The sequence below is a fragment of the Pectinophora gossypiella genome, chromosome 17 (assembly GCF_024362695.1).
Source record: "Pectinophora gossypiella chromosome 17, ilPecGoss1.1, whole genome shotgun sequence".
NCBI lineage: Eukaryota > Metazoa > Arthropoda > Insecta > Lepidoptera > Gelechiidae > Pectinophora > Pectinophora gossypiella.
In genome coordinates, this window is record NC_065420.1 from 1,829,776 (window position 1) to 1,934,648 (window position 104,873).

Genomic DNA, 104,873 nt, shown 5'->3' on the forward strand with positions numbered 1-104,873 from the left:
GTGGCACATACATTATAGGCTGTTTATGATTTTATGAGGTATTACTTCTTCACGTTTGAGTTGTAAGGTCGATCAATCATAGGCAGTTGTTATTGTAGGTAGGTCCAAAGGCCTCTGACACGGCTCAGGGACTCAGGGGATGACTACGATATGTACGATATGGTATAAAAGTCCAATCAGTTTCTTGTAAAGTATTAAATTAACTGGTTGCACGACACTTGAGTGTGAGAATGCTCTCAAAAACAAAGCACTCCATTGGATTACAGCCTGACCGCGTCACAAATCATCGCAGTAAGATTGCGAGTTGCGGGGTAGGTAGTAATCTGTGTAGGAACACCCTCGGGTCATTAGCCCCAGCGTAATCGAATTTGGAGTTCATTAGAGAAGGACCCTCTAGTCTGTTTTATGGTTGTATTGTTGCTTTCAACGGGACCAACTTTGAGACATTCCCAACGTTACATCACTGGACGTGATGTCGTCGTATCGTAGGTACGGTCAATATGTATACACTTTGGTACCATGTCACATTAACTTTTTTGACAAATTGAACTGTAAGTCTCACTAAATGTTAAATACGTTAGTGCGACAGAGTCCTAAAGTGGGTACATTATAATGCTCATGACTGTACGTACTACACTATTTAAAAAAAAATACTTTAATATATACACTAGTTTATAAGTCGTTTGTATACTAACATTCTATGGACTTTGTCCGAAATAAACGATTTTTATTTATTTATCTATTTTGCTATGGCAATACAGGTCTTACGCCACGGACTTTTCCTACGAGATACGTTTTTCTTGTCTTGCTAACTTATGTGTAAATAATTTCCTAGTTTTTAATTTAATACAGTCCATTTAACATCTCGAAGAGGTTTTATTTACCGGAGCAACCATCGATCGCCTCCAACATTAAGTACTACATAAACAGCATCATTGCTGTATCCCCGAAGGGCTAAGCAGACGTGTACACTTAGTATCAGTGTTGCCAACTACCAGCTTCACCCAGTTACTAGATAATTTTTAAAAAGTTGCTAGATTGACAGTTTATTTTACCTCAAAAAGTTGCTAGAAGTAGCTAAACGATACTATACAGTACAAATTAGATAATTTTTATTGTATTAAAATGTCAATTTCTGACAATCATTTTTTTTATTAATACCAACATGAGAGTAAAAAATAATATGATAGCTGGGGTCAGTATTTGTTCGTTGACTTCGAATATATTTTTGCTGCAGTGTCCGTTTCATGCAGTACGGTCACGAGTACTAATATGTATGCAACTATGTCACATTAACTTTTTTGACAAATTAAACCTCATTGAATGTCAAATATGATAGTGCGACAGGGTTCTAAAGTGGGTACATTGTACATGTTTGGGCAAAACACAGTTTTTGCAGCATTTACCACTTTTCCTGAGACTGTAATGCCGAGATTGAGTTGGGAGTTATCAAACTTATTCAGTTTCTTTGGTTATTTTTATCTAAATTCATTTGCGAACTATCTATCTACTTCTTCATTTGAATGTACCAATGAAAGGCAAGTTAAAGCATGAAATGAAGGCTTAGAGGACATCTCGTCCCAGTCTTAAACTGGGCCCAGGGACGAGTTTGTCCTTTTCTAATTTGATAGTGGGTAAGGAAAGTAGCTAAAAAGTTTAACTACCAGTCTTATCTTCTTCTTATCGTGTGGGTTGTGAGGTGGAATACCAGGCTCATCAACCCTGGTGTCAGGGTTACTATTGAGCCGCCAAAGGCCTCTGACATGGCTCATGTTACGACTACTTACTTACATCAGTAAGTAGTAACCGGGACCAGTCTTATTAAATTGTAGCTGTACTTATATCACTAAATAATAGCTAGATCTAGCTATAAAGTGGCTAAGCTAAGTTAGCTTCTGGCAGCTATGTTTTTAAGTCCCCCCATGTAATAGGAGTCGAGCATATTGTCGTTAACCGGGCATAAATACTGGAAACCACGTGATATAATTTTTTATGATCCATAACGTGAATTCAAACTCACAAAGTCGAATTCAGTGATTTAGACACCGTGCCGAGATTCGAAAACGTTCTCCGTACAGAAAAAGGTATTATTATCGTGAAATGTGTGGTTTATAAATAATAATAAGTGAATTTTATTGATTGCTCGGTAAAGCGTGGGTGTTAAGCCTGTATTGCGATGAATAAGTACTTCTGACTAGCCCAATTAGGAATATAGTCGTGAACTTTTTTTTATAAACAATTTGTCTATTTTAATCTACTGTGTGTCGTTCCTAACTGTTAGTGCGGTATTATTTTCAACCCATTGTTGTTGTTTATACCTACACGTTCGCGGAATTCCATTTAGGTACATCATCTCCGTACTTGGGTAGGTATAATGTTCAGTAGACCTACGGAATACGAGCAAAACGCAAGGTGTAATGCAATGATACACAAACGTACGAAATAACCAGTTTAACGTCACAGCAAAAAATAATAAGTCTTGAGTTGAAGGCCATTGTGTGAGAGGACTGTCTGTCATTAGTTCAGTATAGTTGGATATCATGTACGGTGTCATTAAAACGTGCGTTTTTGTGCTTGTCGCGTCGTCTAGCGGACAGTTGCTAGACATGTACTTCCCAAGGTTGGGTAACATCGCGCGGGAAGCTTTTACACAGTTCAACAAGCTACCAACAGCCCAACGCACCACCAAGATCACAGGTGACATCATATCAGACTCCCTAGAAGCACTTACCAGTCTCCCGCTAGCTGTAGCACGCGCGCTCGGCAGTGGCCAAGACCTTCCTCAGCCAATAATCTCCAACAAAAACAACCTCGACTTAGCCTCCGTAGCTGCTGATTTCAGAGCAGGAAGCGGCAACGAAGATGCTGTTCTGACTATCGAAGAACTCATACAGAAATACGGATATAAGTTTCAAAGACACCAAGTCGTCACTGAAGATGGTTATGTCTTGACGCTATTCAGGATACCTAGCAACGGGTCTGTTGTCTTCCTCATGCATGGTCTAATAGCCAGTTCTGATGACTTCGTGACGGCTGGGCCGGAATCCGGGCTGGCATATCTTCTAGCCAAGGAAGGGTTCGACGTGTGGATGGGCAACGCGCGCGGCAACAAACATTCCCGTCATCACATCGATTTAGTTCCTTCACAAGCACAATTTTGGAAGTTCTCTTGGCATGAAATTGGTTATTACGATCTCCCGGCTATGATAGACTATATCCTCAACGTGACTGGTAAGACGACTTTGAAATACGTCGGCCATTCGCAAGGAACCACGATATTCTTCGTGATGGCATCGGAGAAGCCGGAGTATAATGCGAAGGTTGATATTATGGTGGCGCTGTCTCCTGTTGCTTTCATGTCGCATACAAAGTCGCCAGTGGTTCGTCTCTTGGCAGTAGGCACGGGCCCCTTACATGCAATTGCAAAAACGGTTGGGATCTACGAAGTCTTCGCGGATACGCAATTCTCCAGGAGTTTGAAAAGACTGATGTGCGGTTACGGGCCTGTATCGGAACTTTTGTGCACGAACCCTATTCTTTTGGTGGTAGGTTTTAGCTTTGTGCACCTCAATACGACCAATCTGCCTGTTGTGTACGGCCACACTCCTTGTGGATCGTCTGTGAAGCAGTTCGCTCATTTCGGTCAAGGAGTCCTTTCTGGGGAGTTCAGGCAATACGATTATGGAGCTGTTGAGAATCTGAAAATGTATGGTTCTAAAACACCTCCTGAGTATAAACTTGAGAATATTAATACCCCAGTGGCGTTGTTCTATAGTGATGCGGATTGGTTGGCTCAGCCTGCTGACGTAGCAAAACTATACGCCGAGTTAGGTAACGTGATAGACACGTACCAAGTACCTTATGACATGTTTAATCACATGGATTTTCTACTAGCAACAGATTTCAAGAAAATAATTTATAATAGACTAAGACAATTGTTGAATGAAACATAGAACTTACGTAGCAACTACATATTAACTGTGATAGAACACGTAATACCTTTATAGGTACTATGATTTGGGGCGCTCGACGCTGTGATACTTAAAGTACTTATCTATAAAATAAAGTGCATGTTTCTTAGAGCCTTATACTTGTTAATATTAATATTATTTTTTCAAATTTTCATAACCACCTGCCCTGCCTTTGCACCTCGCTCCTTCGACCCCCGCCACGTTAGGATTACTTACAGCTGTGTTTTTAGTGCCGTTTAATAGGGGGCGAGCCTATTGCCATTAACCGGGCACAAATCCTGGAAACCACCACGTGGTTTCATCAATTATCTATGATCTAAATATGAATATAAAGTCGAATTCTCTGGTTTAGAGGCTGAGCCGAGCCGGGATTTGAACCCGTCACCACGATGTTAATTTATCATTATTCGAATAGGGATAGCCGGATTCTACTATAATTTTTATATTACTTATTTATTATTTCACCTTAGCAGTCAGACACAGGATATTGAATTGCAACAATTGCGAAACAATACAAGAATCAAATACCTACCTACACATTGTTTTGATTAAAGTAAAACGCGTGGCCTAAAAACTAATTTGTAAATTTTAATTACATAGAAACTGACGCCCGTAAACCCTAATGGAGTAGGCTGAGTCAAAGTGTACCCAATTTTGATGCGAAGTCCTAGGATGGATAATGGATATCATGAACATTATAGTCCAGGTGACCTACCGTCTAGCACCTGTATGTATAACGGGTCCATCATTTTCGAACTTTTAGAAGGTACTCAGACTCTATCTTTGTTCTTACGCCATACCCGACATTCCCATACATATATTTCTTTTATTTATTACTTAAAATAGGTACAAAGCCCAAGAAATGTGTGCTCAGCGTAACCGAATGGGAAGAAACTTATACGGAATGTTTGTTGTGGCATTTAGTTGTACAAAACATATAAAACCCAAATGTATTCTTTATGTATACATAAGTATACAGGCCTCATCCGTCTGTTTCAGACGATTCATAACCATCAAGCCAAGCCAGTCCTGGAGCGACAAATTCTATCGCAAACTCTACAGGAGAAACATAATTTAAAATGCTTTAGCTGGACGCTTCAAATATTAGGTATGTTATGTTGGTTTTTTTCCGCTCACGCTGTTTAGTAGTAGGCTTTACACTATGGTCTAGCATATATGCAAACTGTAATACTGTACGCATTTAGTTATTAAGTATATTATTCGTTCGTTGTCAATTTTCGAATTAGAATGTGTCTCAGATTCAAAGAAAAAATGCGCCTGAAAATACTTTTATAGCAAATTATTGTTAGATAAACGATTATTAAGGAAGGTAGGCGCCTAAAAATGGTCTTTCTAAGCTGATTCTTTACAGTTCTGCAGAGAAAAAGGAAATGAAGTGCACAAAGACTACTATTGTCACATTTATGTTATAAGCAAGTCCTAAATTATCATTGTATGATGATATAGGGGCTCGATCATTGACACAAGTGGCGTAGTCAGATCGCGCGGTCTGACCAATGGAAATATTCCCATTGTAAAAACTCTTTTAATGGAAATGACACTGGCTGCTTTTATTTTTCAAATTGTTCTTTCTTGTACTCTGGTCTTATCTGCCTAAAGATTTTTTACTGGCCCAAAGTGGGAACATTACCATCACACTAGTGTCTTCATTAACGACTTCATACTTTTCAATCCGCTGGTATGAATAATAAAGAATAAAAATGTATTGCCAGTAACAGTTTTCTATAAGAACTAGGTAATTATGAATATTACGAATACGGGCAAAAGGAAATGGTTCAGCTTGTGCCGTGATGAGTCCATGCATGTATGTGCACACGTGATGCAGCAGGCCGCTTCACACACACCTCTTCTCCCAGAAGGGATAGACCCTTCTAACAGTAAAGGTGAACGCGCTCGTAGACGCAGGAGCCGCACACGCCCGTCAGCACAGTATTTTACGATAAAATGCGGGTCGTGCGGCGTGGATCGGTGCGCGACGTTGCATACGATGTCATACAAACATTTATAAAATGACGTGATTTATAAATTGACGCGAGCGTCTTACTCCACATTATAAAAGTTGTGGGCAATAAAACAAGTAATTATAAGGCGATTTTATTTACATCTTAAAGTAAATTGCAGAATGTTGTGTAGAATAAAAAATGTTAATAGTTGTGCACATCTGAAACAAACAAAAAGTTTTATTAGTCTTATTTTGTACAACACATTATATTTATACCCGTAATTTGTATTGGGTTAGACAGAGCTACCAAATTAATAAACATGAGTAAAGAACATACAAGAAAAAAAAAGCTGAGAAGTATGTCAGGACCGAATATGTGTGTAAAGATCAAAACACCTTTTTTTCAGGGTCCCCAAGTGTTGTGTTGAGGTCATTGGCCTCCTATATGGCAAGAGTAGAATGCTGTTACCTATATCAAACTCGGTAATGTGAATAATCAGTAACATACACACATACCTACATAAACTCGCCTACAAACTTTCAATAATAATCCTGACGCCAAAGTTGATGAGTTTGATCACTGATCTCACAACTCGCACATGATATAGAGAAGCACTTACATTTATTTAGAACTATTTGCGTTGATATAATGGTAGAGGATGACCAGCAGAAAGATGGATACACCCAGGATGTTGGAGAACACAGCTAACTGAATGTCGGAGATCATATTACTGGATTAGCTGAAACAAATCAATAACTATTTACATATCAAAGGTACTTGAGCTCGCATGATTACTAAAACTTGATAATTCTTGTAAATTTTACGCCCTGTATTGTTAGGTTATAATTTCCTACTTGATATCTTTTCAATGTTTTCAATCCAAATAGAAGAGCGATTGTAACTTACTTCGTTTACTGTACTGATATAAATTAGCAGTATGTAATACGAATTTAATATTTTTATTGCAATCCACGTACCGCAAAATAATAACACGTCAATCAGTTTTTTTTATGGCGGTATTACCAAAGAGTATAGAATTTAAGGTTTTTTCACATTGGAGATACTAGGTTTTAAAAAAAGAAAATACTAGGTGTTTTTTGAAATACTAGTTACACTATACACCAACGCCGACACATAAAAAGTTCTTCTATTAATTCCAATTTGAATGGTAGGAATTCAAAATACTTCTTAAATGGCAACATTTAAAAACTCATAAACTTTTTTGTTTTGATTGTCAAATTTTACGTTTTCGGTTGGAATTCGGTCACATCACAGAATTTGAGGGTGTTTTCGATGTAAATATCATTATTATTATGAGTTAGATAAACGTCCGATGAAACAACATATACAGTTTTACATGATACCATAAGTTGAACCTGGAAAATGTATTTATCTAGCATTAGTTCGCGCTTACTTCTATACGACACGAACAGTTGGGATTTGAAAAAGTCTTACGGGTGTTACGATGGTATTTTGCGGGATATATCTTGGAGTGATGATAGCAAGTACATGTTACAGGTAAATATCTATATTTTCGGAATATCTTATGCCTCGTATTTGTAGCTTGTTCGACCTAGTTATCGTCATATTGTTAAAGATTAGGTGTGCCGAGATAAATTAGGTCTATTGTTTGAAGTCAGTCATAATATAATTAGTTTAATCGAGCATATCACACTAATGTTTATAATACATATGTAGTTAATGTGTCATGGTTTGTATGGCTCTTGTTACATCATGAAATAAAAATAAAATTATTTTTTTCCAGGTGAATGCTAAAGGGCTTATAGAGATACTAAGTGCGGCCGAGTACGACGTGCGCAGTTTACAGCATGTGCCATTGAAAGACACATGGTCGGCCAGTTTCCATCGCGAAGGCCATCGCAACATTGCTATAGGCACCAAGAGTGGCAATGTTTTAATATGGGACACTAAAAACAAGACCATCACCAAAACATTCCCAACACCATCACATCAATGTAGTGTCAACTTTATCAGTTATAATGCTAAGAACACAAGTCTAGCTGCATCGATGCATAGTGGTGACACCATCATCTACGGCCTCGTCTCTAACATTCCCGTTTTAACTGTAAAACTGTTGTGTTCAAAAAGTATTTCAGCTATGAAGTTTCACCATGAATCAAGGTCGTTGCTAGGTCTAGCCACTGAAGAAGGCCATATGGTCCTGAGGGATATCACCACGAACAAAGATAAAGCTTTCTTTGAAAATGTGCATGCATCCCCTGTCACTGATTTTGTATACTCTCTTGTTAACAAAGACGTCATGTTATCCAGTGGCTATGACAAAGTAATGCATGTGTATGATGTAAGACTGCAAAATGTTGTTTCAACGATTCGGACATCGTATACATTAACTTCACTGGCTATAAGTACCGATAACCATGTTGCACTTGGCACTAAAAATGGAGTGATCATGGTATATGATTTGAGGGATCTGACAAGTCCTATGAAGATACTCAAGGGTCATGAAGAAGAAGTACGAAGGGTCACCTTCCAGCCAACACGCAAGAAGTTGTTCTCGACAGAGGTCAGCTTGCGAGAAGAAAATGAGCCCGGTTCGTCACCTATTAAAATAAAATCACCAATTCAGACCAACAGGACTTCAGACATGTTTTATATAAATGACACTCCTCCGAAGACTACGGTAAATGTATCGAGTCCTGGAGACAACAAAGCTGATTCCTTCCTCGTTATGATGGGTTTGGATAAATCAAATAATTTATTGGATGAAGATACAAACCGCCTATCTCCAGGCAAAGAAAAGAAAAGTGATAAATATGAACGATACAGCCAAATTAATGCAGAGAAAGATTTGAGCAAGGCTTCGACTCCACTCAACGTCAATAACAAGAAGGCTGAACACTTTAGTTTTTCTTCACCAGTCTGTGCTATGAACGGTGTCCCGGATGACGGATTGTGTTCCAACAATGATGTGAAACATTTGAGTCCTACGAATAATTTTGTGCCCAACATTGACACTAAGACTATGGAAGAACTGAAAGATTTCATCAAGTTAAACGTTGCGGATTTAGCTGATGACAACCGCAACTATTTCCTGCATGTCATGATGGCTTTAACAAAACAGAAGCTGTTCCTGGAGAAGCAGCTTGCCACAATGAACGAGCAAATGAGGCTCCTTATGCACAACCAGACGGCTCTGGTCGAAACAAACCGAAAACTTGCCATGGAAATAGACCAGTTGAAGACTCACAAAAATCATAGCAAATAAATGCAAAAACAGTATCTAGTATTAATTTAAATTAAACATATATTGAACAAATAATAATACATGTAAAATCCTCAAGATAATAATGAATTTACATAATGTTTGTGATGTTAGTAATCAGAGATGAATTTAAAAACATTCCTAGAAATATGTTTTAATAGTGCCAAAATGGTGTGAAATCTATCACAAAAACTAAAAATAGGCAGTTAATTAAGTGTGCCATGTTATTTGTAAATGTACTTTTGGATAATGTTATAACTCATAAGTCCCAAATTGCCCCATTAACTGTGTTTACATTTATCTTGTGTTATTTGTTATAGATGAATTAGATAGGTGTGAATTCAAAGAAAGTTGTGAAAAAATAAAAAATTCTGAGCACTAGTTCATTGTTTTCTGTTACACTCATTGTTCCATCTATTATACCCTTTGTCAAACCACATCTGCGGGCTTAGCACCGTAAGCACGCGACTCTCTCGCCGCGACAGAGATCATCTGTCTCTTTCTGTGCAGTACTCTGAGAGAGTGACGGGTGACGTATGTCGAGGCGAGAAAGACTCGCGCGCTTACAGTGCTAAGTGTCCGCTGTTATAGGTCCCGGCAAACTTCTTGAGCATCGACCTTGACTGCGCACAACCGAATTTTAGATCTCTTTGGTGGTGCGGTACGAGGCGCGGGGGCGGGTGAGTCCCGCAACGACCGGCTATTAGTAGATCAGTCGATACTTCCCCCGCGCACTCTCGTCTTCGTCCCTTTGACTCCCGAATACACTTGCGTGCAGTGAAACTGTCACGTTTTTGTTATTGCTCTTTTGTTAGTTTTTTTTTGTTATTGCTCATTTGTTTAAGTTTAAGAATTAGTTACTAGCACGAGATAGACCTCATCGAGGTAGACATAGATGTCTACAGATCCAAAACCTAGCACTAGTTCTGGTATTTCTGGTTTCAACCTCATGGAAGGAATATCATACTTACCTGACGATTCGTTTTTTATTTAATATAATATAAGTTTTAATAAATTATAATAAATAATATAAGTTTAGTTTTATTTACATAATTAAATAATATAATAATAATTGGTCTTTTTAATGAATTTAAGAAAATAATCAAAAGTTTTTTTTTTTGCACGGAAGTGTAGGTGCGCGAACTTTCCCCCACTACGACACTGATGCTCAAGAAGTTTGCCGGGAGTTATAACACTCCATCGCACTTTCCTATATTTCTATCCTTTTCTGTTACTTACAATCGTCATTTTCTAGAGCGAGAGAGAGCAACCGTACGCGGCGAAGACGATAGCGGGCTTCAGCACGCGTTCGCGCGAAAGAGATATTTCTTTTTCGCACTAACGATATACAGCTTAATACGAAAGAGACAAGAGATGTTCCATTTTAATCGTATTACAAGAGTTTCGCACACCACACTACCATACTTTAGTCATTAAAATAAACAATATTTTAAGGTTATAAAATAATTTATTGACTAGATTACAGTAAATTAGAATATAAAATAATACATCACGCAGGTGGTAGGTTGTTATTTATGAAACCTATACCGGTACATTGAATCAAGTTGTGCTCCCCACACGGCGTTATCGTGAATTTAGTCTGCAAAGAAAAACAAAGTTTAAATAATAAAACAGCAACTGTCAATTTGCTGACTAGAGTTATTCCTTGTTCTATGCTAGAGTCCGCGTCACGAAAAAAGTTGCGGCCGCGGCGCTGGCATCGCAGTATCTGCATAAAATTATTCCGATTTGTCATATAGGTAGTTCCATAGAAATCCGCGGACTTCTTTCGTTTTCGCGGACTCTTACAACAGATTAATTTCCAACTAGTCAAACCAGTTACTATTCTAAACACCAAAACACGTATGGAAAAGCACACTGTGACGTCATAGAAAAAAAATGAAATAAAATAACGAATTTATTATTACGTTTTCCTTGATTAAAATTCATAAATACATTAAATAGAAAAAAGAAAATGTTTTTTAACAGTTTTAGATAATATGTCTTTATTTAGTAATTAGAATTTTCAAATGTGTTTTTGACATAGGATACTACCCAATTCCTTTTACCGGACTGCGGCGAAGCAAAAAGAAGGGTTATGTGTTTGACCGCTATGTATGTATGTATCATCATACATATATACATATATTCTTTCTATTACCAACATAGAAAAATACTGGCGAAGCTCACCTTAGCAATAGTTTCAGCTATGTAGATAGCAGTCTGCGTGTGTAGCGTAATTTCTCCCGCCTTAACAGTAGACTTGCCTGCCGCTAGAGCCATGTAGATTATCAGCTGGTCCTGAAATCATTATGAGAACCATTGAAATATGCTCGTTCGTCTAACAAAAAGGTCAGTGAGAGGCCCAGCATTGGGACATAGTCGTGAGCTTATGTGAATACTGCTAAATAGATAACTTCAAACATATATAAAACCACGCACGTATTCCCTGAGGGGTGGGCAGAATCACAATCATGGAATGAAGAATAATACTACGTATAGAACGGTAACTCTTCGCCCCGCACCAATTCGTATCGGGCGCGGATCAGGGGGGGGGGGGGGGTTAAAATTAAAAAGGCCACATCAAAGCAATTCACCTAAAAAAACAATATTACTATTTGACATTTATTTGCATTACGCACTTACTTTTTTATGCGCAAATGTCAAATTGCAATATTGTTTTTTTCGATGAATTGCTTTGATGTGACCTTTTTACCCCCCTGATTTACCACACCCCCTCTGGGTCTCACTTTAGTCTAGATGGCCGTAAGCCGTTAAGCAGTAAGGGAGCGTGTTGTCTGTCTCCCTCACACATGCGCGTTAGACGGCACACGTAAGAAACAAGATTTTTGTACGATTTTTGACTTATCTATTTTTGTTCTTCAATAAATAATCAAATATTATGGATATAAACCTGTGCCCAGCAATAGGACGTATGTCATCAGTCATCGCATATGGGATATTTATGTATGTAAGCATACACAAGGTGTTAGTGACATCGTAACGAATACTGAAGGGGATAATTTAGACCAAGATTCTGAGTTGATATCAAGTGGGATTTTCCGTCGCAAATTTACTTTTTTTTATTATTTTCAATTCCATACTTTAATGACGGAAAATTCCACTTGATATTAACTCAGAATCATGGTCTGAATCATCCCCCTGAGTTTTCGTGACAATGTCACTAACACCCTGTATGTACCTGCACATGGCTGTCGACGCAAGCGCCACTCTCCAGCACCTTCCGTAGCTCCTCCCCAGCTTTCCTGCCCACCTCTATCGGCTCTACGCCGCGTTTGCCGAGCCCGTCGCTACCAACCACGCAGCCTGAAGTCATTTCGCCTACAAGACTGGAAAATAAATCGAAGATAATTCATTGTCGAAGTATGTTTCCGCATACAATTCAAGCATTTATGCTAGATAGAACAAGTTCATGTGGTAAAAACCAACATTCTAACATAAACAGCCTATAAACGTCCCACTGCTGGGCATATGCCTCCCCTCAATCAACTGGAGGGGGTATGGAGCATACTCCGCCATGCTGTTCCACTGCTTGTGGGTTGGTGAAAGCATTTGGGCTAGTAGACCTGGCTTAACGTGTCTTCCGAAGCACGAAATTAACTTACTTTTTCGGACAACTAAATGATTCAGCCTGCAAAGTCCTAGCCAAACAAAGGACAGTCTCACAAAGTGTTTTTCGACCGTATCCTTATCGGGAATCGAATCTGGACCTCCAGATGAGGCCAAAGTTCTAACCAGCTGTAAGTTATCTTCTGAACACTTGTGGTTCTGCCCACCCGTTAAGGATTACGGGCGTACGTTTATGTATGTATTAAAGTACTAATTAAAACACATAGTAACGGGTTCTTACCGCGTTTAAATGGAGATATGAGACTTCCGATATTTCGACACTGTTGCAAGTGCCATGATCACGGGATGAGTCTTATATCTCCATTTAAACGCGGTAAGAACCCGTTACTATGTGTTTTAATTATGATAATAACCGCGTAAACTTAAAACAATGTATTAAAGTACTTACATAATGCCGCTACAATTATCGGGCGCCATGCTTCTGTCTTCCTTGTAAACTTCTATGTTCACCTTATTGCATATATTCCGTAGTCCCTGCTTCGCGCCGTTCGCCATTTGATGCGCCATCTACCGGATAAATTAAAAAATAATTAAAGAGGATAAAAACTAGAAGCTCAATTGTAGGCGGCAGCACTGTTGAATGTTACTAAATTTTGACAGTTCTCCATAATTGACAAGCTAAAATTTGTAATAAATTGCCATAAAATGTGGAGCAACGTGGAGTGCATCCCATCTGAAGAGTTATGAAAAAGAAAAGCAGCCAGTTCTAAAAGGCAGTTTTAATTTAAAATAAAAAATTTAAAGTTTTCTTCTTTCCGATCTTTAGAGAATAAATATAACACTATGATTTTGCAGTTAAACGCTGTGCAAAGGATTATAGTATAAAAATATAACCGAAAGAATAATGTTTGTACGGGGAACTGTCAAAATTAACAACAGTAGCGACACCTGATGGGCGAAATAGGCGAATTTTTACCCTCATTACAACATTAGCTCACAACAAAATTTGAAAAATAAAATCGTTTTTAGTACGTACAATCAAGTAGACATGGAGGCTGCAAAAGATCGCGAAGAGTGGAAATCTATATGTCCGTATACACAACAGGACCCTTCGTCTGATTCGATCGACAACCAGAGTTTCACTTTCGTAATATTTAGTACCTTCCGAGTAGTGTAAGAAAAATAATAGTACCTTTACAGTTAAACAAAAAACTTGAATTAATTTCCAGCAGGACCCTCCGTGGTTTGAAGGTCTTCAGACCATTGGTGTATATCCCTGTATAGCGGTGCATTAGTACCTTCAGATTATCTTCGTTTTCTTTTAAAACAAATATTAGTTTATAAGAAATAAATCTACAAAATTTTTATACTGCCAGCAGGACCCTTTTTTGTTTTGGTGCTTTCAGTCCAGACATTCATATTTCCTAGCAGCAGTATATTAGTACTTTTCAAAAAAATATCGCTTAATTAAAAAAAAAATGTATTAAAAAGTAATAAGACTGATTCTTTATCAGAGAAAATATTCTAACACTTTTATTTATGTGATGCAACCAATGATCTACTATGATCTTTATTAACCCACGCTGAACAACGTTTGATTGATAATTTCTATTGGTAATTGTAATTTTGATTGGTAATTGTAATTTTGATTGATAATTCCTAATGTAAATTTTTGTAAATATAATTTATTTTTTGTTATAATTTTCATTGTGTTTTCCTTTTTGACGATATTAAACTACGTACCTACCTAATATAACATGAAAACTGATTTTTATTTCATTGGTTGCATCACATAAATAAAAGTGTTAGAATATTTTCTCTGATAAAGAATCAGTCTTATTACTTTTTAATACATTTTTTTTTAATTAAGCGATATTTTTTTGAAAAGTACTAATATACTGCTGCTAGGAAATATGAATGTCTGGACTGAAAGCACCAAAACAAAAAAGGGTCCTGCTGGCAGTATAAAGATTTTGTAGATTTATTTCTTATAAACTAATATTTGTTTTAAAAGAAAACGAAGATAATCTGAAGGTACTAATGCACCGCTATACAGGGATATACACCAATGGTCTGAAGACCTTCAAACCACGGAGGGTCCTGCTGGAAATTAATTCAAGTTTTTTGTTTAACTGTAAAGGTACTATTATTTTTCTTACACTACTCGGAAGGTACTAAATATTACGAAAGTGAAACTCTGGTTGTCGATCGAATCAGACGAAGGGTCCTGTTGTGTATACGGACATGAAATCTATTAATCGAGCCGTAGTACATTCCAACAATTGGATTACAAGAACAAGTAGACATTAATTTTTTTCGTTACAGTGTCACTAATTAATTACTCCACAAGGTGTTATTTGTATAAAATAACTTACTCCTATCGGCAAGGTACCAGCGACGAAGCTCCACCCGTGTACGCCCCTAAGGTCCCCTCGCTCCGTGACGTCCACAGCCTGGAGACATCGGACGGGAGTCACCTCGATTTTTACTTGACCACCGCCTTTCGGATAGTAACTGATGAATAATGAAATGAAAATGAAATATTGAAAATGAAAATATTTTATTTCACTTTACAAAGTAAATTCTAAGTTAGGGTTGATGACTCCTATTAAGCATAAAAGCCTGTGTTAGGAGAATAATGTGTAATAGTTCAATATTTTAGATGACACTTAAGAAAATGGCATCCAAACCGTTATTTATTATTAATTTTGAATACGTTATAGTGACTAAGATTGAGAAGGGAATGTTAGGTTGGTTTGGACACGTAGGACGGATGAAGGATAATAGAATTGCAAAAGCAAAAGTTGATGGTAGGGCTGGCAGAGGAAGACCGAGAAGGACTTACGATGACCAAATTGGAGATGTCCTTAGAAAAGGTTCAGTACGATCTACTCTGAACCGGCGTGCGTGTATGAAGCGATTGATGAATGTGGAGGAAGCAAGAGAAGTGTGTCAGGATCGAAGCAAATGGAATTCTATAGTCTCTGCCTACCCTGGTGGGAAATAGGCGTGAGTTTACGTATGTATGTATGTTGAATACGTTATTTATCATTCAAGTCAAATAACTAAGACTAACCCTCTCCTTAGTACGTCAAGAGAGAAGTCTCCACCGAACTTGTTGAGCATGTACCGGAACACCTCGCCCATGTAGTCGACCTGCGGCGCCATGTCCGCGTTGGTGCCTCCGCGCAGAGACACGCTCACCGGCGCAGGCGCAAGCAGTGCGCATGGCAGCGATACTTGGATCAGCAGGCTTATTGAACTGAAATATTACTTATTTATTGTATTTTATTTATTTACTTATAGTAATAAATACTAATTTATTATTTAGTGTGAAAATTAACGTATTTAATAAGGGTAAAGAATTACGGCGAGCATGCATGAAGTCTTTGATGAGAGTAGAAGTAGCAAAAGTGGTTTATTTATTTATAAAATACAGCCACATCACCTTTATCAGGATCTAGAAACTCTAGAGAGTAAGTGGAAATCTGTGGTGTCTGCCTACCCCAACAGCAATAGGCGTGACCTTATGTATGTATAATTATAAAGAATTGCACTTAAGCTGATTTATCAGAAAGAAGCGAAAGTGGTGTGTTAGGATCATGGTGTATCTGGTATTTTTATTTATTTATTTATAAAAAAGTACACCAACAGCTTATATGATAAAACATTAAATAAAATAAAAGTTACATAAGCCAATAACATGGTAAGTGGGATTCTGTGGTCTATGGTAATCCATGCGATTTCATGTTTGAGTTAACTCACCCAGCAGTCATAGTATCCGCAATATACTGCCCTCCACTGAGCTTGCCAGGAATGAATTCAATCTCTGTGGAGCCAATACTGGCGCCCTTCAACCTGGCCTGGCACATTTGAGCCACCAGCTCTATACCTTTAGAAAACATAAAAGTTTTCAAGTTAATTTTAATGTTAATTTGGAATTGAATTGGATTTGTATTTTTTGTATATGAAGTGGATACCTCGCACTGTACCCTGTTAAATGTAACATGGAAAATGATTTATCTCCCATCTCCTTCATGCTAAGCTGTTTACTGTTAGTGCAAAAGAGATATATCTCTTGTCTCTTCACACTAAGCACTGTACTATATCTCTGTCCTGCTGTCAATCTAATCATGTTTCTAGTATTCTGGTCATGTATCTTTACAATAGGCTAGTTTCCAACTAGTCAAATCAGTTACTTTTTACTAAACGTCAAAACACGAAATTACTATGGAATTTGTATGAAAAAGCACTCTGTGACGTCATAGAAAAAGTGACAAAATGTCGGACTTATTATTACGTTTTTCTTGATTAAAATTCATAAATAAGTTTAATAGAAAAAAGAAAATGTTTTTCGTTAGTTTTAGATGTGTCTTTATTTAGTAATCAGAATTTCATAATTTATCTTGAACCTAGTACACGACCCAATTCTATACCATTCAAATCTATGTATATCTCGAGAATCAATAATTTTAATCTTATCTTACTAGCTAATATTGAATACGATTTCAAATACAACACACACTACACTACTTTTGATTTATATCAAAATTACGATTTATAACACAAACACACACACAAGCATACTCAACATGCAGACGCCCTAATGCACGGTATCCGTTATCTGAATTACATTTATAAGATATATTCTTTATAAACGATATGTCATTCATTTTAATTTCATTACACATTATTGCACCATACCTTTTAAATGTTGAGCGGCCAGCCCCGGCCTACTCCTGTTAGCTCGAATGTTTGTGACTCTCACGGGAATACCCAATATCGCACTCAAAGATACTGATATACGCAGTATTTGACCACCCTAAAATATTAAGATAAATAACTTTAATAATGTAAACAAGACGAACACTTAAAGTGGAATAGTTCGCCGGCTTACCCCTTCAAGCACACTTCCGTCGATTTCTAAGATTTCAGACATGGTACTAAAGGACTTTTTGCAAAGTTGGATTATAATATTTGTATATCGATTAAGTTTCACTTTATTTAATTAATTTTTCGTTTAGTATATTAGTGCTTCTGTGTAGTAAACAGCTGTTTGAATGTAATTGGAATGAAAAATCTAAATGACTGACACAACTGTAATGTTGCTAGTACCGATAAAAAAATCCTACCAGTAACTTTGATTGGTCGATCAGTGGTCTTACTGGCTTGTTTTCTGTGTGAAAAATCGGAAAAAATAGTAAAATAGGTATTGTACCCAGTTATTAAAAAAAAAACAAGGTAGTGTGCAGTTATGTGCCGTTCCCGGGAATGTTCCCAAAGTGGGAATGTTCCCTTTGTGAAAACTCTTTAATAGTAAGGACACTGGCTGCCTTTCTTTTTCGGATTGTTCTTTCTTGTACTCTGGTCCCAGTGGAGCTGATAGCGAGAAGCGCTGTATGAGAAAAAACGTCGACCGCATCGGCGGAGTCGGTATCAGGGTCCTGCAGTGCTGGTTATCGCGAGCTCATTGTCCGCCTCTACGGCTTAATACGAGTATTTCCAATACTCATGTGTATAAAATGAAACAACAAAAGTTATGTACACATTTTACCCTCTTTTATTATTATTTTATAACGTTTACATTGGCGAGTGTTTGTCACCAAGTCAGCCCTCATCGTTCCTAGTACAAATACCGTATTACAATGTAGGTGATTATCTTTACATTAATTGATAGAATTCGGAATTTTGTCGTTCCACCGATAGCTCTGTACAAAATTGACAAATAATTATCTAAGACAATATTATTTATTTGGCTAATAAGCTCGCTGCACACAGAAATCTGTTGCGGCGCCGTTCCATAGACAATCCCGCTCCATGGCGCTCAACCAAGGTTTGACAAGTATAAGGTAATATACAAGAAGTTAAAATTACACTCGCTACCCTTATCATACCGGTATGATATTACGGTACCGATTTCCTATCGGTCCGTAAAATCGGTACAGTAATTTTTCAACCCCTGTAGGGCTCACAGGCTCACATGCCCAACGTGATATATATTTTTTTAATTTTATCGATTCTGAATTTCTGACGATAAAATTATGTCGTTTTGTCGCTTGGTGCTAATATGTGAACCCAAATAAATCATGCCATTCTGTCAAAATACGAACAAAATCACGTGACACGCGGCACGCATGTTAGGGGAAAAAACATACTTATCGATTTCGAAAAAAAATATTGAATCGATTGATAATATAATATATTTTATCACGTTGCGCATATCAGCGCTGCTCGCAACACACGGCGCTGGCGGTACTTCTGTGTATGAGACCTTTATAAATGTTAGTTTTGTTTTTAGCGGTTCAATAAATATATATTGTCTTAAAAATAATTTAACATATTGTGTGCGTTGAGGATTTGGCAAAAATAAATATTATTTTCGATTTTGCCGCCATATTGTCCAGTTTTTTTTTTGCGGTGGATACGACGTTAATCATACATACATACTTTCTATTAAATTACAAGTACAGTGCGAAACGTAGGTCTAATTTAAACGTACATACTTGATATACATAAAGATAATTTATATAGATAAATTATGTAAAATTGTGCCCGGAATGTCTTTTTGTAACTTTTTAAAGATTTTTCATTGATGACTAAGGATATTAATCCGTGGAACTATGGAATAAAATAATTATCTTATGAAAATCTTAAGATTAGAATATACTAAAGGTGATAACTCATTGATTTTCATTTTCAAGAATTAAAATACCTTTTTTTACCTTTGATGGGTTAGCTCTTGGCCCCAGACTTGCCCGAAGGCATTGACGAGGCCTAAGATGGAGCGAGTTCGCCCAGTAGGTGCCTGTTCACTCTGACCTTGAAAGCACCCGGGTTATATGCATTCGGAAATACAGAAGACGGCAGAGAATTCCACTCCCTAGCAGTGCGCATAATGAAGGACGATGTGAAGCGTTTTTATCAGGGACTGTTTCAACAATTGCTGACTAATTATCGTGATAACTCCTTGGTTTAGTGTCTGATAACAGTAGCACTATCTGCCAGATAAATTCCGTAATGGCTATCAGATTATTAATTAGATTATACTCGCTCCTTGTTCGAGAGGTATTTACAGTGTAGTCTACGTCTCTACACTGTAAATACCTCTCGAACAAGGAGCTTCGTATAATTGAGATAGAACTTCACTTACAGGTAAGTTCGTTTAATCTCATAATTATACAATGTCTAAACAAGACAGCATATCAAGTACGTACGATGAGCTATAAAGTTAAATCCAGATTGGTGCTGATTTCTGCAGACGCAAACATAATTTTAATTTAGTTCGACAGAAAACTAGCTCTATCTTGCACTCATCGTAAGTGAAGGACCCCACTATTATTTAAAGCTGTCATATTATAGTTCTTCTTCTTATCGTGTGGTATGAAAAAAAAGTTTTGTCTGCCCGAATCGGCACCATTTTGTTATAATAATTTTCTCTCCACTAAGCGGCACTTACATTACAGTATGAGGAATTTTTACATTGATAATTCTAAAGGGATGTGACAGCATTCTAGACGTCGGTAACTCAGGGAAGCGAACATATCGAAAGACAACAAAAATAAAACTTAATAAACTATAATTCTCTCGCTCTAACATGGTGCGTATGACAGAGAGCTCAGCCTAAGAGACTCATCAGGCCTCATACACCTTTTCCAGATGATTTATACAGTGTCTAAGAGGCACTTTGTTTCATGACTATAATTATAAGCCACCAGCTGTCCGACGCACCACGTTATAACGTTAAATATATAATAATATTTTCACATTTCTCGTTTGAAACAAAACTTTTATATACAATGATTCAATTCAATTTCTACTAAAAATATCTAACATAAAATAGCGAACAGAAAAAAACAGTATAAAAAAATAGTTTATGAAAAAAAAAACCAACATTAAGTTGGTAGGAATTGTATTAAAAATATAATTTATTTATGTTTAAATCGGTCTAAAAACGTTTAACATACAACCTATTTTCAATATAATTATGCGTATAGCACATCTGTGCCCGTTCATCTGTACGTGTACGTTACATTTATACTAGCATGAGCCAATCATTGGAAGATTTTAGTTTTTATTAGGAAGTGTACAATTGAACGTCAATACAATATTATATAAATCATATTTTCACTTGACTGCCAAAATATATTAGAATCTTTTGTATTGCAATTTGTGCGTTTGAAATTTAAACTTCTCTTCAGTGCTCACTAAAATTATACATCGGATACCTACGGGTAATTTAAATTAAAACACCATTATGTCTGTGCAAATGCATACTTATTTAAGTAATATTCTTTCGGGCGTGCTAATTTTTATATATTTATTTTATAATTAACATTTTCTTTATATATTATATATTTAAATAGATCTAATCTTCCATTCAAACCGCTTTCTCATATACTTTGGCTGCCAAGTCGCAAAAGAATTAAAAAACATTAGCAAATGCACTTTTGCTTTTAAAATAAAAATGCATGGATAAGTCACATTATCTTGGCTTGAACACGACATCTTTAAAACAAGGTATATAATTTAGTACGTCACATTTACATAAACAGAAGTCCCACAGCCGGATACAAGTGTGCCCTCAAACAACCGGAGCAGGTAACATGCTAGACTACGCTATCCCATTGCCGATTACGGAGCTATTTATTTACATTTATTAAACAGCGGTAAAATTGAGCTTTTTATTAAGTCGGCCATCTTGTTTTAACTCATTGATGGCACAAAATGGCGGATAAAATTTGCTAGTGACGCGGCAATGAAGTTTAAAATACCTTCGCTAGACTGTCAAGTTTTAGAAGATATTTTGCTACGTGTAGATGTTATGTTTTTTATTTAGATTTGTGCTTCGTCTAAATTATTTTCACGTCAACGTGCTTGCACTGAAATAGGCATGATCTAATGTGTGTATGAAACTGTAACCTCATATTAAAGATGTCGTAGACAGCCATGGTCCCCCGTTGTCATGCTGTAGAAAAATAAACTTTATGTACTCGGAACACGGCGGTTTGTGCTGTATGTTTTCTCTCTACTCAGTCTTTTTCGACTTGCTGCTTTCTGCTGTTGGTTCCACTAGCGCGGGCTGGTCTTCGTAGCTGTGGAAAGGAATTGAACGCAATGGGTTAGTGACATCATACCGAAAAAAAATTAGCATGTCTACTTAACTGGTACTAAAATCGATGGTAAGTGTATTACTTGTCGGAAATGTTTAATTAAGATTTTGAGTTTATGCAGCGCCGCAAGGTAAATCGAACAACTCGAATAGTCGCTAGACTACGTATATTGTACATATAGACTACGACGATTCAGACCATGACTCTGAGTTGATATCAAGTGGAATTTCCTAATGGAAAATTCATGTTTTTTTTTAATTATTTTCAGTCCCATATTCCTGCATAGAACCGAAATTTAAAATAAAAAAAAATAGATGACAAGTTATTAGAATCATAATTAAAAATAGAACCATGAACTTTCCTATAATTGTTTTGTTATTAGTTCAAAAATTCATGAAAATTCTTGTTTTTTTTAATTATTTTTAATTCTATACCTTTGCGACGGAAAATTTCACTTGTTATCTTATCATGGTCTGAATCATCCCTCAAAGTTTTTGTTACGACGTCAATAACACTGTATCTATCATATCATTAGTTTAATAAGACGAAGATCAACTTACCTAAACAAAGCATTGATGTCTCCTCTGAGCAGTGCGAGGGTCAAGGGTGTGCCGAGACAGGCCGGCACTAGGTACAGCAGGGCTGGCTGAGCGTGCTTGAACACATGCATCACCAATATAGTCGCCAACAAGCCCAGTATATACGCGGAGAATGTGGCTCTGAAGTAGAACTCTGAGCCGCGTTTGAGACTCTTGTCGAAGCGCAGCAACAGGGCGATGAAGATGCCAGGCACGACGATGTCGCCAAGTCCCAACATCGCGAAGTTGCTCGCGTTCAGCCCGTTGATCAGCAGGTCTTGCGGGAATACCACTGGAATTAAAGCAGCCAGCATCAGCCTCCGTGGTCCGGGTTCGGTTCCCGATGGGGACATCGTCGAAATCACTTTTTAGTTTGGTAAGGACTTTTCAGGCTTGAATCACCTGATTGTCTGAAAAAGTAATTCCGTGCTTCGGAGGGCACGTTAAGCCGTTGGCTGTAGAAACACCTCCGCTAACCTGCAGTGGAGCAGCGTGGTGGAATATGCTCCATACCCCCTCCGGTTAATTGAGGGGAGGCCTGTGCCCAGCAGTGGGATGTATATAGGCTGTTTATGTTATGTATGTTTAGTATCAGGTTTTTGAAGCACACATCTTCCTAGCGAGCGTTATCACGTTTTTTTCACAGGATTCGCTTCCTAACCTGAAGATTTGACAGGTCCGGTTTGAGTAGATCGTACTGAACCTTTTCTAAGGACATCTCCAATTTGGTCAATGTACGTCCTTCTAAGGCTTGCCGTGCCAGCTCTACCACCAACCTTATGTAATCCATACCGCTATACCGCTTTCGTAATCCTATTATCCTTCATCCGCTCTGTGTCCAAACCAACTTAACATTTCCTTCTCAATCTTAGTCACTATACTGTCTTTTACACCACATCTCTCTCTTATCACACTGTTTCTCACTTTATCACTCATAATATAACATGAATCCCACTTTTTCTCACTTTATCACTCGTAATATAGCATGAATCCCACTCTTTCTCACTCTATCACTCATAATACAACACGAATCCCACTCTTTCTCACTCTATCACTCATAATATAACATGAATCCCACTCTTTCTCACTTTATCACTCGTAATATAGCATGAATCCCACTCTTTCTCACTTTATCACTCATAATATAACACGAATCCCACTCTTTCTCACTCTATCACTCATAATTACAACATGAATCATCGACTCACGTTTAATAGGCGCCTCGAAGGACTTGGCGACGGTGACCATGACGTTGGTGCCGAACACCCAGAAGATGTCGTAGAGGAACAGGCCACAGAGCAGGATGCAGCCGGTGACCACGTTGTTCAGGTGCAGCAGCTCCACGCCGTTGATCGCGAACGCTATGCCGAAGAGGTTGTTCGCGATCCAGTGCTGTGGGGGTAAAATCATTCTTCTTATCTTATTTAGCCTATACGATCCCACTGCTGGGCAAAGGCCTCCCCTTGATTAAAAAAAAAACATTCATCAAATCAAAATCAAATAAAATCAAATATACTTTATTGCACAGAACTAAATTTCAACAATCAGACTAAACATAACACATGAATACAGTACAATTTGGGCGGCCTTATTGCTCTAGCAACCACCAAAAGGAAACAAACATTTACAAACAACTTGGATGCGGGATGGTGCAACAAAAAAATAAATACATATTCATGTCACCTAGTCATCGTCATCTCCCTAGCGTTATCCCGTTTGCCACAGGGTCCGCTTACCCAACCTGAAGATTTGACAGGTCCGATTTTTTACAGAAGCGACTGCCTGTCTGACCTTCCAACCCGCGAAGGGGAAACCAGCCCAATACAGGTTAGGTCACTTACCTCCGTAAATGCATTTCTCGGGAATGTGGCTCATGTAACGACTACTTACTTACATCTGTAAGTAACGGCTTAACGTGCCCTCCGAAGCACGTAATCACCTTACAATCAGGACTGCAATGTCGTTACCAAACAAAGAACAGTCTCACAAAGTGAAGTGAAAATGTCCCCATCGGGAATCGAACCCGGATCTCCTGGGCCCACCGCTCTTACAACAACAACAGACCTCCTTTAACAGTCCAAAAACCAACCTTCTTGAAGAGGTACCAGGCGCCGAGACAGAGCGAGATGAGCAGGCAGATGACGTCATAGGAGGAGAACTTGTAGTTGACGATGTCGGTGCGCGCGTCCCTGTCGCCGCGCGTGAAGTGGATGTGGTACGGTACGTTAGGGATCGACGCCGGGACCACTAGGGCGATTATTGGGCTGTGGGGACAAACGTTACTGGTTACAATCAATGATGGCAATTTTCCCGTTGAAAAAACTCCTCAATACTAAGGACACTGGTTAATTTCATGTTTTTAATGTGCCTATCCGTTAAATTCTTAAATTTCATGTTTTAATGTGCCGTCTAATATTTGTTAAGTTCATATTCTATTTTTTTTTCCTTTCCTTGTTGTTTTTTATATAGCTTAATTTAAGTTGTTAAATTTTTAAAGTTTAGGATACTCAATTTTGTTATTTTCATGTTATTTAAGTTCCACTTTTCGGCCAATGGTCTTGTAGCGAAAGTAGCAATAAATAAAAAAAATAAAAAATAAGGACACTGGCTGCTTTTCCTTACAAATTGTTCTTTCTTGTACTCTGATTCCGTCTGCCTAATGATTAGCAGCAATAAAGCTCTTCTTACATAACTTATGCGCCTTTTTGACGGTACATCCCTGGTTATAACCCTCGCAATAGACAAGCTTGTTTCAATCCAGGCCAAAGCTTCTGGTCTCTATATTTACCTGGATTTGTAATTAGTACTTCAAAATAAGCTTTCTGTAGACCAATTAAATGTTTTTATCTATCCATCTATTTATGTTTTGCCGAGGTTTTTCTTGCAGCTTCTTTTCCCCGGCTATACAGGTTGTGAGAAGCTGCAGTAGTTTTAGGCGGATGAGACGTTCGTTATGTAAAAATTGACAATTCAAAGTGTAACTATGTTACCTACTGAATAAAGATATTTTTGAATTTGAATATGTATTAAGTATAATACTAACCTGAGGAGATGGCTCAACGCGAGCACCCCGAGGAAGAAGAAGTACCCAGTAAGCAGCAGGTTGATGTACTCCTTGGAGAAGAACTGGAAGAACACGTAGAGCGCAAACAGAGCGCAGGACGCGATCACGGGGAACATGAGTGCGTCCTTGTTGGACATCGTCTCCGCGCGCTCGCCGGACTCCTGCAAACAAACAGACACAATTTTGTATATAACATAAGTATGTTATGTTACAGCCTCCGTCGTCTAGTGGTTAGAGCGTTAGGCTCACGATCTGGAGGTCCGGGTTCGATTCCCGATGGGGACATTGTCGAAATCACTTTGTGAGACTGTCCTTTGTTTGGTAAGGACTTTTCAGGCTTGAATCACCTGATTGACCGAAAAAGTAAGATGATTCCGTGCTTCGGAAGGCACGTTAAGCCGTTGGTCCCGGCTATTAGCCGTAAAAACACCTTCACCAACTCGCAGTGGAGCAGCGTGGTGGAGTATGCTCCATACCCCCTCCGGTTGATTGAGGGGAGGCCTGTGACCAGCAGTGGGACATATAATCCGACTAAATTAAGTTGACAACATGTTACCGCGTTAACACGTTAACGGCCTCTGTGGTCCAGTGGTTAAGCGTTGGGCTCACGATCCGGAGGTCCCGGGTTCGAATCCTGGCGGGAACACATCACAAAAATCACTTTGTGATCCCTAATTTGGCTAGGACATTACAGGCTGATCACCTGATTGTCCGAAAGTAAGATGATTCGTGTTTCAGAAAGCACGTTAAGCCGTTGGTCCCTGTTACTACTTACTGATGAAAGTTAGTAATTGTTACATGAGCCATGTCAGGGGCCTTTGGCGGCTCGATAATAACCCTGACACTAGGGTTGCTGAGGTTGGTAATCCACCTCATAATCCACATGATAGAAGACAACACGTTTAACCGTTTGTATACTAATGAGATACCTATGTGATTCAGCCTGGGATATTAATTTATTCTCTTATTCATTTTAAAATTAACAGCTGTCAATCATTTCTCCTTTTCCTTTTCGGTGTACATGAAAACGACAGGTATAACTTAAAATAAAATTAGGAGGTGTCTGCAGGAATCAGGGCCATAGAGGTGCTAAGAGTATACTGGTTAGAGCAGAATATCCTAAACAAAGATGATTAAAGTGACATACCTCTCGTCTCTTTCATCCTAAGCTGTATACCGTTAGTGCGAAAGAGACAATACATATTTCTCATTTCTTTTATTGCCTCCTAATCCAGCATAGGAGGGAGTGTTTATAATTTTCAACTTTGTTTTTTAAGTTAGATTAAAAAACCAGTATAATTTCTTGTGCATTCATTAAGATGCATGTGAATTAACTTACAAACATTTAAATGACATTCTTATCATGTTGTTTATGCCAACAAGTTCTTTTATTTATTCATAACTTAGCATTTTTAGTCAGTATAAACTCTTTTAAAATAGAAGTAAACTCTTAGAAAATAAACTGCTTAGAAAGTGGCAATTTTCATGAAATTCTTATCAGTGGAAGTAGAAAAACAAGTTTGGCTACACAGTCAGTCATGTTTGAACACAGTGTCCATAATTAATAAATAAATAAATAAAAGTGTATGTACATGAAAGGAAATTTTCAGTGTCATATAGATTGATATTTATTAGGATTTGATACATAAAATAAGACTTATTAGTTAGGCACATAGATTAGATTCCACCACAAACAAATTTGTTAACAAGGGTCATAATAATAATCTCATAATTAGGTAATTACTTTTAAGTTATTAGTCATTCCACTGGTATTTTCTAACTTACAGATATAAAAAAAATCAATTATGTTTTATGAGTGAAAGTAATATCTCCTCTCAAACATTTGCAGAAAAAAAAATAAAGATTTAGATTTTGACTAAAAATATTATTTAGTGTACATTGCATGCTATTTTCACCTATAATTAGGGTAAAAATTACGATATTATTTTATATTATTCACAGATTTGTTGTTAACTCTTTTCATGGTCATTAATAAATAAATAAAATCAAATACGGAGAGGTGGTTCTAACCCAGGACAAAGAAATTTACATCACTTTCTATTTTATGCTCCACTCACTGAGTGGGTTTTCCTTGTCTAGTTTTTTGGTGTGAATTTCATCAAATTCAATAGGTGCTATACATACACTTTGAATCGTCATTTTTTTACATAACAAACGTCTCATCTACCTAAAACTACTACTACATCATAATACAGGCATCCTTAGGTGCTAATGACTAACACCAGTACATACATACATTTTAACAACTTGTTTCCTTTTACAAGTTAAGAATGTGGTAATTTTGCCATTGCTTAAGGGAGTTAATCCTAAAAAGTAAAATAATCTCTAAAGTTAACAGTAATTTTACATATCAAATAGGTACAATGTTAGGATGAATTGACTTGTAAGTATTTCGAACAACTCATTTAAATTAAAATGAATTATGTTCTATCAAAATTAAGTTCAAAGTACCAAATTATAAATTGCCCTACAATTATATTACATATTGTAACAGAGATTTTTATTTAGGGATTTTAATTAAAAGATAGGTTCATAAATAGTTCGTTTAACATAATATTAATTAATGTATGCAGTCTGCGGCGTGTTTGCGAAGGGCATAATATGCCACGGCGATAGGACGTGCCGTCACCTTATTGGGCTCATTTTTTTCGGTGTATAAAGCACAAAAACGATAAGAATGACTAAGAAATGGAAGATATACTGACCTTTTGCTCCTTCAGATACTTCACAGATCGAAAAGATCCAAAGAATATCGGTAAAATAGCCATAACAACTAAACTCAAGTAGGCAATAGCAATTCCCTCAATACTCGCTGGTGGCTTATCCGTGACATTTTTGATGGTTTCTCTAACAGTCTCCTCTATAGTTATCGGGATTTCTGCAGCAGATTCAGCCATTTCGATAAAAAACTTCGCCAAAAATAAGGAATGAAATGGCTTTTGGCTTTTGATGACGGACACACTTTGACAAGAAAATGACAAGTGTACAGTTTTGTTTATTATGTTGGTACTGAAAGTGATTGCATCACAAAAACCGAAAATAGGTCTATTTTTACGGTTTTGTATACCCAATCGGGGTTATTTTAAAAGATTAAAGTCAGTATTAAAACTATAATATAGAAAATAAATTCTATAAGAATGAAAACGACAGTACAAAAATCAATAAACCGTTTATGAAACGAAGTAATGTCCAAGACATCACTACGTAATTAGTGGCTGTATGTTGGCTAGACTGTCCGTCAAAATCAGCCAGTGCACGGGCACTTTCGTAGTTTCGCACTTTCGCTTTTACAAACAGAAAATGTGTTTATTACAATAAATCATGTTTAAAATCCTGTAAACTTCATTCTTTTACACATTCCAGCATAAATATTATAAAAATGGAGGTGACTGGAGGCGCAGAAGAGGGTTTCGTCCGGGAATGGACACCTTGTTCGCATATTTTGAATCTCATACCTCCTCGGATCCAAAATGGGTTGTTTTCTAGTGAATTGTGTTTGACTTGTGTGGATGCGTGCAGCGAGTACATAGCGCTGGGCACGAACGTGGGGCTGGTGTACTGGTACGACAGGAAAAAGGGCAACATTCAGCGGCTGCGATGCGAGGTGAGTTAAGTAAACAACACATATGTTAAGCAGCTTTCGTTCGCCTTGTAATACTTAACGGGGCTATTATATAGATACAATACAGTTGTCTGCTTATTATAATACACTTGCTGCTTTCTATACCATTCTACCTTCTGTTGATTGAGAGAGAAGCCCTATTTAGCCTTTTAAAGGTATGTTACAATGCTTACTTTTTAGTGAAGTCACTTATTCGCATTCAAATACGTATAGTACATACAGTAACATAAGTATAATGTGTTAGTATACTGCTGGTGCCCTAGCAACACACAAAACTTAACAATGAATCACCAAGGCTTGGGAAGTCCTATGGAGGTACTTTACCAAGTTGAAAGCTTTATTATTTCATTATTGCTTGTACTAAAGAGGAAATGAGAAATTGTATCTCATGCATTTTTACCTATTTGTTAATATTAATTAACAGCTATAAAGTCTAAACTACGGAATTCTAAAAAAAAAAAATAGGTTTGAATTTATGTTTAGATAATAGATAATTGATATCAAATGGTTTCTATGATTTGTGCTGGTTATTGGCAATAGGATTGTCCCCTATTACATGGGACTTAAACATAACTGGGGATGAGTGGGTATAAACATAAAAAAATAAAAAATATAAACATGCATTCTATTCTCCTCTGCCTACCCCTTCATGGATATAGGCTCACATAACGATAGCATCACTGCTATGTTATATTATTCATTATCATTAATATTCAAAAATATTGCAAAATTGCAAACTTCATGAAAATATCTACCCCCAATTTTTTCTTACCAATATTTTATATTCATGTATTTGCCTGATAAGTAGTGATTATATTATCGTTATATTTTTCCTTGCTATATTTACATACATACATACATACATAAACTCACGCCCGTAATCCCTAATGGGGTGGGCAGAGCCACAAGTAATCAAAGACAACTTGCAGCCACTGTTGATACGAAGTCCAAAGATGGATATGATGAACCTTATGGTGATAAGGGATCAGCCAGGGGGCTATATTTACAATAAAGAATTACTATTATATAACTGTAAAATACCACAAAAAGTTAGAAGAACATGTTATTCTTGGTACATGAAACTGTGGTTTCTAAGTCGTGAATTGTACAACAAAAGGCATAAGAAACAGTTGAGTAACCATCCAAATCCCTTAGCAACTATGCTGTTGGAAGCTAGCAACAGGGTGAAGAGGCTCAAAAGGAAGGATGTTCTTGGGTGCTGAGTACTATGGAAGATGGTGGCATTGGTTGCTTTACTTCTAACTAATCAATAATCACACATCAAATCTGATTAAAGTCTTGCGAGTGATTGCAGATATAAATAAAAAAAATGTCGCCAATTTTAGCTTAAAAATCCCTTAAGGGTTAAGAAAAACATTAAATAAAACTTGTTTACAAGTTGACTGTAGAACAATTATAAAAACATGTTTGGTGTTAGATAAAACAGTATATATTAAGATAGTGTGCTCAGTAAAGTCAACAGCCTTATCTTCAAAGGAACTAGATTACATGCTTGTGGCCAATATACTTTATTTGGAAATTGAGGCACTTTTAAATTTTACATTCAATACAAATTTATTTTTGAATCTTTATTTAGTAGGTAACATAGTTACAATTTGAATTGTCATTTTTTACATAAGAACGTCTCATCCACCTAAAACTATTGTTGTTACTCACAACCTGTATAGCCGGGGAAAAGAAGCTGCAAGAAAAACCTCATTAGAGCATTGGAATCAGAATCTAAATGATTAAACATAATTATCATGGATAAACTTGTTGAAGGTCAATTTGTCATTTTTAATCTATGTTCATGTTCGGAAGGAGCAAGTCACAGGGACTGGAACCTGGAACCTGACAAAGGGCAACAGTAACTATCAGTACTATTCAGAGGCGCAGGATTGGAGTCCTAGTATGGCTTTGTAATAGACTACTCTGGGCGCCATCCCACTTGCGTCAGACAGAGTACTGCGGGGCGGAAGGCAAGAGGGAAACCACTGCTCTATTTTTCCCTAAAAAAGTAGCATGGAAAATTCTGCACCGACAAGAGTGTGGCTCTTAAATTAATGATGATGAATCTATGTTATTTCACAAAGTGTTGCCTCTGAGGAGATGAAATGACAAAAAACTGCAACAGCAACACATCTGTTATCCATTTGTAATTGGTGTTGATATTGACAATTATTTCAGAATCTCGTATATTTTCAGGCAACAACAAGCCCCATCACATTTGTGAAGATAGTAAGCACGGTGGACTACATGGTGGGGGCAGGGAACGCCGCGGGACAAGTCACTGTTTTCCAAATACCGAAGGAGCACCCAGAGAATGTACCTGACACTTTCAAACCCAAAGTGGAACCAAAAGTAGAAAGGTAATCTCTTCTAACATGTATTGTTCTTTTTACTTGTATACCCTTGTACGGGTAACGTTATCGCGTGCGACGCGGTACATAACGAGAGCTTTGACCAATAGACATAGCAAATACTGTCTACTTATTTAAACCATAATCTTGCTTGTTGGAGAGGAGCCCTGTATTCATGGCACAGAAACTGCGCCGCGCTGTCCGTAAATTATATCATATTAATATGATAAATTGATCAAAACAAACAGATTATGTGACAGTAATGGATTTATGAGCTTTAGATAAATACAATAAACTCTATTTATATAGTATGTAGTTTAACAGTAATGGATTGATAAGCAATTAGTAATTACTAATGGAAGTTAAAGTACTGGAAAGAGTTGAAGAAAAAAGAACCATAATGAAGACTATAGAGAACCGGACAGGAAATATGATTGGCCACCTGATACGACACGATTCATTTATAACAAACATCATAGAAGGGAAGAGTGGAAGGGGTAGACCTAGGAGAATATTTATGAAACAAATAAAAGAAAAGGTGCAGATCGTGTCGTATCAGGAGGTGAAGGATTTGGCGGGGAGAAAAGAGGAATGGCAATCGCCATTCTCCAATCGTCACTCCACCGACAAGAGCGCAGCTCTTAAGTAAAGAGAGAGAGAATGGAAGTTATATCATAGCATAGAGTAAGGAATAATACTACGTATAGAACGGTACCCTCCGCTCCCCACCAGCGGCTTAGCTAGGTTTACCTCACCCCCCTTCGAACATAGTTTTTAAACTTGAATCGTGAAGATTGCGCGCAGACTGGTTTTTATCACTTCAGTTTATACATGTGTCCGTGTAAAATGAGGTTGTTTGTATTAAGTGGCTGGGGTGTGGTTATAAAATGAAATGTAGGACGTGATAAAATGTAGGACGTGATATTACGTTTTTTCTTGATTAAAATTCATAAATAAGTTAAAAAGAAAATGTTTTTCGTCAGTTTTAAATCTTGTCTTTATTTAGTAATAATCATAATTTATCTGTGACCTAACCCAATTCCAGGTACACAATAGGCGATCTTCACAAGAGCAAGATAACAGCGATAGAATGGTCCAAGAATGGGATGCGGTTGTTCTCAGGGGACAAGAACGGAGTTATTATTATGACTGAAATTGACTTCTATATGGTGAGTGATCAGAATTATATGGTAAATTGTGTTGTTTTTCTATGTTCTAAATTGGACGAGTGGGTGTGGGTGAGTGGAGGGGGTGAGTGGAGTGGGTGTATAATATACCATATAAATAAATACTATATTACTACTTGTATACATACATTCATGAAGTAACGCCTATTTCCCACCGGGGTAAGCAGAGACTATGGAATTCCATTTGCTTCAACCCTGCCAGTTTTCTGGCTTCCTCAACATTAATTAATTGTTTCATACACGCACGCTAAATCTTTTCTATATACATCTCCAATTTGGTTAATGATCGTTCTTCTAGGCAGGTACCCAGTAGTAGTACTATACTACTATGTAGCTATGTTCAAGTCCCATGCAATAGGGCGAGCCTGTTGCTATTAAACGCAATAATTAGCATAATTAACGTTATAATAAAAATATGGGCATAGTAAATTATAATTAGTCACAATGCAATTATATTCATGGTTAAATATATTTTCTTTAGTTTTAATTCTTAATCATCTATGAGGATAAGGAAAAATGTCTACATAGTGTACCTATGTTTATAATAAAATAGTGTCAAAGCGAAATAGAATAAGGTGCTTATTGGGGCCACCATATCACTTTGAAACCATATTCGATTGATACTTGTACATGTTAATACTTATAAACATATGTAGTATATAGTTATTAAATACTGATCAATGTTTACTAAACTTTAACAAATTACGGGCTTAAGTAAAAACAGAATCTTTTCCGTTGTAGGTCTTGCTCTGCCAGCCCTACCACCAACCTTTGTCTTGTATACCGCTTTCGTAATCCTATTATCCTTCATCCGCTCTGTGTCCAAACCAACTTAACATTTCCTTCTCAATTATAGTCACTATACCGTTTTTACACCACATCTCTCTCTTATCTCCAATCCATCTTAATGACGATACATAGATTGAAGGAATTTCGCAAGGACAGGAGGAGGACTCGGTGGTGTAATGATTAAGACGCTCGTCCCGGCTTGACAAGAGCTGGGGGTTCAACTCCCGTCTGAGTCGGATTTTTTTTCGATTTAAATCTTCTTCTATCGTGTGGGTTGTGAGGTGAATTACCAACCCCATCAACCCTGGTGTCAGGGTTTCTATTGAGCCGCCAAAGGCCCCTGACATGACTCATATAACGACTACGTACTTACATCAGTAAGTAGTAACCGGGACCAACGGCTTAACGTGCCTTCCGAAGCACGGATCGTCTTACTTTCGGACAATCAGGTGAATAATTTAAATTTCTTTTCGTGAAGATAGCTCACCACTATATCCCAATTGGGGTGGCCAGAGGTACATCCATCGCAAGATGAACAAAATACCCACGCCTCACCGTGTTCTCTGTTAGACCGACGGTGGTGTCGCCGTCTGTAATGGTCGAGACAACTGTGTTAGTGGAAACTGCTCTTATGATAAAGTAAAAACTCATTGGTGTAAGTCACGTACCGGGGTTCGAAACAGCGTTCCCAGTTTGAGAAGCAAGCCGGCAGTGGCGGCCCTAGGGCGGTTCGAGGTGTGCGACCGCACAGGGCGCCGAAATAGGGGTCAAAATCAATCAAGACTGGTCTAACTTAGGTAAACTTCAGTGACCGTAAAGTAATCGAAAAATATTGTGTTTGGAGGGTCTGAGGGGGCGCCACTTTGAGGTGTCGCACCACCTAAATGTTTTGCTAGGCCCGTCACTGCAAGCCGGTGCGGTGTACCACACATGAAGACAGTGATCAACCAAGAGTACCAAATAAAGTAACCTCTGCCGTCGAGATACCAGAGAGCTTTTACGTTGTGTCTGGTCGAGATCTACTTTCCGGCTTTCGAAAGGTTAATTTTTTATGTCTTATTATAGACCTATTACAGATACCTGTTATAATATAAACCCACAGCAAAATGAGGGTACAGGGTTGTTAAAATGGCCACATCGAAGCAGTTCTTCAACGATTAAGAGAGCTCAATTACAAGTAGTCACAGCATGCACAATCAAGTGAATAAGAAAAAAAGTATTTTATATTGTATATTTAGCGTTAGGGAGTAGTAGGTATTCGCTAATATATAGTGCGACGTTGACGGCGGGTGGAAATAAAATTCCGTTATAACGTTCACACACTAAACGTTTATTGCACACGATACAAGACACGGCACAATAGACAAAAGCACAGAAGGAAAGTAAGAGAACAACTAGAAGAGTAAAGCACAGAAAGATAGACAAGCATAAAATATTACGAGCGTAAGCGCGAGTGTTCTACGTAGCATACAAAGCGTCATGCACATTCGACAGCGGTGTAGCATAGACTGGTTCGCTGCAGCGGCCGGCGCGCGCGCGCGCCGCGCTCCAAGTGGAAGGAGGCGGTACGCGGCGCGCGGGCGGCGCGCAACCTGCCCAACTAGTTTAGCGCGCGGCGCGTAAATATCTACTAACAAAACTCGGTACGCTTGTCCGTTTGTAAATTGATTTTGTACATAGCCAAATTATTATTTTAACATTTACTTTATAATTTTGATATTTTACCATAATAGTTTAATTATATAAAACTATGTATATTTTATTCTTACTATTTGTACATTGTAAAATATATATGTATATGTTTATTTTAACAATTCTAATATATTAATTTATACAAACAAATATAAATTGTAAGGACACATTTTGAAGAGTGGAATTCCAGTTATTCCAGACAAAGGTCAAATTTGGAATTCCATACCTTTCATGTGGGATTGTGAAATCGCCACATCACCCCCCTCCAGAGACCTTCCTAAGGGCGATAATAGTCGGGGAATCTTACCCTACGGCCTGATCGAGTCCTGATAATGTTTTCTTCGGTGTTGGAGGGTTGTGTGTCAGTGTGTGTGTATGAATGTGTGTGAGGTATGTATGGTGTATCTGTCTCGGTATCAGTGGTACACAGTATATAGGCCGGTTTAATACGGTCTATGGATACCGTCACCTTATTACCTTTGACCATAATTTTTAAAACTTTTGATCCTCGCTCGACAACCTCGTGAGGTCCTGAGTAAGCAGGCTTCAGTGATCCGCCTACAGTGTCATCCCGCAGGAAGACATGGGAAGCTGTAGACAAGTCTTTAAACACAAATGTTGACCGATTGTTGTCGTGTCGTGAACCTGGTGTAGGCTTCAACTCCCTGACGAATTGACGTAGGCGAGACAGGTAGTCGGTCACATCTATGGTGTCCATGGGCTGTGAGCTGAAAAATTCTCCGGGGAGACGAAGAGGCTCGCCGTAGAGCAATTCCGCTGAAGAGGCCTTCAAGTCTTCCTTGAAGGAACTGCGAATGCCTAACAGGACCAAAGGGAGCGTCTCAACCCAACTCTCGCTAGCGTGGCAAACTATAGCAGCCTTCAGTTGCCTGTGGAACCTCTCGACGAGGCCGTTGCAGGCCGGGTGATACGCTGTAGTTCGCCTGTGCTGAAAGCCTACCATTTGTGACAGGTATTTGAACAGGGAAGACTCAAATTGACGCCCGCGATCCGACACGATGTCTGTGGGACAGCCGAAGCGTGAAATCCACCCACTCAATAAGGCCTTAGCCACTGTCTCGGCTGTCATGTCAGTCAATGGTATCGCCTCAGGCCATCGTGTAAAACGATCGACGGCGGTGAGACAATAGCGATATCCTTGGGATAATGGCAAGGGACCGACCAAGTCAATATGGATGAAGGAGAATCGCGCCTGAGGTAATTTGAAATTGCCGAGCTTTGAGTGGACGTGTCTATTGATCTTAGAACGCTGGCATGCCAGACAGGTACGTACCCACTCACGACAGTCCTTCCTAACGCCAGGCCATACGTACCGTTCGGCGACAAGTCTGGCAGTAGCATTTGAGCCGGGGTGGCTCAGGGTATGCAGACTCTTGAAGACCTGACGCCTAAACTCCTTCGTGACGAAAGGTCGTGGTACGCTTTCCTGCACGTCACAATATAACTCCACGTGAGTACCTGGCAGCCTTACTTTTCGCAAATGTAAGGAGGAACAATTGCTCTCCAGTAGTTCCTTCAGCTCGCAGTCTTCCCGCTGTGATATCGCCAGATTCTCCAGGTTAACGGGTTGCGTTATCTCGTCGACGCGAGACAGGGTGTCGGCAACCACGTTATCCTTACCCGAAATGTGCCTAATATCGGTGGTGAACTGCGAGATCAGGTCAAAATGACGAAACTGTCTAGGTGAGCAATTGTCCTTCCTTGTGTGGAAGCTGAAGGTGAGAGGCTTGTGGTCCGTATAGATCACGAAGTCTCTCGCCTCAAGCATGTGGCGAAAATATTTAACGCTCTCATAAATAGCGAGCAACTCACGGTCATATGCTGAATATTTCTGCTGAGAGGGGCCCAACTTCCGCGAAAAGAATGCCAAGGGCTGCCAATCCTTACCTTTCAACTGCTGCAAAACGGCTCCGATACCTTTATCCGAAGCATCGGTGACCAGTGCAAGCTTGGAGTCACACTCAGGGTGAGCTAGCATGGCAGCCTGACTTAGGCCATCCTTACAAGCCTGGAAGGCTTCATGCTCCCATGAGGTGAAATTCACTGGGTGTGACCCTTTGACTGATCCGGTCAGCAGCTCGTTGAGGGGCGCCTGGTGTTTAGCAGCATCTGGGATGAACCTGCGGTAAAAATTCACCATGCCCAGGAACCTACGTAACTCCCGTACGGTTTTTGGGGTAGGGAAGTCCTGGATAGCGGCAACCTTCGATGTTAAGGGCTTAGTTCCTTCCGCAGAAATGGTATAACCCAGAAAAGTTACAGTGGGAACGCCAAATACACATTTCGCCGTATTGATCACCATGCCGTACTCCTGCAGCCTGGTGAAGACCTGTCGCAAGTGCTGCTCGTGCGTCTCCTGGTCTCTAGAAAATATTAAGAAATCATCCAAGTAAGCGTAGGTAAAGTCCAGTCCCCGGAGCATCTCATCCACGAAGCGCTGGAACGTCTGTCCGGCATTACGAAGTCCGAACGTCATGAACGGGAATTCGTAAAGGCCGAACGGTGTCGTGATTGCGGTCTTCTGGATGTCATTCGTATTCACGGGGATCTGGTTGTACGCCTTGACCAAGTCGATCGTGGAGAACACGGTGCAACCTGCGAGGCTGTGGGAGAAGTCGTGAATATGGCGAATTGGGTACTTATCTGGCACCGTCCTGGCGTTCAGCATGCGATAGTCACCGCAAGGACGCCACCCATTGTCCTTTTTAGGGGCCAGGTGTAGTGGGGACGACCATGGCGACTCAGATGGTCGGCAGGTACCACTTTGTAACATCGCCTCAAACTCAGCCTTCGCAATCTTCAGCTTGTCAGGAGCCAACCTGCGAGGGGTACAAGATACCGGGGGACCAGGTGTAGTGCGTATGTGGTGTTGTGTACTGTGAGTGGGTGTGCGTTGTATGCCAGATGGGCGAGTGATGTCGGGGAACTTAGCAAGTATGTTGTGGTATGTAGTGTTTCCCGATATGACCTTCACTGAAGAAACATTATCAGAAAACTTCGCGAGCAAACCCGGGGTCGCGACAGTAGTATTGCTATCGATTAACCGCTGATTGCGAACATCCACAATAAGATTATAATGCGATAAAAAGTCCACTCCTATTATCGCCTTAGTTACATCGGCCACAATAAATCGCCAAGCGAAGTCGCGGCGCAAGCCTATATTGAGCACTAAATGTGCATATCCATACGTATGTATAGTCGAACCGTTTGCCGCACATAACTCGTAATTCGTTTTATGACGACGTTCTTTCAACGCGGAACGGGGAAATACACACAAATCACTGCCAGTGTCCACTAAAAACTGCATTTTAGTCCGTTGGTCCGTTACGAACAGGCGACCGGTACCTGGGCAATCGTCAGCCGCCATTATCGACTGCCTCGGTCGTTTCCCGCGTAGTCACACGGTTTCACGCACCTGTGCGCCTTCGGCCCGTACTTGCTGTGATAGAAGCAGACTGGATGCTTCCTGTAGTTGGACTGCGACCGGGTTGATGACGAACGCCTGCGATTCCGGCTCCGGCTACTGGATCTATCACTGGGACGCGATAAACGGTCTACCTTCGTCTGTAATGAGCAGACGAGACGCGTAAGCTCCGCTATCTGGCCGCTCATCGAGGCGGACGAGTCATCCGATGTACTGGCTCGCGATGTTGATGCTACTTGCGGGGTAGGTTGCACGACGTCGATGATAGTGTCCGCTAATTCCGCTACCTCGTCCAACGGCTTCTTTACCTGCGACGCTATAATCGACTGCACGCTGGTGGGGAGCCGACTAGCCCAGATGGTCCGCATGAATCCCTCGGGAACCTCAGGTCCAGCAAGCTGTTTGAGATGTCGCAGGAACTGGGAAGGTTTTCTATCCCCTAACTCTTCGCGGGTCAACAGCTGCATGACCTTCTTCTCCCGGGATGCCGAAAGACGCTTGATTAATTCCGTCTTAAGACGGGTATACTTGTTGGTCATATCTGGATCAGCCACTATGTCCTCAACCTCTGCAGCGTATAACGGGTCGAGACTACCTAACGTGTAGTGGAATTTGGTCGACTCCGTGGTGATATTTGCCAGCACGAACTGGCTCTCTAGCTGCGCAAACCATAAGCTCGGTTTTTGCGGGTAGAAGGGCGGTACGCGCACTCCGACGCGGTTAACTTCGCCCGACGTCCGCTGCTCACACTCAAAAAATCTGCCATCAGCGCTGCCTCCTGCAGCGTCGGTATCTGCACTCCTCCTCGGTTCACTCATGGCGTGAATGTTCGGTGGTCACCAATTTAGCGTTAGGGAGTAGTAGGTATTCGCTAATATATAGTGCGACGTTGACGGCGGGTGGAAATAAAATTCCGTTATAACGTTCACACACTAAACGTTTATTGCACACGATACAAGACACGGCACAATAGACAAAAGCACAGAAGGAAAGTAAGAGAACAACTAGAAGAGTAAAGCACAGAAAGATAGACAAGCATAAAATATTACGAGCGTAAGCGCGAGTGTTCTACGTAGCATACAAAGCGTCATGCACATTCGACAGCGGTGTAGCATAGACTGGTTCGCTGCAGCGGCCGGCGCGCGCGCGCGCCGCGCTCCAAGTGGAAGGAGGCGGTACGCGGCGCGCGGGCGGCGCGCAACCTGCCCAACTAGTTTAGCGCGCGGCGCGTAAATATCTACTAACAAAACTCGGTACGCTTGTCCGTTTGTAAATTGATTTTGTACATAGCCAAATTATTATTTTAACATTTACTTTATAATTTTGATATTTTACCATAATAGTTTAATTATATAAAACTATGTATATTTTATTCTTACTATTTGTACATTGTAAAATATATATGTATATGTTTATTTTAACAATTCTAATATATTAATTTATACAAACAAATATAAATTGTAAGGACACATTTTGAAGAGTGGAATTCCAGTTATTCCAGACAAAGGTCAAATTTGGAATTCCATACCTTTCATGTGGGATTGTGAAATCGCCACATCTATTTATTTTAATTCAATTATCATCTAAGTATTTTTTTAACAAATATATATATTATATTATATAAGGATTAAAACTATACTACTAAAACTAAATTAAAAAACTCACTTAAAAATGCTCCCTTTTATCACCTCTCGACCGAATGTGCCCATCACGCTCGCAGCGTTGCCCCGTTGGATGGCGAGGGAAATATGCTGCGCTAAGTAATGCCCGGACCGGGAGTCGCCACCCTGCTCCCTTAGCCGCTTACCCACCTCTCTGATAAAGCGCTTCGCTTCAGAACCCCAAGTCCCCGCCGTTTCGACGGCAAACGGCACAAAGTCATACGTCGATTCCAGGTTGGCGTACTTTAGGTGTTATGTAATGTGTGTGAATCCTATTTACTTTTAACAAAGAAAATTATTATTATTTCCAGCACTTATGCAAATCAATGGAGATAGTGAACGAGGAGCACGAGATAGTGCAGATGAGTTATTACCAGAACACGCTGCTCGTGTCTAGTATGTACCGCAGCATCGTGTGCGAGCGTCGCGACACTCGGTGGCACATCAATCAGTTGGGGAAAAAGGAGCGGAAGAGGTATGTTGGACCACATTGTTGCAGAAACCCACACGATAAGAAGAAGAGATCTTCTTATCGTGTGGGTTTCTTCTCATGGGGTTGTGAGATGGAATACCAACCTCGTCAACCCTGGTGTCAGGGTCATTACTTAGCGGCCAAAGGCTCCTGACATGATTCGTGTAATGACTACATACTTACATCAGTAAGTAGTAACCGGAACCAATGGTTACTTGCCTTAACTTCCTTAACTAACTTGCCTTCCGAATCGGATCATCTTACTTTCGGACAATCAGGTGATCAGCCTGAAAAAATGTCCTAACCATACTAGGGATCACAAAGTGATTTTTGTGACATGTCCCAACCGGGATTCGAACGCGGGGCTTCCGGATCGTGTGCCCAACGCTCAACCACTGCACCACGGAGGCTGTAATAATATGATAAACAAATATTAAAGAATATGATAACCCATACGAATAGCGATCACACACAGTAATAAAAAAAATGCATTTATTTCGGGTAGGTACCCATATTGTAAGATATAAAAAATATATAATTCATTATGTCAATTTAAAATTAAAACTTATAATCAATAATTTTATAATAATAATGAAATATAAATTATTAAAATCAAAAATTCATTAATATTAACATAAAAATAAAAGTAAAATAATAAAATCCATTTGTGAAGATGTCGGTCCTCAAGATCACATTTTACCATTTAGTGCCCCCTTTCCGGCACTGGCACGGAGAGTAAGTAATAAGGTAGATTTTTCTAAATCGTAAGTCATGATTGATGAAAGACTGAAGGGTGTAACAGGGTTCTTAGGATAAGGGTGTATGTGTTTGGGGTGTATATGAAGATATCGGTCCTCAAGATCACGTTTTACCATTTAGAGCCCGCTTTCCGGCACGGAGAGTAATAAGGTAGATTTTTCTAAATCGTAAGTCATGATTGATGAAAGATTGAAGGGTGTAACAGGGGCCTTAGGATAAGGGTGTATATGTTTGGGGTGTATGTGAAGATATCTTTTTACCACTTAGATCCCCCCTTTCCGAATGATTAGATTTTTCTTTAATTCGTAAGACGTGATTGATGAAAGACTGAAGGGTGTAACAGGGACCAGGGGAAAAATACTGAATTTGAAATAACTTTGTAAGTGGATTAAAAAGGATTGTGAAAAACTTGATGATATTTGAACAGTAGAGTACTTTTTTTTTTTTATATCCAGGCGGAGGATTTTTGAGCTTCTTTATATAAGTGGTGCATGCTCGCCTCGAAATGTTCGTGTACGCGGTGGCGTCCGGAAGTCGGGTCGCACCTTTCCCTCAAAAATGTGCGAAGGGAGCGATGGCTGGCTTTCGCGTCAACTCGTGATCGGGTGCTGCGTATGTGGACAGGCCTGCTTCTGTCAGGGAGCTCATAAAACACTGTTTCTGTGATAAAGTCACATAAACTCTTTATGTTTCACTTTCCTTCCACCGACTGTAATTGGAATACCATTGTATTTAAGTCTATAAATTATGTAATACAAACTGGATTAAAAGAAAAGAAAGGAAAACATGAAACAGTAGGACTAGGGCCCTGTGCTGGGAGGTTTTCTGGCCACGTCTTTCCCTCAGCGTTACAGATTCCGATGTGGTAGTAGTTTTACAGCTAGTTACATAATATGTAATTTAATTATGTTTGACGTTCAAAAAGCGCTAACTTTGTAAGCCAATTTTGAAAAATAAATTTTTTTTTTTTTTTTTGACCTTAAGAGTGTGTGTGTCCGCAGCCTGTGCGCGCTGGGCGCGGTGTTCCAGTACTCGTACGCGCGTGGCGGCGCCGCGGCCGCCTACTGCGCCCGGCCCGGCCTGCGGCTGTGGCGCGCGGACAAGAGCGGGGACGTGCTGCAGACGCTGCTCTTTAAGGTGAACTGAATACAATAGACAGCTGATGAGGAGCTCGGTGGCGCAGCGGTAAACGCGCTCGGTCTGCGATTGTTGAAGTTAAGCAACTTTCGCAAAGGCCGGTCATAGGATGGGTGACCACAAAAAAAAGTTTTCATCTCGAGCTCCTCCGTGCTTCGGAAGGCACGTTAAGCCGTTGGTCCCGGCTGCATTAGCAGTCGTTAATAACCACCAATCCGCACTGGGCCCGCGTGGTGGTTTAAGGCCCGATCTCCCTATCCATCCATAGGGAAGGCCCGTGCCCCAGCAGTGGGGACGTTAATGGGCTGGTGATGATGATGATGAATACAATAGAAATTAACATTACATAAACAGCCTATATACGTCCCACTACTAGGCACAGGCCTCCCCTCAATCAACCGGGGAATTTGAGAGAAATTGTTTATTATAAAAGGACATCATTATATGATAACATTTGCTAGGTAAGCGTGATCCACCCTAAACCTCATCGTCACTTACCATCAGGTGAGATTGTGGCCAAACGTGAGCCTATATTCTTCTTATCTTATTTAGCCTATACGATCCCACTGCTGGGCAAAGGTCTCCCCTTGATTTTTCCACTCCTCTCGACTTTGCGCGATCTCCGGCCTATATTATTAAAAAAAAAAGCTTGGAAAGATATTTATCATTTTTTTATTTATTTATGCGCACCTTATGCGCTGTATGACGAGAAAACAATATAGAAACTAATGTACAAAATAAACTATGAATTAAAAAAAGAAAAATAAGGCTATAAGTAACATGACAAATACTAAAAATTACAATTATAAAATTAAAAGGTAAACTATCACACAAAAAAATAATAGAAAAAAAAACAAGTAAATCATCAGTAAATCTCGCAAAAAGCCAACCACTTTACTTTTTTTTATTTTATTTACTACCATGTCATATTAACTTTTATGACAAATTGTACTGTAACTCTCACTAAATGTCAAATATGTTAATGCGACAGGGTTCCAAAGGATACATATGTTGCTCATGACTATATATAATAAGGCCGCCATTTGCCATGTACTTAGTTTGGAGTCTTTTTGTAAATATTTTTTTTTATTTTGGTTTTTTTTTTGAAAATGCTACACCGACAAGAGCGTGGCTCTTAAATTGATGATGATGAATAAAGTGTATTGTATTGTACATTTGCAGGAGGCGATATCGAACCCGCTAACAGTGGCGGAGCTCCTTAACCCGTCGCAGAAGAAGCACTCGCTCACGGACACGGAGTACAACCTGGGCCCCCTGTTCGTGTTCCGCGAACACTTCCTGGTGTCCCACAACGAGCACATACTGTACATACTCGACCCGAGGTCACTGACCGCCGTCGCCGTACTAGATGACTTAAGAAGGTATATTTGTCGCAGTCGGATTGTATAATCCGCTGTATTACATTACGGCTAGCTGTTTTCAAAAACAGGGCCGTTTTGTAATGCGGCGGTTCAACGATTAGCTGTATTGCATGCGGCTAAGTAAAAAACCGCCGAAACGTATTCGTCGCCATACGTCATTCAACACGGCTAGCCGTAATGTAATAAAGCGAAGAATTAGCCGACTCTTTGACAGTTTTTAGTTCCGATTCTTAACACTCATGGCGCTGCCTGTCGTAATAACAACAATGGCGTTGGATGCAGAAAGTGTGTTATTAAATAGCGAAGTTACAAGTGCATAAAATAAAGGAAACGTGTTAAATATGTCGGTAAATAGTGAATTTACGAACAATTTTCAAGTACAATTAGAAAAAATATTATGGTCACCCTACAATTTAAGCAATTTAAAACATAGAAAACGTTCAGCTGCTTGTCTTCCCGGGCATGTCGTAAAAACCGACAGAGGGATTGTGACCTCTAACATGATGGACTAATGTTACGGGCGATAGGCTGATCCCTTATCACCATAAGGTTCATCATATCCAGCTTAGAACTTCGTATCAACAGTGGCTGCAAGTTGTCTTTGATTACTTGTGGCTCTGCCCACCCCATTTGGGATTACGGGCGTGAGTTTATGTTTGTATGTACAATTTAAGTAGTAGTACAATGCGGCTAAACGTGGACCGCTTTATTGGAGAACGTATCACAATGACAATACGGGTAATCGTTGAATCGCCGCATTAAAAACGGCCCTGTTTTTGAAAACAGCTAGACGTAATGTAATACAGCGGATTATACAATCCGACTGCGACATATTCATCATCATCTCCCTACAATTATCCCGTTTTTCACAGGGTTTACTTACCTAAGCCAGCAACCGGCTTTAACTATATCAACGCCTTCGACTAATAACAGAAAACGGCCTCCATGGTCCAGTAGTTTGAGCGTTGGGCTCACGATCCGGAGGCCCCGGGTTCGAATCCCGGTGGGGACATATCACAAAAAATACTTCGTGGTCCCTAGTTTGGTTAGGACATTACAGGCTGATCACCTGATTGTCCAAAAGAAAGATGATCCGTGCTTCGGAAGGCACGTTAAGCCGTTGGTCCCGGGCTACTAGCCCAAACACCTCCACCAACCGGCAGTGGAGCAGCGTGGTGGAGAATGCTCCATACCCGCTCCGGTTGATTGACGGGAGGCCTGTGCCCAGCAGTGGGACGTGTATAGGTTTTTTTATGTGTTATATGTATATTATTATTAACAGACTTATTCCTATAGTTAAAGAATTCGTTGCCACTATAAAAACATATTATGTAATAACCATTTAGTACATTGTACATTGTCGTTACACGCCTTTTTTTACAGAGATTGGTTGTCTATGCTTTTAACATTTTTAAAACATGACCAGCTAACGCAGACCTCTCTTGCAGGATTCTGTCGGTATGCGTGAATAAGGATGAGATCTTCGTGCTGGAGGGTCCGCGCTCGCTGGTGCGCCTCGCGCATGCGCCCGAGCCCGCCGCGCTCGCCGCAGGTCGGTGCCACACTCACAACTAGAATGTTGGAAGTTAATACTTGAGACGTGTTCAATGCCCCTTTTTGTAAATACTCGATACTTATTTATTGCATCTCATTTTTCCGTCATGTATTCTTTTTTATATTATAAATCCTATTCTGAAAGTGACTTCTCCAAATTATAACAGGCAGATTAGTACCCAAAATACGGGGTAGATTGTACCCTATATTCCCAAATCACTTTTCAAAATACGGGATAGATTGCCTTTTTGGTAACTTAATAAATAAAGAAAACTCGCGTGTATTAAGGGAATCTTCTTCTATCGTGTGGATTCTGAGGTGGAGTACTAACCTCATCAACCCTGGTGTCAGGGTTATTATTGAGCCGCCAAAGGCCCCTGACATGGCTCATGTAGCGACTACTTACTTACATCAGCAAGTAGTAACCGGGACCAACGGCTTAACCTGCCTTCCGAAGCACGGATCTTCTTTCTTTCGGACAATCAGGTGATCAGACTGTAATGTCCTAACCAAACTAGGGACCACAAAGTAATTTTTGTGATGTGTCCCCAACGGAAATCGAACCCAGGACCTCCGGATCGTGAGCCCAACGCTCAACCACTGGACCACGGAGGGATTAAGGATTAAAGGAATTTACCCAAGCCTCTACACTCGTTGGTAATCCACCAGAGCCCACTTAACTTTTTTTTTTATGGTCACTTTCTTCCGTCGGTGAATACTGTATTTGTATTCTTCGTCTTCTAATATTATTATGCCCTGTCGGGGGCTCGAACAGATTTCCACTCTTCGCGACTATGTACTGTACACGTCTCGAATATTAATATCCAACAGTTTTATCGTCTGCCAAATTACTTCATCGTGAGTTCTGTAAGACCTGGGGCCTGTTTAATAAAACTTACAATTGTAAATTACAACGACAATTTGGTGTTCATTACGTAGCTAATTTGAAGCTGCAAAATATTTGTGATCACACACTCCGCAATGTACATCAAATTGTCATTGTAATTTACAATTGTAAGTTTTATTAAACAGGCCCCTGGGGGGTTAAAAAGGCCACATCGAAGCAAGTCATCTAAAAAAACAATATTGCAATTTGACATTTGCACACATAAAAGTAAGTGCGCAATGCAAACGAATGTCAAATAGCAATATTGCTTTTTTAGATCAATTGCTTCGGTGTGGCTTTTTTAACCTCCCTTTTCCAAATAGACGTTCTTTCAAGTTTTCGATTAACAATACATAGCAAAATATGTATCAATATGTAGCAAACAAAGCGTTGCAAATTAAAAAAAAAGATGAAAAACCACGACTATTTGCTGTAATATTAACCTTACGAGCCAACTACAAAAGTGCAGTTATGATAAAATCAAACATGGCGCCGTTATTCGGGATATTTTGACGATAACGAGTTGTATTATACATTGTTTTACCCGTTATTATGTGCTTTAATAACGAGTTGTATTGTTGATCGAAGTATAAAGTCAATTTTATTTTTGTTAATTACGTAGACTTTAGTTAAAAATCTAGACTTTGACACCAATTTTTGTATTATTTTGCCTAATATTGACAAAAACTTGAGATTAACTTTTGTTTTGCTGTATGAATACCATATAAAAGTACTTATTTGTATATCAGTATTGGATGTACGACTTGAATGTATGTATGCACTTTGGTACCATGTCACATTAACTTTCTTCACAATTTGAACTGTTGTGTCTCACTAAATGACTAACAGGTTAGTGCGACAGGGTTCTAAAAGTGATGATAGTACATCGCTTATGTGTAGTATTGATGTAGTATTATGCATGTATTATATTAGGCTGTACAGGGTGCGTTCCTTTGCGTTGTGCTAGACTGTCCGTCCGAAGTATAGGTAATTTTAGTATAGTAACACTTTATAATAAAAAATGTACTGACAAAAATGTAACATTCCTTACGATTTGTATTGCACCGTACTTAACGTAGTACGATTAGAGTGAGAAATCTCTTCGTCTCTTTCGTACTAAGCTGTATACCGTTAGTGCGAAAGAGACGAGAGATATGTCTCTTTGAAATTAATGAACATGAAGTACAGCTATTTGCTCCTTTAACGCAGTTATTAATTAATTTGAATCTTGATGAGCGTGACAGACGTCGATACGGCTATCGTACAGTGCCGCTAGTTTAGTGAGTGAGTGAAATGTTAGGTTCAGGGAGGTTAAAAATGCCACATCGAATCAATAGGGTATTTAACTGGGTCAAAAAATAAACAACATAAACAGCCTATACACGTCCCACTGCTGGGTACAGGCCTCTCCTCAATCAACCGGAGAGGGTATGGAGCATACTCCGCCACGCTGCTCCACTGCGGGTTGGTGGAGGTGTTTTAACGGCTAATAGCCGGGACCAATGGCTTAACAATCAGGTGATTCAAGCCTGTACAGTCCTTACCAAACAAAGGAAAGTCTCACAAAGTAATCGAAGTGTTAAAAATTAATAAAAATAAATTAATAAATTATAAAATGCTAATCTAGAAATAGAAGACAGTCTAAGATGATCGAAAATCAATCTCGTTTTACTTTTCGACTTATTTTCGATTTTTATTTAGAAATTGAGTAACGACGTTTGACCGCTTTTATTGATGACGTCACAGTACAGTATTTTGAAACGTTCGTTTTGACGTTTCGTAAAAAGTATCTCATATGACATGGTTGTCAAGTAGCCTATTCATTTAAAGAAACAATATTGCCATTTGACATTTGCGCATATAAAAGTAAGTGCGCAATGCACACAAATTTCAAATAGCACTATTCCTTTTTGGATGCATTGCTTCGATGTGGCATTTTTAGCTCCCCAGTTCTTATTTTACGCGAGGCTATACATACGTATTATGAATATAAAAAACAGGGTGTTGGTTTATAGTTTATTAGTAAATTGTGACGTATATACATTGTATATAATGACGATTATGTTCTATTATGTTATTTGATTTGCAAAATTATGGCTTCAAATTATTTTTTTTGTTAACAAATTCTTTAAGCACAATTTTTGCATGTATGTTGTAGTTGATAAACAATTGTCAATTAATAGGGTGCTATTTTCGCTTTGCCCTTAAAGGGGTAAACAGAAAACCGTTTAAAAATTGTATTTAAGTAACATAATGCTCAGTTAGGAGGTACTTAGTTCATCTTGCGATGGATGTACCTCTGGTACCCCTAATAGGACTGTAGTCGTGAGCTTATATTATGTAGGTATGTGTTATTTAAGTAATCATGATTTAAAAAAAAAAAGATGTTGACTGATGCCTATTCGGGCGCACACAAACATAACCTAAAGTTAGTTTGACAGCTCATAAATTAATTCCGTCCTTCACTTACAAAAAAAAAGCAAAAAAAAACCAAGAAAATAAAAAAAGCTTGTTTATAAGTGCAAGAAAGAGATAGACTAGTTTAAATTCTGTCAAATTAACTTAATTTTAAGTTATTGGTTGCCCGAATCGACACCATTATTTTGTCTGTAATATTGAAAAGCTTAAAAAAAACGTATTACGAATAAAAAAAATAACAAGCTGTGAGCGTGTGTATAAGTGTTTGACGGCCAGACAAAATTCAATCGAATTATTTGGTCATTGGAATCAATTTTTTCATTTGCAATTTTGGTAAGACGCGCATTCTTCAATATTTGTGGTGCCATTTATTTAAAAAAAACATAATATTAATACACGCGAACACGTTCAGCTGCTTGTCTTCCCGGGCATGTCGTAAAAACCGACAGAGGGATTGCGTCCTCTAACATGATGGACTAATGTTATGGGCGATAGGCTGATCCCTTATCACCATAAGGTTCATCATATCCATCTTAGGACTTCGTATCAACAGTGGCTGCAAGTTGTCTTTGATTACTTGTGGCTCTGCCCACCCCATTTGGGATTACGGGCGTGAGTTTATGTATGTGTATGTATGTGTATGTATGTATGTATAATATTAATAAGATTTTTGATACGGATTTATCTATAATGTCAAGTTACATTAAAATTGACATTTTCCAACAGGAGCTAACAGTTGTCATGACTGTGTTTAGTTTTGACAAAAATAACGATTACCAATAAAAAATATCTTTTAAATAACCGCGACGACCGACCGACCCTACAAATAACGATTGCGGTGCAGTAATAATAAGGTCGATTTTCGTTTTAATCCTAAATCGTGATTGACGAATGTAGGATAGATGTAATATCTCTCTAAGGTACGTCAGAAAAAAAATACGATATAGGTAGGATTTGATGAAAAAAAAAACCCTTTGATGTGTTGCAAAAAGCAGAAAGAGAGAGAATATGAAAGTCATATATTATATAAATAATTAAATATTATGTAATATTGAAAAATTTGTCTTATAATGAACGAATGATCTTTGATAGAGATTACAGTAATATTATTTTCTTTTAAGTTATTAGTTGTTTATTTCGTTCTAAAATTATTTTACCTAATGCCTTAATCGCAATGATGGACTATCCGATCGGCGTTCCCCAAAAACACGATAGATGGCGTTGTTAAGTTTTTTCTTCGTTCAAACTTCTAATTTCTTGGATAACATTATGCATCATTTAAATTTGATTTTGGGTATAAATGATGACCCTTTTGTTATTTCACCAATTCAACTTCCACCCATTATTATTCTGATCAAATTAAAGAGAAGCAATATAGGTAGCAACATCATTCTATACATAATGTGATTCAAATACATAATGTGATTAAAGGGTTACTCGCGCGATGCGGATGCTTAACGGCCTGGCCCAGGACAACCCGGACGTTGACCTGTACAGCTGTTCGGTGGCCAAATTCACAGATGTGGCATTTCGCTATTGTTATGTCTTATATGTGTTTGTTTCAGTTGAATTGGTTTTTTGGTTGAGCTCAAGCCTCGACAAAAATTAGATTTAAAAAAAAAAAAAAAAATTGGTTTTTACTGTAATGGCTGAATGTAAAACTGTAAAAATAAATAAATAAAATAAATATAAAGCAACAATTAGTTTTTATGCTTCTGCCATTACATTACATTTTTGAATAATTATTTACCCCAGCAATGAGACAATAGGTAATTATCACGTTAAAAGTGAACAACGCCATCTATCGTGTGTTTGGGTAACGTCGATTGGAAACTCCCTCATTGCCTTAACTGATACCAAAACAGGACCAAGGTTATATATTATGTATTATAAAATGCGTTTCGGAGGTATGTGAACCTAACCTGTATTGGGCTGGTTTTCCTTTCGGGTTGGAAGGTCAGACAGACAGTCGCTTCTGTAAAAACCGGACCTGTCAAATTTTCAGGTTAGGTAAGCGGACCCTGTGAACGGGTTAACGCTAGGGAGACAATGATAATGTTTGTATACTTATTATTTTTTGACCAGCCACCTTACAAATGAACTGAATGAACGTGTGTTTAAGTATTTAATAATAATAATAATATAATAATAATCATTTATTTCGGACTCATCCACATTGATTACATCCATATTTGTTAGTAAAATTGCAAGCTTACAAAACTAGTGTTAGTAACATACAAATATATTAAAATGGCAAGTCCGGATGGACTCCCCGACGCTGGCGGCCAATCATACGACTGCGTGCAGCCGAATCCAGCGAGCCAGCATCGGAGAGTCCCACCGGTCAACTAGCAAAAACCGGTCAAAATTGAATCCAATTACCATACAATTCCACTGAACTTTGCTTGGCTGTCAAATACTTAAACCCACGTTCATCCCTGGTTTATCTTTTATTTGTAAGGTGGTAAATGTTTATAGTTTGGTTGTGTTATTTTGACATAAACAACAGTCTAGTTTCCAACTAGTCAAATCTGTTACTTTTTACTAAACGTCATGACACGAAATTACTAAGGAATTTGTATATAAAAACACACTAAAAAAAATCATAAATTGTCGGACCTTTTATTACTTTTTGTCGTATTAAATTTATAAATAACTTAATTAGGAAAATAAAATGGTTTTCGTCAGTTTTAGATCTGTCTTTATTTAGTATTATAATTTCATAATTTATCTTTGACTTAAGGTACTAGCCTTGAGGAGCTCGGTGGCGCAGCGGTAAACGCGCTCGGTCTGCGATTGTTGAAGCAACTTTCGCAAAGGCCGGTCATAGGATGGGTGACCACAAAAAAGAAAAAAGTTTTCATCTCGAGCTCCTCCGTGCTTCGGAAGGCACGTTAAGCCGTTGGTCCCGGCTGCATTAGCAGTCGTTAATAACCATCAATCCGCACTGGGCCCGCGTGATGGTTTAAGGCCCGATCTCCCTATCCATCCATAGGGAAGGCCCGTGCCCCAGCAGTGGGGACGTTAATGGGCTGATGATGATGAAGGTACTAGCCAACTCTGGGAGTCGTTGACATTACTTTTTTCTTGGACCTATAAAATGTTAATTACATAATAAATTCTGCTAAAATAACACAATCATACTAAACTTATTGTTTTCTATGTACTTGTTGTTTTGCACTCGTTTTTAGGGTTCCGAACCTCAAAAGGTAAAACGGAACCTTTATAGGATCACTTTCTAGTTTTTATTAGTTTAGTACAATCAGTCGCACAACTTTTTTGATTGCATTAATTCTACTTATTTTATCCATTTGTCGATAAATACTGTATAGACTTTGATGATTTTGTCGTATATTTTATAGATAAATAACCCTCTAGTCGAAGGTACTGGAATAATAGATGACGCGGATTACCTACGTCTTCTAATTTAAAGGATGTTAGTGACACTGTATTGAAAAAAATAGAGCGTTTACTTGATTTTACTGAAAATGTTGCTTTGTGTTTTTGCTTTTCGGAAATGTTTAATTAAGATAAGAGTTTTTTTTTGTGGCGCCGCGATGTAAACCGAACATCGGTAGACTACGTACGAAAGGTACCTACGTCAATACAATGTTTTTGTACATTTATTTATTTATTTAATAATAAACACACGTAACAGGTTACAGACACAAATTTTATGAAATAATACACTTTTTGAGGTTCAGACTGTAACCCAACTACACGTATGCAAGTTATATAATAATACTATGGTGAGAAAACACGACGCAAATTAAAAGATATTACAATAAAATATACTTAGCTCCGCAACAACATGGTAACAATTACGATTCATGGATCTACGACCCAATCTACATTAATTTTATTATATTTTTTTAAATCACAACATGGGAATAATTAAAATAAACACAAAAAAAAATCATGAATTGTCAGGAAATTCCACTTGATATCAACTCAGAATCATGTCTGAGATGATGATCATGGATGATTCAGACCATCCTCCAAAGTTTTAGTTACGGTATCCATCCCCCAAAGTTTTTGTTACAGTGTCACTAACACCTTAGTGGTCGACGTTATTATCAAAGATTAACTTGTCGAAGGTCAATTTTACAATTATTTGTTTTTACAATTTTTTTTTAAATGAAGTTGTTACGGCTGTGGAGAACAAATGCCAAGAAAAGTATTATTTCAGTATTTATATTGGTTTCATGAATTGATGTATAACATGTTACTATGTGTCTTGGGTTTATCGACGGGCGCTACACTGTGCATTCCGCTCTCAATTTGGGGTCCAATTTAAAAATTACCACATTGTATCGCCTTTGTAAGTAACTGGGGTTTTAATTTTAAGCTAATTTCAAAGGTTTATTCAGATGGATTGGTAATAAATTATTTTTATGCGAATGACATCAATTTTCTGCTTTTATTTTTTTATTTAACTTTTAGCTTTGGTTTTTTTTTGTTTGTATTTTAGTGCCAATGCTTCTATTTGTGTAGAACTTATGATAGTGGTTTCATTATAGGGTGATTTGACAAAAGAATAGAAAAAGAGTACTTATGTAAAACAGATATCAAGAAAATATATTATTCTGACAGCTGTCAAACATATCATCTTATTATGAAATGTCTATAGTAGGTACTTTTTAGAAGCGTAGAGCCTGACTAAAATAAACTGTGATTAGTCTGAGTCGCTAAACACCGAAAAGGATGTAAGACAGAAATAGAAAATCAATGGTACCGATGCTAGCGCAGAAAAGTTCAATTAATTTTGGCAGCAAAAATAGTTCCGTCTCTTTCTTAAAAAAAATAGAGATAGAGAAAAAGAGATAGAGATAGTTTCGGATCTGTCTGTCAAAGCACCATCAATTTGTAAAAGTTTCATTTTTGAACTTTGAAAAGACGCACTGTTCGTCAAAAACCCTTTCGTATGAACACAATTTTTATGTGTTACCTCACTAAAAAAATACTTCTTTATATTATTTATCACCAAGGCGAGGGTTTTATTCTAGTCAGGCTCTGTAATTAAGTTACCCTAAGTAGTGAGAGTTTACAACGATGTTAACATAGCCATTGTACTTATACCGTGAATATAGTTTTGCAGTAAACTCTGTATTTTTATTTGCCTTCAGTCCCGCTTGAGCCGGTATCCGTGTATTTGAGCAATGGCTCTGTTTCTGTTGCTTGTTCGCTACTTATAAGACGGTTTACAATTTTGAACTGAGTATCCACACCTCAGCTTTCTGTTATACGAGTGTTAGACCAACGTGATACGTGGTGACCACCTGTCTTAGTGAAAACTGCACTTAAGATAGATTAATAATTCATGGTGTGGGTACTTAGTTCATCTTGCGATGGATCTCTCTGTCTACCCCATTGGGATATAGTCGTGAGCTTATGTTATGTTACAATTTAGTAGCTATTTTAAGTTGATTGCTATTTGAAGCCTTGAAGTGGACACATTACTTGGACACTACATAGAAAAATCTCATTCGTACTGTGGGCCGCGTAACGCGTACGTGGGAGGGAGATATAGTCTGCGCTCTCCGCAGTCTCCTTTTATCCCTTAGCAGCTTACGGCCATTTAAAACTAAAGTAAGACCCAGAGGGGGTGAGGTCGGCGCGGGGAACTGGTGGGGAGCGGAGAGTTACCGTTCTATACGTAGTATTATTCTTTATTCTATGACATCAAAAAGTAATAAACATGAAAATGAAGTCGGTTAAAGAAACTGGACATTTAAAAAGGCCATATTAAGAGCACTTCACCTAAATCCGCAATATCGCTATTTGACATTTGTTTGACATGACGCACTAATGTGCGCAAATGTCAAATTATAGAATGGCTTTTTTAAATGAAACGTTCAATGTTGGTTTTGAACTCCTAAAGTCTAATAAAATTGTGATAATATACAGAATAGCATCACCGAGGCAGTAACGTAAGATCAGTATTTTTTTAAAGAAAGCTTGTTATAGTCCGTTAAATATAGCTTAATTAATTGACTGTACTTGAAACATAGTATACAGCCGGGTGCGAAGGAAACATATCTGAAAACGCATTATTCTGACGGCTGTCAAATTTGTCAAACTACATTTAACGCAGTATATTGATTCCAGCAGATAACTCTTAATTTTAAGAATAATAATTTATCTTTTCCATTTTATTATTTTCTCTTGGCTATAACTTTCTGGAGGTGGAGCCCTAGAGTCCTAAAACACAGGGTATCGTAATTAAGACTTGTATTTTAGTTTATGCTCCAGCTTCTACCCATAATACCATGTATTTTTATAGAGGAAACAAAGATAATACTTAAAAAAAATAGGAGGTGTTTGGTGGAATCAGTACTACTATCTGCGATTCACAGCCTAACGTGTCAAATCACTGCCCTTTTACAGAAGACCCGTTGAATCTCATGACGAAATCGCTCACCAACTCTCTCCAGCATGCAGTGAACACCGTGAGAGACCTCACACACTTAGACCAAACAGTACCTTACATAACCAGCGTACTGGAACAACCTATATCCATGTTCACAAAGAACGAAGTAGTAGACTCCACTGTGGCAAGCGCTGAAGAATGCTTCGAACTACCCCCCATAAAACACCTCCCAACTGATCTATCAAACAACGTACTCGAATCTATTATAAACGAGTTCAAAGACGTGTCAAGCGAGACCGAGGAATTGAGGAGGATTAAATCCGAGGAGATTGAGAGGAAGTTTAAGCTGTATAGTAGTATTATGGAGAAGAAGTACGATGAAGATCTGATACATAGTAGTCGGAGGAGTAAGGGGCGGTCGGGGGGATCGACGCCGCGCGTCGCGACGCCCGTGAGGAAGCACGACGTCAGCTACACCAGTCCGTGTGTCATGAACGTCAGTGTTTGTGGGTATGTTTTATTTTTAATTCTAAAATTGTTTTTTTTTTAAGGTTTTTGGTCTGAGTGCAGGCTTTTACTATTCTTAAATCATTCTAAAATTGACCTAATGCGTATTTTTCAATAATGGAACAGCAAATTTTCTGCGAATAGACGTTACTGACTATTGGGAAAACAGTTTTCTTGATTAGAATTATAACTTAAGAAGAAGCTGTTTAATCCTATTCATATTGTGTATTGAGGTCGTTTATGTTTTTATAAAGCTTTAATTAATTAAATTGAATGAATTAGAAAGCTCTTAGCCAGTAGTGGGACTCAACAGGCAATATATATAAATATGAATCTATTTATAACAATAGGAAAAAAATATATAATTCAAGATTTGAGAAGTTTCACTATTTTTGTTATTAATTCCAGAAACATCGATCAACAAAACGACGATCTTCTAGAAAAGCAAATAGAAGAAAAAGAAAAGATACTAGCAAAAATGCTAAATTTGGAGTCTCTAAGCATCTCACAAAAAGTCGAAGAAGACAACAGGGACCATGGCGATGTTATTGAAACTTACAACAAGCAAAACTTAGACGAAAAACCGGTAATTGTGAAAAATAAGGAACAACAAAAACCGGTAAACAACAAAGATGTCATAAAAAAAGACAATTCAGCTGACTTGATTCCTAAAATTGTGAAATTGCCGAACAATTGGAATTTGGAAAATATTGAAGTACAATTAGATATACAGTCGAATGGTATTAGAAATGCAAAGAATTTAATTTCACCAGACGACAATTTGGATGGTGATTGGGAAATAATCTGATGTCGATTAAATTTAGCACCATAAAAAATATAAAACACACAAAGAGGTTATTTGCAATTAATAACTTGTAATGTTTGTTTAGGATAATCTAATCTAAAAATACATCACAACTGCTGGAAAGTTACTGACAAAGTATAAGTATACTAAACCATAATTATATTTCACGAAATGTATTTTGGTGGCGGTGTAACAATTTTACTGCCTATATAAAATGCATTTAATATAATGTGCTGTAAAATACCATAATGAGAAAGATATTCTTTCGAGATTTTCCCGCCATTTTCGTACTAGAGTTGTCCTGTTTTTATTATTTTTTTAGTAAACATCCCGGTTTTATTGCTTATTCTAAAAATAAGTAACTTTTCAGTATTGGTATATAAAACACGTATCTAAATAAGCGATGAAGAACAATGCATTTACTCGAGGCTTTGATTAAAGCTTTTAGATGTAAAATTATAAGACAGCTGAATAGTTATAATTTAAATAACTACGTATATATTTTATATACTGTGTCCTTCATGTTAGATATAAGTATTTGTATATATCGGTGTTGAACGTACGACTTTTATTTTGTCGTTTTATAATTTTAGTTTGGATTTGACTTATTACGGTTAGGTCTAATATGAATTTCTTATACATATTTCCCTGTTTTATATACGTATATTTTTTTATTTCGTTATATTTTACCGAATTATATTGTTTTAAATTGAAACGTAAACTGCTCTCATGACTTACTTGTTGATCAACTTTTTTTCGTTTGTTTTACCGCCTTTAAATGTAGGTGGTTAGATAGTGTATTTTAAAATTTATTTTCATATATTTTTGTTTGTATATTACGTCGTTTCGTTACTAATTTTATTTCTGTTACTTTTAATCTTTACACCTCCTGAATGAACTTTGTCTAATTTGAGTTTTTACGTAGATAATTAAAAAGTGTAGAATTATCACTATAACTTCACCTAGATACAAGACAACACAGTTAATATTATTCACAATTGCTCAGCGAATAGCTATTTTGACTGCATAGGTAGCTGGAAATATATAATAAAAAAGATATGTGCATATTATGAATTATAATATAACTTAGGATTTCGCTCGACGCACATTGATTTTCATTATTGAATGAGATGAGTACTATGAGTAGTATTATATTTATTATTCATTTCAAAAATCATTATTCTTTACTTTTAAAAACTTTATTTAACAACTTGGCAAGAAAGAATAGAAAGTGGACGTTATGAGAATTATAATTGGTCGATGGTCTGGTATTATGTAAGTGTTGCCATTTAGGTTGGAACTTTCTACTGATCTTGCCAAACTGGGGGGTTAAAAAGCCACATCGAAGTAATTCATCTAAAAAAGAAATGCAATTTGACATTTGCGCATATAAAAATAAGTGCGCATTGCAAACAAATGTCAAATAGCAGGTAGTTTTTTTAGATGCATTGCCTCGATGTGGCCTTTATAATAACCCCCCTGATATAAAAGTGTTATCAAGAACCAGCATCAATCACAACACTCGTAAGTCTTTTGTAGTATACTGTTTCCATGAATGTGTCATTTTTCTTTATAACAGTCATGGTATAAGAAAACCAGGTATGCTCAAAAGTGACAGCTAACATTTGAAGGATAACTCAGCTGACGTCATCCCACTCTACGATGCCATTTCGTAAAAAATAAATTACCCACGGCCAATGTTTTTATATTTACTTTGCAAGGAAATTATGAACTTTAGTAAAATGGTTACTTACAGTTATAAAGATTTTCATATATGTGACAAGTAATAGTAATTAAATACATAGTCAGTAATTCACCTAATTTTCAGTAATAAAATTGACATCTTTGGAATGTTGGAGATAAGATATCAATTTAATGGTAACACTTACGTCATCCGTTAAATTAATGACAGGCTTAAAAGGCTACTAGGCCAGAGCCGTTAAACCCTTTCCAAAAAAAAAAAAACAAAGGGCTAGCAATGGCGGCTTGTTATAGGATTGAGCATACCTGGTTTTCTTATACCATGATAACAGTAACATTTTAGTCAATTGTCAATAGAGATACCTACACTTGTTATGTGTGATATTGCAGAACCCGTATTGATCACTTTAGTACAATAAGGTTTAGACTTTCACAACTAGTTAGTACTTATATGATTCCTAGATTTTTTACACCCCTACACGCTGAATACGTTATAAATAAATGCAGTTTATTTAATTCATGCTAAGTACATGTCTCCTCCTTTCTTTGGGCCAATGTAGCTCATGGACCGTAGAAATAGGCTGGACTATTTTGCACTCTAGACAAATGAGATATTTTTTACGACACGTCAAAACGAAATTTTTCTATTGAATTCGTATGGAAAACCTATCCAGGTAACGTCATCATAAAAACGGTCAAAACTCATTGTTATTTAATTCGTAATTAAAATTTGGATTTTAGTCAAAAATAATACATAATTAAAATATTTTTTTGATCGTCTTAGTCTGGCTTCTATTTACCTTTCACCCAGTCAAATACAATCTAACACTGAGTGTTATTTCGTTACTTTTTCGGACAAATATTACTATATAGATTCGCGTAGGTCTGTAATGGGCCATGTTGTCCTATCGGGAAGAGGAGACATCACGGTATTCTTGTATACCTCAGAATAAGTATGGAGTGCCATTGACGAGAACAAGGAAAGCGAACGTGCAGCATTTAAATATAGATCTTATGCCCTGAACCTGTGTTAATTAATCATAGAACTTGTAATATAAACATGGAAGCATTCTTGTGGTTCAAAAGTGACGCAACGAAAATCGTACCGCGGGGGGCGGGACTTCAAAATCATACCGTCATATAAATGCCTGGCTTTAATTGCTGTGGTATGAATGTATAAATCGGCACGCGGTTTTTGTCACTTACCGGTACGTCGACGAAACAGCACAGATTAAATAGCGATATAAAATCAAAAACTTTAACGTGTTCTTTTTATTTTCGTGTATAATTATATTGTGCTACTGTGACTGTGTTGTTTGTGTGAGTTTAGGCGTCAATAATCACATATATTTGTTGTATACATTCGTGGGGTTATAGTCTAACCTAACCTATATGTCTGTAACTTGTTGTGGATACTTAACAAATAAATAATCAACTGCACCGACTATCCAGAGACTGCATCCATGTTTATTTTTGTTCGCAGTTCATAATATGTAATGAGCTCAAAGACGATGTTTAAAACAAAAGACAGTGACAGAACACAGCTAAAGTGAAACTTAGCCACGCCTTCTAGGAATGAGTAATAAATAATATGAATAATTAAAACACATAAACCGCGTAAACTTAAAACAATGTATAAATAATATGAATGATATATTTTTTCGGCGGATAAGAAAATGACAGGTATAACTTAAAATTAGGAGGTGTCTGCAGGAATCCGGGTCAGTATGCATTTATAATTCGTTCTTTCTTCATCGCAGAACACAGACTAGACAAGGGCGAACTATATTTGATATAATATACTCATATAATGGTGCTAATTCCTGTAAATACCATCTAATTTTATTTTAAGTTATATCTGTCATTTTCTTATCCGCCGAAAAGGAAAGGGACGGGTAATCGACAAGCATAAAATTTATGGAACACACGTCAATTTTAAGCACAAATCTAAACCAACCGTCTAAAAATTTTACGTCCGTCAATAATCCGACACAGTTAAGTAGACAGCACGTCAAACGGATTGCATACCAGCGACGTACCTTTTGATTCGCCCGGGTTATTCATTCATTTACTCACATTCTTCCTAAAATTAAGAGCTAATAATTATATTATAAGAGTCGCAGTCTCTCATAAGTTGGAGATATATTAAAAATGCGAAATAAGTATACACAAAAAGGAGTGCAATACAAAAGGCGTTCTGGCTCTGCAGCTATTTCTCCCAGGCATCAAATTACTATTATACATTAGTATTACCAGGGGGGGTTAAAATGGCCACAAAGCAATTCATCTATGAAAGCAATATTGCAATTTGACATTTGCGCATTTAAAAGTAAGTGCGCAATGCAAACAAATGTGGTGACGTGGCCATTTTAACCCCCCAGATTTAAGACGCAGGATGTTATAACATGAAAATATGAGTGTTTTTGTTTTGTCACTGCCATTGTTTAAGGTGAGCATTTCATTACGATTGCTGCACAGGTCACCTAGGGTTACCCAATGCAAGAATAAAGTTTGTGATATTTTTGTGTGCTGTATTTTACAACTCGCTTAATAAAGTGTTTGAAAATACTTTTGTTTTAATTTTAATGTGGTGGTGGTGTGGTTCGAGCCTTCGAGGCTTTCGACCCCTAACGATGCAAGTGACGCGTACTGACTTGACCATAGTCGTGAAATTCCTATGAACATGGCTATTTATAACAAAATGGTATTGGAATAAAAAGCAGGAATACACATACAAACTTTATTTGGATAACGCTACGAAGAGATGTATAAAGGAACTGTCGCATCATATAATACTAAACCAAATAGCAACAAACAAAATACGTTTTTTGTTTTGTTACTTTACAAACCAGGGACTACTGAACTTCTCGTGTTAGTTCTCATACATGCTATGATACCATTACAATACACGATATGACAGCCGAAAGGTAAAATTACCTTTACGCCAATATTAATTTTGGTATGGAAACACAGATATTCGCGCCTGACTAGAAATAGCCACCCGGTCAAGTCACCGATGCGAACGCTCCTGTTAACACTACGTCTACAATAAATAAACTAATGAAACAAAAATACAAGTAAAAATAACGATTTGGTCCACAGACACTAGCTGCCTAATCTTAAAGTCGTTTACTTCAACAAGAAATAATTTTAAAGTTTATTATTTATTGGTCGACAAAAAAAAAGTAAAACTGAATACAGTTGGCAACAATTATCAAATTAGGTATTTTATTGGCAACATTTGCATGATTTTATTAGTTTTCCAAGAGAATAATTAAATTATGCCGTGAATAAATAAATTGTAATAATAATTAATACAACTCAGTGTTGCCAACCATACGTAGTTCATAGATAATGGTAAATGGTAACAAAGTTGTGATTAATTATCAAAATCAGCCGACATAAAGCTAAACAAGACCTACAAGTTTTTGTGTAATCTAAATCATGTAATTTTAAGAGCTGTTTTGAACATACCAACAGAAAATAATTAAATTGCGATAAAAGTGGATAAAAAAAAATAAAGAAGGGGTAATTTAATTTAAAAAAATATATAGTTTTTACTCATAATTCAAAAGCAAAATGTACACTTTGAAAACTTTTTAACTTTACATGATTTAGACAGCACACATTAAAATCATTAAAAATCACATACGGGTAGCTCAGAAGCTTAATTATTAGGAATATTAAGTACTATATACTAAGCTAGATAATAATTTGGTCATAGAGTAAATGCAATTTTCCGATGAAAGGTTCTCCACGTTACGATGAGATTTTGTTAAAATCAAACAGGGGCTTAAAACGACCACATCGGAGAAATTCATCTAAAAAACCAAAATTGCTATTTGACATTTGTTTGCTTTGCGCACTTTTAAAATATGCGCAATGTCAAATTGCAATATTGCTTTTATAGATGAATTGCTTCGATGTGGCCATTTAACCCCTTCAGATCACTTGTTTTTAGTGAGATTATTTTGTTGAATAGATATTTTCCTTAATCATACAATTTTTAGGAAATGTCAAAACGAAACTTTGATAATAGAAGATAATGAATAAAAGCGGTCAACAATCGTGCTCATTGTTACTTAAATAAAAAAAAAATCGAAAATAAACCAGGAAAAGAAATGAGATTGACTTTTAACTACCTTAGCCTGGCTTCTATTTCTAGATTTTAACACGTTCACTGTGTAAATGAAAATTGGACATCAACCCCTCATGTGCAATATTATTTTTAGATAAACATATTGGAATTTATGTACATAGACACACTATGGCAAGAAAAAATGTGCCCCATATGTGGGGCACGCACTTATAAGTTTCAAATTCATTGCCTCATATGTGGTTCATACACAGTGAACGTGTTAACATAAAAATGACAAATGGCGATAGTATAAATCAGGTAATATGTACTTTCATAATGTATTTTCGAAACACCACAGCCATATCATAACATAACGCACAAAAATCTTATCGTAAACAGGAAAACCCACGTGCAAAAGCTACTCGTTTAAGCTATTTATCCGTTAGAAGATCAGTAAATACTGTTGACTAAACACACAAACATTCGACGTAATATTCGTCCAAACACTCGATAGAAGTCGACAAAAATCAACAAAAGCCGTCAAGCTCATTACAAATAGAATATAATAATTATGCAGTCGGGACACCATTTAGGTCACATTTGACATTCGCAAGTATTTTTTACATTCAAAACCTCGTTAAGAAAGTCCCACGGCTTTACATACATCTGCCGGGTCTGCATGACAACCGCGCCGCGCGCGGTGCGAATTATATTGAGCGCTTCGACTAGTCGTTTGACGTCCATCTACGTAGATAGTATTCGTATCGTTTATTGGTCCAAGCGCTCGATAAAATTAACGCCGCGCGGTTGTCATGCAGACCCGGCATATGTCATGTCTGACCTTGGACCATAATTCATGCCATAAGGCCTTATTACACTACCCAATAAGGCCCAATGCTTCAGGATCGGGGAGTGTAATAGCTAATCCACCGATTAGTCGTGGCGCTGGCCACCGCCAGGGCTGCGATTTCGTCATACATTTTACGCCTGATGCAATAAGTGTAATAAGCCCTTTCATAGTATAAAGTAAAATATAGGCACGTGAGAATATATGGGACTAAGTAGTTTAGGGGTTCCCAAAGTGTGCGCCGCGGCGCTCTGCGGGCTTAGCACCGTAAGCGCGCGACTCTTTCTCGCCTCGACATACGTCACCCGTCACTTTCTCACAGTACTGCAGAGAAAGAGACAGACGATCTCTGTCGCGACGAGAAAGAGTCGCGTGCTTACGGTGCTAGGCCCGCTGGTGTGTCGTAGAAAGTAAAGAGGGGCGAAGTGAGTTCTATCATTATCCGAAACCACAAATATTCGCGGGTACCTATTTGAGCGTTCGCATCGGTAAATAATATAGCGTCGTGTCACTCTTTTTCGACCGTGATTTCAAATTTACAACGACGGTGGTAATCTACCATCGTCGCGCGCGTTTTCCTATCTCCCTCGAAGTAACCTAACCTAACAACTTAACTAGGGCAGGGCGCCGTTACAATACTAAACTTGTAACTGCGCCGCAGATGGAAAAAGAATGGGAACCCCTGGGGTAGTTAATGAATATCGAAAATGAGGCGTTCGCATTATCGTTCTAAGATAGTTATAAATTGATAGTCAAATGTGAAAAAGATTCGAAATTCGTTGGAAAGATCCATCCGAAATCTAGAAGTTGGAAAGAAATGGCATTAGGAACTCGTGACGTCACATGTTGCTAGTGCTATACAAGTTACATACAAAATCCGTTTTGCTAGAACGGGATGGAGCATTCCCCTACCATAACTTTAACCATAAATATCTCTGGTGTTAGAAAAGATATTGAAAAACGAATTTTAGATCTAGCTTCAACATGTTCTCGTGTGTAGATCAAATAAAATAGCATCACGGTTGTATCTCCGAAGGGCTGCGCAGAGGTGTACAGTCATGAACAATATAATGTACCCACTGTAGGACTCTGTCGCACTAACATATTTGACATTTAGTGAGACTTACAGTTAAATTTGTCAAAAAAGTTAATGTGACATGGTGCCTAAGCGTATACATATTAATGCTCGTGACCGTATAGTAAGTGGGGTGAGTAAACTGACGCAATAAAAAAACAGTCAATTATCATAGCCTATTATCTGTAGAAGTTAACTTTTTAGTTTTTACAGTGAAAGTTAAATGTGTATTTTTCTGTCAAATGTGACCTTATCCACCCCCCGATCAGTTAAGACTATAACAAGTTATTACTTTCAAATATCACAACACAGTAGCGCAAATTAAGCCGTATACAAGAATAAAGCTGCCATTTTAAAAATAAAACGGTTTGACATTTTTGCAGGACATAAAACGTACAGATAATAAAGCTTACCTACTTTAAAATTAAATTAAGAATATTTTAAAATCCAGCCAGACTTCGTATGTAAAACTAAACTAGGGGCTAGACGGTTAGCTTGCGTGTGTCGCATCGACCAATGGGAATTATAGAACATAGCCATACTACTTAAGTGATCCTTTTTTCAATTTTTACACCATTACATCCCCCTCCGGTTGATTGCGGGGAGGCCCATCAGTGGGATGTATAGGCTATTTTATGCTCTCGTAGTAGGGATAAGTTCCCATCGTTATGGTCAGATTCTCGAGCAATGTTGATTAGAATAATTAACACAATTATCCTTGATAGAAACAGAGGGGTGAAAAACGCGACATCGAAGCAATTCATCTATAAAGCAATGTTGCAATGTGACATTTGCGCATATAAAACTTAAGTTCGTATTGCCAATAAATGTCAAAAAGCAATATTACTTTTTTAGATGAATTGCTTTGATGATGTGGCCCTTTGAACCCCCAAGAGGTTAATAATAAATAATACGCCGGTTTTTCTTTTACTATCTGTACGTTTTGTGTACATACATGGTGTTAGCTACATCGTAACGAATACTGAGGGGAATGATTCAGACCATGATTCTGAGTTAATATCAAGTGCAATTTGCTGTCACAAAATACACGATATTTTTTTCGTTTTTTTAAATTATTTTGAATTATATACTTTTGCGACGGAAAATTCAACTTCATACTAACTCAGAATAATCAGCTGAATCACCCCTCTCAGTATTTGTTACGATGTTGGAAAATTTGACATCAACTCAGAAACATGGTCTGAATCATCCTTAAGTATAATATATAATATTATAAACAAGTTTTCGTTACGATGTCACTAACACCCTGTATAAACATTTGCCGCGTTACAATCATTATGTTTCGTAGCAGCAAAGTAATAATGCATTACAAATACATACATTATCAGTTACAATACAACTATGAATTAATTGCTCAAACGCCACATATTTACACATATGCTCAGCCGATCAAATAACTAATTAACTAATACTGTTCTACACCTTGCTAAACCTTTCCAAAATTGAGTCTTGTCCCTCAGTCTTATCTATATCGCTTGTTATATCTCTTATAGAGCGTCAAGGATCGTGGCCACAATCAGAATTAACACATACATAGTTGCACCTAATTCCCACCGGGGTAAGCAGAGACTATAGAATTCCATTTGCTTCGATCATGACACACTTCTCTTGCATCCTTCACATTCATCAAACGTTTTCAGAATAGCACTAAACCTTGAGGAGATCGGTGGCGCAGCGGTAAACGCGCTCGGTCTGCGATTGTTGAAGTTAAGTAATTTTCGCGAAGGCCGGTCATAGGATGGGTGACCACAAAAAAAATATCTTGAACTCCTCCGTGCTTCGGAAGGCACGTTAAGCCGTTGGTCCCGGCTGCATTAGCAGTCGTTAATAACCATCAATCCGCACTGGGCCCGCGTGATGGTTTAAGGCCCGATCTCCCTATCCATCCATAGGGAAGGCCCGTGCCCCAGCAGTGGGGACGTTAATGGGCTGATGACGACTAAACCTTTTCTAACATACATACATACATAAGATCACGCCTATGCTCCGTTGGGGGTAGGCAGACACCACGGAATTCCACTTACTACAATCCTGACACATTACTTTCGCTACCTCCACTCTCATCAAAGACTTAATTCATGCTCACCTTTTCTATCGCCGTCCCCAATTTGGTCCATGTACGTCGGTAGGTACTAATATTCTATGAAAACGTAACTTTTGACAGTTTAAAATGGACAATGTATAGAGCAGGGTATAATAAAACCAGGTATGCTCAATCATATGAAAAGCCGCCATTGCTAGCCGTTTGATGACGTAAGTGTTACCCTTAAATTGGTATCTCCAATATTCCAAGGACTCAAATTTTATTATTGAAAATTAAGGGTGGTATTAATAAACTAATCTCAGCTGAGACTGCCCTCAGGACCAAGCTCAAGTGCCTGTTTTTATATGAGAACTGTCACATTGACACGATCTTGAGAGCAGTCTCGAAGCTGAAGTTAGTTTATTAATACCGCCCTAAGTGAATTACTGACTAAGGGTGGTATTAATGAACTAATCTCAGCTTCGAGACTGCCCTCAAGATCATGTCAATGTGACAGTTGTCATATAAAAACAGGGACTTGAGCATGATAAATGATCTTGAGGGCAGTTTTAGCTGAGATTCGTTTATTAATACCACCCTTAGGTACCTAATTACTTGACACATATGTATAAATAATTAAAACTGTATATTTTAATAAAAGTTCAAAATTGCCTTGCGTAGTAAATTAAATAGGTTTTTGTATCATCATCATCAGCCGTACGACGCCCACTGCTGGGCATAGGCCTCCCGCAAGGATCTCCACGACGATCGGTTTTTGTATCGTGGGTATCTAATTTATTTTTTATAAAATGGCAACGAAGGCTGATATGACGTCAGCGCGGCTAACCTTGAAATGTTAGCTGTCACTTTTGAGCATACTTGGTCTTATTATACCATGGTCTGAAGATGGTGCACACTCGCGCCCCCCTGTCATCCACGCGCCACAACATCCTTGTCGTCCTATACCTTGGAGATTAAAAGGTCACGTTAAAGAAATTAATCTAAAAAGCAATACTTCTTTTTGAAAGGAGACTGGTCATTTCTGTCCTAGACCCGGCGCGAAAGAAACTTATCTCATTATGCAATAAAGTATATTTGATTTGATCTCATAATGTTCGTAAAATTAGGTAAATTAAATCTAAAAAAAAATCCCCTGGAGTGTGACCTGTAAATAACTTAATAAATTATTTCTATGTGTTTTAACTGGTTATAATGGATTTTAATGTTTGTTCAATAAAAAAATAAATAAACATAAAAATAAACGAAAAACTAAAAAAATAAATAAATAAACATAAAAATAAACTAAAAATAAAATGTTGCGCCTTTACAAAAACTCTAGGCAAATTCAGTATGTTCGCCAAATATTTCAGCGATCCGGACATTTTAGATTTACTTTACCTAATTTTACGAATATTATGAGATAAGTTTCATTCGCGCCGGGCCTGGGTTAATTTTGTATGGGCCGTGACCAGCCTCCTTTCTTGACATAGCGCACTTACTTCTAAATGCTTGATTTCAAGTTGCAATATTGATTTTTAGAATAATTGCTTCTATGCGGCCTTTTTAACCCGCCCTTATCACTATATTTTTGGCAGTGACATTAGCATTCAACATATACAAAACATACTATCACTTCCCTAGATTTATCTACAAACACTTTAGGCTAATTATGTGGATCTGCAGTGTTTAATACTTTACGGTACACGTCTCAATGGCGCCATCTAGTGACTAACTTCAATAATATTTGTCTATGGTAACATTTGAAGTACTTCAAATACTCAAAAAATTTTTTGCCTTTAGGCAGGTTTTGGCTAAGTTTTAGACCTTAGGCCGTCAAATTTATCTAAACTACGCACATCCAGAGATCCACATGATATCAGCTCCCAACTAGTTTGGAATGAAACCCCACCCTTAACATACAATTTGGCTACATCGACTAATCACACACCGCGAGGGACACCTACTTTGACATATTTCGCGGTAAGCTTAATATTAATTTATGCTTCTATTAAAAAGAAAAAGTAAATTCGTTAAGCCCGTCCAGTGTCAAAGAAACGGATTAATCCTATGAAATGGTTAATAAAATCGTTGATAATATACTTAAGATATTCAAACATACTACTTGTATGAAACAACACGCCACGAATGAAAGCTCAATTGTCTTATCCACTAGACTTATTTTACATTGTGGCTCTGTATCATCTTCGGGTTACATCGTCCATTAAAATACAGTTCATTCGGCTTACACTCTGCTACATCCAAAAGACATTACACTTTATTACGTTTTTACCTTAAAGTCTTAAGTAAATCTAGAAAAACGTTCCTGCTAATGTGTTTTACCTATAATTGGACACTACATTAATTATTTACAAGCGTTTGAGTCTTTTTTTTTTAATAATATTTTTATATTCCATTCCAAAAGGTACATTTTAAAGTGTCTCAAAATGTTTTGGGTATTTTGTGTTTTATTTGTCTTAAAATTATTATTATAAAGTTACGAAAGGCGGAATTTTATTTTACCCGATTATTTCAATGCACTTGTCTTCTGCTGAAGTGTTGTCATGACTTCTTTTGAAATAGAATATAAAAGTATCCTTACAGAGAGCCTTAATGTCAGTCTCGAATCAGTCGAATTATTAGTACTCAAATAAAGTACAGTCTTTTAATTTTGAATGTGACTAGACATTTATCTTTTTCTAGCAAGATCAAAAATATGGCCCAATGTTTGTATCCAAGGTCGTTTAGTTTAAAACGAGAATTAACAATTTCTGGTTTGGAAACTTGTCCTTTGGCTGCAAGTTTTCAATTTTGTTTGGTTTCCATCTCATTAAAATGCATAAGAAATCATTGTCATTTGTATGAGAAAGTCCAGTATAAGTTACGTTTACTTAAAAAGACTATGATTATGATAAAACTCCATCCCTAACTTTAAAGTCAACAAAATTTTTTCAACAGGCAGGCAAAAATCACCATATTGTTTAAATTTACTTAATTTAATATTCTCAAGTCATGGTTCATGCTCTAACGCAAAAAGTTTATCAAAAATATATCGATTTTACGTATATTTTAAAAGGGGGAACGTTAACTTTAAAATAGGGACGTTAGTTTGGTTTTGGCGCAACATGGAAGCTAAAGCGATAGCTATTTAACGCTGTCATTCCGGATGCTGATCCTACTATCGAAATGCGTTCATTTGTTCGAATACGAGTATTGCGTGAACGCCTTTCAATAGTGGAATCAGCCTCCGGTATCAGAGTCATCAGAGATCAAAAATCCTGACGTGTAAGGGTTGAACTGCATCTTCTTAACTTTCCTATGCTTCTATCCTTTTCTGACACTCAGAACCGTCATTTGTTAGAGCGAGATAATGCGTCGCATTCCCGCTCTTTATCTCACTCTAGCAAATTACGGTTCTAAGTGAGAGAATAGGATAGAAGCATAGGATGTAAAAATAAAAATACACTATCGATAACGCTCATCGACAGCAATAATACACAACACTACGCGCCGTCTACGTCACTCCATAAGGCCCGTGAGTGCGAAAGGGAGCGAAGCTCTCGCGGCACTGCTCCCACGTTTTATGGTCGAGTCTGCAGCGAGGTATGGCGCAGGGTATAGTTCAACCCTAAAGCCGCTTGTTTGAATCTCATCCGATGGTTAAGCGATCACGTGGTTTAGTGTGGAACACGCGTACATAGTAAATGGCTATTAGAAATTTGTAATTACTACACAAAAATCCGCCATAAATATAGCTATTTCTTTCGACTTACAAATTGCTGCCAGTTATTTAAAAGACTTTAATCGCAAGAATCCAGCATTCTTGAAACTTTCTCTTTGTAACCTTTTTAGTGCTGTGATAAAAACATTGTTCGGGACTGTGTATGGGTTACTAAAATACCGTCAATAAATGAATAAAAACATTAATGTTTTATGGTCACATTTGAAATTGTTTCATTGCATGCTTCGTACGAGGCAACAAACATATCACAGACCTCCATACTAACAACCGTATTCTAAGATGTTATCTAGAAACTTCCTTCACACGTCTCGGCCTCAGCTGAGCATTTTGCTATTTTAAGTGGACATTTACTCCTTCAGCTTGAGGACTTTACTCACTGAACTCGAGGATATCATACTGTTTACCGTGGTAAAAGAAGACCAGGGGGTTACCGTTCCTATTGCTTCTATCCTTTTCTGACACTCAGAACCGTCATTTGCTAGAGCGAGATAATGCGACTTCACGCGGCGGAATCAACGAGGCAATCGTAGTGCGGTCGTATTCCCGCTCTTTATCGCGCTCTAGCAAATGACGGTTCTGAGAGCGATAATAGGATAGAAGCATAGGATGTAGTTCAACCCTGAAGCGACCTGGGGGGTTAAAATGGCCACATCGAAGCAATTCATCCTAAGAAACCAATATTGCTATTTGACATTTGTTTGCATTGCGCACTTATTTTTATATGCGCAAATGTCAAATTGCAATATTGGTTTCTTAGGATGAATTGCTTCGATGTGGCCATTTTTTAACCCCCCAGGTATGCTCAATTCTATGACAAGACGCCATTGCTAGCCCTATGATGACGTAAGTGTTACCACTGTGTTACCGTTAAATTGGTATCTCCTACATTTCAAGGACGTAAATTTTATTATTGAATTAAGTGAATTACTAAGTATTTATCACATATAATAACTATTACTTATCACATATATAAAAATCATTAAAACTGTAAGTAAATCTTTTACTAAGAGTTCAAAACTTCCTTGCGAAGTAAATATAAAAACATTGGTCGTGGGTAATTTATTTTTCACGAAATGGCAACCCAGGGCGGGATGACGTCAGCTGGGCTAACCTTGAAATGTTAGCTGTCACTTTTGAGCATACCTGCGGGCTTGGCACCGTAAGCGCGCGACTCTTTCTCGCCTCGACATACGTCACCCGTCACTCTCTCACAGTACTGCACAGAAAGAGACAGACGATCTCTGTCGCGGCGAGAAAGAGTCGCGTGCTTACGGTGCTAAGCCCGTTGGTTTTCTTATACCATGGCTGGAGTTAACATTTTAGAATACTGGTGTATTTACTCATGGTGTTCAGGCGAGGTTCGTCTTCGGCGACATGACGATGTAGTGATGTTCGATGGGCGCTGCCGGTATTACGGGAGACATCGGCATGTACTCGCTCTCCGCGATTCTGTCTTTCAACATCTTTGTCAATTGATCGTTAATCGATCGTTGTTGAAGGATTACGTCCACGATTTCCTGGAAAAACAGCGTTTTTGTGTTAATGGGCGACTCTCCAGGGTACGTCCCTTAAAATCAATATAGATGGCGCTATATGGACGAGCACTAGTCCAGTATTTGTATATAGGTTAAGTTAGGAATGATTATGAATTACGTGTAAAAGTGTTTTTGTCTGTTGGCAAACCTAATAAATAAATGAATATACAGTTTCTTCTTCGTATAACCTTCTAGTTTCACGGATAACAGACATATGCATTTTTCATCTTTTTTTTTGGATACAAATGATGACCCTTTTTATTCCACACAGGCACAATTACATCTTCCACCCATTATTATTATTCTGATCAAAATAAAGAGAAGCAATATAGGTAGCAACATAATTATATACAGGGTGTTACTGACATCGTAACGAAAACTGAGGTAGATGATTCAAACGTGAATTCAAGCTCATAAACTAGAATTCAGTGGTTTAGAGGTCGAGCCGGGAATCAAACCCGTGACACTAAGTTGCAAGTCACGCGTTTTCCGAACTGGGCCACCAGGATACACTATACAGGAGTGATGCTGTTTGTTGACAATTGCAACATAAAAACACCTAATTAAAACACATAATAACGGGTTCTTACCGCGTTTAAATCAGGGATATGAGACTCTCGATATGTCGACACTGTTGCAAGTGTCATGATCACCCGTTATTATGTGTTTTAATTATGATAATAACCGCGTAAACTTAAAACAATGTATAAAAAATCATCATCATCATCAATTTAAGAGCCACGCTCTTGTCGGTGTAGCATTTTCCATTCCAGTCTATCAAAGGCCAATTCCTTGACTTTATAAAAAATACGTTTTAAAAAAAGGTTATAAAAAAAACCTTTATTTTTTAATTATTTTTATATTCATCGATCTATCTCTTAATATGATTTGATTTTTGTTTAGATTTAAGGTTATTATTTTTTATGTTTTAGTATTTTTTAAGGCACAGCTGAAAATTAGAGTTGTGGCACTCCCTCAATGTCAGAACGGAGTATCACAACATTTTGCTGAGCTGATGTCCCTGTTTAGAGATAAGGTTTAAATTTATTATTTTGTTCACTCTTCTATACTGTGTACCTACCTACTTATTTCTAAAAATAATTAAAGCGAATTACATGCGAAGTGGCAAAATAATCAGCGTATTTGCTACAGTCTACGAGTGGTGAAACTAATTAAACCACACACTCATCCTTGAACAATGTTATGTTAATATACAGTAACAAAACCCACCTTAGGCAACGCCAAAGCGGCGACCGCGTCATCATTGAACTCTATCGACAGGTCTCCGTCGAACTCGTCCAGAAATTCGTTGTTATCTTCCAAACACTCCACGGACTTGGAACACCGGTTCGTGGTCACATGTTCCGTTTCGTCCAGAAACTCACAACTCTTCGTCTCGCCTTTAAAAATAATAAAAGAGTTCATTTCGGGTTCATCTCTCTTGTGGGTCATCAACCCTGGTGTCAGGGTCACAATTGAGCCTTGGCTCATGTAACGACTACTACTTACATAAGTAAATACTACTTAAATAAATAGTAGTCAGGGCCTACTCATCACATCATCAATTTAATAGCCACGCTCTTGTCGGTGCAGCATTTTCCATGCTACTTGTTAAGGGAAAAGAGGACAGTGGTTTCCCTCTTACCTTCCGCCCCGCAGTACTTTGTCTGACGCGAGTGGGATGGCGCCCAGAGTACTCTATTACAAAGCCATACTAGGACCTACTGCTTAACGCATTTTTGTTGTTTTTGATTTAGAAATACTGGCGTGTGAAGTCACCAATAAAAGCGGTCCACACTCCTACTCATTGTTACTTATAATTAAAATTCGAAAATAAGCTTCAATAATTTAAAAACTATTGTTTAGTGTAGAATTTTATAATTTGTCTTCGGTCAAAGATTAATTACACATACCAAAAATTAAAATTAAAAAATAAATTGGGAATTATTTAAAAACTATTTTTTTAGATTAGAATTTTATAATTTGTCTACGACACAGTCAAATACACTATTTAAATAAGTTAATATTGAGGTGAATGAGTTGTATTGGGCGCCTTGCACAATCGAAACAACATTAATTGCAACATTAAGAGAAAATTAAATCGAAAAAAAATCTGACTCAGACGAGACTTGACCCCTTTTTTTTATCTTTACGATATATAATGACGATAAATCGAATAAAATCAAAGATCAAAAAAAGAATTCCATATGGACAGGAGGAGAATCCGGTGGTGTAATGGTAAACACGCTCGTCCCGGCTTGACAAGAGCTGTGTTCAAGTCCCGTCCGACTCAGATATTTTTCGATTTAATTTTTCTCTTTGTGTGTTACCGGCGTGCGTGTATGAAGCGATTGATGAATGTGGAGGAAGCAAGAGAAAAGTGTCAGGATCGAAGCAAATGGAATTCTATAGTCTCTGCTTACCCCGGTGGGAAATAGGCGTGAGTTTATGTGTGTATGTATGTTTCTCTTTGTGAGTTTCCCTAAGCACGCTATTAAACAAAAAAAGCAATATTAACCTAGGAGGACAGTATATAAACGTACCTTTGCTTAGGCTGCCGTTAGTAATCTTCAAGTTTTTCATCTTTCGACTGACTTTGAAGTTTTTGAATATATCTCTTGTGGGAGTGAAGTCGAACTTCTTTTTCTTCGTCTCGACGTCTTTGTTCTCTTTGGACGTGTCGGATTTGGGTGACGACGCTATGCGGGAGTCGCTCTTCAGTCTTTTCCTGTGGAGTACAAAATATGGTTTGGTTTGATTCGATAAGCAGAGATCTATTATAAAATTCTAGTCAAACATATATTATGAAATTCTGATGAATAAATAAAGACAGATCTAAAGTTGACACAAAACGTTTTCTTGTTTCTGTTTAACTTATTTATGAATTTTAATAATGAAAAATGTTATAATAAGTGTGACATTTTGTCACGTTTTTTCCAAAGTAATTTCATGTTTTGACGTTTACTAAAAGGTAACTGATTTGACTAGTAAGAAAGTAGCCTATTACACTAACACACCCAGATATACACTTTCGGGGCACTGTCCATCTACACCTTATATCTGAACTATAAATAACTGCCTCCGTGGTCCAGTGGTTGAGCGTTGGACTCACGATCCGGAGACCTCGGTTTCGATTCCGGTGGGGACATATCACAAAAATCACTTTGTGATCCCTAGTTTGGTTAGGACGTTACAGGTTGATCATCTGATTGTCCGAAAGTAAGACGATCCGTGCTACGGAAGGCACTTTAAGCCGAAGTCAGTAATCGTTACATGAGCCATGTCAGGGGCCTCTGGCGGCTCAATGATAACTCTGACACCAGGGTTGATAAGGCTGATATTCCACCTTACAACCCACACGATTAGAAGATTATTATTTACCTGAACACGCTGAAGGTCTTGTTCTTGTTGGGGGCGCTGACGCTGCAGCAGCGAGGCAGCGAGCCGAGCGAGCTGTGCCGCGTCACTGGGTCGCAGTTGACTGAGTTCCACATGCCCAGCTTGCTGCTTCTATATGAGGCAAGTATACAGAATGACATACAATATACAGGTTGTCCCAAGGTGTGTTGATGACCGCCCTGTAGTTCCGGGCGTAAAAGGCGACTGAAAAGGGAGACTGGGGATCGTGGGTTGATCTCCGGGAGGGACGGCAATGCGGCATGGCCTCGCATTGCTGTAAAACTGGGATGGCGTAGGGGTGGGGATCTACCCCGGGATGCGCTTTAATGAAAGCAAGTGCGAGGGGAGCACCGGTGCGTTCGACAGAGATCCCGGAGCTCCCTGACATGCACAGCAGAGGGCCATCGGAGGGGTTTTAGTCGGCAAGAGTCCGACATAACCTCGTTGCTCCCCCGGGCGACGAGGTATTGAGCCACTTGAGCTGTCTTTTTTACATACATACATACATAAACTCACGCCCGTAATCCCAAATGGGGTGGGCAGAGCCACAAGTAATCAAAGACAACTTGCAGCCACTGTTGATACGAAGTCCTAAGATGGATATGATGAACCTTATGGTGATAAGGGATCAGCCTATCGCCCATAACATTAGTCCATCATGTTAGCTGTCTTTTTTATTTCTGTTAATACGCCTAGCTACCCAAGGGAAACACACCAAAAAGACTTTATAAATTAACTAAAAACTTTTTACTTCGTGTGTGTTAACCCCATGAGGATTTCCTCTTCGTCACGAAAAAAAAGGTGTGTTGTTGAGTAACCATAATCCCATTTAAATGTCGAGCGATTATTTGCGGTTTATATAAAAAACAGCCTATACACGTACCACTGCGCACAGGCCTCCTGTCAATCAACCGGAGGGGTATGGAGCATACTCCACCACGCTGCTCCACTGCGGGTTGGTGGATTTGCGGTATATGGCCCAACAAACGTAGCTTAATTAATTAATGTACACCTGTATTCTATTTCAGTAATTTGGTATGTATACTACTACTCTTTGTTGAAATTCGCAAAATCCCGTTTTAGTCAGTACCTACGTCTTAAAAGGAACCTCCTTGCTCTTGTAGTTTCTGAGATTTCGTGATGAGTGAGTCAGTCAGTGAGTGAGTGACCTTTCGCTTTTATATAAACAGGGTGTTAGTGACATCGTAACGAATACTGAGGGGAGTGATTCAGACCACGAATCTGAGTTAATATAAAGTGGAATTTTCCGTCGCAAAAGTATGTAAAGTAGTAGTCTGAATCATCCGTCAAAGATTTGTTTACGATGCCAGTAACATTATGATATGATTAAAAGGTGCAGTCACCCGAAGGGCAGCCGCGGCGGCAGCGGCGGCGGCGGCGCGCGGCGCGGGCGCCGCACCGTGGCGTACACGCACTCCGACACGCACTCGTACGTCGGCTCCTCGCGGCGGCCGGGGCGCTGCGGGCGTGGGGACGGGAGGTAACATAACACGCACACACGCATGCACGCACGCACGCACACACGCACGCACGTACGCACGCACACACGCACGCACGTACGCACGCACGTACACACGCACGCACGCATATGAACAAAACACACACACAAAAATAAGAAGAGTAAGAAGAAGAAAGAGGAAAGAGAAGAGGGAGGGAAGAGTATAGAGTAAGATACACTTTGAATCGTCAATTTTTACATAACAAACGTCTCTTCCGCCTAAAACTACCGCAGCTTCTCACAACCTGTATAGTCGGGGAAAAGAAGCTCCAAGAAAAGCCTCGGCACAGGGCCTAGACGTTCTTTAAAGAATAACATAAATATTGTTATACAATTTAGTAATTTAGCTGCCTAATGGTGCTAATTCCTGTAAACACCATCTAATTTTATTTTAAGTTATATCTGTCATTTTCTTATCCGCCGAAAAGGAAAGGGACGGGCAATCGACAAGCATAAAATGTATGGAACACACGTCAATTTTAAGCACAAATCTAAAACAACCGTCTAAAAATTTTATATTGGCCAATAACCCGACAAAATGAAGACATCACACGTCAAACGGTTTGCATACTAGCGAGATACCTTTTTGATTCGCCCGGGTTCATACATTCATTTACTCATTCTTCCTAAAATTAAGAGCTGTCAATCATCCGTCCCTTTTCGTTTCGGCGTATTTAGTTATTCACAAAGTTTACCTTCATAACGCCGTCTATGGTGTCCCCGCCCATATGGCAGTACGTGTCCGCCGGGGGGGAGTTGGGGGTGTCTGGGGTGTCCGGGGTGTGGGGAATGTCAGGGGTGTCTGGAGTGTCAGGTGTGTGGGAGGTGTCCGGGGGGTGCGGCAAGTCGGGGATCTCCTCGTAGATGCCTGATGCTATGGACAGCAGCGAGCGCCGGTCTGACATGCTGTGATAAAAATGTATACATTATTAGTTTTTACTTCCACTTAACAAGCCACATCAAAGCCACAAAAAAGAAATTTTGCTATTTGACATTTGTTTGCATTGCGCACTTACGTTTATATGCGCAAGTGTCAAATTGCAATCTTCTTCTTCTATCGTGTGGGTTGTGAGGTGGAGTACCAACCTCATCAACCCTGGTGTCAGGGTTACTACTGAGCCGTCAAAGGCCCCTGACATGGCTCAAATAATAATAAACCAAATAATAAATAAATTGCAATAATATTAGGATACATTACTCCGAAAGGCATTTCTCCGGAATGGGGGTTTTCTCACGACGTATTCCTTTACGGCTGAGCACGTGATAGTCATTTACGATTCAAAATTCGAAAACAAATATCGAAACTCATTAATTTAGGCTCGCCTCATTGGCTCGTCGTGTTGTTTTAGAATCCCAGGATTCGAACATGCGACCTCGGAGAGAGTCAAGCGTTATACAACTAGGCTGCCTCGGCTGTACGTGTATTGTATTAAACGTGAGTGTGTAGTGGCCCACCTGTGGTGCACGCGGGGCGGCGCCAGGTGGCCGGCGCCGGCGCAGCGGGACAGCGGCCCGCGGGGCAGCCGCTGCCACTCCTGAGGGTGAAGATAACGCCATCTTTAACACTTCTCTCTTCTATCGTGTGGGTTGTGAGGTGGAGTACCAATCTCGTCAACCCTGGTGTCTGGGTTACTATTGAGCCGCCAAAGGCCCCTGACGTGGCTCATGTAACGACTACTTACATCAGTAAGTAGTAACCGGGAGCAACAAAAAACAAAAAAAATGTGTTCGCGGCGTATCTTGTCACTAAGCGACGGCTTGTCAAGATCGAATTCAGTCGGAATGGGCGTATTGACGACCCTGTACGGTCACGAGTACTAATATGTATATACACTTTGACACCATGTCACATTAACTTTTTTGACAAATTAAATCGTAAGTCTCATTAAATGTCAAATATGATAGTGCGACAGGGTTCTAAAGTGGGTACATGATATTGCTCTTTATTTTAACAACCATAACATCTTAATTTGAGGGAACGAACTTAATGAATATACAACAACACACAATAACACAACAACAACATAAACAACTACAACTTTATAAATAATTTTGATTTTTTTTTTGAATTTTTGAATGTACATACGTTTTAACGACATGGTTTGAACACTTTTTTAGAAAAAAAAAAAAACCTTAGCGACTGTGAGTCTATTTGTTTATAGAATGTTCATCATCATCATCATCACATTAACGTCCCCACTGCTGGGGCACGGGCCTTCCCTATGGATGGATAGAGAAATCGGGCCTTAAACCATCACGCGGGCCCAGTGCGGATTGATGGTTATTAACGACTGCTAATGCAGCCGGGACCAACGGCTTAACGTGCCATCCGAAGCACGGAGGAGCTCAAGATGAAAAGTTTTTTTTTGTGGTCACACATCCTATGACCGGCCTTTGCGAAAGTTGCTTAACTTCTACAATCGCAGACCGAGCGTGTTTACCGCTGCGCCACCGAGCTCCTCTAATATAGAATGTTAGTGATTTAGAATTAAGACAATAATAAATAAATAGGTAATAGAAATATTGTCAGGCTGGGTTTGACTGCAATTTAATTACCTTGGACACTATGAGATCTAGATCGTCTAGCGACACGTCAGACGGCCCGCTGTACCAACTCGTGCGCCGCACTTCATCTGCAAACAAGATTAATGTGATAAGTAAACGGTGCGTGAACGTGTTATAATGACACATCACTAATTTAAGAGCCACGCTCTTGTACATGTACGGTCACGAGCATTAAAATGTATACACTTTGGTACCATGTCACATTAACTTTTTTGACAAATTGAACTGTAAGTCTCACTAAATGTCAAATATGTTAGTGCGACAGAGTCCTAAAGTGGGTACATTATATTGCTCATGACTGTACCATTCACCATGCTACTTTTTTAGGGAAAAATAGGGCAGTGGGTTCCCTCTTGCCTTCCGCCGCGCAGTATTCTATCTGACGCGATTAGGATGGTGCCCAGAGTAGTGTATTTCAAAGCCGTAGTAGAACTCCTGTCCTCCACTTCAGAATAGTTCTGACAATTACTGCTGCCCTCTGTTATAATGACAGTGAGCATTTCTTTGACTAATCACATTCTGATGTCATTTTCTTCAACAAAATCTCGATTTCTTTCAATTAATTTCAATCTGGATAAAAAATTTGACCACTTTTTTTTCCTGGATTCAAACTAGCTCGTCTGTTGTCACAATCAAATGTGATTTTTCAAAAAGATGCTCACGTGGTTTTCTATCATCATCACTAATTGAAGAGCCACGGACTTGACAGCGTAGCATTCTCCATGGTTTTCACCATAAGACGACGATATAGGTATATCAATCAAAGACTCGCCTATATGATGTTGCGCCCTGAGGTCCCCGTCGCTGCGGCTGAGCGCCCCGCGGGCGGGGCCGCGCGCGGCCCGCAGCGCCGCCGCCACGTCTGCACCCGGCGCCTGCAGCCGCACCGCGCCCGCCCCGCGGCTGAATGACCTGCGGATATTTCCCACCATTCCATTAATGCCATTTGCTTCGATTTCCACCAGAGTCGATTAATTCTTTCAAATATTTTTCCTCTCAGACGACGCCCTGAGCCGAGGTTCGCGCCCAACTGGGCATCCTCAGGCCTGTTGTCTTAAACGTTATACTGGGTGAGAGCCTTCAGCGCTCCCCATTTGTCCGGCCAAGTTGTTAATGCCATCTGCGGCAAATCTACAATAAGTCACGTCAAAAAGAAAGTTTGCTTCTATCCTGACACACTTCTTTTGGATCCTCCACATTCATCAATCGTTTCATACACACACGCCAGTTCAGAGTAGATCGAACTGAACCTTTTTTGAGGACATCTCCAATTTGGTCAATGTACGATAAGGTGCAAACGTCCAATCAGTTTCTTGCAAAGTAATAAATTAACTGGTTGCATTCAAGACCTCCTGGTTACATGTCGTTTGTGTAATAGATCAAAAACACCTACAAAAACATACATTTTATAATTATGACAACTAATGGTTCATAATTTCACCACTGTTTACAAATGATTCGCTGGGCTCAGTGACTGCACTTTTGCTGTTTGATTGTACGTCCTTCTGGGTGTTCCTCTGACAGCCCTACCAACCTTCCGTCTTGTATATTCTTCATCTGCTGTACGCGTCCAAATCAACTTAATATTTCCCTTTCCATCTTAGTCACTATATCATATTTACACCGCATCTCTCTATTATCACTATGTCTCTTATTCTATCACTCGAAAGGCATTATCATTATTTGAAAAAGAAAGGGCTCGAGCTGGTGCAGCACGAATGGCCACTGCGACCTTGCGAGATGTATTGTGACCAAGTTCTCAAATGAAAAATCCTCCTGTAGACCGATTCGCTTGATAAGACCCAGGATCTTTTTGGGAGAAAGCTCCATGACAGTAACATGCGCATCGTGATAAAAAATTCGTCACGGTCATTTTATCGATCCTGACGATATATTCAAATTCAAATTATTTTTTTATTTCAGATTAATATCCATAATTATAAGTACATTAGATTAGATAAATTAAAATTTTGTATAATTTTGTCGTTTTGTCAATTGGTGCTAATATAACCCTAATAAGTCGTGTTGTTCTGTCAAAATATGAACAAAATTTCGTGGCACGCATGTTTAGGGAAAAAGCAAGCTTATCGATTTCGACAAAATTAATTGAATCTATCGATAACTTTATCAAAAATTCGTCACAGTCATTTTATCGATTCTGACGATATATTCAAATTCAAATTAATTCAAATTATTTTTTTATTTCAGATTAATATCCATAATTATAAGTACATTAGATTAGATTAGATAAATTAAAATTTTGTATAATTTTGTCGTTTTGTCAATTGGTGCTAATATAACCCTAATAAGTCGTGTCGTTCTGTCAAAATTATGAAAAAAATCACGTGCCACGCATGTTTAGGGAAAAAAACAAACTTATCGATATCGACAAAATTAATTGAATCTATCGATAACTTTATCACGTTGGGCATGTTAGCACTGCTGGAGGTTCATTATAACATAAATAGCCTATATACGTCCCACTGCTGGGCGCAGGCCTCCTCTCAATCAACCGGAGAGGGTATGGAGCATACCACCACGCTGCTCCACTGCGGGTTGGTGGAGGTTCATTATATGGCCCAGTAAATTAATACCAAAAGCATACAATAAACAATAATCGTCTCCATAGCGTTATCCCGGTTTCACAGGGTTAGGGAATAGTGGGATAACCCCATTGAGAATCTTAAAAGGAAAAACCAAACTTACTCGTGTTTCGACGTCACGGAACACAAGAACGTCACAAGGGCACGAAAAACGGAAGCCATATCTTTACACGGTTAACCACATGGAGTGAACTAGGATGACTTGTGAGCAAGTTAAATTGTTTTAAGTTTACGCGGTTATTATCATAATTAAAGCACATAATAACGGGTTCTTACCGCGTTTAAATGCGGATATGAGACACCCGATATTTCGACACTGTTGCAAGTGCCATGATCACGGGATGACTGATGAGATTGGAGTGGAGTAGGTAGATCCATAATTTAATTGTCGAAATATCGGGAGTCTCTTATCCCCATATTTAAACGCGGTACGAACCCGTTATTATGTGTTTTAATCAAGTTAAATTGTTCCATAACAAACAACTGAACTATTTTATTTAAACTGTATTAAGTGCTGAGGAGTATGAGTGACCACAAAAAAAAAGTTTTCATTTCGAGCTCCTCCGTGCTTCGGAAGGCACGTTAAGACGTTGGTCCCGGTTGGATTAGCAGTCGTTAATAACCATCAATCTGCACTGGGCCCGCGTGACTGTTTAAGGCCCGATCTCCCTATCCATCCATAGGGAAGGCCCGTGCCCCAGCAGTGGGGACGTTTATGGGCTGCTGATGATGATTAAATGTATGGCGAAATCGTGTTCCCGCCAACCGATCTATTACACTGCGCGTTTCCGATGGTCAAGCCCGCGACAGTCGCACCGGCCCGATGGAGTGGGTAGTGTAATTAGCGCTTATCGAGAACGTAAACCGCGACAAACAATAGTAAGTGGGTTGCAGAACAAATTAAAAACAAGGTAAATGAACTCGCATTGGGGTTTTCCACGCGTGGCAAGAGTAAACAAGTTTTAATGGCATAGGAATATAACCGTCTTCCAGTTTTACACATTGAATACTGTTTATATAAAATCTAACTATGTGATAAAAATTAGATGACCCATTTTGGTTCTTTTGCGATATGCTTTAGAATTAAAGATAGTTAAATTCGGTTTTGAGAAAAGCTCATTTAGGGCGGAGTTACACACATTACTAATTTAAGAGCCACGCTCTTGTCGGTGTAGCATTTTCCATGCTATTTTTAGGGATAAATAGGGCAGCGCTGAGGGCTTTCATTTGATACAAAAATTTAAGAAAACAGGCCTAAGGGTGCCTCGTTGGTCGGGAACCTCGGCTTTGGGCCTCATTTGACAGGATGAAAGAAAGAATATATATTAATTATATTATAAATATATTTATTTTTATATTTGAAACAATCAATCGACCCTAGTGAGTGTTCACCACGCCGGCGGGGTCAATATCGGGGTCCTGAAGCGTTTATTGTCGCGAGGTGATTAGTCGACTCTATGGCTTGAGTCGACAGGATCTATGTTTCCATAAACGCCAAGTTACATCACTTTGAATAAATATTTAAATCCTACCCACAATTGTTTATTAAAAAATAAGTTAAGGCAAACAAACCCGTCAATGGTGATGATGCATATTCTATTTTTGTCTTCAGAGCACATCTGTACATCGGTGATATGCTTCCATTCTATGAATGTGCCATGTTTCTGTGCCTTTGAGAAGACCACCCCTTTGGAAGACAGGGCCAGTACTCCGTCCCCGTTGAGCCCACACTTGGTAGACAACTCCGTGGGGATCACCGTGACCGAGTATGAATCTTTGAGTGACATGTCCGTTCCTGAAAATGGGGATGATAAAGCATGATGTACAGGGTAATTTTGTTTTTACTGTCATATTTTTCTTTTTGAAATAAACATGTAAGACATTTTTAAAATAGATTAAACAAGATCCCTTCAGTTTATTTTGTTTAATATTTTAATTAATTATATATACTATTTCATTATTACAAAATTACCCTTTATAGTTGAACAGAAATGAAATGAAGCCAATGAAATGAAGTTAGATGATTTTTATATAATATATGTCACCGTAAAATTGTAAATGACGTTAGATTATAATCTATCTCGCGAGATTGTGAACTGTCGAAAAATTGTGAAACGTAATATACTGCTTACAATTTAACGTATTATTATTCGTCAGATTATAATCTATCGAAGTAAAACTGTTAAATCACAATCTTACAATTGTCAAATTGTCAACTGTCAACTGGCTGTCCCTGATTGGTCGGCCTTACAGTAGACCGTTCTGTGTCCATAGAGTTAGGAATAAAACACAGGTGTCAGTCAAATAAAATAAATGCTCTTCAAGATTGTGAAATCAAGTACGTATTTATTAATTATTTAGTAAGTAATCAATAATTCTGACATCACATGGTAAGAAAAAATGTATAAAAATTAAAAAATCTGAAACGTATCTATCATTCAGTATACTTTTCGTGTGTAAGATAAACATGCTGGCGGCATGCCGCCGCACCCTAACCTACTGTTATGCCTTGTAAAAATTATGACAAAACACTGTTATTCTAAAAAAGAATTATGGATATCTATTTATTAATCCCAAAAATAAGTTATACCTAACAAACCAGTATTCCTAGATGTTATTATGGGAAAGTAAAACTATTATGCTAAAAAACGTTATGCAAAAAGGATTATGATAATTAAAATTATGACAAAAATATTTATGCATTTTAAGAGAATCCCAAATTAACATTATGCTCACTCTAATAGTTTTGTAACTCTATGGTATAGCACGCGAGGTGCGTTTCGTATCACAATTTGACGGTTTCACTTCGATAAATTATAATCTACCGAAAAATAATACGTTAAATTGTAAGCAATATGATATGATTCATAATTATTCGACAGTTCACAATCTCGCGAGATTCAAATCGATAGATTATAATCTAACGTTATTTACAATTTTACGGTGACATATACAAGAATAACACAGCGCATACAACGCTTAACATTGAGTAATAGTGTTATTAGTTTTACAAAATAGTGGCAAGAAGATGATATGCTAATCTTTTACAATAGCTTCAATGATTGGTATGAGTTAGGTCTTCATTCATTAGCATAGTGATGTATGAGTCGAGACTAGGCTAATGGATTCTATTCTATCTAGTTAACTAGTATTAGGTATGCTATCATATGATAGCTAATACTAGTTACCTAGACCTAACTCATACCAATCATTGAAGCTATTGTAAAAGATTATCTAAATTTAAATATAATCTTAATATTTACAAAACGTAAAGCTCTTAGCATGCAATTCCGCAACCTATATTGGCTAACGGGCCGAAAATCTCAACTTTTAATGGAAAATAAATTAATATTATACAAATGTATTTTGAAACCCATTTGGGCGTATGGAATACAACTCTGGGGAACAGCCGCACACTCCAATATAGAGATCCTACAGAGATTCCAAAATAAGACCCTCCGCATTATCACAAATGCTCCATGGTACATTACCAATAGCAGATTACACAAAGAGTTGGGAATCCCAACAGTAAGTGAAGAGTTAAAAAATGTAAGCTGCTCTTACAAAAACAGAATAACAGCCCATCCTAATATACTGGCCAGGCCGCTCATGGATGAGCACACACAACTAAGACTAAGAAGGAGGCTGCCGCAGGATCTAGCCAACTAAGGCCCAAAATAGGAAGCGACACTGGTCACTTACCTAAAATGATACCTATACACCACAAGAAGTGCTTATTATCCAAGGGTGATAGATTGCGCGCAAATAAGGGGTTAAAAAAAAAAAAAAAAAAAAATATAATCTAATCACTAATTGTACCAAACTAGATATTCTGTTTACAATAATACTACATACTTAATATACTTAAAGTCATATCCGTAATCCCTTTTGGGACTTTTTAAATAATTTATAGAATACTGCAATAAATTTCATTTCATTTCATTTATATTCTTCCTTTAGCTAGACGCTGCAAAAGATCGCGAGGAGAGAGAAGAGATATTCTTCCTTTGTGACTTAAAAATAACACCAAGAATAAATTAGGATAGTCCCCTATAAGGGTGATGTTTTTCACTATCTAAATAAGTTCATAAATAAATAAAACAAAGGTGACACATACCTATATACATGAAATACAAGCCATATATTACGAACAATAGCTAAGCATTACTTGTATCACTTTTGAGATGAAATCAATCTAATATAGATAACTGGAACACAACAAAGTATGGTCACGAGCATTAATATGTATACACTTTGGTACCATGTCACATTAACTATTTTGACAAATTTAACTGTAAGTCTCACAAAATGTCAAATATGTTAGTGCGACAGAGTCCTAAAGTGGGTACATTGTGTTGCTCATGACTGTACAAGTCCATCAGAAGTGACCTGTAGTGAGTCATATCACAGTTTTCAATGATGGAGCTATCATAGAACTACCTACTTTCATTCAAAATTAATATTAAACAACAAATTAAAATAAATTTGTTATGTTTATTTCTTCCAAAAAATTAAATTAAAATCGAAAATTTGTGAATGTATGTAGAAGTTAATATAATAATATGCATTCTATGTTATAATGAATTATATCTGTAAATGGTTTGTCATTAACATTGAATGTAACCACGTCAATGGAACAGTGTAAGACAGTCCTTGGACATAATGCATTGCGACTTGAATCCAATCTAGAAGAGTGATTCTGACCAAATTGAAAAAACATTCCTAAGTGATTGGGTACTAGACTGGGTCAAAGATAAATTATAAAATGCTAATAGCCAAGAAATAGAAGCCAGTCAAGAAATAGGAACATCTTAATGTTCCTACACTTATTTTCGAATTTTATTCATGAATTAAGTAACAATGAGGACGATGTTTGACCACTTTTATTGATGGTGTCACAGTACAGTAATTCCATACAAACTCCAAAGAAAATTTGTTATAACATTTCATAAAAAGTATCTCATTTGAGTAGGTTGTTGAGTAGCCAATTATGTAAGAAAAGAAAAACTAAAACATGTGAAGGAATGTTGATATTGTTGTGTAAGCTATTTCACAAGGTATGCTTAGTGTAAGTATGTACATACATAATAATAATGTCCCAACTATATTTATATTATGTTTAACATAACATAGCATCATGCCTGCAGCCCCCAAGGGATAGGCAGGGGTGTATACTATAATATGTTATACAATACCAGCTGTGTTTATATCTCATATAATAGGGGAGGTATATCTGTATTAAATTACATATAAATACCCTATAGCCATACAAGGAGTGAGTGTAGAAAATGTGATCAAATTGAAGGTAGACTCACCAAGTTGTTTGTCACCATTCAAGAGTGCTCTGATCTTGTCCATCCACGACTGGGCTTCCGGCAAAGATTGTGCTGCGAGGAGAACGCGGGGCTTGCGGTCATCCACAGCGAATACGGCGAAAGCATATGGCCTGGTTCGCGACTTCGCCCGCCTCACCACACAGCCCGCAGGCAACTCCACAGTCCCCGCCGCAGCACCCGCCTCGCTGCAATACACTGCCAGCGAACCTCCGGAGCACGTGGGACTCGGCCTCAGAATACACCATTGTCTCTTCCACGACTGATAATAACAAAAATAATCAATGCCACACCAATGTTATGATCAGAAACGTGACGAACTACCACGCCAACTTACCTTAAAAGGATTCAATCCGAGATTCGATTTGAACGGGTACTTCACTTCTAAGTAACCGGACATATTTTCTAAACCTTTACACTCTATATATCATGTTATAGCAATAAAAATGAATAGGTAAATAATTTATAAACACGAGGCACACAAGCTAAACACATTTGTTTACAAAAAGTCATAGACATTTCTTTTGTTTTGGTTTTCCCCGAAGGGCAAGGCAAAGGGAACTATGCCCATACAGCCATGTCTGATGTATTTTTTTTAAGACGATTAATGAAACGATGAAAGGTGATGACGATGAATGATGAAACCTAACACCCACCCTCGGAGCAGACTCCTATTCTGAACCCCAAACAAATTAAATCGAAAGTCCGCATAAACTTTTGAGTTATGAAGCGGCTTGTTGGCATGAGGCGAAAATAGATGGGTAAACTCTATTTCGTATACTCTATTATCGCGCATGTTTTCCCACTTAAGTTAATGCAATTATAAACCACAAAACGCCTGTCGCGGCGTTACCGCGAGATGTACATTTGTAATATAGCAATACTGATTAGTCTATGGTAAGTTGTCTCTGATATCGGTGTGGTTAGTTGCTATGGTTACCTAACTATCTTTCACAAGTTCAAAATTCCCACGTGAAGGTATAATTTTGAGATGTGAACTTAATATGTGTTGAAAGAGGGAGCCCAGATATCTGTTGAAAGCTAAGTACCTTAGTAGTTTATTACTCCATGGTTCTTATTGGTGCTATATCCCTAGATGTTACTTTGTCTAAGAGACATACACTGGAGGTACTGGATCTGTCGGTGCATGTATGCAGGACTTATTTGCAATGCTTATTATAAATGTGGTTCACCCAATGTTCATCATTGGGTTTCCCCCGGGGAAGATGACTGTCTCAGGCTGTAACGTGGTATACAGCCAGCTTGTATCTCACATGTGGTGTTGGTGTTATACAGGTGAGCCTTTGGATCTATTGTAACTTGTTCAATATGGACTCCATTGCGGTTTCTGTTCGACCGGGTCATGGCATTGTCCGCCGATATCGATATATTAGGTGGAGTGGGTGTGGCCCGAAGCCAATCTACATTGTGTTAGACATACCACGCTATGTGGTGACCACGAATTGCAAGATAGGCAAAGTAACTTATAATTATTGCATTTCTCAAGATAGATAGAGGTACTTGGTGATTCCATGCAAAAGGAATCATATTATAATTTATGTTAACAGGTAACGATATCAGACCGATAAGCGAAACAGAATCTATGTTAACCTGGCTGAACTGGGAACAGATGAATGAATGAAGATAATCATAATCAACGTGAAAGTCTAGTAAGTGCATAATTGTTATCATAACTGTTCTGTCGTCGCGATTAAGCTATTTACTAGCTTCTTAGGTCACTTTATGGGCGGCGATAACGCCACTTTATATTAATTATTTAGATTATTCAATGAAGAAAGCAACTGTCCCGTTCCCATTCCCGCCAAAAAGCCAACCAAAAAGCCAAAAGTCATAGACAACTTTTGTTTTTTGCAAAGACCTTGTATACTTGGTCTTAGGTTTTTTGTTACTAGTACTAGAGCCGCATTAATCTTGGCATTAATCGGTATTATTTTACCGGTTTTTGTCAAAAGTTTATGAGTCCTTCTTGATTAACAGTGACGTGTTTCATTTGACCACATTACACAAATTAGTCATTGTTTAAAGCAAATAACAGGTATATTTTTTGTCGAACGTCTCATTTGTTTTAAACTACTGCGGCTTTTCACAACCTGTATAGCCGACGAAATGTAACTGCATGAAAAATTTCAGCACAGGGCCCTAGGCATCCTTAAAACAAAACATGACCCCTTAATTTTTTCAGTTTCTGTGGTTTTTTATTACTTATTTGATATACGCTATAATAATGCATATTCTTAGGATTAATCTCCTGCCTGCAAATCTTGCAAATATTACGTACAATTATCAAAAACAATATAATTAACAGAAGGTATCTATATTGTAAAATATAAGAGTAACGCAATAAATAAAATATTCTCAACTTTAATCGTAAGATCTAAGGATTTTAACATCAGTTTTCGATGGCAATGGTTAGGTATTTTACACTAGCGGAATTAAAAACCTTCATGACATATGACGTAGGTAAGGGAATTGAGATATTCCAAACGACTCGGTTTTAATAATGCTCGTGATGATTTAGATTTTGACTTTAAATGTTGTCGGGTGTTGTGCATGAGCCAGGTCCGGACGGAGGCTCAGCGGGGTACCCTCGACGACGCATCCGACAGGCATGCTCCTCCATGCGATTAAAGAGATCGTCAGGAATCGTTCCATTCGTGACGCTCCACAACACTTCAGCCACCGCTGACGCTCGCGGGAATATTCTGCAACAAGTTACATTCAATCAAATTGTGAGATTGTGACTCACGATTTTTAGATCCCCAAAAGTCTTAGAAAACGCCAACACATCAAACTCTTCTATCGTGTGGGTTGTGAGGCGAATTACCAACCTTATCAACCCTGGAGTCAGGGTTATTACTGAGCCGCCAAAGGTCCCTGACATGGCTCATGTAACGACTACACACTTACATCAGTAAGTAGTAACCGGGACCAATGGCTTAGGTTGGTAAGTGCTCCCGAAGCACGGATCATCTTACTTTCGGACAATCAGGTGATCAGCCTGTAATGTCCTAACCAAACTAGGGACCACAAAGTGATTTTTGTGATATGTCCCTATCGGGATTCGAACCCGGGGCTTCCGGATCGTGAGCCCAACGCTCGTCCACTGGACTACGAAGGCCGTCAGACATCAAACTTTAATTAACACTTATTCCACCCTAAAAGGGGTCAGCACAACATGTTTTCCTCATGCATCATCTCTGTCAGTCGTCTTCTCAATACTGTATCACACCTTTCAGACATTATCTTTCTTCACATAATCCATCCACACTTACTTGGGTCACAATACCTGACAACATACACGGTAATTAAAGCACAAAATAACGGGTTCTTACCGCGTTTAAATGGGGATATGAGACTTCCGATATTTCGACACTGTTGCAAGTGCCATGATCACGGGATGACTGATGAGATTGGACCCCTAATAATTATACTCTCCAGTGTCCAGTAGGTGACGGGTAGTATAATACAGGGTGTTAGTGACATTGTAACGAAAAATTCGAGGGATGATTCAGGTCATTATTCTGAGTTGATATCAAGTGGAATTTTCGGTCGCAAAAGTATGGAACAGAAAATAATTTAAAAACATTAAAATTTTCATTTTTCCGACAGGAGATTCCACTTGATATCAAATCAGAATCATGGTCTTAATCATCCCCCTCAGTATTCGTTACGATGTCACTAACAACCTATATTATACTACCCGTCACCTACTGGACACTGGAGAGTATAATTATTTGCATTGAAGAATATTTGTTAACTAAGTAATTAACACATAAGCATAGAATAAGGAATAATCTATGAATAAATAATAAGTCTTATTATTTATTCGTAGGGAATGATAGATACTACATAAGCTCCCATACACCTCCCGCCAACACACACAACAGCCTCCGTGGTCTAGTAGTTAGAGCATTAGGCTCACGATCTGGCGTCGATTACCAATGGGGACATTGTCGAAATCACTTTGTGAGACTGTTCTTTGTTTGGTAAGGACATTGCAGGCTTGAATCACCTGATTGACCGAAAAGTAAGATGATTCCGTCCTTCGGAGGCAGGCTAAGCCGTTCGACCTTGGCTACTAGCCCAAACACCTTCACCAACCCGCAGTGGAGCAGCGTGGTGGGGTATGCTCCATACCCCCTCCGGTTGATTGAGGGGAGGCCTGTGCCCAGCAGTGGGACGTATATAGGCTGTTTGTGTATGTTATGTAACTCATAAGCTCTACGAAACTGATTAATGTTTATAGTGCTTTGTATTTCATCATGAAATATATATATATATATATATGTGGATGTATTTAAAAACGAAAATGCCACTATCACCTGCTCAGGATGTTACTATCGTCCACCATTTCCCCCCACATACAAGCCTCGCCGCCAATAATGTACTTATCCAGAGAATGGTCCCCAGTCGCGTCATACGCAATTAGCCGAGGTTCAAATTTGTAGAAGTCATCGAAACGTTTAGCCAAATCTTCGCCGAGGGACCACTCCGTTGAGTATATTACATTTATATGCTTTTTTATCATCTGTAAACAAAATGAGAAGGACGATCAGAGAGAGAAAAATACATGGCTGCACATATACAAAGTATTAGTGACATCGTAACGAATACTGGGGGGGATGATTCAGACCATGATTCTGAGTTAAATGGAACTTTCCGGCGCAAAATTCATGTCTGTCGAAAAATTCATGATTTTTGTTTTTAATTAATTTCAGTTTCATACTTTTGCGACGGAAAATTCCACTTGATATCAACTCGTTACGATGTCACTAACAGCCTGTATATATCTATCTAATATACATATACCTCCGCCATTCCTGTTTTAAATTTCCGCGTTTGCACCACCGCATTAGTCATGTTAGTTTTTTTGTTGAAGTAAGCTTCCTGAAAAGATATTAAAGAATGAAATGATCAGAAATTCATAAATATTTATTTCCAAGGAGCACATAATCTCCAGCCAAGTACGAGTAGTTGATACTATCCGATGCAACTTTACATGAATTCGCTTGAAGAAAATGCAAACAGCACTACATGTGTATGTTGTTTAAGTACACTGTCAAAGGTTTATAATTAAATAAATTAGCTTCACGAAATTAGCGCCCTCCGCTATTCCCTAGCGTTAACCGCTATCGGCCCATTTTAGGCCACCTTTCTCAGACTAGAATAATACCCTAGAGAGTAGAGAATTGGGAGACAAGTTGAGACAACTGACCGACTGAGTTGTTCACTAATTAAATGGTCAACTGTGCTGAGAACAATGGCCAATTGCTACTTTTCATATTACTAGGGGGTAGGTAAGTCGTCCCATAATCCCATTTCGCACTTGTTTGGGTAAAACGCTAAACTACAAAGTTCTTGTCTGAGTCGAGCGGTGAATCGCCTGTGCCTAGTACAGTCAATTAGTTTACTTATATCCAATACAGCCTTCGATTATGTACATACCTCCCACATAACGGGGATAGTGTCGTTTTTAAGCAGTTTCATAGTGTTGTTCATATAAAGTCCGTAAAGGTCGTCCGTAGACATTTGGTGTTCCTTCATGTATTGCTGTGTTATAGGATCTTCTGTCCTGTAACGTATGGATAAGGATTGTTTACAGAACATTGGTTTTTTTAGGGAATTATAAAATGTTATTTTCTTCTCAAATCTTTTTTTTCTTTCAGTACCGAAACAAAATATATAATTAAGCACATAATAATTAAAATCCATAACTTTAAAATATATAAATTTAAAAACTATATCTTAAATATACATAATGTCAATATAAATAACGATTAAAAAATATATAATTAACACTCTCACAATTAAAAACAAAACAAACACATCTTATAAATAAAACACCTCCTCCAAAGCGTCACATCGAGGCAAGGTGCCCAACAGGCTAGCAGCATTACCCCTCTGAATCGCCAGGCTAATTCTCTGACAGAAATAACTACCAGCCCTAGCATCCCCCGAAGCCCCAATAAGACGCATTGAGAGATCCTTTACAAACATTTTTGCTTCTGGACCCCAAGGACCCATCGTTTCAACTGCAAATGGGACAAAAAGGAAAGATCCCGCCAGACCCGAGTACTTCCTCCTCTTCAAGGACTCAGCCGCAATAGCCGCTGCCGCGGGGCGAGACGAAGTACCGTCCAGATGCGACGACGCCAGGGTATCCACACAAGTGGCATCCCATACCAAAGATCTACCAAACTTCCAAGGGATCAGCGTCATTCCATCTGGACGCTTACCATCCGAACGGAATATGCCATTCGGCTCCAAAAAAAAAACCGTCTTTTCCGTCGCAAAAGTATGGAACTGAAAACACTAAAATTTTCATCAAACCGACAGGGAATTCCACTTGATATCAACTCAGAACCAAGGTCTGAATCATCCCCCTTAGTATTCGTTACTATGTCACTAACACCCTGTATAAGTCCTTATTAACGTTTTGTTATCACTCCAAATCTAGATACATAACTTCTATGTCCATCATGTACTACCTGTTTCTCTCATATTTTATTCTGTAGCTATAATTGCAAAGGTTGCAATAAAAAGATAAAGCTACACGTTTCTACTATCTAAGAAAACTGGTGTGGCGGATGTGAACTAAGATATTTTTGTAGTCATTAAAATGTCCTCACCAGCATTCTTCAAGAACATCGTCGCCTCCCAAGTGGAAGTATCGATCGGGGAGCATATCTTGCACTTCCCTGAACAGTTCTCTAAGCAGGTCGTATGTCTCGTTCTTGACAGGGTTCAATGGCCGCCGATGGCTCTCTTTGCACTGCGTCATTATTTCCGGATGTGAAAGTCCCCATGAAGTTACATGTCCTGAAAGATATTTTTTTACTTTGTTTGAGGTTTACGCGGTTATCATCATAATACCAGGTTTTACCCGGTACCTTACCTACCTGGAGTATCAATTTATGCTGCTAAATAAGTACTTTGCCTACCTGGAGTATCTATTTATGCTACTAAGTAAGTATCTTACTTACCTAGAGTATTAATTTATGCTGCAAAATAAGTACCTTACCTACCTGGAGTATCGATTTATGCTAACCTTATCTACCTGGAGTATCAATTTATGCTGCTAAGTAAGTACTTTACCTACCTGGAGTATCAATTTCAGGGAAGATTCTTATCCCACGTCGTCTGGCATACCTGAATATTTTTCTAATTGCGCTCTTCTTATAAGTCATAGTGGGATAGTAGGCTCCTTCTTTGCTGAAATTAATATTAAAAATGTTATATATATATATGGGTAGTTCTTAGATTTTCAGTCAACAATATTAGCTCACTATATCCCAAATGGGGTAAGATGCACTAAGTACCCTCACCGAAATTTCTTGGACCAACGTGACAGGTGGTGTATCACCGTCTATAATGGTCGAACCAATAAACTAATAATTCATTGGTGCATGCCCGGGCCCGGAGTTCGACCCGGCGGCGGCGGGTGGTCCCCGATTGAGAAGCAAGCCGATGTACCCCAGGACAACAGTAACTATTATTGTACCACAGGACAACAGTGACTATTATTGTACCACAGGACCACAGTGACTTTTATTGTACCACAGGACCACAGTGACCATGTGACTTTGTTGCACCCTAGTCAAATGAGATACTTTTTCGCAAAGTGAAAACTAAATTTTATTTTGAATTTGTGTCGAAATAAAAAAGTAAAGCCTAGTAAGTAGTAAGTTTGTGAGTAAAGTTTAAGTACGTACTTAAGTAATTAAAATTCGAAAATAAGTAGAAAAAGAGATTAATTTTTGATTAAGTTCTGCGCAATAAAATATATCTGATTTGATTGACTGGCTTCTATTTCTAGATAAGCATTTTGTAATTTATCTTTGACCTAGTGAAAAGTCTTATTATGCCTAATTATCCCACCGCTACGCACAGACCCTGGGGTTGGTAGAAAAGACCTAGATCCCGAGTCTAGATAAGTTTCTGATCGGGAATTGAACGGAAGATAAGTACCTCAACGCGTTCGGTTTTAAATTCCCTCCCAGTCCACATCATGTCGATCTTAACATAAATTAATTACTGCGTAAATATGACACGCAGATTGGTGTATCTTTGAAAGAATTTAATGGAAATGTAGTGTGTATGGGTGTAGTGCTAAGATCGTGTACGGGTTCCTAGGAGCTCTTCAATCATACACCTTTTATGCAGCACAATAGCTATAATCTTCCAAGTTCACCACAACAATCAGAAGGTACAGAAATAGCAATGACGAATCTTCAATCGACGCGAGTTGGATAACGTTATACAAAACAACATGCAATAGCGGGGTTAGAATGCAAGACGTAAGTTAGCCGCGAGAGGTGCGAGGCAAAGCGACGTGCGTTCAGCGCAGAGCGTATCGGGCGACTGGCGCGGACGCCGGTGGTCGAATGCTACTCCCGCGCGCCCCAGGAACGAAGGCAGGGACGTACTCCGCACAGGGCCGGCTCGCGTGAGGTCTCATGCAGTGTGGGGCCGTGGGTCAAGTGTTGTGTAAACTGGTGATGAGTTCAGCACACCACATCACCCCCCTGGGAGTATCAAGGACCTGAGGAAAAATAATTTGGAAATTTAACAGTGCGTCCGGACCGTGTGGTAACCGGGCGCGGTGGTGAAGAAGTTGGATCTATTCCTTGCTCTTTAGTTTCTTTCTGTACTTCTTCGTTCATCATGTAAGCAGGCTTGGCTCTGTCTATGGTGACAGTTACAGGTCCTCTGGACGAGTCAACTGTAATTGTCTTGTCTGTTCGCTTAATTACTCGAAATGGTCCTGTGTAGGGTGGTTCCAACGCACCCCGTAAGGCGTCTTTACGAAGAAAAATATAGTCTGAGTTCTGAAGGTCCTTGTGGATAAAAACGGACTTTGTGCAGTGTCTCGCTGCTGGGACTGGCTTGAGTTTCATAATATGGCTTCTGAGCTCAGTAATGAAATCGGCGGTTGTCAGAGCTTTAGTAGTAATAGAGTGGAAAAACTCACCAGGGATCCTCAAAGGCTCACCATAGACGAGTTCTGCCGAGGAGCTCTGTAGGTCGGCTTTCCAAGCAGTGCGTAGGCCAAGTAGCACAATGGGAAGAACGTCGGTCCATCTCTTGTCTCCGTGTGCCATCAGCGCCGCCTTCAAGGTTCTATGTAGCCTCTCGACCATGCCATTAGCAGCTGGGTGATAGGCTGTGGTGTGTCGCAGCTCGATGCCACACAGCTTAGCGAGCTCTCGAAAAAGGCTGGACTCAAACTGGCGGCCCTGATCCGTAGTAACCACCTGGGGGCAGCCAAATCTGGATATCCATGTTTCATAAAATGCACGTGCAACAGATTCTGCCGTGATGTTATAAAGAGGAACGACTTCAGGCCATCTAGTGAATCTGTCAATCGCTGTCAAGCAATATTTATAATCGGCTGAAGAAGGAAGAGGACCGACAAGGTCTATATGAACATGAAGAAACCTGGATCCAGTTAATGTGTAGTTTCCCAGCGGTGCAGTAGTATGACGATGGACTTTTGATTTCTGGCAAGAATCGCAGCATCTGACCCACTCACGAACATCTTTACGTATAGAGGGCCAAACAAACCTGTCCGTCATCTGTCTGATGGTGGAAGTTGCTCCTGCATGGCTGAGGCCGTGCACACTGTCGAAGAAGCGTCTCCGAAGTTCCTTGCTAACAAAAGGTCGTGGCTTTCCTGTTGAAACATCGCAATAAAGAAATATGTCAGTACCTGGAACTGGGACCTTCTGCAGTTTGAGTGAACATCCTGTAGTAACGAGGCTCTTAAGTTCCATGTCGCGTTTCTGCTGTTGCGCCAGGAGTTCATAGTCCGGTGGAGTAGAGATGACCTCAATCCTGGTAAGTGCGTCGGCAGTCACGTTCTTGAAACCTGAGATATGCCGAACATCAGTCGTGAATTGGGAAATAAGATCCAAGTAGTTGAACTGACGCGGGGAACAAGTGCGATCTTTCTTTTGAAATGCATACGTTAGGGGCTTGTGGTCGGTATACAACGTGAAATGACGACCTTCGATCATATGTCTAAAGTGCTTTACGCTCTCATAGATAGCTAGAAGCTCCCTATCGTATGCACTGTACTGTGTCTGAGCCTTATTCATTTTTTTCGAAAAGAAAGCTAGCGGCTGCCAGTTACCAGCGATTTGCTGCTGCAAAACAGCTCCTACAGCAGTGTTGGATGCATCCGTAACTAGGGCCAAAGGTGCGTCGTATACTGGATGAGCTAGTAGTGTAATCCTAGATAGGCTAGCTTTGCATGTGTCGAACGCATGTAGTTGCTCAGGCGACCAGGTCAGGACTGTAGAACCCTTGACAGCTGGGCCTGCTAGCATTTGGTGTAGTGGCGCTTGGTCTTCTGCAGCATTCGGGATAAAACGCCTGTAAAAGTTAAGCATCCCCAAAAAGCGACGTAAACCTTTTGCAGTCTTCGGTGGTGGAAACTCCTTGATGACCTGGACCTTGGTATCCATCGGACGAGTGCCTTCTGCAGAAATTGTGTAGCCCAAAAAGGTAAGTTCACCTGCTCCAAAACAACACTTGGTCTCGTTGATGAGAAGTCCATACTGGCTGAGCCTCTTGAACAGCAGCTCCAGATGTTCCAGGTGAGTAGCTTTATCCTTCGAAAAAACTAGAATGTCGTCGATGTACGAGTAACAAAAATCCAGGCCACGCAGTACCTCATCTAGAAAGCGTTGAAAGGATTGAGCAGCGTTCCGCAGTCCGAAGGACATGTGAGGAAACTCGAAGAGTCCGAAAGGTGTTGTTATGGCGGTCTTGGGAATATCTGGTTCGTAAACTGGGATCTGATTATACGCCTTTACTAAGTCCAACTTTGAAAATATGGTACTACCTGCGAGTCTGTGGGCGTAGTCTTCTATATGCTTGATAGGGTAACGATCAGGTATGGTCCGTGTATTGAGGGCACGGTAATCCCCGCAGGGTCGCCAGCTGTTTTCACCTTTAGGAGCCAGATGCAATGCCGAAGACCAGGGTGAATCTGAGCGCCGTGCAGTCCCTTCACGCAGCATGTCCTCGAACTGTTGCTTGGCTACTGCTAAACGGTCTGGTGCCAAACGCCGTGGACGGCAGAAAACAGGAGGGCCTGGCGTTGTCCGAATATAATGCACGGTGTTGTGTTTAATCTCACGGTGAACGCCAGATGGCTTGGTTAACTCCGGGTACTCTGCTAGTAATCGGTGGTACTCACTGTTTCCTGAAATGGCCTTCACACTTGGTTGGGCGCAAGTTGTGGGGGTAGCTGGTGAATGTAATGACGTCACGCTGTCCAGTAGTCGGCCGTTTCTGCAATCAACCAACAAACCGTAAAACGACATAAAATCAGCGCCGATGATCGGTCTGTCCACGTTAGCCACCAGAAAGTTCCAGGTAAAGTCGCGCCTGAGTCCAAAGTCCAAATGTAACGTCATCGTGCCAAATGTGTGGATGGGACTTCCATTTGCAGCGCTGAGAGTGTAGTCAGTGTGAGATCTGCGTTCACGTTGGAAATGACGTGGCAATACGCAGACGTCAGAGCCCGTATCAACTAAAAATTGTACCTTACTTTTCCTGTCTGTCACAAATAGGCGGCTTGTAGTGGGTTGACAGTCACTCGCCGCGTCTATTGACTGTCCCGGTGGTTTCCCGAGGTAAAGTTACATGGTTGGATACACTTGCGGGCCTTCGGTCCAAACTTATCGTGGTACCAGCATATGCCTGGAGTCCTGCTCTCACTCCAACCGCGGCTGCGTGAACGCGACCTGTTGTGGTTGCGCTGTGGTGTTGCACTACGGCCACGATTAATATTCAGCTGAGCGATCTGTTGGCAAATTTCGGATTGAATACGTGACGTTATACCGGATTCCAATTTTTTAAACATAGTTTCAAACGTAGCTGCGGAAGTGCTCGCGACCTGGAACGACGGTGCAGGCGTCACCTCACATATTTTATCTGCCAACTCTGCCACATCATCTAGGTCATCAGTTGATGGGCGTGATGCAATTATTGTCTGCAAGTGGGTAGGCAAACGGTTCAACCACAAGCTACGGAGTAGTTGGTCACTCACGCCTTCGCCTGCCAAACTACGCAAATGGCGCAAGAATTGCGACGGCTTTCTATCTCCCAGTTCCTCGTGCACCAGCAATTGACGTAGTCGTTGCTCCCGCGAAACCGACAACCGTTTGATAAGCTCCTGTTTAAGCTTTTCGTACTTATTTTCTCGCGGCGGATTAATAATTAAATCGCGTACCTCTCTAGCTATTTTGTTCTCAAGTTGCTGAACAACTGTTGAAAATTTGGTAGCATCGGATTTTATGCCGCTACTCTCGAACTGGTATTCGATGGTCGCAAACCAAAGATCGGGATCGTCTGCCCAAAATGGCGCCAACCGCACTGCCACGCGGTTAACATTTTCTCCGCCGCTGGCGTCCTTAAAATCCTCCGTCATCGCTTGTTCTTAGGCTTCGGCGGTCACCAATGTAGTGTGTATGGGTGTAGTGCTAAGATCGTGTACGGGTTCCTAGGAGCTCTTCAATCATACACCTTTTATGCAGCACAATAGCTATAATCTTCCAAGTTCACCACAACAATCAGAAGGTACAGAAATAGCAATGACGAATCTTCAATCGACGCGAGTTGGATAACGTTATACAAAACAACATGCAATAGCGGGGTTAGAATGCAAGACGTAAGTTAGCCGCGAGAGGTGCGAGGCAAAGCGACGTGCGTTCAGCGCAGAGCGTATCGGGCGACTGGCGCGGACGCCGGTGGTCGAATGCTACTCCCGCGCGCCCCAGGAACGAAGGCAGGGACGTACTCCGCACAGGGCCGGCTCGCGTGAGGTCTCATGCAGTGTGGGGCCGTGGGTCAAGTGTTGTGTAAACTGGTGATGAGTTCAGCACACCACAGAAAATATTCGTCACCTCAGTTCAGGGAATTTCTTGCTTTTGTAGGGGAAACTCTGGTCATCGACCAAGTGCCAGTGCAACACATTCATCTTGTTGGTGGACATGGTGTCCAACAACTTGTACATCGTATTCAACGACAGGTAGTGCCGTGACGTGTCCACCATTATACCGCGGTGCGAGTATTGTGGGTGGTCGTAGATTTTTGTCGCGTTTATACGCACCTCCTGAAACGTCATATTAATGAGGCAAAAATTTCAAAATTACCCAATGGTGTTAAAGGAATATTTTTTTTTCGATCGATCTTTTTGTATTGCGTGACTTTCGATTGAATTTTATATTGGCCAATAACCCGACGGAATGAAGTTGACTGCACAAGTCAAACGGATTGCATGTGAACGCGATGCCTATTTTGCCCGGGTCATTCTTTCATTTTAAAATTAACAGTTGTCAATCATATGTCCCTTTCCTTTTCGACGAATCAGAAAATGGCGGGCATAACTTAAAATGAGGTGTCTGCAGGAATCAGGCCAGTTCTTACATTAGTGCCGTCGTTCACTTGCAATACGTGCTAGAAAAAGACGCAGCTAGTTTTAGTCCTGTTAAATTAAGTTGAAATTAAGTAGGCGGTTGTCCGAATCGACACCAATATATTCCGGCCAAGTAGTTAATGCCATCTGCGGCAAATCTACAATAAGTCACGTCAAAAAAAAATACCAATATAAAATTAACATTATACACAGGTACAGTTTACTCATCTCTTACTGAATAATCATCAGAAATGTAGAACAGCTGTGAGAACGTCTCTAGACCTCGCATTATCCCCCACAAAGACGCACTTTTGAGTGAGCTTTCATTTGTAACCGTTCCAACAGTAAGATTGTCTGTAAAATAGAGCACTAATTAATAAAATAAAGAATTAAACTAATTAATTATTAATTTTTTTTATTATTAATTTTATTTTTATTTATTATTTTTATTCTTCTTCTTTTATGGTGTGGTGGATTAGGAACCCCATCAACCTGGGTGTCAGGGTTATTACTGAGCCGCCATAGGCTTTACTAACATCAGTAAGTAGTAACCGGGACCAATGGCTTAACGTGCCTTCCGAAGCACGGATCATCTTACTTTTTGGACAATCAGGTGATCAGCCCGTAGAGATGACAAAGTGACTTTTGTGATATTTCCCCACCGGGATTCGAACCAGGGACCTCCGGATCGTGCGCCCAATGCTCAAAGACTAAACCACAGAGGCCGTTTTACCACTCATTGATATACAAATTAAATAGAAAGTTTCCTTCTGACTAATCTTGTAATTAGAAGAATTTGAAAGTAGAAGCTGATTTTGTAAGTGGAAGGTGACAAAATTGTGATATAAGTAGCCATATTTGACTTAAATACGTCTGACAGAGGGCAGCAGTAACTGTCAGTACTATTCAGAGGTGGAGGACAAGAGTCCTAGTACGGCTTTGACATATATTACTCTGGGCGCCATCCCAATCGCGTCAGACAGAATACTGCGGGCGGAAGGCAAGAGGGAAACCACTGCCCTATTTTTTCCTAAAAAAGTAGCATGGAGAATGCTACACTGGCAATAGCGTGGCTCTTAAATTAGTGATGATGATGATTTGACTTAAGTAAATACAAATCTTACAACTTTCATCCATATCAGCATGTGGGTAGTCATTGTCGTCGCAGGGTTGCGTCACGAGTACCCGTAATATATTCATGCTTGGTAGAGTGGAGTTGGGTTTGGGGTGATTCTTGGCTACTATTTTCGCTAATTTATGCCAGTTTGTATAGCTTCTATCAAGTGCCCTTAACAGAATTTTCTGACAAGTTGTTGAATTTAACTATCGACGAAAAACAAAAAATGGTACGTAGGTAAGTTAAGTATTTAATTAAACTGTTAATCGGTTATCAAGCGACGCGGCCGTTCGCGCGGTGAGGCGGTGCTCGTGGGTTGAGGCATGCTCTGGACGCTTCATACACACAACCCTGGTAGTTGCGGCTTCCGAATACATCCCGCTTAGCGACGGTACTGACAAGTATCGGCGTGCAAATGACGTAATATACGATCCTGACGACCCGATCACTCTAGCCATAGAGGCGGCCAATCAGCTCGCGACACCAAACACTTCAGGACCCCGATAACCTCGCCGGCGTAGTCGACGATTTCCCTCAATCAGCGCTTATCGCTATCGACCCATTAGGGTCGATTAATTCTTTCAAATATTTTTCCTCTCAGACGTCGCCCTGAGCCGAGGTTCGCGTCCAACTGGGCACCCTCAGGCATGTTGTCTTAAACGTTGTACCGGGTGAGAGCCTTCAGCGCTCCCCATTGGTCCGGCCAAGTAGTTAATGCCATCTGCGGCAAATCTACAATAAGTCACGTCAAAAAAAAAGTCATACACACAACTTCGTCTTACACAGACACGTGTGGTGTCTGAACAATTGACGTAATCGTACACGCGCATCTGTGTGTGTGACGTCTAATGCCGTACCATTGAAGACCAAACCATGCCTCTACCTATCTCTTCTGGATAGATACAGGCGTGATTCTATGTACTTAATGCTTATTAGCTATATCAAATTTTTACCTGAGTAACAAAATAGTCGGTATAATCGTAAAAGAAGACTTTATCTTGCTTTTCTTCCCTGTACGGTTTCGGCCATACACTGCCCTGGGTCGGCGTGGATGGGAGGGGCCCAAGTGCTACAGTGACTGCAGCAAGCGCACACAATATTATCACTCGCGACATGTTTGTTGTAACGGGTGCTGTATACCTAATGTGCGTGCAATCGTGTTATATATAGGTAATACACATTTCAAGTACATATAGGTAATGCTTATAATAACAAATACGTAAGTGTCAATATTTTAAATGCAATTTTGTTTGTTACTTCATGTCTAACATACTTACTTATACAGGGTGTTAGTGACATTGTAACGAATGCTGAGGGGATTATTCAGACCATGATTCTGAGTTAGTATCAAGTGGAAATTTCCGTTGAAAAATTCGTGATTGTTTTATTATATTTTCAATTATTAATTTTCAAGTCTATACTTTGGCGATGGAAAATTCTACTTGATATTAACTCAGAATAATGAGATCAGAATCATGGTCTGTATCATTCCCCTCAGTATTACGATGTCACTAACACCCTATCTACTTGTATGGCTACTTATATGTACAATGTACAGGTATAGGGTTTAAGTGACATCGTAACTAATACTGAGGGGGGTGAATTCAGCTGATTATTCTGTCTTAATATTTTGTGGAATTTTCCATTGCAAAAGTATAGAATTGAAAATAATTTAAAAAATCTAAAAAAACATAAATTTTGCGACGGTAAATTGATTCATGGTTCAGAATCATGGTCTGAATCATCCCCTTTAGTATTCGTTACGATGTCACTAACACCCTGTATATTTGAAGTAAGTACTAAGTACTTTAATGTTACATTTCAATTATTATTTATTGTTTGTTATCTTGTAACAAAAATAAAAATGAATAAGTAATAAAATAAAATAATAATTAATTTTGTAAAACTGGTTTAAATGAAATGTTATGGTTTAAGTACTTCATTTTTTACTTAATTTGTAAAGATAATACAATATGTCGGTATGCAAAAATGCTTTACTTACATATTTAGTTACTGTCTCTAAGATAACAGAGTTTAATAACTTTTTATATAATATATATACCTACATAAAACGCTGCTACTAAAGTCAGGTAAGTACCTAAAGTAATTTTCCGTAATGATTTTCTACTTTCGCATTTTTTGTAAAAAAAATATTGTATGTTTTCAACGTGGAAATGCGGCCAGTTTAATGGGTAGCTTTGAGCCGGAAGCGGTCCGGGGTGGGCTTCTGGAGTAGGTAGTTTTGGACGAAGCCAATTGTGGTTTTGTTTTTGTATTTTGACGAAGCTTGTGCGGATTTTATTATGTATGAATGAAATATGCTTTCCCTTATTTTATTTTTTTTAATATGAATGTTGGTACTGACGAAGCCTGTGGTGGATTTACATTCTGTTTTTTTATTATTTACTTATGAATAAATTATTACTGAAAGGAAAAAATAAACAATGAATTGTATGTTTTTCGGTGTCCGAAGGACGTAATATACGATCCCGACGACCCGATTATTCTAGCCATAGAGGCGGCCAATCAGCTCGCGACACCAAACACTTCAGAACCCCGATACCGACCCCGCCGGCATGGTCGACGATTTCCCTCATTCAGCGCTTATCGCTATTCTTTCAAATATTCTGCCTCTCAGACGACGCCCTGAGCCGAGGTTCATCCAACTGGGCACCCCTGTCGTCTTAAATTTTATACCGGGTGAGAGCCCTCAGCACTCCCCAGCGCTCGCCAAGTAGTTAATGCCATCTGCGGCAAATCTACAATAAGCCACGTCAAAAAAAAAGCGTTTTTTTTAAATGCTGACAAATCTACGCAGCTCTTTCAACACACAACATCGATCAATAAAACTGATGTATTTTCTATTGTTACTTTTTGGTCAGCACAGTAGCTAATCAAAGTCCAAAGAAGTCCAAATGAGCGCAAAAATAAAACTATAATTTTCATGAGTTTTCCAACAGGAAATTCCACTTGCTATCAACTCAGAATCATGATCTGAGTCATCCCCCAAAGTTTTCGTTACGGTGTCACTAACACCCATACGTACCCGTATGGCTACCTGTACGTACTTGTACGGGTTGTAAGTGACATCGTAACGATATACTGAGGGGGATGATTCGGCTCACGATTCAGAGTTAATGTCACGTGGAATTCACATTTTTAAAGTGTTCTTTTTGGACTTCACAGTTGCTGATCAAAAAGCACTCCTCGACAGTTATGTTTATGTCCTATGTAATGAGGTTGAGTCTATTGCCATTAACCGGTCACATTTCCCGGAAAACA

The 104,873-nt window shown here is 38.9% G+C and overlaps 8 protein-coding genes and 1 long non-coding RNA gene across 15 annotated transcripts; 4 read left to right on the forward strand and 5 right to left on the reverse strand.

The window, feature by feature from the left end:
- Positions 1-2,555: 2,555 nt before the first annotated feature.
- On the forward strand, positions 2,556-3,953 carry LOC126374598 (lipase 3-like). Its single transcript, XM_050021287.1, has one exon. It carries the CDS (start codon positions 2,607-2,609, stop codon positions 3,951-3,953), a length of 1,347 nt encoding a protein of 448 aa, XP_049877244.1. The 5' UTR covers positions 2,556-2,606.
- Positions 3,954-6,073: 2,120 nt separating this feature from the next.
- On the reverse strand, positions 6,074-6,984 carry LOC126374511 (dolichyl-diphosphooligosaccharide--protein glycosyltransferase subunit 4). Of its 6 annotated transcripts, none has more exons than XR_007567434.1 (3): positions 6,842-6,964; positions 6,555-6,674; positions 6,074-6,153 (listed from the first exon to the last, which is right to left on the reverse strand). XR_007567434.1 is itself a non-coding variant. In XM_050021191.1 (2 exons), exon 2 carries the CDS (start codon positions 6,659-6,661, stop codon positions 6,557-6,559), a length of 105 nt encoding a protein of 34 aa, XP_049877148.1. In that variant the 5' UTR covers positions 6,662-6,674; positions 6,913-6,984; the 3' UTR covers positions 6,555-6,556. The 6 variants fall into 6 exon arrangements, 4 of the variants coding, with proteins under 4 accessions (XP_049877148.1, XP_049877144.1, XP_049877145.1 ...); XR_007567435.1 differs by having other exon boundaries at positions 6,913-6,934; XM_050021191.1 differs by lacking the exon at positions 6,074-6,153 and having other exon boundaries at positions 6,913-6,984.
- A 165-nt stretch (positions 6,985-7,149) lies between these two features.
- Positions 7,150-9,560, forward strand: LOC126374359 (uncharacterized). Its single transcript, XM_050020967.1, has 2 exons — positions 7,150-7,453; positions 7,701-9,560. Exons 1-2 carry the CDS (start codon positions 7,319-7,321, stop codon positions 9,180-9,182), a joined length of 1,617 nt encoding a protein of 538 aa, XP_049876924.1. The 5' UTR covers positions 7,150-7,318; the 3' UTR covers positions 9,183-9,560.
- A 1,067-nt stretch (positions 9,561-10,627) lies between these two features.
- Positions 10,628-17,853, reverse strand: LOC126374395 (RNA 3'-terminal phosphate cyclase). 2 transcript variants are annotated; one of them, XM_050021023.1, is made up of 9 exons: positions 17,668-17,853; positions 17,475-17,592; positions 16,536-16,662; positions 15,847-16,032; positions 15,146-15,284; positions 13,219-13,337; positions 12,382-12,529; positions 11,370-11,480; positions 10,628-10,779 (listed from the first exon to the last, which is right to left on the reverse strand). In XM_050021023.1, exons 1-9 carry the CDS (start codon positions 17,707-17,709, stop codon positions 10,690-10,692), a joined length of 1,080 nt encoding a protein of 359 aa, XP_049876980.1. In that variant the 5' UTR covers positions 17,710-17,853; the 3' UTR covers positions 10,628-10,689. The 2 variants fall into 2 exon arrangements, with proteins under 2 accessions (XP_049876980.1, XP_049876981.1); XM_050021024.1 differs by lacking the exons at positions 17,475-17,592; positions 17,668-17,853 and adding an exon at positions 16,751-16,955.
- Positions 17,854-18,307: 454 nt separating this feature from the next.
- On the reverse strand, positions 18,308-28,531 carry LOC126374392 (minor histocompatibility antigen H13). Its single transcript, XM_050021019.1, has 6 exons — positions 28,249-28,531; positions 25,502-25,683; positions 24,548-24,722; positions 23,667-23,850; positions 22,441-22,750; positions 18,308-21,862 (listed from the first exon to the last, which is right to left on the reverse strand). Exons 1-6 carry the CDS (start codon positions 28,438-28,440, stop codon positions 21,796-21,798), a joined length of 1,110 nt encoding a protein of 369 aa, XP_049876976.1. The 5' UTR covers positions 28,441-28,531; the 3' UTR covers positions 18,308-21,795.
- A 256-nt stretch (positions 28,532-28,787) lies between these two features.
- On the forward strand, positions 28,788-60,858 carry LOC126374329 (WD repeat-containing protein CG11141). The gene is made up of 9 exons (XM_050020900.1): positions 28,788-29,147; positions 31,371-31,534; positions 32,571-32,694; positions 40,611-40,774; positions 42,532-42,667; positions 43,850-44,049; positions 45,498-45,601; positions 55,295-55,787; positions 56,193-60,858. Exons 1-9 carry the CDS (start codon positions 28,923-28,925, stop codon positions 56,590-56,592), a joined length of 2,010 nt encoding a protein of 669 aa, XP_049876857.1. The 5' UTR covers positions 28,788-28,922; the 3' UTR covers positions 56,593-60,858.
- LOC126374532 (uncharacterized) lies at positions 51,566-54,009 on the forward strand. Its single transcript, XR_007567452.1, has 2 exons — positions 51,566-51,650; positions 51,955-54,009. It is a non-coding gene; the product is annotated as an uncharacterized LOC126374532 (long non-coding RNA).
- Positions 60,859-61,016: 158 nt separating the features above from the next.
- LOC126374339 (uncharacterized) lies at positions 61,017-89,249 on the reverse strand. The gene is made up of 12 exons (XM_050020913.1): positions 87,365-89,249; positions 87,010-87,289; positions 83,267-83,489; positions 79,864-80,003; positions 79,083-79,159; positions 77,982-78,061; positions 77,222-77,432; positions 76,372-76,487; positions 74,990-75,118; positions 74,152-74,336; positions 72,839-73,008; positions 61,017-71,590 (listed from the first exon to the last, which is right to left on the reverse strand). Exons 1-12 carry the CDS (start codon positions 87,425-87,427, stop codon positions 71,423-71,425), a joined length of 1,842 nt encoding a protein of 613 aa, XP_049876870.1. The 5' UTR covers positions 87,428-89,249; the 3' UTR covers positions 61,017-71,422.
- A 144-nt stretch (positions 89,250-89,393) lies between these two features.
- Positions 89,394-102,760, reverse strand: LOC126374362 (beta-hexosaminidase subunit beta-like). Its single transcript, XM_050020973.1, has 10 exons — positions 102,545-102,760; positions 101,599-101,797; positions 100,710-100,828; positions 99,963-100,171; positions 94,148-94,260; positions 93,678-93,867; positions 92,494-92,620; positions 91,858-91,935; positions 91,371-91,576; positions 89,394-89,750 (listed from the first exon to the last, which is right to left on the reverse strand). Exons 1-10 carry the CDS (start codon positions 102,704-102,706, stop codon positions 89,576-89,578), a joined length of 1,578 nt encoding a protein of 525 aa, XP_049876930.1. The 5' UTR covers positions 102,707-102,760; the 3' UTR covers positions 89,394-89,575.
- Between the last annotated feature and the right edge of the window lie 2,113 nt (positions 102,761-104,873).

Coding starts and splice junctions, on each gene's coding strand:
- LOC126374598 (XM_050021287.1), top strand. CDS start 2,607: ATGTACTTCCCAAGGTTGGGTAACATCGCGCGGGAAGCTTTTACACAG.
- LOC126374511 (XM_050021191.1), bottom strand. CDS start 6,661: ATGATCTCCGACATTCAGTTAGCTGTGTTCTCCAACATCCTGGGTGTA.
- LOC126374359 (XM_050020967.1), top strand. CDS start 7,319: ATGTATTTATCTAGCATTAGTTCGCGCTTACTTCTATACGACACGAAC. Junction 7,454..7,700: donor ATAGCAAGTACATGTTACAG/GTAAATATCTAT, acceptor ATTTTTTTCCAG/GTGAATGCTAAAGGGCTTAT.
- LOC126374395 (XM_050021023.1), bottom strand. CDS start 17,709: ATGTCTGAAATCTTAGAAATCGACGGAAGTGTGCTTGAAGGG. Junction 16,033..16,535: donor GCGGATACTATGACTGCTGG/GTGAGTTAACTC, acceptor GTAATATTTCAG/TTCAATAAGCCTGCTGATCC. Junction 15,285..15,846: donor CTTGACGTACTAAGGAGAGG/GTTAGTCTTAGT, acceptor ATTATTCATCAG/TTACTATCCGAAAGGCGGTG.
- LOC126374392 (XM_050021019.1), bottom strand. CDS start 28,440: ATGGCTGAATCTGCTGCAGAAATCCCGATAACTATAGAGGAGACTGTT. Junction 22,751..23,666: donor CTTCGAGGCGCCTATTAAAC/GTGAGTCGATGA, acceptor CTTTAATTCCAG/TGGTATTCCCGCAAGACCTG. Junction 21,863..22,440: donor GACATCAATGCTTTGTTTAG/GTAAGTTGATCT, acceptor TCCTTTCCACAG/CTACGAAGACCAGCCCGCGC.
- LOC126374329 (XM_050020900.1), top strand. CDS start 28,923: ATGGAGGTGACTGGAGGCGCAGAAGAGGGTTTCGTCCGGGAATGGACA. Junction 32,695..40,610: donor CTGAAATTGACTTCTATATG/GTGAGTGATCAG, acceptor TATTATTTCCAG/CACTTATGCAAATCAATGGA. Junction 45,602..55,294: donor GCCCGCCGCGCTCGCCGCAG/GTCGGTGCCACA, acceptor GCCCTTTTACAG/AAGACCCGTTGAATCTCATG.
- LOC126374339 (XM_050020913.1), bottom strand. CDS start 87,427: ATGTCCGGTTACTTAGAAGTGAAGTACCCGTTCAAATCGAATCTCGGA. Junction 87,290..87,364: donor TCGGATTGAATCCTTTTAAG/GTAAGTTGGCGT, acceptor TGTTATTATCAG/TCGTGGAAGAGACAATGGTG. Junction 76,488..77,221: donor CCATAGACGGCGTTATGAAG/GTAAACTTTGTG, acceptor CCACGCCCGCAG/CGCCCCGGCCGCCGCGAGGA.
- LOC126374362 (XM_050020973.1), bottom strand. CDS start 102,706: ATGTCGCGAGTGATAATATTGTGTGCGCTTGCTGCAGTCACTGTAGCA. Junction 100,172..100,709: donor ACATTTCTGATGATTATTCA/GTAAGAGATGAG, acceptor ATGACGTTTCAG/GAGGTGCGTATAAACGCGAC. Junction 91,936..92,493: donor CTATCCCCGTTATGTGGGAG/GTATGTACATAA, acceptor ATATCTTTTCAG/GAAGCTTACTTCAACAAAAA.